We start from the raw sequence: 121,896 nt of genomic DNA on the forward strand, positions 1-121,896 counted from the left end.
CATATAAATTATATATTTTTTAAATGTTATTACATTTCATTTTCAACTTTTATAAATATATATACACAGTATATTTTCAAACTTAAATTAAAAAATGTTTATAGAATAATACTTTTTTTTAGTTATCAACTTTAAATCCACAATTCACTGTGTTTTTATAAAATTCTTTGTACTCATTTTTTAAAAGGTCTCTTTTAAATCAATTTTTCATAGAAAAAAGAAACATTTGATCAAAGTTCTATTTTAAAAATTTGTGGAAAACCAAGTATGAAATTATTAAAATAAATACATTTAATTTAATGTTCAAAAAAAAGTGTAAACTGCAGGGATGACGACTGACACATTACAATGATAGTTGTTCTGATTAATTAAAATATTATTGTTTTAAAACGTTAAAAACGAAATAGATCATTATCAGATAAAGCTTTAATGATATAAGATGCGTACTTTCTAAATGTACTTTACTTCGTGACGTCTCCGACATATATCTTATATTTTATTGTTCAAAAAACAATGTCGTTGAGGGGAAAGTGTAGAAAAAACTGATCCAATATTTACAACAACACTGCTTCAAAAACCTGTGGCACAAATCCTCGCGCAAAACCGGCCAATAATTCATAAAGCGCACAACAACACACGCACACGTACACACAATCACACACACTCGCACACACACGACCTTGAGATTATGGGTCTGTCGGACAAAAACAACTTGACGAGATCACAATGTCTTCAGTGGAGAGGAGAGCGCACATTCCATGTAGGCTTCATTACTTCCATTCAATCATCCGGGAAGTTGGGGCAGCTTTGCAGCCTAACAAGTAAACAGCAGACAATGAAGCTGCCCACTGGGATGTCCTCCCCCACGTGGGACAGAGAAAATATGAGGGACAAACAACAGTCTCAGGGAGAGTTGAGAACATTTAATACAATCAGAAATGAGCGACAAAACTGCTTCCTGTTTGGTTCAATCGGCTTCGAGACGGGTCTAAAGATAGTGGAAAGTCAAAATGGTTGCCCTTCAGCTAGAGGAGGTAAGAAAAAGGCAAAAAAAGAGGACATGTCTGGGTAAAAAGAGGACATATCTGGGTAAATAGAGGACATGTCCAGGTAAAAAGAGGACATATCTGGGTAAAAAGATCACATGTCTAGGTAAAAAGAGGACATATCTGGGTAAAAAGAGGTCATATCTGGGTAAAAAGAGGACACGTCCAGGTAAAAAGAGGACTTATCCGGGAAACAATAGGGCATATCTGGGTAAAAAGAGGACATATCTGGGTAAAAAGAGGGCATATCTGGGTAAAAAGAGGGCATATCTTGGTAAAAAGAGGACATATCTGGGTAAAAAGAGGGCATATCTTGGTAAAAAGAGGACATGTCCAGGTAAAAAGAGGAAATATCCGGGAAACAAGAGGGCATATCTGGGTGAAAAGAGGGCATATCTGGGTAAAAAGAGGACATATCTGGGTAAAAAGAGGGCATATCTGGGTAAAAAGAGGACATATCTGGGTAAAAAGAGGGCATATCTGGGTAAAAAGAGGACATATCTGGGTAAAAAGAGGGCATATCTGGGTAAAAAGAGGACATATCTGGGTAAAAAGAGGACATATCTGGGTAAAAAGAGGGCATATCTGGGTAAAAAGAGGACATATCTGGGTAAAAAGAGGGCATATCTGGGTAAAAAGAGGACATATCTGGGTAAAAAGAGGGCATATCTGGGTAAAAAGAGGGCATATCTGGGTAAAAAGAGGACATATCTGGGTAAAAAGAGGACATATTTCGGTAAAAAGAGGACATATCCGGGAAACAAGAGGGCATATCTGGGTAAAAAGAGGGCATATCTGGGTAAAAAGAGGACATATCTGGGTAAAAAGAGGGCATATCTGGGTAAAAAGAGGACATATCTGGGTAAAAAGAGGGCATATCTGGGTAAAAAGAGGACATATCTGGGTAAAAAGAGGGCATATCTGGGTAAAAAGAGGACATATCTGGGTAAAAAGAGGACATATCTGGGTAAAAAGAGGGCATATCTGGGTAAAAAGAGGACATATCTGGGTAAAAAGAGGGCATATCTGGGTAAAAAGAGGACATTTCTGGGTAAAAAGAGGACATATTTCGGTAAAAAGAGGACATTTCTGGGTAAAAAGAGGACATATTTCGGTAAAAAGAGGACATATTTCGGTAAAAAGAGGACAGGTCAAGGTAAAAAGAGGACATGTCCAGGTAAAAAGAGGAAATATCTGGGTAAAAATGAGGATATCTCCAGGTAAAAAGAGGATAAGACCAGGTAAAAAGAGAATATATATTCAGGTAAATAGAGGGCATATCTGGGTAAAAAGAGGACATATATGGGTAAAAGGAGGATATTTTCAGGTAAAAAGAGGACATGTCCAGGTAAAAAGAGGACATATCTGGGTAAAAAGGAGGATATCTCCAGGTAAAAAGAGGACATGTCCAGGTAAAAAGAAGGCAAGTCCAGGTAAAAAGAGAATATATATTAAGGTAAATAGAGGGCATATCTGGGTAGACAGAGGACATGTCCAGGTAAAAAGAGGACACGTCCAGGTAAAAAGAGGACATGTCCAATTGAAAGGGGATACGTCCAGGTAAAAAGAGGACATATTTCGGTAAAAATATGACATGTCCAGGTAAAAAGGGGACAAGTCCAGGTAAAAAGAGGACATATTTCGGTAAAAATATGACATGTCCAGGTAAAAAGGGGACAAGTCCAGGTAAAAAGAGGACATATCTGGGTAAAAAGATGACATGTCCAGGTAAAAAGAGGACAAGTCCAGGTAAAAAGAGGGACAAGTCCATGTAAAAAGAAGTAATTTCCAGGTCAAACGAGGACATATCTGGGTAAAAAGAGGACATTTCAATGAAAAAAGAGGACATATCTGGGTAAAAAGAGGACATTTCAATGTAAAAAGAGGACAAGTCCTGGTCAAACGAGGACATGTCGAGGTAAAAAGAGGACATATCTGGGTAAAAAGAGGACAAGTCCAGGTCAAACGAGGACATATCTGGGTAAAAAGAGGACATTTCCACGTAAAAAGAGGACAAGTCCAGGTCAAACGAGGACATGTCGAGGTAAAAAGAGGACATATCTGGGTAAAAAGAGGACAAGTCCAGGTAAAAAGAGGACATATCTGGGTAAAAAGAGGACATTTCGCCGTTGATGCTAAAAGTAGCTAACTACTTCCTGGGAAGTGACCTCATCTAACCACTAGATGGCAGAATCCATCAAGAGTCGTTCTCCATCATTCCTGTAGTTCAAAGAAAAGTTACACGTTGAAAGTGTTTATAAGATGTGAGATGATTTCATCGTCTGGCGACGGTTTGTGCCGACTCATGTAGAAGCGAAGGCCTGGCGTCGGTGCCAGCTCGCTGATGAACAGCCGGTGTCACTTCCCTCTTCCCGGCAACATCTCTCTCTCGCGCTCCAACCTGAAGATATGGCAGTAATCTGCCGTCCTCTGAGCAAAGATCGTAAATATCTCTCTGCACCTGGAGACGACGTGTCCGAGCGACAAACAAATACTTGTGTCGTCTGATCGAGGAGAATAAACATCGTGCAGAGATTGTTGAGTCACCAGAGGAGCCTCGTCTAGCAACGAACATCTGGACTAATGACGACACAAACATTACTAATAAATACATGGGAAAGAAAATCAGAAAAGTAAGGGTTCAACAACAATAATTGTAAAAAAAATAATAATAATAATAATAATTTAGAGCAATTTAGTATTGAAAATTGTGAATTTTATTAAAAATTAACCCTAAAAAATGTAATATTTTAAACTGAGTGGATTACTTCAGTGATAAAGTGCCAAAGCAAGAAAAACAGAAATTTAATGAATGAGAAATAAAAGATAAGTATGATTTCAACAAAATAATTCTAAGAAAATTTAAATTTAGTAACAGTATTATCCCGGTCGACGGGGCAGCAGCCAAATAAATATATATATTTTAATTATTTATATTTAGTAATACTTATAGACTTGGTTAAGAAGAATTACATGCACAAATCTACTCAATTATCTCAACGGAAGTTTTAACAGTTAAAATCTCACTTCGAATTTTGAATTTAATCTGTCGTTTTTTTGTATTTTTTTCATAATTGTGTTTACTTTTTTTGTATTTATGTGTATTCCGTCTTTGTTTTAGGAAAAACGATTTAAATATTATTTGATATAAATGAATTAAATTGTTCTTATACTATTCCGAGTCAACCTAAGAAGCTTTTAATCAACAGCAGTAAGTAAGTAAGTAAGTAAGTCATTTTTATTTGTATAGCGCTTTTCCAGACCAGGGTCACAAAGCGCTTAAACAATCAAAACAATACTCAATAAAGTATATACAGTAGTAAATAAATATAAAATAAATGATTACATGGAAACATAAAATGGCTAAAATACATTTTGAAAAGTGGCAACACGTTCAGTTTTTTTTTTTACGTTTAGTTTTTTTCCCAAATTACTTTCAATAAAGTTTTCTTTAGGTTCTGTTTCTGAAACGTGTTTCTTTCTGGTAACACCACCTACCTGAAGTCTAAACACCACCCTCTAGTGGCGGGAGACCATCACAGCACAGGTCGAAGAATTGAAGTTATAGACAAACGTGCAAATCTCTCTCCGGCCTCAACATGATATGTTTTGGACCAGATTCAGCCGCCGGGCCTGGAGTTTGCGACACATTTGAAGAGCTATAAATAGTATTTTGGCAGGGATTTGAACCGACAGTTGGTCCAGTAGAACCAGACTCTTAAATCTCGGGGGGCTCAGGTCACCTCGGGTCAATGGAGTCAAACAAATGAGGCTCTAATGTGACACTGAGCTGCTGACGAGTTAAGAAGGTCTTAAGATGATCAACAAGTATTTATTACTCATGGTTGACCTGCTCCGTCCAAACTTTGATTTAAATAATCATATGTTTATTATGTTTATTTCTGTGTAACTCAAGCTCACAAAACATTTTTCTATTTCACTTTTATTAATATCCATGAAAAATGTAATCACATATCATTATTTTTCATATTTTTGTTAAATATCTTCAAATGAATACAATTATACATTTTTTCTCTAAATAAAAAGTAAAAGGACACAGTGAGCTAACTAGGGAGCTAAGTAGCGAGTTAAGTAGTGAGTTAAGTAGCAAGCTAACTAGGGAGCTAACTAGGGAGCTAAGTAGCGAGTTAAGTAGTGAGTTAAGTAGCGAGCTAACTAGGGAGCCAAGTAGCGATCTAATTAGGGAGCTAAGTAGTGAGCTAAGTAGCGAGCTAACTAGGGGGCTAACTAGGGAGCTAAGTAGCGAGTTAAGTAGCGAGCTAAGTAGCGAGCTAAGTAGCGAGTTAAGTAGCGATATTTAAGTAGCGAGCTAACTAGGGAGCTAAGTAGCGAGCTAACTAGGGAGCTAAGTAGTGAGCTAAGTAGCGAGCTAAGTAGTGAGCTGTATCGTATCTCCAGTTACGACTTCTTCAAGAGTCATGTTGTAAATTCTGCAACACCAGAGTCAAGTACTCGGACAATACTACAGATATATTCCATATATACAGTATCGCGATATATCGTATCGTTGCCCCTGTATCGTTTCTCCAGTTACGACTTCTTCAAGAGTCATGTAGTAAATTCTGCAACACCAGAGTCAATTACTCTGAGAATACTACAAATATATCCCATATATACAGTGTCGCGATATATCGTATCGTTGCCCATGTATCTAATCTCCAGTTACAACTTCGTCAAGAGTCATGTTGTAAATTCTGCAACACCAGAGTCAATTACTCGGACAATACTACAAATATATCCGATATATGCAGTATCGCGATATATCGTATCGTTGCCCATGTATCGAATCTCTAGTTACAGCTTCATCAAGAGTCATGTTGTAAATTCTGCAACACCAGAGTCAAGTACTCGGACAATACTACAATCAATCCGATATATGCAGTATCGCGATATATCGTATCGTTGCCCATGTATCGTACTTCCAGTTGCGACTTCGTCAAGAGTCATGTGGTCTGTAAATTCTGCAACACCAGAGTCAAGTACTCGGACAATACTACAAATATATCCGATATATGCAGTATCGCGATACATCGTATCGTTGCCCCTGTATCGTTTCTCCAGTTAAGACTTCGTCAAGAGTCACGTCGTAAATTCTGCAACACCAGAGTCAAGTACTCGGACAATACTACAAAATATATCCGATATATACAGTACCGCAATATGTCGTATCGTTGATCCTGTACCGTACTTCCAGTTACGACTTTGTCAAGAGTCATGTCGTAAATTCTGCAACACCAGAGTCAAGTACTCGACAATACTACAAATATATCCGATATATACAGTATCGCAATACATATCATATTGTTGCCCCTGTACCGTACTTCCAGTTACGACTTCATCAAGAGTCGTGTGGTCTGTAAATTCTGCAACACCAGAGTCAAGTACTCGACAATACTACAAATATATCCCATATATCGTCGCTCCTGTATCGTATCTCTAGATTCTTGCCAATAAAAACACTTCTAATTGAATATATTTTTTGAAAAATGTATGTAAAAAAAAGTCCATTTTTATCATCTAGTTAAAAGTCAACTGTGAAGCAGACAAACACGTAATGAAAGCCGACGCGACTCAGTCTCTTCTCATTAGCGAGTGGAGGTGGAGACGAGAGGACGAGCCCAAGAACCACGAAGACGACGACATCACAGACGCGAATGTTTACAGGAAAACATTCAAAGGGAAAACAAGACGAAGACGATGATGAAGCGTCTCCGGAGGGATCACGGCGAGGCCACGAGCAGAAAACTGAAATATAGATGAAGATGTGGTCAGAAAGTCTTCGGAGTCCAACTCAAGAGACGCCGCATCGATCCCCGCTGATCAATACCTAGTTATCGCTATTGTTGTGAGCTTGTTTCATCATGAATATCGATCGCGATGTCAAGAGGCTTGTGCTGCGATCAAAGCCTCTCATCGACTCGCTGATAAATCACAGGAATATAGAAGATGATGTTGCGGCTTCAGTCTCTCGCTTTCTCATTAAGAAGGATCGACAACACGCAGGAAACTCTGCGAAAATGTGGGGAAATACTTTTGAACAAAATCTAAAAAAAATAGAAGAGAAAACATAGAAATGTTGCAATAAATGTGATTTACAGGAAAGAAAATGTGCAGAAAAAGTTTATATGTGTAAAATAAAGATATGAATTTGAAGAAAACAAATGCTGCAAATTAAACATACAAATATCTTAATGTATTGTTTACTAGTAAAAAAAATATTACAAAATGTTCTTGTCATTAGTTGAATCTTACATAAGATTAAACAAATAATAAGAAATGTTTTGATGTGTAAATAAAGATAATTATGAAATAATTTAGATTCACTAGTTTATAAATACTACAAAAAATTTTTGTTTATAATTTACAATTTATGTTTTGTAGAAATCATTGATTAATTATGAGGTTATAACCGTCTTAGCTCAACAACCTTGAATAAAAAAGTCAAAGTCAATCGTCAAAGTTTCTACAAATTAATACAAAATTAAGGACACAAAATAGCTTAAAAAAAGTTTTTATGTTACTTATTTCGGAACTTCCTCCGTCTGTCGCTTCTCAGCTCTACTGCGCTAACTAGCCCGCTAACTAGCTAGCTTAAAACCTTTTACTAAATATAATTATAGTTTTAGCTCAATTAAAACAATAACTGTTTCAATTGGCTTCTACAGCTACGTAGCTTAATCTTTTGCCTCTTTACATATTATTACTTAATTATGAGGTTATAGTTATTCCTATAGAAGACATCTTCTTAGCTCAACAACTGAAAACATAAATAAATAGGCCAGACTCCACTGCAGTCAATTGTTCTAATAAATAAATACATTAAAAAATAAAGTTTTAATTTTATCCATTTTGAAGGGTCATTTTTTGACTCTTTTGTTTCACATGTTGCATTTTAGCTCAACTGCGCTAACTATCGAGCTAAGTAGCGAGCTAACTAGGGAGCTAAGTAGTGAGCTAAGTAGCAAGCTAACTAGGGAACTAAGTAGTGAGCTAACTATGGAGCTAAGTAGCGAGCTAGCTAGGGAGCTAAGTAGTGCGCTAACTATGGAGCTAAGTAGTGAGCCAACTAGGGAGCTAAGTAGCAAACTAGCTAGCGAGCTAACTATGAAGCTAGGTAGCTAAGTAGCGTGCTAACTAGCGAGCTAACTAGGAAGCTATACCACCAATGAAAACCTTTACTTTCAGTTTTCTTAAAAAATGTTGTGCTAATAATTTAACCTTCAGTAAAAAATACTTTCTTGCTGATTTTTGTATTTGCATAAGAAAAAGGCTTTGTTTTAAAAAAATAAAAAAATAATTTGGTCCAACAGCAGGCTTGTCCAGTTCCTCTATAGCCTCTTTAAGTGTCTTAAAGTGGAAAGTAAAAACGGAATTTAGCTTTTCTAGCTAGAAATAGTGAACACATGTGAAGAAAGCAAACAGTCACTGATAAAAACGGAGTAAAAAACATGAATCTGTCCAACATGTGGTAAATGTCACATCTTCAAAAGGATTTTTCAGCGACTGCTGGCTACAAAGTGGAGTGTCGAGAGGAAACACTCCGGCTCGTCTCTCTTTATAGAAGCCCAAATGTCACAAACACTCTCAAGTAACAGAGTCTCAAACGTCGGCTCCTGGACTGAGAGCGGGATCAGGATCATGTGGATTCTTCTTATCCCTGAAGTCCTCTCTCGTCCTTCCCCTCGCAAATCAACTGATTAAATGTCAGGTTTCTGCCATTTTAATGAAATATTTTTTTAAAAACACGGCGACAATATTCACGGTCCGGCCTTCAGGTGTTGAACTTGCAACCATAAATTGGCCTCGAGGGGAATTTAAACCCGGTTTGACTTTGCAGGCAAGCTTTTTTTTTTAATTTTTACCTTCGTTTTATTGCACAGTTTCAATCCAAGATGGACATCCGTATAATAAAACTTTTTATTCCCTCTCATTCCGCTGAAATGGAGTGTTTGGGTCAGGCCAAGAGGAATAAACACATCGGCCTTGATACCATTTCATCAAGTGGATGGAAGACGGAAGAGTCATCCAGTGGTCAGCGCCATCTGGACTTTTTTTTTATTTTTTAAAAGATGGTTATGAATATGCAGTGTTGACTCAGCACATTTTAATAGACAACAGCATCACGTATGGCATTAAAAACCCTTAAGTAAAAAAAATGAAATATATATATATATTAATATATATTTGGTTAATAAAACCAATATTGTGTTGATATATAATTAAAATCATTTTCATTTAATCTTAAATGCATCTCCTCGGCAGGTTAAACACGTTTGTAAGTCAAAATATTAACCGTTGTTCACGTAAAGGTTTCTCAACGGCCCTGCAGTACCAACTTATCAGCACTAGATAGCGCCAACGTGCTTCAAAACTGCAGCTCGGATCCACAAAGATGGACATTTAATTAGTCTTTGAATAAATTGCTGCCGGTTTTTTTTAACAGATACAAATCTACGTGAAGGTCCAAACAATGGTGATGGAGAATCGTGGGAGATGTTCACAGTTATTTCTTTGGAACAAGTTATGCAAGAAATGGATGAAAATAGTTTTTTGACAGATGGTCTTCCTTCCAGGTAGAGCTTAGATCTCAAAAGAAGGTCATAATCAAGGTGTTTTGGGCATGAAGTGAGGAAGTGAAGAACACATTAAGAAAGACTTTTGTGAAGAGGAAGGTGAAACGAAAACCTTGAAAAAAAATAAATAAATATGGATAAAAAAGAGAAGAAAACTGGCCAAAAATGTGTGACAAACTACAAAAATGCATCTTTTTAATGTGACTGCACATTGTTCTTTAAAATAACCTGAAACTGAAACTGAAATTAATGACATTCCGGTATTTTTGGATTTTATGGACGCACTAAACCATCATGTTTTAAATAGACATGATGCAATCATCTATCCTCGCCGTAACATTTGTAACTGGGACAAAATGTCCATGAAACTGTCAAACACAGACAGAGATCAAGAGTTTTGCTAGAAGAACAGAGTCAGACGGTTCAGTTCACTCCATAAAAGAACAAAATAAAATAAAACATTTTGTTCATTACGTCTCTAATAAAATCATGATTGTCCTTAAAGGTTGTGAAATACTTTTGTAGAAATTATGATACAATTAAGGAAATAAATAAATATTGCAACAAGTGATTTAAGGAAAGGAAAATGTAAAATAGGTTTTTTAATAGGGTAAAAAAAACATGAACATTTCCCATAAATGTAACTAAAAACATATTAAAGGTGGAAAATACCTCAATAAATGCTGAAGTAGAGAAAAAACCCAAATACCCCAATAAAAGTGTTTTTTTTAGGAAAGAAAAATATAAAACTTCTGTAAATTAACCATGTGAAAAAAATGAATCAAATTAAATATACAAAGATCTAAATGTACTTTTTACTACTCGAGAATTCTAGATAAGGAACTGTCCGAAGTATTTTGGGGGGATTTAAGGTGATGCTGCACATCATGCTGAATATCTTAAATTGACATGCAACCCTCCATCCTCACTGTAACATTTGTAACTGGGGAAAAAAAAATCAACCATCATGACTGTTCCAAAAGGAGGTTAAACTCAGTTTTTAATATTGCAAAAATATATCTAAAATTAGCCATAAATGTGAACAATAAACATAGACAAATGCACTAAATTATATATACAAAAAAAAGGAAATCATAATTTAATTTTTACTTTTAAATAATTAATTTGAGATCCGAGAATTTTACAGTGTTTTTGGATTTTATGGACATAGATAGACATAATCCAATTATCCATCCTCCTTGTTACATTTGTAACTGGAACAAAAGACTATATTTCCAATAAATATTTTAAATATCAAAGCAAAAAAAGTAAATAAAACGTTATGAGCTATATAATATTCAAAAATCATCAAGAAAAATGTATAAAAATGAGCATTCTCAAGATTGTCAGTGTGTATTCTTGAGTTGTAAAGTGAAGAGCCTCGTGGTGAGGACGCACGCTTGATAGCGCCCCCTGAAGAAAAGATGTCAAAAGACAAACGTCAAAGATTATCGTTTAAAAAAAAAAGCAGGTTTCATCCCTGAATATAATCAGCTACAATCTGATGTCACCTCAACAAACCTCAGGCGTCTAAACGTCACCCCCCGACGACAGGAATCTCACCAGAAACAAGGCATATGAAAGAAAAAGGGAAAAAACACTGGAATATGTCTATTTTATGCCTGAGTTCAAACTGCATAATTGGTAGCCCACAGTGAGCGTTTCAGAAAGGAAAGAATATTTCCCTATGGTGACATACAGTTGAAGCAGAACAGAAATGACATTTCCTTCCCCACATGGTCCAATTGTCGGCGATAAAACGGGAAAAATAACTTTTCTCTGCTGAGACAGCTTTTGCGGCGGCGACCGTGACACACAAAAAGATCTTTGCTTTGGTAGACGCAGCGTGTTGTTCTGTTTGTTTCAGTGCAAACATCGTTCAGACATCCACGTCTGGGAACACTTTCTGTCGCACTCCAGACTTCCTGGGAGTCCAGAGCCAGAACGTAATAAGATCCAGTCGAGAAGTTTAAACGTGAATCAGCAAATCTCTTGGCGTGCTGACAGATGTCATGCAACGCTTATCGCCGCCATCTCTTTCTGTTAGCTTGTCCAGTTTATACTTGTCCTGTTGCGATGTTTGTTAGCCGTATTTACATATAAAACAACCTGTAGTTAGCGATGTTTGTTAGCCATGTTTACAAACAAATATAACGTGTAGTTAGCTATGTTTGTTAGCCATGTTTACAAACAAATATAACGTGTAGTTAGCTATGTTTGTTAGCCATGTTTACAAATAAATATAACGTGTAGTTAGCTTTCTTTGTTAGCCATATTTACAAATTAAATAACCCATAGTTAGCTTTGTTTGTTAGCCATATTTACAAATAAATAATTTGTGGTTAGCTTTGTTTGTTAGCCATATTTACAAATAAATAATTTGTGGTTAGCTATGTTTGTTAGCCATATTTACAAATAAATATAATGTGTAGTTAGCTTTCTTTGTAAGCCATGTTTACAAATAAATAACATGTGGTTAGCTATGTTTGTTAGCCATATTTACAAATAAAATAACCCGTAGTTAGCTTTGTTTGTTAGCCATATTTACAAATAAATAACCTGTAGTTAGCTATGTTTGTTAGCCATATTTACAAATAAATAATCTGTAGTTAGATATGTTTGTTAGCCATATTTACAAACAAGTAATCCGTAGTTAGCTATGTTTGTTAGCCATATTTACAAAGAAATAATCTGTAGTTAGCTATGTTTGTTAACCATATTTACAAAGAAATAATCTGTAGTTAGCTATGCTTGTGTAAGGATATAACACTAGATTTGTTTCTCAGCTATGTTTCCTTCGGTTTATTTATTAATAAGCATTGTAAGTTTTACCAAAGACAATCTTTGATAGTTTTCTCTCCATTTGTCAACAACATTTGTCCAAGAAAACACTTCAAGTGTTCCAAGTGTGAAGGCTTTTGTAAGCAGGAGATAAAAGAAAACTATAGTAAAGAAGAAAATATCAGCAACATCAACAAAAGCTTCAATCAATCATTGACTGCGAACAATTCAGTCGCTTTAGGAGCTCGACTCAGAGGGAAGTACAGAGAAATAGCTACAGATTATTTTGATGTTTCCCTGAAAAAGAAATGGCTGCGATTTGAAAAGTGCTTTTGTGGAAGTGTTTTATGCTCGGAGAAAAGGTGCAGGAATGGCTCCCCCGGTGTAAGTGGATGTGACAGCGTCTCACCCAGGAGAGAGCAGGTACTGAGAACACACTTGAGGCCAGCTGGTCCACCTGTCACAGTGATCTGTGACTAGAGAACTCTATTAACCCACTAGTCCCCAGTCGTCACACACGCACATGTAAACACACACCGTCAACACACCAGTGAAGAACAACATCATTACACACAATCACAGCCGAGGCTGGTGTGTGTTTCAATGATTATTGGAACAAGAGGTGGACAGAGTCCAGTCACGACAGGTTTGTGTCACAACACATGATGGTGTTGACAATGGTGATGATGATGATGTTATGATGGTGATGATGATGAAATGATGGTGATGATGATGAAATGATGGTGATGATATGATGGTGATGATGATGAAATGATGGTGATGATATGATGATGATGATGAAATGATGGTGATGATATGATGATGATGATGAAATGATGGTGATGATATGGTGATGATGATGAAATGATGGTGATGATATGATGATGATGATGATGAAATGATGGTGATGATATGATGATGATGATGAAATGATGGTGATGATATGATGATGATGATGAAATGATGGTGATGATATGGTGATGATGATGAAATGATGGTGATGATATGATGATGATGATGATGAAATGATGGTGATGATATGATGATGATGATGAAATGATGGTGATGATATGATGATGATGATGAAATGATGGTGATGATATGGTGATGATGATGAAATGATGGTGATGATATGATGGTGATGATGAAATGATGGTGATGATATGGTGATGATGATGAAATGATGGTGATGATATGGTGATGATGATGAAATGATGGTGATGATATGGTGATGATGATGAAATGATGGTGATGATATGGTGATGATGATGAAATGATGGTGATGATATGATGATGATGATGAAATGATGGTGATGATATGGTGATGGTGATGATATGATGGTGATGATGATGAAATGATGGTGATGATATGATGATGATGATGAAATGATGGTGATGATATGATGATGATGATGAAATGATGGTGATGATATGGTGATGATGATGAAATGATGGTGATGATATGATGATGATGATGAAATGATGGTGATGATATGGTGATGATGATGAAATGATGGTGATGATATGATGGTGATGATGATGAAATGATGGTGATGATATGATGATGATGATGAAATGATGGTGATGATATGATGATGATGATGAAATGATGGTGATGATATGGTGATGATGATGAAATGATGGTGATGATATGATGATGATGATGAAATGATGGTGATGATATGGTGATGATGATGAAATGATGGTGATGATATGATGGTGATGATGATGAAATGATGGTGATGATATGATGATGATGATGTAATGATGGTGATGATATGATGATGATGATGAAATGATGGTGATGATATGATGATGATGATGTAATGATGGTGATGATATGATGATGATGATGAAATGATGGTGATGATATGATGATGATGATGTAATGATGGTGATGATATGATGATGATGATGTAATGATGGTGATGATATGATGATGATGATGTAATGATGGTGATGATATGATGATGATGATGTAATGATGGTGATGATATGATGATGATGATGTAATGATGGTGATGATATGATGATGATGATGTAATGATGGTGATGATATGATGATGATGATGAAATGATGGTGATGATATGATGATGATGATGTAATGATGGTGATGATATGATGATGATGATGTAATGATGGTGATGATATGATGATGATGATGTAATGATGGTGATGATATGATGATGATGATGAAATGATGGTGATGATATGATGATGATGATGTAATGATGATGATGATGATATGATGATGATGAAATGATGGTGATGATATGATGATGATGATGTAATGATGATGATGATGGTAAGGTAAGGTAAGGTAAGGTAAAACTTTATTGATCCCTCAGGAGGTCTCCTTTGGGAAATTGTTTTTTACCAATAGCCAGCAATTTTTCATAAACAATAAAAAATAATACATAAAAAATAAAATAAGAAGAACATAAAGAGGAAGAACAAGATGACACAATCTAAGTCTAAAGACAAATACAAAGGACATAGGTCAAGGAAAGAAAAACAACAAAGACAAAGATACAGAGACTAACATGGAACACATGGTGATGATGTTATGATGATGATGATGATGTAATGATGGTGATGATGTTATGATGATGATGATGATGATGTTATGATGATGATGTAATGATGATGATGATGGTGATGATGTTATGATGATGATGTAATGATGATGATGATGGTGATGATGTTATGATGATGATGATGATGTAATGATGGTGATGATGTTATGATGATGATGATGATGATGATGTTATGATGATGTAATGATGATGTAATAATGGTGATGGTGATGATGATGATGATGACGATGATGATGTAATGATAGGGATGTTATGATGATGATGATGATGATGTAATAAAGATGATGATGTAATGATGGTGTTGATGATGATGATGATGATGTAATAAAGATGATGATGTAATGATGATGATGATGTAATGATGATGATGATGATGTTATGATGGTGATGTTATGATGATGATGATGTAATAAAGATGATGATGTAATGATGGTGTTGATGATGATGATGATGATGATGTAATAAAGATGATGATGTAATGATGATGATGATGATGATGTAATAAAGATGATGATGTAATGATGATGATGATGATGATGTAATATGTTATGATGATGATGTATTGATGGTGATGATGATGATGATGATGTAATATGTTATGATGATGATGTATTGATGGTGATGATGGAATGATGTTATGATGATGTAATGTTGACGATGATGATGTTATGATGATGATGATGATGATTATGAGGATGTTATCATGGTGATGATGATGTAATGATGGTGATATTATGGGGGGATGATGTTATGATGGTGATGATGATGTAATGATGGTGATATTATGGGGGGATGATGTTATGATGGTGATGTTATGATGATGATGATGTAATAAAGATGATGATGTAATGATGGTGTTGATGATGACGATGATGATGATGTAATAAAGATGATGATGTAATGATGATGATGATGATGTAATAAAGGTGATGATGTAATGATGATGATGATGATGATGATGTAATATGTTATGATGATGATGTATTGATGGTGATGATGGAATGATGTTATGATGATGTAATGTTGACGATGATGATGTAATGTTGACGATGATGATGATGATTATGAGGATGTTATCATGGTGATGATGATGTAATGATGGTGATATTATGGGGGGATGATGTTATGATTGTGATGATGATGTAATGATTGTGATTATAAATTATGCTGATGATGATGATGTTATGATTGTGATGATGTAATGAACAGAATAGAAATCATATAAACTATAAAAAATGACAAAAAATGTATTCAAAATAAATACATGACAATAATGATAATAAAAATCATGAAAAAAAACACACACACACAGGGTTCATGAAGAACAAAACCTTACTAAATTAAGACAAAGTATTATCCTCACACAAACAAACAGCAACAAAAACTCCCCGTCTGACCTCTAACATAATGTCAGAGATGCACAAACTCTTGACAAAAAAAACCCTAAACGCCAACAGCAGAATAACACTTTATAATAACAATCCCATCCTGCAGATTATAACACGCTCGTGGCTCCAAATCAGGGCTGAAAAGCAAAACCTTGTCACTGTGTTTGATCCACGACTCACAATGGCCCTGAATACTAACACAAGATTTTCTGCCTACTGTAGTGAAGTGGTGCGCGACCACTCCATTCTTCATCGCCACCAGAATCTGCCGAGGAATTGAATGTGCAGAAGTAATCACGCTTTGAATAATAAAAAAGGTTTTTATATTCGAATCAAATAGAGCTTTTATCTTTTCACTTCATTATGTAACACAATTACCTGTCACAACATCTTAATGCACAACACAGGCTCCACTCTTGGAGAGGAGACACTGGGGCGGAATAATCGGAGGCGTCGCTCGGTCGCGGCAAATATAATCATGTTGAAGCTCGTCCACTACCGTCGCCGCTCCTCCTTTGGATTCTTCAACCTCCGCCATGGCTGATATAAGGTGTTTTTATGAAAATAATGGAATGATAGTGGCTCTCTTTCGAATGACTACATTATCTAGCCATCGCCCGGCCATCGCGTGACGCCGTCAGGCTGATCCAAGGAGAAAAAATTCATCGGAACAGGTGGCGCCGTGGACCATATCCCATTAGCGAGCCTGCCAAAGGCCGGTTCCTGTGGGGAGCAAATCTCACTCTTCATGCACCGTAGCCATGAGCTACTGTACGGAGACGAGGTAATATATGGACCAGAATTTTTGGCAGGAAGAAAAAAAAGGAGAGGCAGGAAAACAGAGCGAGAATATCATATATTTATTAAGTACTTTGTCTTACTTTTGAACAGTGTGAGAAATCATGTCAACTGTAGGTTGGTATTATTTTCAGATTAATCTGTTCGTAGACAAAAATGTATGTCTATGCTAACGTAGAACCTGGTGCTAACTTGTCTTGTCTTCATATTTGTCCAAAAAGACAAACTTAAAAACCTCTAAATACCTCCATACTGCTCGTCTGTAACGTCCATCTTGTATTGAAGCCTCGACCATAGAAAGTTTTTCTAAAGAACCTCAAATACATCTTAATATTTTAGTCTTGTTTTTAGCCGAACATCCCTGGCTATAAGCATGAATCTTGCGCACTTGCAATATATTTCAATGAGAATAAACTTGGATCAGGAGCCGATAGCCCGGGATTTTCCGTTAAAACGATCTTAAAAATACAGAATTATTTATGTTTATTTCTAAACAATTTCTAATGTCAATGCCTTAATACAAGATGGACGTTACAGACGAGCTGTACGGAGGTATTTGTATGTTTTAAGTCTCATTTTGAATGAAGACGAGAACAAGTTAGCATCAGTTGCTACATTAGCATGGACATACATTTTTGTCTATAACTCTAAAAAGGAACATATAACTCAGAAAATAATCCCAAACTTTCATCGACATGATGGTGAATAGAAAACGAGTGACATTTTGGTGAACCATAGCTTTAATCAAAGACTCCTCGCAGGTTCCTAGAAAATATTCAAAACAAAATCTCTGATCTTCTTGATCTGTTTTCCTGTCTTGTGAAATTGTAATCATTTCCGATGAATTACCACTTAGACCAGTGAAGGATTTCTGGGATGTGGGAGGAAAGTCGAGAGCCTCCAAATATATGAGTCTCTGATGAAGCTGTCACTTCAGCAAAGGTCGAGGTTTTTTTTTAAAGCCGTAAACTTTGGAGGAACAATTTTTCACATTTTTAGATGAATGAAATTGTCTCTCCTGCAACACGAAATGTCTTTCTTTTCCTGACCTTAGCTATTTTCCTCCGTCTCACAATCATCATAAATATTAGTCACTAATGTGATTAATATCAATATTATGAAGCAGGAATTTGGTTGTTGGACTTATCAAGTTATGAAAAATGCTTTCATTGATTAATATTTGATCTTGTATCTTTCGACACGTTCGTTCTGTTGAATTTAAAAGCTAGATAATTAAATTAAACTGAATTAAAATGGACTTCCATGTTGCGAGGTAGCCTAGTGTGAATTCATGGATCGCTAAAGTACAATCCTGTCCTCATTCACTAAAGATTGGAAACTTTTTATCTGGATAAAGTCACATTTTACGTAAATTTACCATTTCTTTTTGGTAGAGTATGGAGAGGAGATGATGAGAGCAGTGTTTTTCTTGACAGCTCAGAATAAACAACTAGTAGTTAGTAGTCATGGTTACATAGTAATTCTTCTGTCCACTGTCTTGGATGAAAATCATGGCAGAAAGTGTGAAACTAAAATCAGACTAAAGCAAATTTAGATCCGTTTCTCATGCTTAACATGGACTTTTACTTTTTGTTGGCAACTATTTAATGATGCATTTATTTATGTTCATATGTTTTGTATGCATTTCATTTAATGTTTTACGTTTATTTGTTTATAGACTTGTGTTGGTGGATGTGTTGCTGGAAAAAGGAATTTCTCCTTTGGGAGATCAATAAAAGTATCCATCCATCCATCCATCCATCCATCCATCCATCCATCCATCCATCCATCCATCTATTCATCCCTCTATCCATATATTCATTCATCTATAATCTATCCGTCCGTCTATCCAACTATCTATCCTACTATCCATCTCTCTATCCAACTACCTATCCTACTATCCATCTCTCTATCCAACAATCTATCCGTCTATCCAACTACTTATCCATCTATCTATCCATTTATCAACTATCTATCCATTTATCTTTCCAACTACTTATTCATCTATCTATCCATTTATCAACTATCTATCCATTTATCTTTCCAACTACTTATCCATCTATCTATCTATCCATTTATCAACTATCCATCCATTTATCAACTATCAATCCATTTATCGTTCCAACTACTTATCCATCTATCTATCTATCCATTTATCAACTATCTATCCATTTATCTATCCAACTATCTATCCATTTATCCAACTATCTATCCATTTTTCCAACTGTCTATCCAACTATCTATCCTACTATCCATCTCTCTATCCAACTACCTATCCTACTATCCATCTCTCTATCCAACTATCTATCCGTCTATCCAACTACTTAACCATCTATCTATCCATTTATCAACTATCTATCCATTTATCTTTCCAACTACTTATCCATCTATCTATCCATTTATCAACTATCTATCCATTTATCTTTCCAACTACTTATCCATCTATCTATCTATCCATTTATCAACTATCTATCCATTTATCAACTATCTATCCATTTATCAACTATCAATCCATTTATCGTTCCAACTACTTATCCATCTATCTATCTATCCATTTATCAACTATCTATCCATTTTTCTATCCAACTATCTATCCATTTATCTATCCAACTATCTATCCATTTATCCAACTTTCTATCCATTTTTCCAACTGTCTATCCAACTATCTATCCTACTATCCATCTCTCTATCCAACTACCTATCCTACTATCCATCTCTCTATCCAACTATCTATCCGTCTATCCAACTACTTATCCATCTATCTATCCATTTATCAACTATCTATCTATTTATCTTTCCAACTACTTATCCATCTATCTATCCATTTATCAACTATCAATCCATTTATCGTTCCAACTACTCATCCATCTATCTATCTATCCATTTATCAACTATCTATCCATTTATCTATCCAACTATCTATCCATTTATCCAACAATCTATCCATTTTTCCAACTGTCTATCCAACTATCTATCCATCTATGCATCCATCCATCCATTTGGATGTGTTGCTGGAAAAAGGAATTCTATCCATCCATCCATCCATCCATCTCATTTTGAGCGTACTTATTATTATTAACATTCCTCATACAGGAACTCCAAATAATGCAGACATCAAGAAAATAAAGCTTTAAAATGACTTCCAATTCAGTAACTAACTCCGAAAATATGAATGTTTCCAAACTGTTTCCCAAGGGCGGACTTCTGCCTGACAGCACAGGCACTGAAGGCCCGGTTGATGTGTGTGTTCAAGGGTAGACATGGCACCGACTTCAGCTTTGACCGGTTCAGCTGTTGGCCTCGGGCATCATGACTGTGCCCGCATGGCAGCGCTCTATGACACCACACTGTGTCCTATACATAGAGCAAGAAGTCAGTGAGTGGTCGCATCACACTGTGGCCTATTTACAAATGTTTCTTTGCCTAAAAGATACTCCGGGGCGCCATGTTATCAATAATGTCTTCGACATGACGAGATGATTTAATCAGAGCTCAAGTAAAAGCCTCTCCGAGTTAAAAAAAGAAAATCATCGATAATAAATGAGTCTTTTCCACGAACATTCATTATTTTAATGATTTCTTTTTCGCCGAACGATGAGATGAATAGTGTGAGGATCGGTCTTAAAATAACCTGATGGTAATATTTAAAGTGAAGGCATCGATTTCAACGCAAACATAAGTGTGTCGTGTAAGTCATCATCCTATTTAGCTGGAGGCGCTTCAGAACCACTGGCCTACTTAAACTCAATAACCAGTCGCTCTCCGCTCTAAATAAGTAGACATGCAGTGAAATGTACTTTTGTAATTAATTAATTGTTTTTATGACTGATGTGATGTGTTGAGGTTATGTTTTTTAACTTGGATAAGTTAGTGGAGGTTGACGTAAATAATAATAATATTTATTAGGCTTAAAAGTGTCCTTCTTACCGCAATCACTGCAGCCATGTTTGAACAATTACGCATACATATTCTTATCATCTTCCTTTTAAAAATAAATAATAAAGACAATAAACAACATTTTTGTTTAAGTCTTTTGTTTGCGCCAAGGTATCATTTTCAGTTATTATCCATTTCTTCTCCAGTTATAGTCGACCAAAAATGCAATTTAAATTTAAATATGAAACCACATGTGACCACAACCTAATAAGAAATTGTTTTCTGAAGCAAATATGTTTGTTTTTTATGGGGTTTTAATCAGTAAACGTTTTTTTTTCTGTGTTTCTTTTGTGTCCTATGCTGTTGAACGCCACATTCAGATTCATGTTGATACAAAGAACAACTAATGTATTGATTTAAGTGTCTCTTAAATAGATCTTGCACCTCTATTGTACTCATCAGTATTTGTAGTTGTACAAAACAACAATAACATTTAAAAAGCTAACATTTTTCTGGAGATGAAAATCTCGTTTTGTGGTTGGTCAAACATCAAGTTTTGTCACTGCGAGTCATAAATCCCGGAAGTCTCCACCTCCAAGGGACTCGTTATATAAACAAAGCTGGCTGGAGGAGGAATGGAGCCATTATTATGTAATAATGGCTCTCGTAACCTCTTGTTTGCCGAGATTGACGGAAGGAAGTAATACCTTCAAAACATCATCATAATGAGAGACGTACTGCATCTTGGAGAGGAAGACTTTTCACATTAGTTTCCCTTTAAGATAAGGAACAGAAACGACCTTGAAAGTAAATGTTTTGATGTTGGTGTTGTCTTTAGACTTAGATTGTGTCATCTTGTTCTTCCTCTTTATGTTCTTCTTATTTTATTTTTTATGTATTATTTTTTATTGTTTATGAAAAATTGCTGGCTATTGGTAAAAAACAATTTCCCAAAGGAGACCTCCTGAGGGATCAATAAAGTTTTACCTTACCTTACCTTACCTTACCTTAAGGAGAACATACATGGAGATGGATTCAGCCTCCAAAGACAATATCACATCGAATTCATACTTCCTTGTTTGGTACACGTTCCATTTGGCTCGTGGCCTTCATTGAGTAAACCTTGGCAAACAACAGGAGAACAATTCATGTTTTGACGCTTTCATCAGGTACATCCATACGTTCCCCACATGCTACATGTGCATTTGTGTATCTCACGCCAACACACACCAGTAGCGTCATCCTTCACAGCCGGTAGAAGATCCACTTCTATACCCAAGGACACTTGATCGACTCACGGGATAACAAAGCAAGGTGCAACACAATCAAATGTGTGTGTGATGGTTAAAGGAACATGTTGCCGCTTAATTAACACACCTCGGTTATGTGTCAGCGTGAGAAAGATAGTTTGTTTATAAACAAATGAAAAGTCACCAGTTGTCTGCGCATCACATGATTGGCTAGAGGTTTGATCAAGTAATCTCGGGGCTCTGTTGGTTTTGTCTGGTGGCACTATTATACCAACAATTTAAAAGGTTACAAATTGAAAATATGTTTTTGAAATTATATTTTTAGTCCAATATTAAAAAACAAAATCAACCTTTTTAACATAGAAATACGCTTGATATTGAACTTTACAATATTCTGAAATATTTCTATAAGATGTGTCCTTCTTACTACAATCACTGCAGCCATGTGTGCACAAATACAATTCAGTTGTTAAACCATTTTTGTTTTAGTTTCTTGTTATCATAATATTTTACTTAAAAAAAAAAAGTCCAGCCCAGTTTTATTTGACCAAAAATGCAATTTGATTTATATATGAAACCACATGTGAGCAGAACCAAATGAGGTGTCTTGAAATAGAAAGTAAAACTACGGAATACCATGAGGTTTCTAATGTATTTTCAGCCCAAACTGTTTTCTTTCGCAAAAATGTTGATGAGTAAACTGTTTCTCTGTGATTTTAATGTGCTGTTGGACGCAATATGTACCTGTGGTGTTTTAAGATGAAACCTTACAATGTGTTGAAAATGGAATAAAAAGTAATTTTGAGAAAATTTGGCATTGAAATTGTCAATTATTTGGCATCTTTTATTGTTTTCGTTATGATAAAGGCTCATTGATGAAACTATTAGTTCACACTCACACAAAAAATAAAGAAAATAAAGTGAAAAACTGTCAATAGTTTTTCCTCACGTCAATAACAAGGCACCAACATCTTAAAAATGCAAACATTTGGCTGCTATCTTCATATTTTTTGGGGTGTCTAATGAGTTTCTAAGTGTTTTAATAACGTATATAACAAATTCTAACGTAGCTGAAGAGCTACACACGGAGGAGGAAGTCATCATATTCTTTACCTCTAAGCGGGTAATAATATCTCCTGTATTTAATAAATAAAAGATCCATCTCATATTAACTGACCTTTTTATTTAAATACTCCCTCAGAAGGAAAAAAATCAATATGTGCATCACGAGCCTCATTGTTTCTCATGCACAACAATGGCCGGTGGCGATAAATAGCCAAGTATATTATCAAGCCCAGTAATCTGTTTACGTCCGCCATGACAAGTGGTGAGTGCTTTTCAGTATAATATGATAAAACTTGTTTTCCTGCGGCTGGGAAGTGAATCAATAAGAGTTGCAAACGCTACGACCGCACGAGTTCTTATGCCGACGTATGTTCCCCCCGAAAACAAGATAACTGTTTTTAAAAGAGTTTCTTTAATGGTGCAAAAATGTAAATCCCCGATTCTTTTATTTCTTAGCCGCTGGGACAGAAGCCGTCTCTGCATTAAGACAGATGTTTATGTTTCCATACAAGAACATTAGGTAGATTATGTACGAGAAGATTCTAAAATATTTATATTAGACAGATTTAGCCCAAAACCAGGGACAACACATGTTCTTTTGGCAGCTTCTGTCCAGTCACTACGAGTGTGTTTCCAAAAAAAAAGTCTTCAGTTAAAGAATAACAAATATATTTTCATGCCCGATTAACTTAACTTAACTTTCTATCTTTATTTTGACCCTTTCACTCTTCATTTTGTTGCTCTTTTTACCCATTTATTAACTAAGTATTAAATAAATTTTTATATTACGACTTTAACCAGACTTTAAATCTTTAATTTTTTTTTAATAACTTTTTGTTTGGTCTTAATTGCATTCCTGTAATGTTCACTTGTATTATCATTAAATATTAATTTTGAATGGTCTCTTTGGTGCTACAAAACACAAAAAACACTAGCACTCAAAGAGCGCAGACCTTTGCCAAGCAGCTCAATATTACCGGACGTTACTGTCATACCTGCATTTTTCTTAATAATTCAACACTTTTTAGTAAAGTTTTTAGGGTCGAATTTTAATGTTGTTAATTTGCAGCTTCTTAAAACCTAGTGGCTGTAGCGAAACACTCATCTCCGGTACAATATATTCAGACAAATGTTGCGACAAAATATATTTCAATACATTTTATGTTCATAATTTTCAGAATGATTTTCATGGGACGCTGAATTTTACTCCACCCTTTTTTTGGTTGAATTAATAAAACCGAAAGCCAAAACATATTCGAACATCAGCTTTGAAAGCATCTGGAGCCGGGTATCCTCTCATACTGAGTCATCCGCAGAAAACGCATTGGATTTCTTTAGCTGTGGGGGAAGTAATTCCTGCTGCCATCTAGCTACCAGGAGTTTAATTGCAACGCAAAAATAAACAAACACTGTGAATATTTGCATTGTTATTGTAAATAAAAATGAATTGAGAATATTGATTTATTTTTTGTAATAACAAAAAAATCGAGACAGTGCTGTTGGATATCAATACAATAATGGGAAGAAGATCAATCAATATATATCAGTGTATGGATTTTGAGTAGATGATTAGGAAGCTTTGAAATACAGTTTCAGTTAGACCTCACTAGACGATCCAGATAGTCATCCATTCATTCATTGATTTTCTGCCAGTAATCAAATCAAACTCTATGTTTTAGGGACAGTGGGAGGAAACCAGAGAGTGAGGAGGAAACCCACGCAACACCGTAAGAACATTAAAAACTCCACAAAGATAGTAATCAATAAATACAATTTCCTTAAAATATATATTCGCAATCTGTTCGACTGATGGATCGACAAAAGTCAGCAAAAGCATTATAGCATTGAAGCATCTAACAAACATGGCCAACTTTGTTATTATTTCATACTATCTTTCCTCTTATAACCCGACAAAACGCCATTTTTCACCAGTTCATATATCTTCCTTTCTGGTCAAGTTTAATGAATAACGCTATTTTTTTAAGAGAGTTATACATGTTTATTCATAAAACAAATATCGACAAATTAAGGATGTAGTCTTTAGCTGTTAGCTTTGTATCGTGCTAGCTCCCATATGTATATAATATAGAATAATAGGCTTGATAAATGCTAAACGTTTTTTAAGTTACACTTTAAAATGCAGTAAAGGCAAATACATTTTTTCCTTTCTAGTAGATAAAATGTGTATATAACAGGCGAACAGGCTTACAAATATTGACGAAAAACTACATGCAAAGAAAATGTATATACAGTATATATGGTTTGAATGACATTTTAACTTTGATTTGACAGACAAGCTATAGCAGATCATTTTGAAAATATCCGTTATTTCCTTCAAAGAGAATGTATCCTACTGAGAAAAATCGATATATCACCGGAAGATGCATTAGAATCTTGACAGGCAAGACTTCTAGCTCGTAATCGCTTGTATTCGAGTGAAATCCTGGAGCCGTGGAGCGAATCCTGTAGATAAATGAGATCTGGACGCGTCTCTGTTGACACAAGGTAATCAAAATTCTGATTCCTGACCCCTCCGAGGTCGCGTCCGAGACCGTCCCTGACTGACACCCCTTGTCATCACGCGACAGGCGAAGATGGACGTTCCCGAACCCAGCGCCGCGATCTCCGGAGACTCGGCGTCGTGACATTCTGGACGCGCTGCGGACAGTTTTGACAGAGAACGACCGGAGTTCGCGTCTTCACGAGTGTATAATCCAGCTGTTTTTAATCTCCTGGAGTCGACACTAGATATGTTGCCTTGAATAAATCAAAGGAATATATGTCAAGTAAGTACAAGACTCTGTTCAGAACCTTTATGGACTCGATTTCCCGGCATCGTGAGGAGGGTTATCGAGATCGGCACCAATGACATCTTTCTGTGGATTACAGAGTCGCATTTATTTCCGAGTCACCTTGAGCTCATCGACAATATTAACACAAAATCCCTGTTATTACATTATAATGAGCAACAAACGACTGCAAACTCACGCTCAACATTTGCCTTCAGAGATAACGTTTCCGGCGAGCAGTCGTGCGTGTCAATGGCGCATGTAAATGCGACAAAATCGGCTGACGCCGTTTTATTTCGCTCGCTCAGAATTCTGACTTCACTCATTTTCTACTCGCCCTCATGTCGACGAAGGGTTGGGATTATTTTCAGAGTGATCTGTTCCTTTTTTAGAGTTATGGGAAAAAATGTATGTTTATTTTAATATAGCGACTGGAGCTCAGTCCAAATTGAATCACTTAAAAACATCCAAATACCTCGGTACTAATTGTCCGTAACTTCCATCTTGGATTAAAGCCTCGACATTAGGAATTGTTCCGTAGAAACGTACGTAAGTCTGTATATTTGAAGATTTTTTTTTTTGCGGAAAATGCTAGGCTAGTTGCTAGGCCTGCTTCCTCTTTGTCCAAAATGACAAACATCCAAATATCTTTTCGGAGAAAAATTTAACAAGTCTACATTTAAAACTTGTTCTGAGCGGGCGCTGCTAAGCTAGCTGCTTGGCTAGCTGCTTGGCTAGCTGCTTGGCTAGCTGCTTGGCTAGCTGCGAGGCTGGCTGCTAAGATATCTGCCATGCCAGCTACGTCTTCATCCACAAATATATCCTCAAAGACATCCAAATACCTATATTTGTATACGTATATTAAAAGCTTTTTTTTTAGCGAGCTCTGCTATGTTATCATCCTAAATCTTGGGCACTGACGCTTGCAAAGGGTTTCAATGAGGATACATTTGTAGCTGGAGCTAAGAAACTTACTTAAAATAAGTTTTTTAGGAACAATTTCTAATGTCGATGATTCAATACAAGATGGACGTTACAGACGTAGTAGACGAAGTATGAAGGTATTTAGATGTTTTTAGTCTCTTTTTTGGACGAAGATGGAGATGAAGACAACTGAGCTCCAGTCGCTACATTAAAATGAACAAACATATAACTCTAAAAAGAAACAAATTACTCTGAAAATAATCCAAACCTATAGTCGACATGAGGGTGAGTAGAAAACGAGTGAATTTTCACTTGAACTTTTTGACAGTTTAATAACAGTTTAACTTAAACAAAAACAAAAAAAACATACAATAATAACATTTTATCATCTCTGACATTAATTAAGTAAGTAATCAAACAATCAAAAAATACTCAATAAAATAAATACTTAAAAGGTCAAGATAACACAGAGACAAACACAAGAGTCTCACAAAATCATGGACACTTAAAAAAGGCAGCAACTTGGTCAAAACAGTATAAAGGAAAATCACGAGAAGATTGAATAGGGAAAATAAAAACTCAAACAGCAGAAACTTGTATTTTTATTTTTTACCAGTTGACAGATTTAAGGTTTCTCTAAACGCTGTAGACGTCAGTCACAGCGAATCAAAGAGCAGCCCGTCAGGAAGTGAATTTACTTTTCCTTTCACATGAGACACGGAGGCTTCTCGGTGTAAGATGGACTAGTAGCCGTTATTGGATGAGACAAGGGATGTTCTCTCTCATTTTCTCCAGCCTTTGTCAAAGGAAATGCTTTTCTTTTTTCTTTTTTTTTACTCCAAAGATTCATTTTCTTAGCACTCTCTGCAATGACCATGGAGAACAATCCACTGTGAACGATTCACCGAATCGCTCTGTCAAAACAAAGGTGAGTGAAGCCCGAGTAACAGAGAGTGGCAGCTGCTTGTGCAGAGAGACTTCAGTTTGCAAAATTAATATTAACAAATACATTTTCTCAAGAAAACGCTGAATCAGCAGGAGCTCTTGGATCATCTAGAGTTTCTGTTTCACTCTTTTATGCTAGAAACAGGTTTGATTTTGAGGAAACACATGTGTGAAGAGTCACAGGCTAGAGTTACATTTGGTCTTCCAAATAAAACACCAGTGATCACGGACCACTTGTCTAGGGGACACCCTGGAAAGCTCACTAGTAGATCACAGGAGACATGTCGACCTATTTCTACTGACAGCAAGGTGCACATTCAGGCATAAATAAAACCATTTAAAGAGCAAGATTTAGGACTTAATGTCTACTAGATATGTGCTGTGATGGTGCATACCTCTGCCAAGGAGCTCATTTTCATGAGAAATCCCTAAAATACATCCCGGAATAGGGAATTGTGCTGGTTCCCCTTATAGTAGTTTTCAAGAGGTCCTTTTTATTTATATTTATTTAATTTATATTTTTATACATATTTAATTAAAAGTTGGTTGAACAGAAGTACAGTTATTTCCTAAACAGACATTTAAATTAAACCTGATTTTTATTATTATATTTTTTTTCTGTAAAATGTCCTGGAGATTTTGTAGATTCAAACAGATCTTATAATATATTGTAGCTTAAACAATTACTTGTCCAATGTCCAAGATGTTCTCTTTGATTCATTTCTATTCTTTCTACTTAATAAAAAAAAAGAAACAGAGCATTTTAAACACTGTATTAACTCTGCTTCTTGTATTAGTTTCGATCCACCATACCCGCACTTTCCTCATCACTTTTCCTAATCTTCGTACATTTATCTGTTTGACTCAATCAGATAATATTTTTATGGGGAAGAAAGCCCCCAAAGGTTACTTTACATAAAATATATTTTAGAGGTCTTCAAATTTCAAAAACGCTATGAATGTCATTTTATTTACTTTTTAAATTGTCAATTTACATCCAGTAGGTGGTGATAGTTCTCTGTAAGTGAGCAGTGGTCTTCAAACACGGTCTGTGGACCAGTACTGGTCCCTGAGGCATTTGTTAATGGGCCTCACAGAAAGTTAAAAAATATGGCATTTTCTCCACCATTAGTCTGTGACTTTTGACAGTTTTACTCGAGAAAATAAACCTGCCAACTACGGAAAATCTTTTTTTTACCGATTTTATCCTAATGTTGGTCCATGAGTAACATTCTGACATGAAACAGGACCACGGTGCAAAAAAAGGTTGGGGACCCCTGAGATAAATTACCAACTTCCAGAGCTTCCAGTGTTTCAAATGATGGTAAAGACAGCAATACTTTCCTCGAATATTATTGAATTGCCTAAAAACACTGTGTCAGTAAAGTAGTACAGGTGTTCATAAGAACTAGTAGTAGGATTCCAGATCCTACTACTTGTAAGATTCCAGATCCTACTTCTAGTAGGATTCCAGATCCTACTAGTAGTAGGATTCCAGATCCTACTTCTAGTAGGATTCCAGATCCTACTACTAGTAGGATTCTAGATCCTACTAGTAGTAGGATTCCAGATCCTACTTCTAGTAGGATTCCAGATCCTACTACTAGTAGGATTCCAGATACTACTACTAGTAGGACTCCAGATCCTACTACTTGTAGGATTCCAGATCCTACTTCCAGTAGGATTCCAGATCCTACTACTAGTAGGATTCCAGATCCTACTAGTAGTAGGATTCCAGATCCTACTGCTAGTAGGATTCCAGATCCTACTGCTAGTAGGATTCCAGATCCTACTAGTAGTAGGATTCCAGATCCTACTTCTAGTAGGATTCCAGATCCTACTTCTAGTGGGATTCCAGATCCTACTACTAGTGGGATTCCAGATCCTACTACTAGTAGGATTCCAGATCCTACTTCTAGTAGGATTCCAGATCCTACTACTAGTAGGATTCCAGATCCTACTTCTAGTAGGATTCCAGATCCTACTACTAGTAGGATTCCAGATCCTACTTCTAGTAGGATTCCAGATCCTACTACTAGTAGGATTCCAGATCCTACTACTAGTGGGATTCCAGATCCTACTAGATTCCAATCTTTAATTTTACATATCTATAAAGTCACTTTCCTGATTTGGGTCACAGTTTGACGTCGAGGGGTTGATGGTCCAATAAGCCAGACCAGTAGAAAGAAACCAGTGGCCTGCAGCATATTGCTCATCACCAGTCCAGACAGGGGTGAAGTCATTTATGTGAAAATGCTTTTTTTTTGTGTGTGTCATGTCTGATTATTCAACATGAATAATCATTCTTGTGTGTTGTTAAATAAGTCTGAAGAATACACAAACAGACGGAGCCGTCGCTGACGTTGTAATTTACAAATCTTTTCCTCTGTCGTGCTAAACACTTCCCTGTCATGACAGCATTAGAGGAGAAGAAACCTTGATCCTTTTCTTTTCTTTTTTTTTCGGGCTCCACACAATGCTTCCCTGCAGTTCATGGGTGATGTAATCCCTACCATCGCCTTTTCTCTCTTTTTTGTTCCGAGCTGACAGAGTGGAACAAGGCACGGTGTTTTTCTGCTGTTGCAGACGATCCATTCCACCATTTCTACTTGTCTGGCTTCGCGCACGGTCGTGTGTTTCCACGGAGCATCTGTCATCTTGAACAAATCTTGTCATTCAACGTGACCGGCAACACTTTTCTCCCCTTTCTCGCAGATGCTGCTCACCTTTTTTTTTTTCTTGATTGTTTTTTCTGTGTTTACCGTCCGGTTTGGATTGATCTAAAGCCGCACGGCGGAACCTCCTTGCCTGAAGAATTCTGACTCGCTACCACGCACCAGGGACCAGCTTTTTACTCCTACAAAGTGGCTTTTTGACCTTCAAGATACGACGCTAAAAGCAACATTTGTAGGATTTGCATTCGAGATCAATCGAACCATTTTGCCGATGTAAAAGATAAGTTTGGTGTCTGCTCAGGAGTGGAAAATCATTAGGATGATCAATATTAAAGCGACATTGATGATTTGGGAGGATTAAGAAAAGTTCAGACGACATTAACGCAACCTTTAACTGGATAAAAGAAGCTCATCTATGTTTTCATTTATTGCCAATTACGACCACTTATCAGCCGTGTAAATTTCCGGTCAGTGATATTTCAAAAATGGTCGGCTACATGGTTTTATAGTTTCCTTTTTAAATTACCTATGAGTAAGACACTAGCATCACTCTTAGTTCCATTATATATTTTTTTAAATCTTTGAAATCCAAGCTACTTCAATACATATGGTCCAATATCCAATATTGCAAGTAAAATGTATTTTTTAAGAGAAGCTATCACCACTACCCAAGTTTGGATATGTTTCGGCAACTCTACTACTCACTTCTGGTGCAGTACAGTAATTAAGGAAAAAAAACACACACTAAGATGTATGATAGCTTGTGCTATTTATCGTAGCGTTTTAAGGGAAAACTGAAGTTTGCATTGCGAAGTGTAGGAGAGACGCCTATTTTAACACGTTTTAATAAGAGTTACATTTTAACACGTATGTCAGGGTCAATGTGACCCAATGGCCCGAAAAAAACAAATGTGTTTATGGTATCCCTTGTGATGCTTCTGGGTCAAGGTGAATGACCTTCGCCACTGCATATGCATTTATTAAAGCCGGGGAGGTCGTCTCTAAAACAACATTTACAGGTGCTTGAGTCGTAAACTACTGTCTCCTGCTCCGTTATGCATTTAAATGCTTTATTTTAGACTAATTGTCTACCACTTATTCGCTAATCGAGGTCACAGAGGCTAAAGCCTATCCTAGCTGCTTAAGGTGCGAGGCATGGTCGTATCTCCACAGTGTAGGATTCAGGAAAGTTGCCCAAATGTCTGTATTGTCTTGAGTTTTTGGTTAGTTGTGGTAATCCTACTCACTTGATATTCTGTCCAGATAATCTATAATTAACAATAGAGTATAAAGACGTGACCGAAACAGTTCTTACTTCAGAATGAAAAGAGACGTTCTATGAGAAGGTTCTGTATTACTCTCCTTGCTGCAAGTAAAATCGTTGCAACTTTAAACCAATTCTATTCTTTAAGTTTACAGCTTTAAGTCAGATTCCTAACCTGACAATTATGTATATATATGTATATATATATATATACATATATATATATAAATATATATCTATATCAATTCAACAGTCTGGGGCGCACATTGTCGCAGCGGTTAGCACGATCGCCTCAGAGGAAGAAGGTTGCAGGTTTGCTTTCAGGTATGCAGAGTGTCAACTTGTGAACTTTTTGTGTGGAGTATATATCGTCTCCCCGTGTTGCGTGGGTTTACTCCGGGCACTCCTGTTTCCTCCCACAGGACCTTTTGTACCTTTTCTTGATAAATGTGTTTGTTTCGCAGTTGTTTAGTAAATGCTAACTATTAATAAATCTGTGGCACACACTTATGCACACGCACATGCACATGCATAGTGGTTGAGAATGCATTTCTAGTATTATTAATGTGGTACTTTGTAAAAGTCTCTGTCTTGGTAAATACTTTTTTAAAAGTTGCTGTCGCAGCTTCGAGTCAAAATCCAAGCCCCCGTCCCGCGACTGAGCCGACTAACGACTTTAGTCATTAGTGTGTTTTGTTCTTTTGTGTGTAAGTATTGCCGTTTGTGCGATCTGGAAAGGCGAGCAGATCAGGCTAAAAAGTATTAGGAGATATTTGTGATGGAATGCTATGATAAAACTGGATTAGCAATCGTGGAGCATCTTAAGGAGAAGATTAGTTGCTTAATCTTAAGAAAACAGGTTGTGAAATGTCACAAGATTGTTTTTAATTGTATGAACTCATCAAGTGAATGTCAACAAATGAAGCTACACTACAAAGGATTAAAATATTAAAGGTATGATTAGAGGCAGATCAAAAGTTAACATAGCAGAAAGTAAAGTTCAAATAAAGGAGCGTACAGGTCGATCAGGTAATTGAGTTTCTGGCTGGCGTTGAAAATGAGACTCGGATTAATGAGATTAACCTTCCCCACGTTGGAGTGTTCCCAAAACTGAGGCAAACTCATGTTGACGAGGATGATAATACTTACAAGAGTAATTACAATAGGAATAGGGGAAGACCATTAGTAGCCCCTCTCTCTCCAGGCTCGTATCATTCAGCTACAGTAATGGCCGACAGCTGGAGAAGGCACAGAGGCTGGCGAAAAAAATCTCCGGTTTACAGTCGTTCAAGGACGTGCCAACTTTGAAAAATTAACTTAGAGTGTACATTTGTTAGAGATAAATGGTGTGGAATCTATATGGAACAATGATGGTTAAAGTGCCGACTGTTAGTTGCTATGATGGTTTCAAGCCCCTAATAACCACCAATACAAACCCTCAAGAGTTGAAGAAGTTTTTCAGGCGTAAGGGTTACGTTTTAATCTACCGTATTTCCCAGACTATAAGTCGCACCAGCCATAAAATGCATAATAAAGAAGGAAAAAACATATATAAGTCGCACTGGAGTATAAATCGCATTTTTGGGGAAAATTATTTGATAAAATCCAACACCAAGAACATACATGTCATCTTGAAAGGCAATTTAAAATAGAAATAGAATAGAGGCAACAACAGGCTGAATAATTGTACGGTATGCTTACGTTATATGACACGACTGAGAACGTGCCTGGTATGTTAACATAACATATTAAGAGTTATTCAGATAACTATAGCATAAATAACATGCTAAGAAGTTTACCAAACCATCCGTGTAACTCCAAATAACTCAAATCCAATGAAATCTTCATCCTCGGTGTCACTTTTAAACAACTCCGCTAACTCCGGAGGTAGAAGATGCAGCGCTTCCTCGTCTACGTCGAAATTATAAACACAGGCCTAGAGCGCCCTCTTGAGGTTTAGTGTCAAGATAACATGTGAAATTATATACCGGTAATAATGTGTTAATAATTTCACACATAAGTCGAAAAACTGCGACTTATAGTCCGGAAAATACGGTAATTTCTTTATGAGAATAGCATGAATCAGTTGAGACCATAAGACAGAGACATATATTTATTTCTAGACAAGTATGAAGAAGTCAGGATGCGGGTAGTCCAGACCAACTGTTTCTCAATCGTTTGGTATACTTTCACGTCCATGAGTGTCCACCGGATGAGTGTGTTAGCTATCTCTTCTGTGGCTCGTCGCTACCCGACAAGGACCACTATTTCTGCCACAGCCAGACCGCTAAGAAAAACATAAATCAGAATACAGAAGAAGCAGCATTCAACTATACCAGGGGTGGGCAATTAAATTTCCTCTGGGGCCACATCATATACTGGGACTGTTGTGAGGGGCCGTCAATCCAAAGGAGAGGAGTGAAGAGCTAAAATACGAAAGAAAAACTTTGAAAAAGCAAAGCAAGTAAGAATAGTGGGGGGAAATAACTTTTTCCTCTAAATATGATGACAATAATTTTGATTGGCAAGAAATTTTCATAAAAGTAAAAACAAAAAAATCAGAAACGAAAATAAAAAAATATATATATATATTTAGAGTGAATACAACAATAAAGCAATGTTAAATTGAAAGCTGTCGGAAAGAACGTATATGTTCTACTGTGACCTCTTGAGGGCCGCATGAATACAGTCAAATTCAACACTTAGCCCAGGTGTGAACTATACCATCAAATGTTGTAATGACCAAAGTCCGACATTAAGTAAACACAGCGTTCATTTGGCTACTTGATGAAGTAATGAGTGGAGAGTATTGTTTCCATGCAAGAACGCAAGAGAGATGCATCATGTGGTCGTTGGGTTTTTAAGGTATCTCAGGGTTTTGCTCAAGAGTGAGGCGGGATGGAAAGAATGAAAACTTTTTGTCGGATAGTGTGTTGAAGAAGGACGACAAAGCCCTTGATTTATTGATTAATGGACAATCATATCCTAACCTATGGTCACATATTTCAGGTAGCCGTGTTGCATGGGTTTACTACGAACACTCCGGTTTCCTACCACAGTCCAAAAACATACAGAGGTCGATGGGGAACTTGGGGAAATTTTCTGTAGGTATGAGCATGTGTGAATGCTAGTGTGTCTTTGAAGTCCTGTCCAGGGTGTCCCCCGCCTCTTGTCCGATGAATCTGGGATATGCTCCACCCCCGTAAAACCTCCATAAGAGAATAAGCGTCAGAAAACGAATGAATGAATGAGCGTAACAAGCAAAGTTTCAGAGTTTACCAAACTATTCCTTAGAGATGGTTTAAGGGAGTTTAATCTACCAGGCTTTAAATTGAACCTCTGTCCGTCCAAACAGAGCATTCAATAGATTTTAAAGCTATAAAAGCTATAAAACCTCTTCACACCAATAAAGGAGTGTTTTCCGTGCTTAGCCCAAATTGGTTTGACATTCAGCAAAACTGCTTGCAGTGTGTGTTTTCCTGACGCCGGTACTGAGCGTTGAAACTGGCGCCGACTCACACACACCAGCACCGCTGAACGCTGACATCCAAACAAACAGACGGAGGAAATAAGCTGTGGCATTGAATCAAGAAGCAGCTGTCAAACATCCCCGCGTTGCGTGACGGACTTGGAGGGGAGAACAACCGAGCGTAAATGGGAAGGGACAGATGGATACGCTCAGTTTGGGTGACAGGCATCGCAAGCCCTGAGAAAGGTGTGGGACAGTCTGGTATAAATGTCATTGATGCTCACTGAGACATCGTATGAGGGATTCCTTAAAGTCACTCGAAAGCACCTGAAACATGGTGTTAACGTCAGAGAATGCCAACCTTCCTTACCAAATTCCGTAAGAACCCCCATGCTCTAGTCCACAGGTGTCAAACTGGTCCAGAAAAGGGCCGAGCCGGTGCAGGTTTTGGATCCAACCAGTCAAGCACATTATAGTTGAACCAATCAGGCGTCTGAAGACAGTAATCAATTAATTAACAGTCAGGTGTTGCTTGTTTAAGCAGACACCTGATTCGTTAGCTCATGTGTGCTTGACTGGTTGGAACAAAAACCTGCACCGTCTCGGCCCTTTTCTGGACCAGTTTGACACCCCTGCTCTAGTCAATCTTTTCAAAACCTCAACAAAAAAAGCAAAAAAATATAACATTTTCAAAGTGTTAGTGTGGGCCTCGGGATGCTGGAGATTGACCGCCCACTTCGCACCCCCTCAGATGTGCTGACAGGGAGTAGCCCAAACATTAAAAGGCCTCGTCCCCTGAGCGATCGTACGGGACTTAAGAACTGACAGAAACTAACCCCCAGGATATCTGAAGGCAGGCAGTGACCAGACTCAAAGCATCAGAGATAAGAGAGAGCCTGACCGTAAACGGTCATGAGGTGAATTTTTTGAAATGAATCCAGGAACCCAATCTTGATGCGATAAGACCTTCCTATTTGTTGAAAGTCAGGCGTCCGTTACTTCAAATTTAAATGGGGTCATTCTATGAATCCTGTGGCATTCACACACACAGGAAAAAAAAGCTACGCCTACTTTAAAAAAACATATGACTACCCAAAATGTTTCCACCTCATAACCAAAGCTAGAGGTCGACCAACTAGGACATACCAAAGAAGAATCCACAGGGGATCCACTTGACACCTATAGATCAAAGGATGCTACACTGGGACAATCCCGCATTTGAGCACCTTTCATTTATTCCTGAACGGTTAGGAACCAAATGGGAGTCCATGGATGCCTCATTCATTGCTGGCAGTTGGTATTCAAGGACGGCAAAATGACTTCACACAGCAGATGTGAGAGCAGTGATGGATGATGGGAGGTCCTGTATAATTCATTCTGTACGTCCTACTTGGCAATTTGCCATGACGACGCACCTTTATGGGGGGCTGGAGGTCACGATTTGCAGATAAATCTTTGAACATTGGATCTTTGCTAGAATTGGTAATTCTGCCTTAAATTTTTTCTTTTCAGTTTCCCCAAGTATTTTCAAAAGAAAGGCAGCACAGTAGTGGATTTTTATCCCCTCATTCAACAGCAAAAACATTGATTATGGAATATTTTGATCCTGATTCTCAGCAAAAGAGGCTCCTGGGATAGTACACTAGAGAAGCTAAATGCTACCAGAAAACCTCTTACTGGCAAAGGTCAACAAAAACCTGTCAGAACAACAACAGGCAAGACTGGGTTGAACCATCCAGATCAATGGGGAACAGATCTTGTGTGTGGACTAGGCCTGTGCAGTATTCAGGTTCATACCGAAAACCGGTCTTTATTTTCGCTATGATATGAATTTTTTCATATACCGCATAAACCAGTGAATAGCCCAAACAATGTCTGGAATGTGGGCAGTGTTTCAGCGAGGGACCCATTTCACTGCTGCACACCAACAACATAGCGTTTGCACAGGAAAGTTTGGAGCCTAGAATGGCTGCTGGCGAGAGCTAAGTAAACTAATACCAAAAAGAGGAGCCACATCCGTGGTTTGGAGTTATTTTGGTTTTAAAAGGTCGGACACGGACTACTACTAACTGTCTTTTGCAAATGCTGTCGGGGTAAAGTGGTAGCTGGCGTGTCAAAACTAGCCATTAGCTTCACCACCTTGGAGTAACCCTCCACCTCCACAGCTCAATCTGCAAGTAGCCATCAGACGTCCATGCAAGACGCGTTCGCTAAAGGGACTGTTTATGAGAAAATAAGCAAGGGATGGGTTGACATAAGGAACGCAATCACATTCCACGTCGTCAAGAATATGGTTCCTAAGGTAAGGTAAGGTAAGGTAAAACTTTATTGAAATTGTTTTTTTCCAATAGCCAGCAATTTTTCATAAACAATAAAAAATATTACATAAAAAATAAAATAAGAAGAAGAACATAAAGAGGAAGAACAAGATGACACAATCTAAGTCTAAAGATAAAGACAAAGAACATAGGTCAAAGAAAAACAACAAAGACAAAGGATACAAAGACTAACATAGAACAGAACATCCAGATACTTTCACTCCACTCCTGCCCCCGAACTCAGAATTGTACAATTCAATAGCCCGAGGAATGAATGAGTCCCTGAGTCTATTTGTTTTGCACCTGGGTAGGAGCATTCGTGCACTCATTCTGCTTCTCTGCTCACTGATGACAGTGTTCAGAAGATGACTGTCATCATCCATGATGGACAGTAGTTTGATCCTGTTAATACCGTAGATGATAATCATGGTTAACTGCACTATTAATGCAAACTATGTTCAATAAAATGATCTATTTTGACTGAAACCATTATCGTCTTTAACTTAATTACTGACACCATACCTTGAAAGTGCCTTGCCTTTACCTGTGGACATGATACAGTTATAATGACAGTAAAATGGGCTGTTTAAAGCCAATAAACTGCAGTAATTCTCTTCTTATTAGAAGAAAACGTCTATAAGAATACTCTGTCAGACCTGCCGGCCCTTGTGTGGACCACCAAAGCCTAGTTTCGGGGTTACCACAGTTTATGTTTAGTGCTGTTCCATCTCCTTTTTAAATGGAAAGACAATATAAGTCCTTGAATAATAGTGTTCCATATAGACCCCTGTACGATGCGGCAGAAATGGGGAAAAACAAGCGGCTGTTTTGGGACTTTGAGGATCTAATTAAGGAAAGATAAGGAAAGTCTCCATTATCCTCGCTGGTTTAGTAAAACCCTTCGTCGGCTCCGAGCGAGCCAGTCACGATTGATACATTTCACTTTTTTCAACGGGAATAAATGAGAAAATGTTTTCCCTCTGAAGAGAGAGAGCGAGCAATCAGACGGCGTCGCGCCGGACGGTCTGTCAGAGGGAGATGCATGCCAGCCGTCCCCTGATAACAACCGCAGTGATTGCATGTTATCTCTATAATGATATCATTCAATATGCAGTAGCCCGTGTCCCCCGGTGAATCCCGCATGCACACGGCATATCTGGAAAACGCCAACTTTTCCCTTTCTGCAGACACTTAACTTATTGGTTTAGAGAGGGGGGGGACATTGAAACATAAGTTATAGTCACCTCGTGCGCTTCCATCGTCCGACATCAGCGAGGCAGTTAAAAATAATATCTGGCCAATAGCGTTCTGTCAAGCTGCAAGGGCATAACGGAAAAGAGATTACTGCCTCCCATGCCTCTTTTGGGAACAGCAGTGTGTATTCTCCGTCTCCATCAACACCATAGATCATCTTGAATTTGACAACCCCACTCAATTGCCCTTGTCTAATGGCTTGTATTCTGAAATGCAGAACAATATGCAAGTGCCTCTGGGGGAACAGATGCACCCCGTCTATCCAGCAAAATAATTTTCAGACGAAATTAGATATTTTCTAGACAGCGTTTGCCACTCAGCCGTCCTAAATGTGAGTTTAGTTTCTTTTCTTCTGGTAAACTGTGATTTTTTTAGCGGAACTTTTTGATGCCAGAAGAGAAGTTTTGTGAACAAACAAGTGTGTGTCCTCAGACAGAGCGTTTGATGCCGCCTCGCGTCGGGAGGTGAAACACAAAAGTTTGGAGGGAAAAAGACAGCTCGCCGTGTTTCCTCTTTTTATGTAAGATGAAGGCACGGTAGGAGGGAACATGTTCACATCATATACACGTACGACTGAGCGCGTCGCAAAAACAGCTAATGTGAGATGACATCTGCAGAGGAGAAATGGTTGTGCACAACAGTTCTGCTTTTCAACTCGTTGTATTTTTATAGCTAAGAAGTTTATCGTGGCTTAGTATTGCTTCTTCGATCCTGCGATGATATCGGTCTAATTTTAAGGGTACATCACTACTCGGTTTGTGGAATCGTCTCCTAGAATCAAGTGGGTCATATCGATATTGAGGCATTTTAAATTAATCTTAAAAAATAATACTTATTGTCATTTGTGAAGCTCTTCTTTAAGCAGTTTTACGCCTCATATTGTTGAGTCTGACACCAAAAGAAAAGCTTGCACAAAGGTTTAATTTTATGTAAATGAAAAGTATATATATATATATATATATATATATATATATATATATATATATATATACTTTTCACATTTCATATATATATATATATATATATATATAAAAATACTTAAAAGTATTAAGACTGCTCACCATTCTCAGAATTAGCCTCAGAATCTATGCAGAAAATCAATATTTCCGATCATGAAAAGGTTTTGAATAGATTTTCTAAGCAGGAACTACTCGGTAGATATGTTTGAAAATATCAATATGCCGATAAAAATTGCAATATTCCTATACTGCCGATAAAACTCAAGTTTTCCATGACACTGTATTGATATTCAACAGCACTGTTGTATTATTATATTAATTTTAATTTTTGGCTTGCAAAGCATATTTATTTGTTATTTTATGGTTTATAGGTCAATAACATGTTTGTCAATGTGTATATTTTATATTTTTTTTATTTCCATATAACATTAAAATATTTACTTATGGCTATTAGATGGCAGCAGTCATTATGTCCTCTGCAGCTAAAGAAACATTGGAATCAAGTGAGATCCCGGCGATGACTGGGGACGAGAGGATACAGTCGACTCCAGCAGCTTTTAAAGCTGATGTTTGGACATATTTTGGTTTGAAAACAAATGAAAGCAGTTACGACTTCGTCAAGAGTCATGTGGTCTGTAAATTCAGCAACAGCAGAGTCAAGTACTCGACAATACTACACATATATTATTGTTACTACAGTCTCACAATATATCGTATCGTTGACCCTTTATCGTGATATGTATCGTATCGCCCAATACACACACCTACTACCTGCATCCCATTTTTTTTTAATAATGTAGAATGTAATGGACCCATCTTTAAATTTCCGTTTTTTAAATAACTCAAATGTTAGAAGAATATAAGGTAAGGTAAGGTAAGGTAGAACTTTATTGATCACTAAAATAATCATTTTCTAAATGCACAAAACACAAAAATTAATGTTACATTAGATACAATTAAACCACAATCAACATTTAAATGTGTTTTAAGAAAGAAATTATGAATAAAGACATTAATGTCATTTGAAAATCATGAATACTGCTACGTGAAAATATTATTTTCCGACTCTACAGTCGCTGCCCTTCATTAGCAGCATCAAACTCACTTCTGTATTTCTTTGGACCAAAGGTTTTTCAACCCAATCTCGGCGGAGATCAAACTAAAACAAATTGGAGATAAAGGCAGGTATTCCGCTCAACACACGCTTCCTAAAAAAAATCGCACTTGACACGCAGCTCAGTGAATATTCCTTTAACATATTCCCCATTTCCGACGGTGTCAAAAAAAAAAAACAGGTCTGAAACAGCTGAATTAACATCCCTTTAATGAGGGCTCCGGCTGCCTCACACTATTACGGCTCTAATTATTCTCAAAGTGCTCGCCGCGTGAATATGATCTGATCTTCAGCAGAGAGTCTGAGGGGTTTGTCACGAGGTGCACGAGATCTTGAAGGAAAATCAGCCTCTTTAGGGGATTGAGATTTAACAAGCTCAACAGCCCTTTTGTGTTGCCAGGAGACGGTGGCGAGGTTAAAAACACGTCAAGAAGGGGAAAAAAAAATCAAGTCCTGAGAATGGAAGCGTAAGAATCCTGACGTGGATCACCGCAGCATGTTTGGACGTAAATCTTTTAGGAAAAACAATTGCCTTTGAGAAACGCGGATGCTTTTCGACTGACATTTTGAAGCGGTGATTTAATTACGAAGTGATTCACGGGGTTGTTTAATAATATGCCCCGTCAAGCCCTGTCAAGCACATACTGCCATTACTAATAACGGTTTTTCTTTTCTTTTTTTTTTCCCCCTCTCTGATTCCTGACTCCTGCTCTCTCAGTCTCCAGAATGTGATTGCTGGGGTGATGAGATTACAGGGTTCTGTTCTACATAACGTCAGCTTCTCTGCCTGCTTCCAAAAATTGTGAGCTTTAAAGATTAGCAAACACACAACAATGCAGTTGCAAAAAAAAGAAAGGAAGAAAAAGATGAGCACTGTGACGTGAGAAAAGTCTTTGGACGCGGTTACAAATTGAGGGAGAAAATGCTTTTGTTGATTTTCCAGTTGAAAGAATGTCATACTTTCTCTTACGAGAGGACGTGAAACTTCTTTTGGTACCTTTTTAAGTGAATTGCATTTTACCTTTTTATCTTTAAAATTATACACAGGCCACCTTGGTTTATTCTGACTTAACGCCTCGGCAGTTGAAAAAAGACGTGCGGTCGGTTCTTCCACAATAAGGTATAATTTAAATATAAGTCGTGTTTTGACGGTTTAAATGAGGTAAAAGACAAAAAAAACCACTAATGGTTTGACATGGTACACCTTCTAAAACGACCTGAAGAATACTTTCCTTTACCATCCAGTTTAACGGATGGCCTTTTTTTGGGTGGTCGTTCTTCCATTAGCATAATTTTGAGTCACTTACCGTGTAACTCAAATAAAAACCGGGCTCACTTTGTTCTATATTCGTCTCACTCCCTCTCAGTAAACTCAACCGTACTTTGAAATTTCTTATCCGGTTGGCGGCAAAAGGGCGATCAATAGTTAGATAAAGCAAAATTTGACTTTTAGAAGTTTTGCGTATTCCTTTGAGGATTGGCGTTAGTGCCCAATGTGTGACACATCAAAATACTTTTGAAAGTTCTTGCTCTCATCGAACACCGTAAAAAAAACCTTAGATTACCAAACGTCACAGAAAAAAAACAAATAATTAATATAAATTCAGTTCTATTGAATATTATATTATGAAAGTTGTTTTATTTGGGAAAAAAGGCCAGATTTCCTTTGAAGTAACATAAGCCTCGCAGAAAAAAAAATCTACGGTTTGCATTTTTTACCCGGCCACAAATACTCTGATTCCTCTTTCTTTTTAATCAAAAAATAAAGTAGTCAAAATGAGTAAAACAGAAACTCTATTTTGGACGGCTGTAATTTTGTTTTTAGTGTATACTTATTTTAGTGTACGAATGTTACTTGCCAAATTTCTCTTCATTTAGTATGAATTTACATTATATAAATATATAATAAAACAAGTTTCATAGCGTAAATATAAATGTAAAATAGTGTATTTGTTGTAAATAGTAAAAGGCTCTTACTTATTTTGCGCTTGTCTATGCTTATTCAGCAGCCAAAGCGCTTTACACTAATTCCCCTATTCACACACACAATTACACACTGATGGGAGTAGGCAGCAATGCAGCGCGCCAGCTCAACCATGAGGAGCAATAAGGGTCAAGCGTCTTGCTCAGGGACACAACGCCACAATCTCATCCGGAGCTGGGATTAAACCCACAAAATTAAGAGCCAAGAAACTGGCAGCCAGTGAAGAAATTTAAGATTCAGAGAAATGTAAGTTCTTCTACTAGATCGGGTCAGAATTCTCGCTGCATCAACTGTATCAACTGCAGGCGAGACACATCCTTCTTGTTAAGACATGAAAAACTGTTGCAATAGTCCAGAGGAGAAGACACAAACTCCACCATCTCTTCTCAGTGGCGACTAAAAACAGGTTTGTAGAACTGAATCTTCAAGTACATTTCTTTTTCACATTTGGACTAAGCCTAGCCATCAAATCCAAACAAATGCTTCCATAAAAAGTTTCTTTCTGGACAAAAAAAAACACTCTCACGTGTCAAGTCATTCCTGAAAAATGACTTTTTCAAAACGTCACCTCATGAGGGCAGACGGCTGGAGAGCGACACGAGGCAAAATAGCCTCTAACGTCCCGAGAGCTCTCACCGACAATGCTGAAGAATTGATTCGATGTGTTGCAGATTGCCCCTGTGACCTCCTCGTTGGGAAAAGCATTACAAGACCCTGCAAGTGTGGGTGTTTTTTTGGTGTCCAGCTTTTTCCATCACTGTCTCATGTAGGGTGTTTCATGGAGGCATAATGGGTCCTCACCTTCGAGGGCTCTCAATAGACACAAGGGTCAGAACCAAAGCGTTTGGTTTCTGGGGCAGAGCTCAGCCATATCCGGGGGCAGCAGATCTCGGCTCCTACCTCGCGGTGAAGTGCCGTTATTTGTAGTGATGTATCGATTGTGTAACTTTGTCCCAGAGCAGGAGTTTCAGTGTCTACAGCTCACAAGTATTAGATAAGATGATGTTATTGATGGATCCGACCCTCTGTGACAAATGTTTTTTCTGAGATTGCTGTAGATACAGTAGCGGTCAATTCTAGCGTCATTATGCTCATCATTATACTCAGCATTATACTCAGCATTATGCTCATCATTATACTCAGCATTATACTCAGCATTATACTCATCATTATACTCATCATTATACTCAGCATTATACTCAGCATTATGCTCATCATTATACTCAGCATTATACTCAGCATTATACTCATCATTATACTCATCATTATACTCAGCATTATACTCAGCATTATACTCTTCATTATACTCAGCATTATACTCAGCATTATACTCAGCATTATACTCAGCATTATACTCAGCATTATACTCTTCATTATACTCAGCATTATACTCAGCATTATACTCAGCATTATACTCATCATTATACTCAGCATTATACTCTTCATTATACTCAGCATTATACTCAGCATTATACTCATCATTATACTCAGCATTATACTCAGCATTATACTCAGCATTATACTCAGCATTATACTCAGCATTATACTCATCATTATACTCAGCATTATACTCTTCATTATACTCAGCATTATACTCAGCATTATACTCATCATTATACTCATCATTATACTCAGCATTATACTCTTCATTATACTCAGCATTATACTCAGCATTATACTCAGCATTATACTCAGCATTATACTCATCATTATACTCAGCATTATACTCTTCATTATACTCAGCATTATACTCATCATTATACTCAGCATTATACTCTTCATTATACTCAGCATTATACTCAGCATTATACTCATCATTATACTCAGCATTATACTCAGCATTATACTCAGCATTATACTCATCATTATACTCAGCATTATACTCTTCATTATACTCAGCATTATACTCAGCATTATACTCATCATTATACTCAGCATTATACTCATCATTATACTCAGCATTATACTCAGCATTATACTCAGCATTATACTCATCATTATACTCAGCATTATACTCAGCATTATACTCAGCATTATACTCATCATTATACTCAGCATTATACTCATCATTATACTCAGCATTATACTCTTCATTATACTCAGCATTATACTCATCATTATACTCAGCATTATACTCAGCATTATACTCAGCATTATACTCAGCATTATACTCAGCATTATACTCATCATTATACTCAGCATTATACTCTTCATTATACTCAGCATTATACTCAGCATTATACTCATCATTATACTCAGCATTATACTCTTCATTATACTCAGCATTATACTCAGCATTATACTCATCATTATACTCAGCATTATACTCAGCATTATACTCAGCATTATACTCAGCATTATACTCATCATTATACTCAGCATTATACTCTTCATTATACTCAGCATTATACTCAGCATTATACTCATCATTATACTCAGCATTATACTCATCATTATACTCAGCATTATACTCAGCATTATACTCAGCATTATACTCATCATTATACTCAGCATTATACTCAGCATTATACTCATCATTATACTCAGCATTATACTCTTCATTATACTCAGCATTATACTCAGCATTATACTCATCATTATACTCAGCATTATACTCATCATTATACTCAGCATTATACTCATCATTATACTCATCATTATACTCAGCATTATACTCATCATTATACTCAGCATGTTCAGGCATAAATTAAACTTTTTCTCCTCCTTCCTTCCTCACTTTACCAAGAATTGAACATGTTAAGCGGCAACTGGATGAATCTGAATCAGTGACGATACTTTTGCGGTTTCCTTTTTTGTGTCCGTTGGCCTTTTTAGTTTTTGACACAAGGTTGTTTAATTTTTTAATTCACTGTATGAGGCTTATGTTCAGGTACAATCTGAAGCTAGAAAATGCCAGTTTGTCTTTTTGTCAGTCCATTTTTTTCTTCCTATCTTTTTACATTTGTACCTTATTATATTTGTCTGTTCTCTCTTCTGTAGGTTATTCCATCTCCAGTAAGACCGTCCATCTGCATATCCCAGCTTCTATTTGTTTTGTCTCTCTTTGCGTTTGTTTGTCCTTCAATAGGTTTCCCCATCCATCCGTCTGTCCTTCCTTCCGTCCATCCATCCATTAGTCCTTACGTTCCTTATTCCTCTGTTGGTCTTACTGTCCGCACACCTTACCTACTGTCTGTCTGTCTGTCCAGCCATCCATCAGTCCATTTGTTTATTCTTTCATCCATCTATTAGTCCCACTTTTCTTCCACTTGTAAAGCTTTCTGTCCTTCCATCTGAGCTTCTATCCATTAATATACCCCTCCATTTGTGTATTTTGTCCTTCCTTTGATTTTAATATTGGTCCTTCCCTCTTTGGACCAGGTCCATCCATTAAGTCCCCATTACTCTGTTTTTCCTGCTGTCCGCCCACTTGTCCACCATCCATTTTGTCTGTTTGTACATCCGCCTTCGTTTAAATTAAAGATGGACCAATACGTTTTTTTTTTTCAGGGCCGATCCTGAGTATTAGTAGTCAAGGAGGCCGATAACTAATATTTGGAGCCGATAGTCATTTGTAGTAAAAGTTAAAATATTTGCATCAATTGTTTGGAGTAATACAAACGGCAACACTTACCTTTTTTTAAATGGAGTTAAGCATATTTTTTATTAAACATCATAGAACATCAACATCATTTGTTTTTTTCTTGTATTTCTTGCAGTTTTTTAGTTCTATAATACATGTCACTTTTCAATGAATATCGTGGATCTGCTGCAGACATGAGGCGCTTAAAGACAACATCACACACCAGCGAGAAGGGTTGGTTGTCAGTGACTATCATCTCTATGATTAGTTTGTCCATTAGTTTCTGAGTTTGTCCGCTTTCTTTGTTTCCGAAATGTCCTCTATTGAGATGAAGATGTCTGATCTTGAGATTCAGATTCTCGTTTCATCTGTGCCCGTATCATACAGCCCGGGGTGATGAATCCTAAGATGGGACCACATGTTTGAAGTATTTTAGTGTTTTTCCCCCATTGTTGCTCCCATGCTGACAACTTCATTGCATCCGTCACAGACTGCCTTCCCTGGTGTTGGTCGAGTGTAACGCTTCCATACTGCACTCTTAAGTCTACCCATCTGTAATAAGGGTTTGAAAAAAAGAGAAAGTTAATTATTATTATTATTATGCAAATGTTATTCTTTAACAACATGTGATAGCAGGGACCCTATAATTCAAAACTATGCTGCTACATTTAGTAAGTAAGTAAGTAATTTGTATTTATTTAGCGCTTCTCCAGACCAGGGCCACAAAGCGCTTAAACAATCAAAACAATACTCAATAAAATATATACTTTAAAGGTCAAGATAAAACTGAGAACAACACAGGAGTTCCAGAAAATCAAGGAAAAGCCTACACAAATAAAAATGTCTTAAGATGTTTCTTGAAGGAGTCAGTAGATCCATCAAGCGCAAAGGTCCTGAACCGTGTGCGTTGAACCATCAGTAGATTCTGATCCACAGACCTCAGAGCCCGAGCTGGGGTGTAAGGCTGGATCAGATCACCGATGGAAGAAGGGGCCTGACCATGAATAGATCTGAAAGTAAGAACCAGAATTTTAAAGTTGATCCTTAAAGAAACTGGCAGCCAGTGAAGAGTTTTAAGGATCGGAGAAATGTGAGTTCTTCTACTTGAGCGACTCAGAATTCTCGATGCAGAGTTCTGAATCAACTGCAGGCGAGACAGATCCTTCTTGTACATGTGTTTATTATTGTGCTAAATAAAACTAAAATGTTCCGTTTTGCCAACTTGGCGACTTTCTCGCCCGATTTAGCAACTTTTCAGACCCTCTTAGCGCCTATATTTCTTAAATAAAATTAATTAAAAAGTGACTAACAGTCCGGCCGATTATCGGTTTACCCCTCGCTTACATACCTTTATTTGTCCTTCTCTCCATCCATAAGTCCTGCTGACCTTCTACTTGCCCAACTGTCCATCTGATTACCCTCCATCTATCCATTCTTGTATCCCTATATTTATCCACTTGGTCCTTCGTAACAGTCCATTAAAGGATACGTCCATGAGTCTCTTTGTTCCCATTACTCCGTTTATCCTGCAGTTCGTCCACTTGTGCAACCGTCCACTTATTCTACCTTCTCCTTTCTCTTACTTTGGCATTTTCTTACTTTCTCTCCTTTCCTTTTTTCCATCCTTTCGCCCACGTTACTACTTTTCAAACCATTATCGTAACTACCGTATTTTCCGCACTATAAGGCGCACTTAAAAGTCTTTACATTTCTCAAAAAACGACAGTGCAATTTATAATCCAGAGCGCCTTATGTATGAACATTACCTGGTGGGTGACTTGTTTACAAACACTTTCATGACTCTGCGCCGTCTGAGCCGACACGCCGTGGACGGAATTAAGTCATTGTGTCATCACTGGTTGTTATTTACGTCGCACGTCACATCATGGCGGACATCGATGGAGTAAGATTACTGCCACCGTTTTGAGCGAGTGTGTCTTGGTTGTTTTACACTCAAAACATTTTTTTTTTGCACGCTCAACCAGTCAAACACGTGCGTTCAACATGTCATACACACGGGCTCTAGCCGTCATACACGCGCTCAACTTCACTGCTGCTCGCTCAACATTTGTCTGCTCACAAAACAACACCAGTCTCATGCGCTGCTGCTTGAAGCCTTTTAAACATCATTTGAACATTGTTACCATGGGAGTGAACGGAGTTGTCAGAACGCTTAACAAGGCCTTTAGCACAGCTTTATCTAGTGTAGGCATAATACAACCGCAGTCAAACGTTTGACTGTATCTTTAATTCTATGCACCTTATAATCCGGTGCGCCCTATTTATGAAAATGGTTCTGAAATAGGCCATTCATTGAAGGTGCGCCTTATAATCCGGTGCGACTAAAATTGCGGAAAATACGGTACTTGTTTCGTCGTCCGTTCGTCCGTCCACTTACCCTACCGTCTGTACCCTTGTACTTCCATGGATGTATCGGTCCTTCTTTTTCGCTACATCTATCGGTTCATCCTTCTACCCCTCATTCGGGGGCAATACGCCATCTAGTGTTCCAGTTGACCCTGAGCAATGAGAGTTTCTTGGATATGAATCAAAGCATCTATTGTGTCATGTAGCATGTACGGTAGTCCTATTCATCAAAGAGGTCATTTCCCCCCAGAGAAAATGGATCTTTTTGAAATTGAAATCCACATTCTTTTATGGCCCCATGATGTGTATTTGTACATAACGGGAGGATAGAACTAACTGTGCCGTAGAGTCAATGTGGCTTCATAAACGCTCGTGGAAATGAATTGACGTTTTTCATTGTAATAAACTTTTCTTCTCCGATATCTTCATTGCATTTCATGCAAATCACCTGCTTCCCTTTTTCTCCTCCCCCCGGTCGATGATGGCGGTTATTGGTGTCATCTTATTGCTCGGAGAAAATGAAAAAAAAAAAAGTTAATCACAGGTTGAAGGAATCAGAAGCTAGCTGTGGTTTCCAGGGAGGAAGGAGGGATGAAAACCGAGCGGTGCTGTAATTTGATTGGCGTGCGGCGTGATGGCGGCTGAAGTGTCCAGGTGCTCGCTTATCACATTCTCTTTTCGGATCGGGAGGGCGGGATTCTATAATAGCCTCGTTATGGAAGTCTGTTAAATTTATTATGAAAGCAGGAAGTGGAAGCGACAGTGGCGGTCGTTCCTGGCAGACGCTCCACTGGGGGGAGTTCAGTTTCTCGCTTTCATTAAACGCCGTTTAATAACAACGTTTCTCACGAGCACTTGAGAGACGACAAACTTTACTTTGGCCTCACTTATTGCTATTTGAAAATAGTTTGATTATAGTTGAAAATAGTTTGATTATAGTTGAAAATGGTTTGATTATAGTTGAAAATAGTTTGATTATAGTTGAAAATAGTTTGATTATAGTTGAAAATGGTTTGATTATAGTTGAAAATGGTTTGATTATAGTTGAAAATTGTTTGATTATAGTTGAAAATTGTTTGATTATAGTTGAAAATTGTTTGATTATAGTTGAAAATAGTTTGATTATAGTTGAAAATTGTTTGATTATAGTTGAAAATAGTTTGATTATAGTTGAAAATAGTTTGATTATAGTTGAAAATTGTTTGATTATAGTTGAAAATTGTTTGATTATAGTTGAAAATAGTTTGATTATAGTTGAAAATTGTTTGATTATAGTTGAAAATTGTTTGATTATAGTTGAAAATTGTTTGATTATAGTTGAAAATAGTTTGATTATAGTTGAAATTGTTTGATTATAGTTGAAAATTGTTTGATTATAGTTGAAAATTGTTTAATTATAGTTGAAAATTGTTTGATTATAGTTAAAATTGTTTGATTATAATTGAAAATTGTTTAATTATAGTTGAAATTGTTTGATTATAGTTGAAAATTGTTTGATTATAGTTGAAATTGTTTGATTATAGTTGAAATTGTTTGATTATAGTTGAAATTGTTTGATTATAATTGAAAATTGTTTAATTATAGTTGAAATTGTTTGATTATAGTTGAAAATTGTTTGATTATAGTTGAAAATAGTTTGATTATGGTTGAAATTGTTTGATTATAGTTGAAAATTGTTTGATTATAGTTAAAATTGTTTGATTATAATTGAAAATTGTTTAATTATAGTTGAAATTGTTTGATTATAGTTGAAAATTGTTTGATTATAGTTGAAAATAGTTCATAGTTGAAATTGTTTGATTATAGTTGAAAATAGTTTGATTATGGTTGAAATTGTTTGATTATAGTTGAAAATTGTTTGATTATAGTTAAAATTGTTTGATTATAGTTGAAAATAGTTTGATTATAGTTGAAATTGTTTGATTATAGTTGAAAATAGTTTGATTATAGTTGAAAATTGTTTGATTATAGTTGAAAATGGTTTGATTATAGTTGAAATTGTTTGATTATAGTTAAAAATAGTTTGATTATAGTTGAAATTGTTTGATTATAGTTGAAATTGTTTGATTATAGTTGAAAATAGTTTGATTATAGTTGAAATTGTTTGATTATAGTTGAAAATGGTTTGATTATAGTTGAAAATGGTTTGATTATAGTTGAAAATGGTTTGATTATAGTTGAAATTGTTTGATTATAGTTGAAAATAGTTTGATTATAGTTGAAATTGTTTGATTATAGTTGAAATTGTTTGATTATAGTTGAAAATAGTTTGATTATAGTTGAAAATAGTTTGATTATAGTTGAAATTGTTTGATTATAGTTGAAAATTGTTTGATTATAGTTGAAAATAGTTCATAGTTGAAATTGTTTGATTATAGTTGAAAATTGTTTGATTATAGTTGAAAATGGTTTAATTATAGTTGAAAATGGTTTGATTATAGTTGAAATTGTTTGGTTTCGGTTTAAAATTGTTCGATTATAGTTGAAAATTGTTTCTGACAACCATTTTAAAGGGATCAAAACTTTACTTCGGCCTCACTTGTTGCCCACTTGTTTTATGCCAAAGAGACTAAGGTTTCGCGTCAGTCACAACTCATGAAAGGGATTTTTTTACTTGTCAATATTTACAACATGGACTGAATCACCGTGAGCGGCAAACTCTTCCGAAATGGTCGTCCATCACTCTCACAGTGGAAATGCACATTTTTGGCGCCTACGCCGGAGAACGTCTGCAGCTGCTCCTCGGGCGTCGCATAAATTACAGCGGCTCCAGTAATGTGGGCACCACCAAGAAACAGACTTTTTTAAAGAAATATATACATATCTGCACATTATTTCTGCTCCTGAGCTGTCGAACAATACCGTTTAGATGTTTGTTCTTAACTATCAAATGCTTTTTTTCTGCTCCAGTGAGACGTTTCAGCCTCTCATTATCATAATGCATTAAATCATTATTATATTAGTTTTCTCCATGTGTGTTCTAGTGTATGTATACATGTTGTTTCAGAGGGTGCTGAGCATTTATGGCTTTACATGAGTCAGAAAACTGACTGTCTGTTATTTAAACTGACCTAGAAATGTTTTTTTAAAGACTGTCCACTTTATTCTCAAAGTTTAAGTAGTTAATTATTAAGTTATATACATTTTTTTCTGAATGCAAACTTACTATTTTATTTTGTAAATACAAATTATTAGTTTAACCCTAAATATGATTGTTTTCTTTTTACTTTCTAAATGTCCTTTTTGTGAAATAAATAAAAATATATATTGTTTTTTATATAACAAGATCATTTTCGCTACACTGTTTTCTAATTTATCTTCAAAAAACTATATTTAAAGAATAAGAATTAATATAAAAGAACAATTTTACCTTAATGTATAACATTGTGGAATCATTACACTATTAATACTATGTATATAAAATAATCAATCTTACAGGAAATCATTTTTTTGGGTAACATTTTCCCTCCTAGTATTTTTAAAAACCTTTCTTTAGTTCTTTATTTAGCTTAACACTTGCAGTCGTTCTCAATGAGTTCCATCTTCCGGGTCCAAATTTTTCAATTTTTCTCATCTAGAAAATTCTGCAAAATAATAAAAAGCAAAAAAATACCAAAAATAATTAAAAAAAAAAAACCTTGTACCCCTTCGTTTTTATTTTTCGTCAAAAAATAAATTATGACCATATTAATATATAAATATATATATATATTTTTGTTTGTTGTTAGGCCAAAAATATGATGCAGCATCTTGACCTTTAAAATATATACTTTATTGAATATTGTTTTGATTGTTTAAGCGCTTTGTGACCCTGGTCTGGAAAAGCACTATATAAATAAAAATTACTTACTTACTTACTTACTTACTCAGTATCCTTAATGCTGATTGGCTCAATAATGTCGCTTCAATTAACCAAGTGTCCGTCAAGATTCTGTACCTCCGTCAAATACTTCATGTCTATATGTGCTACTATAACCTGAGACTGTGTAACTTAAAGTAACAAAAGCGTCATACCTGCAGAAAGATCGCAACACTTGACACGTATCGTTCCTCGTGAAGCGTCTCTCACGATCAGCCTCCGTCCACAGAAACAAATCTCTGAGCATCTTCTCTAATCAACACAACGTTTTTCTTCGAGGCTCCCCGAGTCGTTCCGCTCAAATGTCAAACAAATTAGCAGCCAGGTTTCCCGTGGATACGGCTTTAAAATATAAAAGCCCTTTCAACCGCCACTTATCAAACACTCGCACGACACAACAAACAATCTTCACTTCACATACTGGAGACGTTTTTTTTTTTTTCCCCGACAGCAGATCATCGCCACGTTCTTGAATGTCTTCGACGTTTAATGACCTTAAATGAATCTTATTTTGAGTGTGAATCGAACTATTATGTTTCTTTCTTTTGTTTACAGCCGTGGATTTCATTTTGATTTGGATTTTAATTGAGAATGAAGCGTGTGAGAGTTTTGAGTTGTTTAGTAGGTAATTAAAATGATTTGAAGAACAACACACTTTGTAAGGTTTGAATGCAGTTTGAAATGGTTTGGTTATAGTTGAAAATTGTTTGATTACAGTTTAAATTTGTTTGATTATAGTTAAAAATAGTTGAATTATAGTTGAAAATTCTTCAGTTTAATTTGAAAATAGTTTGATTACAGTTTAATTTTGTTTGATTATAGTTAAAAAATAGTTGAATTATAGTTGAAAATTCTTCAGTTTAATTTGAAAATAGTTCGATTACAGTTTAAATTGTTTGGTTTCGGTTGAAAATAGTTTAATTATATTTGAAAATGGTTTGATTATAGTTGAAAATGGTTTGATTTTAGTTGAAAATACTTTGATTATAGTTGAAAATGGTTTGATTATAGTTGAAAATGGTTTGATTTTAGTTGAAAATAGTTTGATTATAGTTGAAAATGGTTTGATTTTAGTTGAAAATAGTTTGATTATAGTTGAAAATGGTTTGATTTTAGTTGAAAATACTTTGATTATAGTTGAAAATGGTTTGATTATAGTTGAAAATGGTTTGATTTTAGTTTAAAATAGTTTGATTATAGTTGAAAATGGTTTGATTTTAGTTGAAAATACTTTGATTATAGTTGAAAATGGTTTGATTATAGTTGAAAATGGTTTGATTTTAGTTTAAAATAGTTTGATTATAGTTGAAAATGGTTTGATTTTAGTTGAAAATAGTTTGATTATAGTTGAAAATGGTTTGATTTTAGTTGAAAATAGTTTGATTATAGTTGAAAATGGTTTGATTATAGTTGAAAATTGTTTGATTATAGTTGAAAATTGTTTGATTATAGTTGAAAATGGTTTGATTATAGTTGAAAATTGTTTGATTATAGTTGAAAATGGTTTGATTTTAGTTGAAAATGGTTTGATTATAGTTGAAAATTGTTTGATTACAGTTTAAATTTGTTTGATTATAGTTAAAAATAGTTGAATTATAGTTGAAAATTCTTCAGTTTAATTTGAAAATTGTTTGATTACAGTTTAAATTGTTTGGTTTCGGTTGAAAATAGTTTAATTATTTTTGAAAATGGTTTGATTATAGTTGAAAATGGTTTGATTATAGTTGAAAATAGTTTGATTATAGTTGAAAATGGTTTGATTATAGTTGAAAATAGTTTGATTATAGTTGAAAATGGTTTGATTATAGTTGAAAATTGTTTGATTATAGTTGAAAATAGTTTGATTATAGTTGAAAATGGTTTGATTATAGTTGAAAATAGTTTGATTATAGTTGAAAATGGTTTGATTTTAGTTGAAATTGTTTGATTATAGTTGAAAATGGTTTTATTATAGTCGAAAATAGTTTGATTATAGTTGAAAATGGTTTGATTATAGTTGAAAATGGTTTGATTATAGTTGAAAATTGTTTGATTATAGTTGAAAATGGTTTGATTATAGTTGAAAATTGTTTGATTATAGTCGAAAATAGTTTGATTATAGTTGAAAATGGTTTGATTATAGTTGAAAATTGTTTGATTATAGTTGAAAATGGTTTGATTATAGTTGAAAATTGTTTGATTATAGTTGAAAATGGTTTGATTATAGTTGAAAATTGTTTGATTATAGTTGAAAATGGTTTGATTATAGTTGAAAATTGTTTGATTATAGTTGAAAATTGTTGAAAATTGTTTAGTTTAAGTAGAAAATGGTTTGATTACATTTGAAAATTGTTTGATTTCGGTTGAAAATTGTTTGGTTTAAGTTGAAAATTGTTTGATTTCGGTTAAAAATAGTTTTGTTTAAGTTGAAAATTGTTTGGTTTAATTTTAAAATTGTTTGATTACAGTTTAAAATTGTTTGATTTCGGTTGAAAATAGTTTGGTTTAAGTTGAAAATTGTTTGATTACAGTTTAAAATTGTTTGATTTCGGTTGAAAATTGTTTGGTTTAAGTTGAAAAATGTTTGATTACAGTTGAAAATTGAATAATTATATTTAAGAAAGGTTCATATATAGTAGAAAATGTCTGATTTAAATTGAAAATGGTTTGATTTTAGTTGAAAATGTTTCGATTATAGTTGAAAATTGTCTCATTACAGTTGTAAAAGTTTGATCACAGTTTAATTGTCGTTCATAAATGGTTTAATGTAGTTAAGAATGTTACGATGTATACAAAACAAAAATGATGGATGATTCAAAGTGTACGATTGAATAAATCTTACAAATATACTGTAAACTGATCTGAAGATCAAAGTGAAAAATACAAGTGAAATACATTGAAGGTGTTTAGTATAACCTTCATGAACAACGATACAACTGAGAACGTTGCAGTGCATTATGGGAGGTGTGGCATAAATACTGGGAGAGATAAACACACTTGTTTGGAGAGTCTTGGCTCCGCATCTCAAAATCTGCTCTCTCTGTGAGTAGCAATAGAAAACAAACAAACATGTCGACTGTAACCATTTCCAAACCCCGGAATTCCAACAAACAAAGCCATGATTTGTTGGAGACGGGAGTCAAAATATTTCCAAAAAATCTGAGGCGAAAACTTCAATTGCCGTCTGTGCTTCATTACAGCTGATCTCACACACTGGCTTGATGGATTTGTCGTTTTCCTCTCTTCGTCAGAAACGTTTCATCAACACTGAACTCATGGTTCCAGCATCTAAAACATCGACACGTTTTTTTTAAACTTATTGTTTTTCGTCTAAAATTAGCTTGAGCCGCCATTTTTCCAATTACCGTCCCGTTGAGTTCATTTAGCCACCGACGCATCTGAAAACTAACCTTTGAAATCAAATCAAGAAACGCTGATTTACTTTTCAATATTTGCAACAGGAATCCTTCCTGTTTTCACCATCTGTTCATCGGTGCTACGACCAGAAAAGAAACTCAATTGTGGCGGCGATAGAAACAAGGAACCCCGGGGGCGACGCAGCCTACACACAGTGGATCCGAAAAAAAAGACTTACTTTATCAGAGACTTTTGTGGAGGTTTTATTCCCTTTCAATGCAAAGCGACTGCAGCTTCACCCGAGGCTCCACCTGATCTGTTTACAAAAAAAAAACACGGCGTTATTGTTGCACTTCAAGAAGCCGTATTAAAATCCAGTAAAAAAAGCATTTCGCTTCCTTATCGTCTCGGCGTCTTTCGGATATTAGCCGCTCCGGACTAATCTGGCTAATGACTTCCTGAATACCTTCAACTAGTTCACTCTCACCTCATCAAATATTCAACTGGTTTCACTTGTTTTTTTGTGTTGTTGTAATGTTTCTGTTCGCTAACGTCCAGAAAACCCCGAGGGCTAGCTGCAATTACGAGCGCGAAAAACTTTTCGCTGAAGAGGAGATAATGGTGCAACTGAAATGAAGCAGAATTCAATAAAAGATCGGAGCTAGGGTTGCACGATATTAGAAATATGTGCGATATTCCATATTGTTGACTTTAATTACGATATCGATATTAATGCGATATTTTTTCCTTTCACCTAAAAATGTAGCTGCGTGAAGGAGCGAGTACTGTAAGGGAGGTTCGTTTATTTCTGTGTTCGGCGCCAACATGATCGGAGAAAAATATCACTTATAAGGCTCAGTTTCGCGGGACTATCATCAGTTTCCCGCGAAACTGAGCGACATCAGAGAGGAGCCGCCGGCGCGTCGGGATATCACCAAATCAAAAAAAAATCCCACCTTCTTGTAACACTTTATAAATAACCTCACGCTAACAAATTAGCTCACGACGGCTGAAAGGGTTTACACTTGTTTGGAAGTTTCGCAATCTTAAAAAACGCTGGAAACAACTGAGACGAGATGAAAAGTACTGACAATATGTTGCTTTAGCAAAAGGGGGTTTAAAGAGATGAATGACTGGATCACTCGCGTTAAAGTAGCGCTCATAAATTAGTGTTACTTCCGTGTATATACCGTGGAGCAACCGAGCCTAGCAAGCTGCGCCGCACAGCTCACAGACAGACGGAGACGTAAACAACAAGACATAGAAGTACAATGTAAAATGTAAACTTTACAGAACGTGACACTGATTGGTCAAAGTGCGCATTTAAGAAATGCTTGATTTGTACAGTTAAAAAATTATAAATTATCGCACATTTTTTTAATTTGCATATCGCACATGCCAATATCGCGGTATTGATATTTTTTCAATATATCGTGACGCCCTAAACGGAGCTCTGACAAAAGAATAGTAAAAAGAATTTTAAGGTTCAGAAAACAAGTACATTTTTACTAGCCCTCATGTCGACAAAGGATCGGGATTATTTTCAGAGTAATCTGTGTATTTTTGGAGGCGGAACGTCCATACGACGCTCACGGCGATCTTCGTCCAAAAAGACAAAATTCAATAAACTGATATTTATTGCTATTTATTTCAACTTACTGTTTTGATATTAAACGTCAACGTATGCATATATTTTTTTTATCATAGTTCCTTTATGATTTATTTTTCAATAAAGAGTATAAAACAAATTATTTTGTTTGTTTACATTAACAATTAAAATTCACTGTGTTTCTTCATTATGGTGTAGCGATTAAACTCGCCTGCAGTCGACAGAACAATTAAATCCTGCGAGATCCTGGCAATGGCTGAGGACGAGAGGATACAGTCGAAATATTTTGGGCTTTCAGTTCCATTAATACAACCAAAAGAGAGTGGAATAAGCTAAATATGTAACTAAATTTCAGTGTTGTCTAAAATCCCACAATTTGCAAGTCTATCGGAAGATATCGTATCATGAGCAGAGTATATGCGATTAGTATATCACTCAAGCTCTACTTCATACTGTTACGTCCCTCTTTTACTAAATCCTTGACATGAATTTTTATAAAAAGCAATTAAATAAGTATATTTTAAGTTTGTCTATAGATGGATCTGGGTGATTTTTTTGGGGGAAAAAGAGCCTAATTTGGGGCCATCATATGGACATAGAATTTTGTCTAGAGTTAACTCCAAACAGGCAAAAATTACACTCAAAAATCATCCCAATCCTTGGTCGACAAGACGGGGAGTCGTCACTGAAACAAGTCAAAATGTTTTCTAGCTAACTTTGACATTGACAAAAATGTTTCTACCCATTGTGTTAAAAAAGTGCAAAGTTGTAGTGTCACCATTTTTGACATTTTTTAATTAAAAAAACAAGATCAAGGCTCTTGTGTTTTGTGTTTCCTGGTAGTGTCCAAAAATCATCTCATAGAAAGTTTCATAATGAAGAGAATTGTTTAAAAAAACAAATGAAAAACATCCACATGAATCAATCATTACAGAAAGTAAAAAATAATTTAAAAAAAGTCTCAAAATATTACATATTGCACCATATGTTACAGGGAAGCAAAAGAGTAGAATAAGTTATTTGTGTAGATTTTTGACTTTAAGAAGATTTACATCTATTAAGCATCATTGTTTACCCTTCAAGACGTTTGTCTTAGTCACATCATGATACATTTCTTTTTGGTAAACTTCCAAACTAGTGAAAAGAAGTAAAATATAAAATATAACACAACCTTGACCAACTGATTTCATGTTGAATTCAATTTTGGTAATTATTGGTCACGCGTTGATGCTTCACAACGACAACAATGACGAGCTATAGAGTCGACAGCTGTTGAGCTTCATCCAAAGTATTATTACAACATGTTTTATTTAGTTATAATGAGCAGCAAACGTCCACTGAACGATGCCGTTGATTCAAGTTAACACTGTAGTTCTCAAGGTCGTGGAGAATAGTTGGACTACAAGTAATTCAGGCTAGAGCAGACCCGGGCAAAGTGCAGCCCGGGGGCCACATGAGGCCCTTTGACTTTATTTATGCGGCCCTCGTAATGTCAAAGTATGATCATGTATAAATGGTTATAATGCATTAAAAAAATGTATTTTGAATTTATAATTAATTGACATTTTCACATAATACTTCCCTCCTTTTTGTGTGTAATTTTTTGTGTATATATTAATCCCTCAAAATATTTGTTTTATGTTAATTGAAGAAATGTTTTTTTTAAAAAAAGACTAAAATTGCAGCTTATTTAGCTCAAAAAATGTCACCGCCTAATGCCTTTTTTTTTTTTAGGGATTTTTTTCATCTTCCTTTTTGCTTGACGGCCCCTAACAACATCCTCAGAATTGAATGTGGCCCTTGAAGAATTTTAATTGCCCACCCCTGGGCTAGAGGTCAATATTGTGCTTAAAAAACACGAGTCACTTGATAAAAATTGATGAAATACGCAACAATAAAGGTCACGTTAGAGTATTTCTAACGAAGGAAGGTTAAACACAGAGTACGCGAGGCGTTCAAGTACTGTTTCCCGCTGACGTCTGCTCCATCATTTTTACCGTTTTACTTCCCGACGTGGAGTTTGTAACCTCATCTCTTAAGTCTGACACATCCACCCGATGTATCCAAGTTTCGGCGACGTTAAAATGAATAATGGGCCGTCGCGGCTCACACCCGGCGCCGGGCTCCCGCGGCAGAGCGTCTGTTTATTTCCCAGAGTGCCGTTTGTAAAGGAAATTGGTTTAAACTTATGAGCCATTGATCCGCAGAGAACAGTACAGTTTGTCATTCAGTGGATCTCGCGGCGGAGGACGGAGCGATAGAGCGAAGCCCGGGGAGGTAAAGACGTTATCAGGCGCTCGGTACCAGGAGGCAGAGACGACGACATGTGCTGCTCAAAAGAACGTTCCCAGAAACCATCGCCAAAAACCCGGGGCTGAATATCTTGATCTCGTCGTCGTTAACACGGACGACGGGAATTGACAGGTTTTTTTTTTTTTAAAGGCGATCGTAAATTTTTTTTACTCCATCTTGATAAAAAACGAGTTAAACGATGGTCAAGATTGAAGTTAATCGGATTCATGTCAAAGTCCATTACGGAAACTACAATTAAGAGAAAAAAAATTGTTAGAAAAATAAATAAATAAATAACCTTGTGTTTCCGAAGCTTCCCATCTTCAAGTTCCGACTTCCGAGGTGCTTGGAACGAACAGAAGAGATAATTAAAAAATATATTACATTTTAAAAAAAAAGGGAAGACATAAAAAGGTAAGTAAGTAATTAAGTAAGTAATATTTATTTATATAGCGCTTTTCCAGACTCAGGGTCACAAAGCGCTTTAACAATCAAAACAATACTCAAAAAAGTATATACTGCACAAGATCAGAAAAAAAAATTGCATTAAACTCAGGAATATTACTAAATATATGAATATATATAGAATAACATCATCCCACTGAAAATTGCAGGAAATTCGAGGGGAAAAATCTACCATAAAACACAAAAATATGTCATAAAATGAAATGTACCCCAAAAAATTGCACGAAGATCTGGAAATAAATTACCATAAAACACCAAAAAATTTAATTAAAACAAAATCATCTCCCCAAAAAAATTGCACGAAAAAATGACCATAAAGCAAAGAAAAATGTAATTAAAATAAAATCATACCCCAAAAATTGCACGAAAATCTGGGGTGAAAAAAACCCCATAAAACACTAAAAAATTCTCCAAAAATATTGCACGCAAATCTGAAAAGAAAAACAAAAAACTCATACACACGATTACAAAATTTTTCTGCAGGTGAAAACCTAATGCATCCATTGCATTGGAATTAAAATAATAATTATACAACTCAAGTGCAAAGAATAAAAAAAGGCGAGTAATTTGTTTTAGATTAATATTGTTTTACACTCTATTGGGAAGATTCGTCTTTTCTGAATTAAATGGTTTATTAAAGTTATATATTTAACATAACTAACCCTGAATTGAATATACGACTTTGATAAAAATTAAATTAGATTTGTGTTAAACCAATTATAATAAAAACACTGGAATTAAACCCAAAAGAAAGTAAAATATATAATACTATTACTTTAATGAATTATTACTGCACCGACAGATATTATTGATCATAGATCCTTTTCCTGGATCTAAGCAGTGCTTTCAATACCATCTGGTCAGATATCCTGAGGGACAAGCTGGAGCTGTCTGGAACGGACACTCACCTCACGGACTGGATTGTGGACTACCTCACCAACCGTCCACAGTTCGTGAGGACCCGGGATGGTGTTTCGAGGACTGTACTGTGCAGTGTAGGGGTCCCCCAGGGAACAGTGTTGCACCGTTCCTTTTTTCACTGTACACTGCAGACTTCCAACACCTGTCTCCCACCAGTCACCTGCAAAAGTTCTCGGACGACTCCGCCATCGTCGGCCTCATTAAGGACGGGGATGACGGGTCGTACCGGGGACTTGTCCAGGACTTTGTTGACTGGTGCCTGGAAAACCACCTCCAGCAAAACTAAGGAGTTGATTGTGGATTTCCGGCGGTGTCCCTCCATCTCCCCCTCACCACTGAATATCCAGGGACAGGACATTGAAATTGTCACGTCTTACAAGTTCCTGGGTGTTCACCTCAACAACTGCCTGGACTGGGTGGATAACACTGTTGCTCTTTATAAAAAAGGGCGGAGTAGACTCTACCTGCTCCGGAGGTTGAGGTCGTTTGGTGTCCAGGATAGGGCTAAACTGGACAGCATTATTAAGAAGGCCGGTTACGTCCTAGGGCGCCCCCTGGATCCTGTGGAGGAAGTGTCTGGGAGGAGGATACAGAGCAAGCTGGCCTCCATGAGGAAGAACTTATCTCACCCTCTCCAACACACACTGAGGGCATTGAGGAGCTCCATCAGTGATAGGATGCTCCATCCCAGGTGTGTGAGGGAGAGGTACCGCAGGTCCTTCTCCTCCCTGCTGCCATCAGACTCCACAACAAGAACACAGCCAGATAATATTTAACAGCTCCTTTTCTTCTTGTTATTTTTGTAAATATGTTAGTGTATATATATAATATAGGGCAGATTTGTATTCTATTCTATTTAGATTTTTTAAATTTTATTTTTATTTCTGGGTGTTTTTATTTTTGTATATTGCTGTTTAAACCGAATTTCCCCTCGCGGGACAAATAAAGGATTCTGATTCTGATTCTGATAATAATGTAAAGTAAATTAAATAAAGATTAAATAAATATAAATTATTAAAACGAAGTACGCTCCAGAATGTTATTGTTGAACGATAAATAAAAATACAAACTAAACAAGTTATTTGGTTGTATGTTGAATCCATGATAATAAAAAAAGAAAAGTGCATTTGACAGAAACGTTGCATGACTCAAGATCTTTCCGTGACCTTTTACTACTTCCTGCCGCAGCATACGAGCAGATACAGAAACACTGTCTGCCCTTTACAGGGAAGTGAATATTCATCAGTAAACACAAGAGCACGAGTCGCTCAAGTTCAGGTCGTACGTATGGAGTTTGTTCCCCAAATAAAGTGTTAACCCAACATCACGGCGTCCGTCGAAGCCGCAATGATTCAGCTGACGAGTCACATTACAGTGATTTCCTTTGTGCTCACACAAGTCATTTCACAGAAATTAGAGCAAGTTTTTTTTTTAAAAAGAGCGAGTGAAGACGGAGAGACGCCGTCGACGCCGGGTTCCGTGTATGGCCGCTGTGATCCACGTGTCGCTGGCGCGGCGAGCGCTTGAAGCAGATGAGAAAAGACATTTCCATAATCTTACATGAACACTGACTTTGACCTCATGTTACTTAATACCCAGCGCAGCTCAACACTTGAAAGGAAACTCTTATCTTCCGTTCTGATGGAGTTGAGACGCGCGAGGAGGACTCATCCCAATTCCTTCTGGTATTACTGAAGGTTAAAAAAGAAAAATCGACTCCATATTTTATGCAGGATTTCGTTTTGACACCATCGAACTATGAAATGACTGTCAGGAGGAGAGCCTTCAATCCGTCCAGTCAATATCAGCATTTTCTCAGAGTCTCTTTTTAATTTTATTACAAATAGTCCCTCGTTTTTTTGTGTTCGTTTTGTGTTTCCAGAGAAAAACATAGGACGTGTTTTTCTGGAAGCTTTCAAAACATTTAATAATGTAATTTATTAAGAAAAAACTCTTTTTATTATTTAAAAAAAAGCGTTTGTTAGCTCAATGTAATTAGTGAGATAGCTAACTCCAGTGCTCCTGTGATGTCACTTCCTTTAACAAAAAAAATTGTGTTTGTTAGCTTAATGTAATTATAGAGATAGCTAGCTCCAGTGCTCCTGTTATGTCACTTCCGTAAACCAAAAAATGGCGTATGTTAGCTTAATGAAATTAGCGAGATAGCTAGCTCCAGCACTCCTGTGATGTCATTTTCATAAACCAAAAAATGTGTGTTTGTTAGCTCAATGTAATTAGCGAGATAGCTAGTTCCAGTGCGCCTGTGATGTCACTTCCGTAAACCAAAAAATGGCGTATGTTAGCTTAATGAAATTAGCGAGATAGCTAGCTCCAGCACTCCTGTGATGTCACTTCCTTAAACCAAAAAATGGCGTTTGTTAGCTTAATATAATTAGCGACATAGCTAGCTCCAGCGCTCCTGTGATGTCACTTCCTTATACAAACAAAAAATGGTGTTTGTAAGCTTAATGTAATTAGCGAGATAGCTAGCTCCAGCGCCCCTGTGATGTCACTTCCTTAAACCAAAAAAAGTGTGTTAGCTCAATGTAATTAGCGAGATAGCTAGCTCTAAAGCTCCTGTGATGTCACTTCCTTAAACAAAAAAATTCCATTTGTTAGCTCAATGTAATTAGCAAGATAGCTAGCTCCAGCACTCCTGTGATGTCACTTCCTTAAACCAAAAAAAGGGGTTTGTTAGCTTAACTTAATTAGCGAGATAGCTAATTCCGGCGCTCCTGTGATGTCACTTCCTTAAACAAAATAATTCCAATTGTTAGCTCAATGTTATTAGCGAGATAGCTAGCTCTAATGCTCCTGTGATGTCACTTCCTTAAACCAAAAAAAGTGTGTTAGCTCAATGTAATTAGCGAGATAGCTAGCTCTAGCGCTCCTGTGATGTCATTTCCTTAAACAATAACCATAAAAGTGCATTTAGCTTAATGTAATTAGCGAGATAGCTAGTTCCAGTGCTCCTGTGATGTCACGGCCTTAAACCAAAGTATGGCGTTTGTTAGCTTAATGTAATTAGCGAGATAGCTAGTTCCAGTGCTCCTGTGATGTCACGGCCTTAAACCAAAGTATGGCGTTTGTAAGCTAAATGTCATTAGCGAGATAGCTAGCTCTAGCGCTCCTGTGATGTCACTTCCTAAACAAAAAAAATCCATTTGTTAGCTCAATGTAATTATCGAGATAGCTAGTTCTAGTGCTCCTGTGATGTCATTTCCTTAAACAAACAAAAAAATGGTGTTTGTTAGCTCAATGTTATTAGCGAAACTTCCTCAAACCAAAAAATAGTTACAACAAATAAACAAAACTATAATGAAACACTTTTGATGTCAATACATTTTGCTTCTATAGTTCCTCTTTGAAATAAAGTCCCTCATGTCTCTGGACTCGTCATACGGTGGTTGAAAGGATCTATTTATAACCGTGCGTGCATATTGTTACGGTAGAATAAGGTCCACGTGGGACTCCGAGGAGTCGTTATAATAATGAGAAAAATGTTTTCATTACGCCGTGTATTTCACAGATAATTGGAGGCGAATATTCCTTCACTGTCACTGGCTTGACCCGCGACCCCCGACATTTTCACGGAGAACAAGAGCCCAACCCTGATCCGGGACCTTCTCACGGAGGTTATCCTGGGTTTTTTCCTCCTCTTAAAGCGGAGTCGTAATGAGTGGGTGGCTTTAAAAAGCCGAGGCAACAAAGGTGCCATGGACCCCCTCATCCCTGCTCCTTATAACACAGTTCAATTATTCATTTGAAGTAATCCTGCCGCTGATGAAATATTCATCCTCCTTTAATGAGAGATGTATTCATTGAAACAGCTTTGCTCGGGTCGGGAAATATGGAGAGGTTCGGGTCCACGACACAGTGGTTGATCAGCATTTCCATTCATGATTAGCGATTCTCGCGACACAACTTAGTCGCACGCCGCCATCGTTTGCGTACGTCTGTGGCAGATGTAGTAGAATAATGTGGTGAGAAGACGAGAGATTGATTCGGAGGATATGAAAGATTCAACTCATGACTTATTTATGTGCATTTATCTTTTAGATTTACAGCTGATTAGAGTTTATTTAGCAATTGAAATCCTTTAGTTTTTAAATTCGTCTTTATCGAACGAAACACACGAGTGAAGACCGTAACGACCTTATAAAGTATATATCGCGATACTTCAGATCAATACATCGCAATGAATATAATCAATATATTTGATAATATCTATTAAAATTAAAGCTACTGTAATCTGATTCTAAGCAAGAAGACTTATTTTACCAAATGCTAAGCTAAGTTAAGTGGTTAGTGCTAATCTGTGCTAATTTGGGTAACTTACTTTAAAAATAGTAACTTCATTTTATTACTAGTTACTTCTTTCAAATGAACTTAGTTACTCCAAGTACTAATTACTTTTGAAGTTAATCATAATTTATTTTCCCCACAAGAACTTGAAAGCGCGAGTCATTTTCCCATTTAACCACATAAACCTATTAAATAAAAACAATAAACCTGAAAAACTATAAACCTGAACAAAATTGTATTATCAAACACAACCACATTGAAAAAAAACCAACAATAAAATATAGTGTTAAACAAATTAAATAACTTGGAAAAATAAGTGCAACCAGTAAGATAATCAAACCCATATTGAACTGATATGTTCAAATTATAATGTACTTGAACACACCACAGCAATCCCATTGTCATTGAACGCATCATTCGTGATATAATGTTGATTTTTTAAAATACAATTTTTTCATATCGCAAAAGGTTGCGATTTATTTAATTCGATATTAAATTGACTTTAAACATAAATGTTTACACCACACTTTTAGCACTTTTTTCCAGGGGTTGTTAAAGTATTCAACTAATTGACCATTTATGAGGCTTTAAGTGTTAAATTATTATGTTTGTTTTACAATTGAAGTAAATAAACCTGCTCCTTGTATTTCAACGGATCCTTAATTTTCTCTCAACAATGGATTTTTCACTTGATTTTAACAATCCCAAATATTATTGTATTATAGAAAAAAACATGAAGAGGACATAAAAAAAAAACATAATCAATGCTTCTGTTGAATATGTTAGATTTATATTGACTATTTTAATACAACATTTAATCCAATATTCAATATTTCCATAGATAGCCCACTTGCATCTAAGCACTTATTAGCCTGAATATTCATCACCAGTTTACCTCCACTAACTACATAAACATTTAGCATAAATCTACCGGTGCAGTTGTATATACGCAGCAACATGCAGGATCCCCTGGTAGTACAGGAAAGGTTTTGATCTTCTGCAAGAACAATTTTCTCTGAACCTCCTACTTGAGGCTTTGACACAGTTACACCTATAAATGCTCGGTTGTGGCACTTACGAGTCCAGAGGGCTCTCTTTTGCACATCAATTACTGATCCTCCTTTTTCTTTTTCCTTCCTCACATGATGATTAGTTCGTGCATGTGTTTTCTCTTTGATGCTCGGCGGAGGACGAGGGGAGTGGGCGGGAACAGTAGGAGGAGAGGAGAGGCCAGACAAAAGAGAAGCGAACAGTGAGTGATGAAAGTATCGTGGGAAAAGCGTCCTTCACTATTTGCGTCCCGACCGACGGACGGCAGCGCTCGCGGAGGGTTAGCTCATTAGCACGCCGGCTAGCAAACGCGCGTGGCGAGCCACGATAAACGGACGAAGCGAAAAGGCGATAACGTTCAAAGGGGTCGTGCATCAACTGATAGAAGACGATTCCATACGTATCTAGATATTAGGGGTACGAAACGATTCAGGAACGATACAATTTTAAAAAACAAAACGATTCGGTAAGGATCTGATCCGACATCTCTAGTCAATTGAATCAGTTCAACTGGTTTTTGTCTGTGAAGACGTTTCTTATCCAAGTGGCTTCATCAGTTCCAGAGAATAGTAAGTCTGACTCGCCCGCACAGACGAAAACCCAGTCCAGTCGACCTGATCTAGAAAGTAATTCTATATACCGTATTTTCCAGACTATAAGTCGCAGTTTTTTTTCATAGTTGGGCCGGGGGTGCGACTTATACTCTACAGCGACTTATGTGTGAAATTATTAACACATTATTACCGGTATATCATTTCACATGTTCTTTTCACATAAACCGCAAGAGGGCGCTCTAGGCCTGTGTTTATAATTTCGACGTAGAAGAGGAAGCGCCGCATCTTCTACGTCCAGAGTTAGCGGAGTTGTTTAAAAGTGAAACCGAGGATGAAGATTTCATTGGATTGTAGTTATTTGGAGTTACACGGATGGTTTGGTAAACTTCTTAGCATGTTATTTATGCTATAGTTATCTGAATAACTCTTAATATGTTATGTTAACATACCAGGCACGTTCTCAGTTGTGTCCTGTAACGTAACGTACAATTATTCAGCCTGTTGTTGCCTCTATTCTATTTTTATTTTAAATTGCCTTAAAACATGTCTGTTCTTGGTGTTGGATTTTATCAAATACAGTAAATTTCCCCCAAAAATGCAACTCAACTCCAGTGCGACTTATATATATTTTTTCCTTCTTTATTATGCATTTTGTGGCTTGTATCGATTGTAGCGATTAATAGTCCGGAAAATACGGTAGATATTTTACATCATGAATGATCCTAAATCAATCCTAAAACTGTGATGTTGTTTACCTTCATAGTGATACATTGAATAAAAGACTAGCCAACCAGTATTTTTGTTGTTTTCGACATGTGAATAAAGAACCATATCATTGTTTTAATTCCCCAAAAAGTTACACTTTAAGAACTTTGAAAAGCATCTCTGACGATGAAAATAAATTTAAAGCACCATTTGACTCCGAAGGGTTGTACATACATTATATACATTATACACCATAATATTTGTATTATTATTGTTATTATTATTATTATTATAGTTGAGTTGGCGCTAGCTTTAGCATACCCGAGCTAACGCCAAGAGACATAATAAAAAAAAGATTTAAGATGCTGAACTATCTTTTTTAATCAGGATCTAAAATTACTCTTTAATAGTAGTTATTTTTTGCTATAATACATTATACTCCATTTGACAATAAGTAACTGATATTTAGTATTAAACTTTGAATCACAAAATTGCTCCCCCTGCAGTCAACCTTAAGTACTACAAAAGCCGTTGGTTTACCCGTAATAGTATGTGTGTCTTAAATAGATGTTGAACCTCTATTCTACCTAGTGTTTTGTACAAAACTCTCTTTTCATTGAAATATTTACATTGGAAAGTGATCTTAAGCCCCGCCCACTGAAAACACAGTTTTTCTGGAGATTAAAGCTTGTTTAGCATAACCAAACCAACTCTCCTGTGATTGGTCAAACATTACATTTTGTCACCGCAGGTTATCAATCCCGGACGTCTCCACCCGCATGGTACTCGTTGTATAAACAAAGCGGGGCGTGATTACAGCCGGCTGGAGAAGACATTATTCCGTCATAATGGACTCTGCTCTCGTAACCTCTCGTTTGCTGAGATTTCAGACGGGGGAGAACTTTATAAAGTAATAAGTTGAAAACATGGTGAGTGAGTCAGGAGAGTTTTAATATTAGTTGCCCTTTAAGTATTTATTTTGTTGTATTTTGTACTGAAAATGACTCTGATGTTATTTACTAGTATTAAGTAGTATAAGTATTCTGGAACAAAAAAAACACAACAGAATCCTGACGACTCGAGGGACCTTGATGTTTGCCTCGCACAGATTAGTGTGTGAAGAAGTTGAATGTAATCATTAAAAAAAAAGATTTTTTGAACATCAGCGTCTCCGGTTCAGTCGAAGCAAATCTATAAATACAGCGTTGAATACAAATGTGTCAGATGTCTTAATCGCACGGACCACAAGGACTCCACAGAAGACGCTGAAGGACTGCGGAAGGACGAGATCAATGCTGGGCTTATATAAATATACGGGTGGATAAATAAACAGGGGGGGACAATGGGGACACATTTGACACTTCATTAAAAATCGCTCTGACATTGAACAATGTGAACGAGCGTCGGCTCCATTATCGCTCGTTCCGAACTGAGGCCATTTCGCCGCTTTATTACCCAACGCTTTCCTTCAGGTACTCCTTTTGTTTTTTTGGGGTTTTAAAGGTCGTGTTCCCAATACAGGGCGAGGAAAAAGTGCCGGATGTGTTTGAATGAAACCACGACTCGGACGATTTCGGGCACGACATCCTCCGAAAAAAACCTCGCTCTAATATCTTATCTGTACACGTGGACCCGACGGGCCGCTTCGGGGTCACCCGTCTGATTCCATCTGGGCACTCCAATTATGGGCTATATTTACACCCGGGCCCGGCTCTATCTTGTTTATGATTCTCTCCCGAAGCAGATAGCATCGGGTTCCTGGAGAGAGTGTTCCGGGGGGCATTCAATTAGAAAAGGAATAAACGTGATTGGCAGTTTTATTTGAACTGTCGAAACGACGCAGTTTTTTTTTTTCTCTCGCCGCGTCTTTCCATTTCCTTTCATTAGATGGCATCGAAACACTAAACAAATCATAGATAAGTACCGACGCAAGACGCCGCCGCCGTTCACCTCGACTCTCATTCATGTGTCACGCACTCACAAATTAAGCAACGGGATTTTTTTTTTTAACCAGCTTTGTGTGGATTAGCTTTGAAGAGTGTTTTGCTTTGATTAGTCTTTTCAGACAAGTCTGTGTCAAGTCCTTCGTAGGTATTTTTTAACAGAGTCCTAAAGAAACGTTTAAGAAGGAGGTTTATGTCGAGAGCTTTTCAGACGCGATGTATGCGCTGAGCAGCGCTTTACAATTTTGTTTTGATTGAAAATGAATGAAATTTTAAAAAAACACAAAAACCACAGATATTTAGAAAAAAAGGGAGGAATCGAAGTATAAGGTAAGGTAAGGTAAGGTAAAACGTTATTGATCCCTCAGGAGGTCTCCTTCGGGAAATTGTTTTTTACCAATAGCCAGCAATTTTTCATAAACAATAAAAAATAATACATAACAAAATAAAATAAGAAGAACATAAAGAGGAAGAACAAGATGACACAATCTAAGTCTAAAGATAAAGACAAAGAACAAGATGATACAATCTAAGTCTAAAGATAAAGATAAAGAACATAGGTCAAAGAAAAACAACAAAGACAAAGGATACAAAGACTAACATGGAACAGAACATCCAGATACTTTCACTCCACTCCTGCCCCCGAACTCAGAATTGTACAATTTAATAGCCCGAGGGATGAATGAGTCCCTGAGTCCATTTGTTTTGCACCTGGGTAGGAGAGTATGTAAATAATTATACATTAATATCGATTTTCCATCACAATTTTTGTTTTTTGCGAATGTAAAAAAAAAGAAGAAAAAATTATTATTTGGTTATTGTCTCTTCCCAACAACTATCATTGCAGTTTGTGAATTCCAGAGGTGTCCGAAAAAAAAGTTTGTATCGTCAGGTTGTGTTTAATGCTCAACATCTTAACTGTAAATGTAACAAACCAACATTAAACGACAGTAAATTTTATGAAAAAGGAAGATATTTTGAAAAAATTAAAATTAAAAAAATTAAAAAAAAATTTCAGATTAAAAAAATAACAAGTAAAAAGATCAGTCCTCAATTTTAAGATGCTATTTATTTATAAACTTTATTTCATTTTTGTTTGACTGAAATGCCTTTTTAAGTGTTTTCCCAAATGTTTTCTTTCTGTATTTATAAGAAGAAAAAAAAAATCACATTTAATGAGATTCAGACACACAAATAATAATAAAAAATATGGGAAGGGAAATGGTCGAAAATTACTATTATTGTGAGATTTTGTCATCTCAATCAAAACATACAGTTTGTTTTTTAAGCAGATGTTTTTTTTTTTAAATGTCATCCATGGAAAAAAAAAGGTTAATTTCTATCTGCAGCTATATTTCTTTGTTATTGTCTTCATCCTAACAACCTTTGCCATTTTTGTGCATTGCAAAGGTTTATGAAAAATATACAAAAAACAAGAAAATATTTTTGAATTTTAAGTCCAGTTGGAATCCAATGATGTGGTATTATCAAGTTTTGTGTGAAGCTCAATATCTAAATTACAAATCTAACTAATAGGAACAAAACATCAGCACATTTAATTCAAAATATTTTGGGGAAAAAAAGGCCAAAAAGAACATTTACAAATACTTGTGTCTTAAAAAAACAATTATTTATTAAATCATTAATATTACTTTAAAAACTGTCTTTGTTTTATCGTTTGTTTTTTTGTGTACTCATACTTGGACATGAATGTAACACATTTATATAAACACATTAAAATAATAATTAAAAAAAAACCAAATAACCCAAAACCTCTGTAGAGAGAGAGAGAGAGGAGGAGGAAAGTAAGTAAGTTCAGGAAGATTATAAACCTTAGAATTTACCTCAGGAGCTGGTATTAAAAATTCATATTAAGCATTATTAAGTGTCATTATTGATCGTCTCTATTTCAAAGTGACACGATAATATGTGTGGAACACTTTGGCCAACAGTGGTATTTAAAAGTGAAATGATGTCGAGTCCTTGAACGATAATCGTGGACTGAATGGTGACGTGAATACAGATCCATCTACAAATATCTTGTCGATTATTTATTTTGCTTCACTATAACCTTATATTTGTGTTCTCGCCCTTTTCTTTGGCGCTCCATCATCGTTTCAATGATCGACATTAAGAACTTTTTAAAACAAAATACTCCTACGATCATGATTGAAGGAGAAGCAGCAGGTGTAGCAACACTTTCACCTTTAGTCGTCATTAGAGTTAAAAACTGTAATTGTGTTTTAACCGTTATTGTCGTAAAGACTTGTCAAACTTAAGCTGTGTGCTGCTGTGTGATACATTGATGATGTCAAAATGTCACAGGGTCGGATTTAAATGGCCCGCCTGTGAAAAAGCTATTTCTATCCCATCATGCACTGGTTAGATTTGATGAAATTCAACCTCCACTCTGGCTTGGGAACATCTACGAAAACCTGAGACTCACTCACATGTTTCAAATGTTGAAGTCTTCCTCTCCAAGATCAACTGACTTATTACTTTATAAAGTTCTCCACTGTCTAAAATCTGGACAAACAAGAGGCTATGAGAGCCTTGTAATCTTCCTTGTAATCCTTTAATATCACGGACGTACTTAGTACTAACTGAAATCAACCATTTGATTTTAAGGTATTGTTATTATTCATTATTTTATTCATAAAAAGTGATATTAATATACTGTATATATGCATTGATTGGTTAAAACAAATGTAGATGTTCACCTTGTCACTAGGTTTCAGATCATTTAAAATAGCAAATTTAAGATGCGATAACTGAACAACTTCCATGAGTTACAACCACGGACTGCAATAGATATCCTTCCAGAGGATATAAAACATGAGATATAATGATATTGGAATGTAGACGTTTAGTGAAATTGACAATTAAAACACCATATTTTAGCTATGACTCATATATGTTATTGTCGAATATGACAAATTTAAGAAGCTAATTAATAATTTAATAATTATCCTAAGTTAAGGTCTATGGCTGCTTTAGATCTCTTCTAGAGCTTATGATCTATTATCCCACAAAATATCATAACATTACCATGAATACTTTTGTAAAAACTGACAATTAAATGATCTTATTATAGCTACAGCACATATTAATCATTGTCAAAAATGATGTAATTATGTTGCCATAAATCAATAACTAAACCAAGTTACTATCTATGACTACGCAAGATCTCCTCTGCAGGATACGGACTATTATCTCGCGAAATATCGGCACATTTCAATGCAGACTTTTAGAGAAATTCAAAATTTAATCAACATATTTTACCTATGATGTGTATGTTATTGTCAAAGATGAGGAATTTAAGAAGCTATTGATCAATTCTTACACCAAGTTATGATCTATGATTATAAGTAAGTAAGTAATATTTATTTATATAGCGCTTTTCGAGACCAGGGTCACAAAGCGCTTAAACAATCAAAACAATACTCAAAAAAAAAAAGTACATACTTAAAAGATCAAGATAATACTGAGAACAACACAGGAGTTCCAGAAAATCAAGGAAAAGCCTGAACAAATAGAAACGTCTTAAGATGTTTCTTAAAGGAGTCAGTAGATCCATCAAGCGCAAAGAGAGAGGAAGATTGTTCCAAAGCTTAGGAGCAACAGCCTGAAAAGATTTCTCTCCTCTGGTCCTGAACCGTGTGCGTGGAACCATAAGTAGATTCTGATCCACAGACCTCAGAGCCCGAGCTGGGGTGTAAGTCTGGATCAGATCAGTGATGGAAGGAGGAGTCTGACCATGAATAGATCTGAAAGTAAGAACCAGAATTTTAAAGTTGATCCTGAAAGAAACTGGAAGCCAGTGAAGAGTTTTAAGGATCGGAGAAATGTGAGTTCTTCTACTAGATTATGGACAATTATCGCACAAAATATCATAGAAATGTATTGTTTAATTGGTGAAATTGACAATTAATCAAACCCCTGTAAAGTTTGTGGTTTAATCATGTTCACTACTTACTTATTTTTAAGTAAACTTAAGTAAACCGAAATAGCGTCTCGAGACAATGTCAAGAGTCACATTCTTACATGAGAAAATCGGTTTGTTTTCCAAAATAAAACACAATTCAGACAGTAATAGTCAACACAGAACCAACAAAAATATAATAATTGAATGTATTTTTCTCTGCAGCCCGGGAACAAATACCACAATGGACTCGTTGAGGACCACTTTTCTAGAGGATATGAACTATTATCCCCCCCCAAAAAAATCAGTTTCATTGTAGTCTGTAAATCGACATAAAACCAAAAAGCCTATTTTTTCCGCATAAGCACCCCGTAAGTGTAAGTAAGTGAGTGAGTAAGCTATTAGGGTGTCCTCATCTTTCCCCGGCACGACAGGAAGCAGACGAAAAATGAATACATACAAAAAATTCCATCTTAATTTGTTGTTTTTCTTGTCGCAGCACGAAGCAACAAACGTCATTTTCTCTCCTGAAACCAACAAAACGCTAAAAAATAAATATATATATATTAAACGAAAAGAAACAAACTCTGACTGTGATGAATTAAAAGCCATTTCCTTTCACCGCTCGCCTCCATCTGTAAGTGATAATGCATCGAGGAAAATAAGAGGGCGACCGGGGACTTGGGGGACAGAAGAAGAAAAAAAGAAGGTGATAGCGCAAGTATCATCATGATCCGCCTGTCAGTACATGTGGACAAACTGTTTGGGGACGATGTGGGACAAAAAAAAAAAAAAAGGAGGCGATTAGTTGGACAGCGCACTCGTAATGGACTCTCCGGGGAGCAGTAAAGTCGGGGCGGCTCGATGCCGCCGCCAGTTTCACTGAGCAATTAAGCGAGCCGGGGGAGTCAAAGTGGCTCGGCCCGGTCGCTCGGCGCCACTGCAGGGTCACTTTCAATCCCTATCAGCCCACCTGTGTCCTAATGCACCCGTCCACACTCGCCGACGGGGGACGAAGTGGAAGGGGGAGCGCCAGGAGTTATTGTCCGTCCCCCTCCCGTCTCATTGATCCCCGCAAAACCCTTCTTCCACTTAAAAACATATATTTCCCTCCTTGTTATTCCCTAAATGAATTATTTATAGTAAGGAGAAAGGTTGAGAGCTTTTTTTCCTCCGAGTAAACACGCCGATAAAAAAAACGGAGATGACTGCAATAAAATGATACGGGAGGCATCTTTACCCTTTTACCAAAATGGATTTCAAATTATGATGTGTTATGCATCGCTCGGAGAAGACTCGAGGACGGAATTCATTAGCGTGAACTTCTGGTTGGCGAGACCTTCGGAAACCTTTACTTACAGCGGAGTGAACTGTCGTTAAAAAAAAAGAGGAAAGAAATGATATGGATTCTGTCACTTTGAAGAAGGAATGTAATGACTTTTGCAGTCACAGGTTAAGACACCAAACGCTGGAACACGTGAGGGTAAGCGTCAGTGATAACGTCGTATCTATGTCGGGGGTTGGAGTAGTTGTGTGCGTGTACGCGAAGGAAGATCTTGGTGTGTTACGGTGTAGGTCTCTATCTATGTGATGTGAGTCTGTGAAGTGTGTTTGCTAGAAATCAAACAATGGCTGAGTGAAACCAAACTGCAGCTAAATGTGGACAAAACTGAAACTCTGGTTATCACTCCTGATGGGGTTGAGTCAGTACTTGGGTGACTTAGGTCGTCAGCCTGTCAAACTGAGCCTGAGAAACCTGGGTGTTGTATTTGATAAAGACATGTCTCTTGTTCAACACTGTAGAAAACTGACCAGAAACTGTTTCCTTCAACTGAGAAAAGTCTCTAAACTTAGAAAAATGTTGTCACGACATGATCTGGAGCTTATAATCCATGTGTTTGTGTCTTTTTGTTTAGACTATTGTAACAGTTTGTTTTCATGTCCAAACAATAAGGATCTGTCTCGCCTGCAGTTGATACAAAATTCTGCAGCGAGAATTCTGACCTGCTCTAGTAGAAGAACTCACATTTCTCCGATCCTTAAAACTCTTCACTGATTTATTTTCTAATATTAAGAAACTATTCTCCAAATGTTTCTCACCATACTACAATAGTCATTTATATATTTTTGTTGTCATTTTACACTTATATTTTGAGATACTTAATACTCTTTTCTGGACTCAAATATGACGAGAATTCTGAGCCACTCTAGTAGAAGAACTCACATTTCCCCGATCCTTAAAACTCTTCACTGGCTGACAGTTTCAACCACAAAAAAAAAAGAGTTCAAGATACCTTAAGAGAAAAATTATGCCTGAATTGCTTGTAAACTAGTCAAAAATCCAATGGGCCGAAGAAAACATAATAATTAGAAATAATTAATGTATTGAGAAACTTTACAAACAAAATGTTTTTGTTTTTAAACTAACTGGGTTTTTTTTGGACTTTTTGGAATTTTAATTATTAGCTTAGCAAGTACTTGAGTCCTGTTCAAGTAAATTATTTTTTAAATTATCTGTTTAATTAATAAACCTTTTTTTCACTTATGTATAACTGTGGAAAATGACATTTTTTGTTGTATTACTCTACTTTTAGGTCATATAAAAAAATGTATTATATTATTTTCATGTATTTGAGTCACATTTACAAACAAGTCCTGAATAAAAAAATATATTTGAAGATATTAAAAGACCAAAATTATACCTGAATTACTTGTAAACAGTAAAAATCCAACGGGGCGATGATATCATTGAAACTATTCTCAAAATGTTTATCACAATACTACAATATTCATTTATTTATATTTAACTACACGCAAGGAATGCTGTTGTCATTTTTACACTAATATTTTGAGACATTTAAGATTTTTTTTCTGGACTCAAACACGACACAATAAGACAACCTTCGAAATGGATGTGAGTCACTCTGACTTCTGACCAGGTTTGACCTCTTCAAAAGTCTGCTATATAAAATCCAAGCTTTACTCGTGTAACTAAACATGACCAAAAATATAATGAAAATTAGAAAGAGCTAAAATTGAAATTGTGATTTATAGCTAGTGAAAGTATAAATCTATTTTTAACTCTACATGCCGGTGTAGGTACAAATTTAGTCCCCCCTACAAATTTAGACCCCCCACTTCCTACGTGATGACGTCACACACGGCATATGCGAACGTCTCTTTAAAATATTTTTATGGGTTAAAGAAACGTCAACAGAACGTTTACATGATACTTTTAACCACACATAAAACATTTATATTGACAAGAAGACGATCTTCGTCAACATAATCACTTTCCGTTCTTTCATTTCCTGGTCTGACGATCATGTGACTTTGAGACCAACGGAAGGGTCCGCGCTACATGTGACGAAGCCGCTGATTGGCTGAAGCTGTTTTACTAATAATAAAGCACAACTGTATAATGAAATAAAAATCATTCGAGTTCCGAAATAATTCGCTTTTCAAATAAAAATGTTAGAATATTCCCCTTTCAATAACTTGTCTGTAGTTCGGATCATAAACACCTCAGTAATTATTTAGGTTTCGATTTTTTTAAATGGAACAAATAAAAATAAAATGACTCGTTCAATAAAGTGGGCATATGTACATTTAATAATTGATTTAATTGATTTAAAAGAAATCGAAAACTAAATAATAAGGCACAACTGCACAGTAATTACTTTTTCGATTTTTTTTAAAATCAATTATTAAATGTACATATGCCCACTTTATTGAACGAGTCATTTTATTTGTATTTGTTCCATTTGTATAATGTATTTAATTTATTATTAGTAAAACGGCTTCAGTCAATCAGCAGCTTCGTCACATGTAGCGCGGACCCTTCCGTTGGTCTCAAAGTCACGTGTGTCGAGATGAACGAACGGAAAGTGATTATGTTGACGAAGATCGTCTTCTTGTCAATATAAATGTTTTATGTGAGGTAAAAAGTATCATGTAAACGTTCTGTTGATGTTTCTTTAACCCATAAAAAATATTTTAAAGAGACGTTCGCATATGCCGTGTGTGACGTCATCACGTAGGAAGTGGGGGGACTAAATTTGTAGGGGGGACTAAATTTGTACCTACACCGGTGTTCAACACAGCCGCCTAAAGTAAACACTGTTAATGCTTGATCAAGTCCTCTCAATTATATTTCTATTTCCTTCTCTCAAGTGACCTCAGTGCCAGACACACCGCTCATCACCACGCAGTCGTCAAATTGCTTCTGCCTTTGCAGATTCCTCCACCTACACCAGAGCGTCAGACATTACTCAGAGCTCGCGGGCAATCAGAAAACCCAATAAAAACCTTATTGTGCTGCGAGCGTTTTTAACTGTACGGCCCCTAGACAATCCCCCAATCCTCTGATGGTGTGAGCCCGTTTTTTTGATTTACTTTTTTCCCAGCGCCGGACCGCAAGACAAGCAAGATTACAAGAATGAAGGCAGTGATGCCTTGAGGGGAACAATTTTCAACTTACCAGCAGCAGCAGCATTCATGAGTGTCTCTCTCCAGCGGCGGTTCCGCCGAGACTCTTGTGCTCCAATTTACAGCTTCCACCGCAATGTGAGGACCTGAGATGAGGAATCAAGCTCCACGTTACCTTCTTTCTTTAATAGCAGGAGAAACATGGCACTTTAATGATGCTGGTTTTTCACTTGCAAGCGTAGAGAAGAGAGTTTTCTCTCACTGTGATGTTGGTTTTAATATTTCCTGTCTTTGTTTTTATTCATATTTATTTAATATATTTATTTTTTTATGCTATTTTTTATGCAATGGTTTTTATACAATTGTTAAATAAATAAAACACTGTTTAAATACGTATATATGTTTAATTTCCATTATAAATCTAAACATATCAACATCCTACGTCTTAAAGTTAATCAAAATAAAAAAGAAGTTACAAATTTTACTAAATTATACAGTTGAGATTATGCTAACATTTTTTATTACTAAATTATACCATTCATTCTATGTTGATTTTATTCTACTTTTATATTCATTATTTATGCTTGTCCTAACATTGGCACATATATGGAGGAGCCGAGGTCTCAAGCGAGCTCACACACTTGTGATATGTCCATTTTGTGGGTTTTCAAAAATGTAAAAATGCTTCTGAATGTATTTAGGAGAATTAAAAACTAGTTTTTAACGTTACGATTTATATTTAAATTTCATTTTAATTATAAATATATACTATTATAGTCATTTTTATCAAGAAAATTAATAATTGTTATATTTACCAATTCTTTTGAGACATTTTTACAACTGATTTATAACCTTAAAACTTGTATTCATCTTGCAGTTAGGCATAGCACCCTGTAACGATAACCTGTTTTGACAAATGTTTTCTATAGTGGACTTACCTCGCTTAAATTTTTGGAGGAGCCAAGGTCTCAAGCAAGCATGTGATTGGTCCATTTTGGGAGCTCTCAAAATGTAAAAAATGAATCTGAATGTATTTAGGAGAATTAAAAGTTAGCTTTTAATGACACGATTAAATTTCATTTTAATTATAAATATACACTATTATGGTCTTTTTTTTTTATTAAGAACTAAAATAACTTTTGCCTAGTTCAAAAAGTATTGTAATATTTACCAATATTCTTATACATTTTTATAACTAAATTATACACTTAAAACTTGTATTTATTTAATTAACAACTTTATAATCATTATTAACTGCAGTCTCTCATAGCACCCGGTAACAACAACCTGTTTTGACAAATGTTTTCTATAGGGGACTTTTCAAATTTTTGGAGGAGCCAAGGCCTCAAAGCAAGCATGTGATTCGTCCATTTTTTTTTTTTTTATAGAAAAATAAAGTGAATTAAAACTGAATGCTAACATATTTTATAAGCTAGCTAGTCCATAACAGTGCAGATTGCATTATAAGTCTGTTGCATTTGTGCATGGATTAAATAATGTTTATAACTGATAATAAAGACGATGTGTTCTATCAAAAGAGACACCAGAGTCAAAGTAAAAAGTGCTTATGGTAGCAGCAATTAAAGAAACACTCCTTAATTCTACATTTCTTTGGTTAACTCCTGTATTTCTTCTACTCCTTCTCAGAAGAAAAAAAAAAATAGACTTGTTTTCCACTACATTCTGGCAGAAACTTGCCTCCATCTCCTTAGGCAAGACATAAAGGAAGACTTGACTTATTTCCTCGGGGGGCCCAGAAAAAGCAAACACTCCATCCAACCTTTGGTTTTTTAACCCGCGTCTGCCCACGGACTCCAAACCGAGTTCGGGTCTATAGGGGATTGATCAGTTTTCTAACATGCCGGGTCGGGTCATGCGGAGACTTGAACATAAAAGTATAGATGAAAAAGAAAAATGTCATCAGGGTTTACAAGCTTTTTTGATTTAAACTTTTGCAACAACAAATAGAAACCAGAGTTTCTACGATCACGAGAGACGCGTGGACCAAACGGCAGATATCGACGTAATAGAAAAATCAACGTGGGAAGGAATTATAAAAAGATACAGATCGTAATGAAACACTATTAATCATGGGAAAAAAACACGTCACATCTCTGACAAAGAAGGAATGTTATCGGCAATCGTCATAAAAGTTGATGATTAAAAGAACCGAGTGATTGATGGCACCAATGTTCCCCAAAAAATAATTCCTTACCATTGGTTTCTGATGAGTATGTTTCAACCACCTTCTTATATGATTGGATAGTGATATGTCAATCAAACTTGATTTGATGATGACATGGTTGGTTAGGAAAAGATCCAATAGGAAACATTCTATTTTGTACTCTGGAAACACTGAGAATCCCTTTCTCTGATAGCAACTTATGACTTATGTTTCTAGAGATGTTCATGACTCCCTTAAAGTCAATATAAATCTCCTGTTCTTCCTCTTGGACTTTGGGAGGTCCAGGACAAAGCCATGTCTTTTTTGTTTTTTTATTGCACTTTGTTCTTATTCTTGTTTTATGACGTCTGTGTTGCTGTGTGCTGGAAAAACATCTTCCGGAAGGAGACCTCCAGACGGATCAATAAAGTTTATTTATCCATCTATCAAGATTGATTAAGACATGTTCATTCGTAGCACATTTTACAAGACAACAATTGCATGCAAATAGATTTGCGAAAAAAATCTATTTGTCATCAACAATTGAATGATGATTTTTATTACCTTGGAAATCAGGTGTTACTGCATTATATTCGCAATAAATATGTATAGACTTACATATTAAACTGCATGGATTATTGTTCATGGTGCGACGGCAATATTTTACTGCAAACTTAAATTTAGGATTTAACTACAAACAAAGGGATTTATGATGAAATGTGATTTCCATTTGTTGGGATTTGTTTGGAAATATCTGCTGATTTTGGGATATTAAGATGCTAGCTTTGTCAGTACTTGGGTGACTTAGGTCAGTCTGTCAAACTAAGCCTGAGAAACCTGGGTGTTGTATTTGATAAAGACATGTCTCTTGTTCAACACTGTAGACAACTGACTTAGGAAAATGATCTGCAGCTTGTAATCCATGCGTTTGTGTTTTATCGTCTGGACTATTGCAACAGATTATTTTCATGTCTTAACAAGAAGGATCTGTCTCGCCTGAAGTTAATACAAAACTCTGCAGCGAGAATTCTGACCCGCTCTAGTAGAAGAACTCACATTTCTCTGATCCTTAAAACTCTTCACTGGCTTCCAGTTTCTTTCAGGATCAACTTTAAAATTCTGGTTCTTACTTTCAGATCTATTCATGGTCAGACCTTCCATCAGTAATCTGATCCAGCCTTACACCCCAGTTCGGGCTCTGAGGTCTGTGGATCAGAATCTACTGATGGTTCAACGCACACGGTTCAGGACCAGAGGAGAAAAATGAAATCCTTCCAGACTGTTGCTCCTAAGCTTTGGAACGATCTTCATCTTCCTCTGTGTTTGATGATCTATTGACTCCTTCAAGAAACATCTTAAGACGTTTTTATTTGTTCAGGCTAACTTGATTTTCTGGAACTCCTGTTGTGTTATCTTGACCTTTAAAGTATATACTTTATTGAATATTGTTTTGATTGTTTAAGCGCTTTGTGACCCTGGTCTGGAAAAGCGCTATATAAATACAAATGACTTACTTACTTACTTACTTCGAACAATGATATAATATGATTTATTAATCTGTCAATAACGTTCTATCTATCTGAGTTGCATTAATCATGACTTCAATCATAGAGTCAAAGGACAGGTGTCAAAGAACGGGTGTCAAAGGACGGGTATCAAAGGACGGGTGTCAAAGAACGGGTGTCAAAGAACGGGTGTCAAAGAACGGGGGTCAAAGGACGGGTGTCAAAGGACGGGTGTCAAAGAACGGGTGTCAAAGAACGGGGGTCAAAGGACGGATGTCAAAGGACGGGTGTCAAAGAACGGATGTCAAAGAACGGGTGTCAAAGGACGGGTGTCAAAGGACGGGTGTCAAAGAACGGATGTCAAAGGACGGGCGTCAAAGGACGGGCGTCAAAGGACGGGCGTCAAAGGACGGGCGTCAAAGGACGGGCGTCAAAGGACGGGCGTCAAAGGACGGGCGTCAAAGGACGGGCGTCAAAGAACGGATGTCAAAGGACGGATGTCAAAGGACGGGCGTCAAAGGACGGGCGTCAAAGGACGGGCGTCAAAGGACGGGTGTCAAAGGACGGGTGTCAAAGGACGGGTGTCAAAGGACGGGTGTCAAAGGACGGGTGTCAAAGGAAGGGTATCAAAGGACGGGTATCAAAGAACGGGTGTAAAAGAACGGGTGTAAAAGAACGGGTGTCAAAGATCGGGTGTCAAAGGACGGGTGTCAAAGAACGGATGTCAAAGGACGGGTATCAAAGGACGGGTATCAAAGAACGGGTGTCAAAGAAAGGTTGTCAAAGGACGGGTATCAAAGGACGGGTATCAAAGAACGGCTGTCAAAGAACGGGTGTCAAAGAACGGGCGTCAAAGGACGGGTGTCAAAGAACGGGTGTCAAAGGACGGGTGTCAAAGGACGGGTGTCAAAGAACGGGTGTCAAAGGACGGGTGTCAAAGGACGGGTGTCAAAGACCGGGTGTCAAAGAACGGGTGTCAAAGGACGGGTGTCAAAGGACGGGTGTCAAAGAACGGATGTCAAAGGAAGGGTATCAAAGGACGGGTATCAAAGAACGGGTGTAAAAGAACGGGTGTCAAAGATCGGGTGTCAAAGGACGGGTGTCAAAGAACGGATGTCAAAGGACGGGTATCAAAGGACGGGTATCAAAGAACGGGTGTCAAAGAAAGGTTGTCAAAGGACGGGTATCAAAGAACGGGTGTCAAAGAAAGGATGTCAAAGGACGGGTATCAAAGGACGGGTGTCAAAGGACGGGTGTCAAAGAACGGGTGTCAAAGAACGGGTGTCAAAGGACCGGTGTCAAGGAACAGGTGTCGAAGGACGGGTATCAAAGGACAGGTGTCAAAAGATGGGTTTCAAAGGACGGGTTTCAAAGGACGGGTGTCAGAGGACGTGTTTCAAAGGATGGGTTTCAAAGGACGGGTTTCAAAGGACGGGTGTCATAAGACGGGTGTCAAAGGATGGGTTTCAAAGAACGAGCGTCAAAGGACGGGTGTCAAAGGACATCTGTAAAAGGACGGATGTCAAAGGACAGGTTTCAAAAAATGGGTGTCACAAGACAGGTGTCAAAAGAGAGGTGTCAGAGGACGGGTGTCAAAGTTCTCACTGAGGAACATGCAGGTGTAGGATCCAGGAGAGCAGCGACAGGTCAGAGTAAGAGCCTGTTAATTGAGGAGCTACATAATAAAAGAAGGGACTGCGGGGGGACGGCGGGGGGACGGCGGGGGGGTACTGTTCATTAATATTTGATCAAAGAGCCGTTAAATTGAAACGTGTTTGCATCAATTAATCATCCCCCAGATGCCACTAATCAGGCGTCGTCCGTTGCATCAGCGGCGCGGCCGTGCAGTCGTGGCGAGGCCGAGCCGTCATTCATCAGCTCTCGCCGGCGCCGCCGCTCTCACGCCGCTGACAGAGTGATTAAAACACTATTGGCGCCGAGTGCTGCGGGCTTTACTCACAATCTCCGCTGGAAATTGGTCGCAGTCGCAGCCGCGCTACTGCGGGGGAAGTTGATCACCGCGTTTTCCACGAGGTTATTGATATTCCTTGAACTTTTGACGGGACGGCGAAAGCGTTTCGGCGGATTTTCGCTCGGCGAAACGTTCGCTTCAATCTTCGTCAGCGGGTTCGCGCCGAAGGGTCCGACAGTCGACGTTTAGACGCCGTTTATTCATCGGCAGAGTCACGGAAAGGAAGGTTAACGAAAGGTCATGGTGACTTTTTAAAAAAAAACACACGCGTTCACTAATCCCGTTTAATTTGGTTTGGACTTTAATTCATCTTCGATCAATAACCCGCTTCGTGACCCAAATAGAAGGCGCCTGCCGACAGTCGCATGCATGAACGAAGACTTAAGAGAAAGAAAAAAGAGCGAGAATTACATGAAGCAGTTGATTAAAGAAACTAATGGACTGACTGGATGTTTATGTCGGACAAACCAAACGAACGAATCGATACGAGGTTTTTACAGAGTCTGGACGTTGGATTGTGACGTGACCTCGGAAGTTGAGAGAAAAGAAGTGAAAAAAAAATGCAAAAAAACAGGTCTTATGGTTAATTATGGAATTAGAATCTATATAGATCAATGTTATTATTTATTTTTTTTAAAATAACAGGGCCATTAAAATACTAATTGGTTGGATTAACATTTGAGATTTTTTTTAATGTTTTATTTTATTTTAGGCTTTGATTTTTTTTATATATATTTTTATATATATATATTTTTTATTATTTTATATTATATAGTTTTTTAACTGAAAAATCGCATTCAATAATTCGAATATTGAAAATGTGTTTTTATTTATTTTAAAGTTAATTAATTTATAAGAAATATTTATATATATATATATATATATATATATATATATATATATATATATATATAATAACTCAAAAGAAAAATCAACAAATTTAATTATTCAATAAAGGTAAATGTTATTGTTTATTGTATAACTTATTTAAATCAATTTATCAATTAAAATAAATGCAACATTACAATCTATTTTATTTAACAAATTAATTGAATCAATCATTCAAAAAAAAGAAAGTAATTATTTAATAAAAACTAAATGCAACACAAACTATAAAACTTGTTCAATTAAATGATTAAATAGCAACAAAAAAAAATCAATTATTCAAAAAAAAAAAAAAAGCAACACAAAATATACAACTTATTGAATTAAATTATTCAAAAGCAAACAAAATCAATTATTCAATTAAAATAAATGTAACCTTTCAATTTATCTTTATCCTGATCCTTTTTATTTATTAACACAAAATACACAACTTATTTATTATTCAACTTTTCTGACAATTGACAAGAGCCAAATACAGTTGTTTTTATCTGGTTTAGTGGGTTTTTTAACTGATAAATCCGGTTAAAAAATAAGTAAAACATGCTTCAAGACTAGCTTTCCATCAAATTATTTAGCAATCAACTCACTCCCTCTCAGAAAACTCAGCAGAACATCTTTGAGCATTTGGCCAATTTTTGCCAGCACCATAGGGGCCTATAATATACTTTATTTTGGATACAGTTGAATTTTTTTGGTGGCAAAAACCATCGTGCTGTGAAAAAATAGCAGTTTTTAGACTATCATGGCGTCACACGTTTCCTTTTTAATTTTGAATCCATTAAAGCTCTTGTTGTCGTCGACAGGATCATCAATAAAATGTTGTTTTTTCATTAGAGCTACACGACAAAAAAGTTTCCACAGAAGATGGCGTTAAGTTCAAGGTCACCTCCGTCTAATCTCAGCGCTATCACAGGCGCCCATCTTTAATGATGATGAAAGCACAAATTGATGCTTTAAAAAATATATATTTACCACATCAGTGAACATGCGGCTTAACGCGAGCGCAGGATTATCTGGGGCGACTGTGAGTGACCGCGCTCGGGTGACGTGACCCCACACTACTTGACTTCATTAAGGATCTGAAGTGAGGCACAGACTCACACTCACCACTCCGTGATCATACATTTCTGGAGAAAATACAACATTGTTTTCTTGTCTTAGCTGTGAGTCATGTGACGAACTAACAGAACTACATGTTGAGACTTTTTAAATGTAGCGACTGTTGCTCAGTCGTCGAATCTTCGTCCAAGAACTCACTTAAAAACATCCGATTATCTCCTCGTCTGTCTTGGATTGAAGCCTCGACATGAGGAATTATTCCCCAAAAATGAAACAAGTATAACTATATTTTATTTTTGTGACCATCTATCCATCCATATGTCTATTTCTCTATCCATCCATCCATCCATCCATCTATCTATCCATCCAACTATCCATCTATACAACCATCTATCCATCCATCCGTCTATCTATCCATCCTTCTCTATCTATCTATCCTTCTCTATCTATCTATCTATCTATCTATCTATCTATCTATCCGTCTATCCATCTATACAACCATCTATCCATCCATCCGTCTATCTATCCATCCTTCTCTATCTATACAACCATCTATCCATCCATCCATCCATCCATCTCTATCTATACAACCATCTATCCATCCATCCATCCATCCATCCGTCTGTCTATCTATCTATCCATCCTTCTCTATCTATACAACCATCTATCCATCCATCCATCCGTCTGTCTATCTATCTATCCATCCTTCTCTATCTATACAACCATCTATCCATCCATCCATCCGTCTATATCTATACAACCATCTATCCATCCATCCATCCATCCATCCATCCATCCATCCATCCATCCATCCGTCTATATCTATACAACCATCCATCCATCCATCCATTCGTCTATATCTATCCAACCAATTATCCATCCATCCGTCTATATCTATCCATCCATACATCAATCTAGTAATCTAGTAATCTAACCATCTATCCATCTATCTAACCATCTATCCATCTGTCTAACCATCCATCCATCCATCCAACCATCTATTTCAATATATCTCTATATCTATATATTTATCTATACATCTACCTATATCTATACAAAAGGTGCTTTTCATATCAAATGTACTATAATTATCTAGACATCTATACATCTGTCTTCTTCTTCTTTTTCTTTCAGGGGTCGCCACAGAGAATCAACCTTCTCCATCTAACCCGGTTCTCTATATCCCACTCTCTCACACCAACCAACTTCATGTCCTCGTCCACTGCATCCATAAACCTTCTCTTCGGTCTTCCTCTGGACCTCCTACCTGCAGGTTCCAAGATAGTATATTTGTAGAAGGATGCTGTCCTTCTACAAATATACTCACTACCCCTCCTCTGTGCATGACCAAAACCATCTCATTTTGGCCCCTCTGACCTTATCTCCAAAAACATCCAACATGTTCCTCTGACTATCCATCGATCCTATCCCATCTTGGTCACTCCCAAAGAGAACCTCAACATATTCATCTCCGCAACCTCCAAATGAGCTCAGGGGGAAGTAGCAGTATGGAACTCGCTCGCACAACACACACAGTGAGCGGGAATGAATGTCAAATCTCTTGAAATATTTTTGCATCCTGATTGTAGTAAAGTAAAAAAAACACAAGCTACAAATATCACATCCTGTCCTTGGCAGTCCCTACGAATCGCCTCCGAAGCGTCGGAGGAGAGATTCTCTGGTCTCAGTGGTCAGATGGAACATGTCCACCGACTTTATTTAAAGTCTTATATCCTCGGAATGTTTCCCACATTCCCAAAAAACTGTTGACGTGAAGATGATCAATGACAGCAGATCAGCCCCAGAGGAAGCGGCGGATACACGTCACATGATTAATGGCTTTGCCAGCCGTCATGAACTACACTGGACCAACACTGTGAGGACTTCATAAATCATCAGCTTCCCTGACAGAAGAAGTTTTTGTGCGCCTTCTCTTTTATCAGTTCTTTTCTGCGATTTCGCCGGAGACGAACAAGCGCTTTGCCTTTTCTTTTTTTCCTCCGTCTCACCCGCTGTTGACAGTTTTTCAAAGATTCTTAGTTAATGATGAATTAAACATGAAATTTAAGAGCTCAAATAAGACGTCCCTCAGGAAAGTCTGTCAGGCACTAATGAACGTCTCTCAAACCTGAAGTGCTTTCTACTTGAAAGAGAGAGAGAAATGGCCCCGAAAGAAAATCACAGAGCTGGATCCCTGATATTGCAGCAGTTTATCCAGCGCTCCGGGCGAAAATATTTGTAAAAATAATTAGCTGCATTCACCAAACATTAAATTGGCATACTCCAGTGGAGTGTTTTCCCCCCTCAACATGTCAGAATTTGCATCCAACCTAATTATATTTCAGGGTTCAGAAATCCCTGTGATTTTAAAATGTTTCACATGAGCGGCGAGGATTAAGAGCTGCCAGCTCTGGTTGAACCCGCGTTGATAAATAGCAGCAAATGATGTGTAACATTAAGAATATGCAGAAGAACGTTCGAGTGGAGTTTGAACAAGAATCGCAGCCTAGAAAACTGCGTCGGAAGTCGTAATTCCACTTTCACAATAATAAGACATATACACAACAATAATAAGACGTATGCACAAAGATACTTGGCAATATATCCAGGGGGCGATCTACCAGGGTGTGATGGGCAAGCCTAGAGGTGAAGTATGTTCATCAAATTGACTTAAACATATCATAATTATCCTTAAAGATAATGACTCATCCGAGTTTGTTTTTGGTGGAAAACTTTGGAGAATATTATTAATGGTTGGTGAAGCTGTGAAGAAGATATAACGGCGAACTAACAGCTCTTTGCTTCAGAAAGGATTGAGACAGACATGTAAACTCTCTGTTGTTCTTTCTCACTTGTATATGTCAAAGTACAGATTGGAATCCCAAATGTTATTTTTGATTCCAGATTCTAAAAGTACCTACAAGACTACTGTCTTGGGATCTGAATATTGAAATTCCAATCTGTCCTAGGACAAATGGGAATTCTACCAGGACAATATCAAATTCTAATAGAAGAAATTCGGATTACATTAGAATGTTATTTTTGATGTAATCAAACCTTAACCCTGAACCCTAACCCTAATCAATATCCCAGTTCAGTAGCAGGATTCCAATCTGTACTAGTAAGATTCCAGATCCTACTAGTAGAGATTTGTATTAGTTTTACTAGTAGGATTCCAGATCCTATTGGATTACAATCTGAACTGTGAAATATACAAATAAAATGTGTGCCTTTTTACCAGATCTGATTTCTATTCTTTGTTTACCTAACCTTGGCAGTTTCCACCCTAAAATAAAAGCTTGCAGTCCCTGATTCTACTTCAGTTTGCAGCAAAGTGAAGTTGGAGTTAGAAGGGAAGCAGAAACACATTGAAAAAAAAGGTAAAACTGATCAACCATCAAGAAATGGAATCATAATGAAAGCATGGTGCATATTTTAAAAGCTGATTTTGAGACGATACAAATCACGTTGTTTTCGATGTCTACGTGTAGTTCATATGATGGTTCTGCTCTAGGGAAGGCTACAAAGTGCACCATAATGAATACAACACTGATCTGTGTTAAATATGAAATTTCAGTATGTATCTGCAGTTGTTTTTTAAGTAAAAATTGCAGGATTCCTGTGGGAGTCACTGGAGAACTGTGCCTCATTTTTATTTTTATTTAAAAAACTGTATTGTAGAGGGTTTCCAAATCTGCTCAAAATTGAAGAAAAATCCCAAATGCTCAAAGGGATTTTAAAACGTTTGGCCAAGATTTGATTCCCTCCGAATGACTACAATGTGTTCCCATTTAGTATGGCGAATAAACATTCGTAGAATAATTAAAAACAAACATGTGGGATTCAAAGAAAGATTTACGTAGGTTGTGCTCAAGTTGTATAATAGAAGAAATGATAAATGTGCATTCATTAATTGCTATTTTTCTTCATATTTATTTGTCTTTTGTACATAACATGTTGCAGTTTGTTTTTTCAAATAAATCATTTTCATTCACCGTTAATTTTTTAATGAAATAAAAACAAAACGTATTAACTAAAAGAGGAGATACATTAACCAATTAACAATAATTGACCAGAAAATGTTTCCTTCAACTGAGAAAAATCTCTAAACTTAGGAAAATGTTGTCGGAACATGATCTGGAGCTTGTAATCCATGCGTTTGTTTCTTCTCGTCTGGACTATTTTAACAGTTTGTTTTCATGTCTTAACAAGAAGGATGTGTCTCGCATGCAGTTGATTCAGAACTCTGCAGCGAGAATTCTGACCCGCTCTAGTAGAAGAACTCACATTTCTCCGGTCCTTAAAACTCTTCACTGGCTTCCAGTTTCTTTCAGGATCAACTTTAAAATTCTGGTTCTTACTTTCAGATCTATTCATGTTCAGGCTCCTCCTTATATCACTGATCTGATCCAGCCTTACACCCCAGCTCGGGCTCTGAGGTCTTTGGATCAGAATCTACTTATGGTTCCACGCACACAGTTCAGGACAGAATCAGAATCAGAAAACCTTTATTAGTCCCGCGAGGGGAAATTCGGTAATTTCCACCAGAGGAGAGAAATCTTTTCAGGCTGTTGCTCCTAAGCTTTGGAACGATCTTCCTCTCTCTTTGCGCTTGATGGATCGACTGACTCCTTTAAGAAACATCTTAAGACGTTTCTATTTGTTCAGGCTTTTCCTTGAATTTCTCGAACTCCTGTGTTGTTCTCAGTATTATCTTGATCTTTAAAGTATGTACTTTTTTGAGTATTGTTTTGATTGTTTAAGCGCTTTGTGACCCTGGTCTCGAAAAGCGCTATATAAATAAATATTACTTACTTACTTATTAAAAATAACTGCTGCTAACCAAAGAAAAACTGTTTTTTTTAACGTTCTAACAGAAATGATTTGGAAGCTAACAGTAGCATATACCAAGTTTATCAGAGTTTAGTTTATTACATGTAATATCTGACCAGAACACTTCATTCTATAATAGGTATATACAAATAAATGTACGTGTTCCAGGCATCGTTTTTAATGCACACGGTAAAATATGACCCCTGTTCGCCTCTAGCAAGCACCTCCACCCACATCTGTTTCTATCATTCCACGTCTACTCTTACTCTTCCCCTAATGGCCACATTACTGCTCTCGGTCATCAGGGAAACACTATGAATAATTGTATGTCCACTCGCTGACCACATGCAGATGCCTGTTCATTAGTTCCTACGTACACAGCACATGGTGCGGGGAATGGGGGAAACGGGAGGTCAGAATTAATAGAGCAATGGACTTCGGCACCGCAGCAACAATACCGCGGCCATTACGCTTATGATTATGCTCATTAGCTTAATACCTACTTGAGTGGTGCGCTACTATATTCTCCTAATGCCTGCTGGGACTTTTTGAGAACATGTCCAAGAAGAAAAACAATAATCAAAACAATAGCTTCACCTGAGGCTACCATAAGGGAAAGTAGAAGCATTTTGAATAAACATTTGTTTTTTTTTTGTTTTTTTTTAAGCTTGTTTTTGCAGCAGGTACATCGATCCTCAATCTTGAAAAAAATACAAAAAAAACAAAACATATTGTGGCATCTGAGGATTTGTAGTTTAATCAATTTTAACACGGCAAGGCCAGCACACAATGAAGAGAAGCCAATTTCACTGAGTAGATCTGTGCGAGAAGAGCCAGGAAGAAAAAAAAAAAAACACACAAACAATGCAAGGACAACGCTGCTTTAAATTAAGGCGAAATAAGACCCGTCAGCTTTTCCTGTGTGGAATGTTTTTACTTTGGAAAAGTGTATTTTCAGTCGCTTGTGCACGATGCCTGGCTCAAGGTCCACTGAAACTATTCTCGCTACAGTTCAATCCTCAGTTACTGTTGACAATAGAGGAGAATGTGGCTGCGATTTTAAAGAAGTATTTTCACCACAACGGTAGGTATTTGGAATCAGTCTTTCGGAGTTCAAACGGAGAAGAAGAGAGGTGAAAAGTAAGAAGGCTGAGAAGAAGGAGTGAAAGAGGAAGAGGAGAAATATGAAGTTAAACATGAACAGAAAAGGAGAGGGGATGGAAAAAAATACGAAGAAGAGGCATAAGCTGAATGTAAAGAGTAAGAAGGAAGGGAGGAAGTGGAAAAAGAGGATGACGAGGAAGATAAAAGGGAAGAAAGAAGACAAAAAAGAAAAACATGGAGAAGAGAAAAATGAACAGTAATAAAAGGAAGGAAGAATAATAAGGGGGAAAAAACTGATGAAGAAAGGGAGGATTAAGAGTTATAATGGGAGGAGGAAGACTATTATGGAAAAGAGGAAGAATAAAGGATGGAGAAAAAGAGGATGAAGAGTATTAAGGGGACCAGGAAGACTAAAGGGGAAAGGGAGGAAGAAAATAAATATAAAGAAGAAGAGGATGAAGAGAATGAAGACTTGGAAGAAAACAACCAAGACAACATATTGTAGGACAATGAGGACCTAAATGAAGAAGACAAAGATGAAGATGAAGAAGACTGGTAAGAAGTTAAAGAAGAGGAAGAAAATGAAGGGAAAGAAATTTAGAAAATAATGAAGAGCACTGGGACAGACATGGACTGAGAGAAAAACCTAAGTAGAAGGAAGAGAAGACAGGGAGGAAGATGAGAAATACCAAGAGGACAATGTAAAAGTAAGAGAAATTAGACAAGGAGGAAGAAGTGAAAGAGGAAGAAGAGGAAGAGAAAGACAAGGAGGAGAAAGGAGATGAAGGCAAGGAGGACGACCGACAAAGAGAACAATACAGATGAAGAGAAAGAAGACATATAGAAAGAGGAAAAAGATGAAGAAAAGTAAGCCAACGATGAAGAAGAGGGAGAGAAAGTAGGTAAAGACAAAGAGGACAATGTCAAGAAAGAGAAAGATAACTAAGAGAAAGAATGGAAAGATAAAGAAGAGGAGGCAAAATGAGGTAAAGACAAAGAGAACAATGAAGAGTAAGAAGAAAAAGATGAAGACGAGAAAGAGAAAAGGAGGTGAAAAAAGGAGAAAAGGTGAAGACAAAGAGGAAAATATTGAGGAAAAGAAAGTTGGTGAATAGGAAGATAACAATTAAAAGGAAGACAAAGGGGGCAATGTAGAGAAAAAAGAAGACTAAGAGGAAGAGGGAAAAAGATAAAGAGTAAGCTAATGATGAAGAAGAGGAAGAGAAAGAAGGTAAAGGTGAAGATAAAAAGGACCATTTTTTCAAAAGAGAAAGTGGGTGAATAGAAAGACAGCAGTTAAGAGGGACAATGTAAAGGGAGAGGACTGGGATGAAGACATGAAAGTGAGAGAAGAGGAAGAGAACAAAGGTGAAGACAAAGAGGACAATGTAGAGGAAAGAAGAGAAAGAAGTCCAAGAGAATGAGAGAGAAAAGAAGAAGTGGATGAGAAAGAAGGTAAAGATAAAGAGCACAACGTAAAACGAGGTAAAGACGGAGGACGATGTGGAGGAAAAAGGAAGAAGAGGAAGATGAAGAAGCGATAGAGAAAGGAGGTGAAGACAAAAAGGAGGATGAAGAAGAAGAGCAAGAAGATGGAAAGAATTCCTGCCTCATTTACTTCAGTTCATCAAAAGTAACAACGACAAAGAAAAGACCCACAAACACAATTGAACAGAAAACCTGGAGTCATCGATCATTCCTGAGCTCGACGTCGTCCTCACACTTCTGTCCAAACATCTCGGCGTCACCCTGGTAACCAGGAGATCTTTTATAGACCTCAACAGACAGAATTAGCCGACATCTCCGAGGAGCTGATCTACATATCAGAGTCAGATGTCCAGGAGCTCCACCAGCTCGCAAGGAAGAACATCGCGTTGACATCACTTCCTGTGGAGAGTTGTGCGAGGATAGAGGTTTAAAAAATCCTCCACGAGACGAAGAAACGACACAAAAATCACTTCAGCTATAAAAGTTCTCCACAGATATGAACCCTTGACTTTGTAAAAAGAAAAACAAGACGTCAAAGTATCTTGTTTTAGTCGCGAACAACATTTTTTTGGTTCAAAAGTAATTGTTAAAGAAATAGACAAGCACTGAGACGGTGCATACCTCTGCCAACAAGCTTATTTTCACATGAACTTGAATCAATAAAAACAAACTAAATGAGGCAATAATATGTTTTCTGATTATGACATTTTTATCTTTACTTTACTAGTTATGTCAGTTTCATATTAGAGGTTTTTTTTGTTATGATTATAACGACGAGTAACACTGATATTTTTTTTTAAACAAAGTGACACGAAAAGTGGTTTATTCAAGTGATTCAATTTTGTTTTATGGGAAAAACATTTTTTTTTTTTTTTTTTTTGCTAGCTTAACCGAGCTAGGCAACAATGAGAAGCCATACCTGGGGAAGACAAAACCTTCAAAACAATCCTAGGACCAGATGTAACTACAGAACACCTCAAAGATTCAATCACTTTTAAGTTTAAACATTTTAAAACCTTTTTTTTTAAGTTTGTAATTTGATCAATTATTTAGCACGTACCTTTGTCTTTTTAACAATATCGAAATAGATTCCATAGGTGTTTATCTACCTGTTCTTAATATAATAATATATAATCTAAATATAATATATATATATATGTATATTTATATATATATATAACAAAATGTTTAACACAACTTTATTTGCTGCTATTGTTCTAAACCTTTTAATTTAAGCTTGCACTTGAGGAAGACTTACTCAGCGCAGTTTGTTATTGCAAAGCATTCACACTAGCTGGAAAGCATTGTCGCGCTAATGGCTACATCCAGAAAAACACTATAAATGAGAGAGAGAACGAAGAGTCAATGTTTGCATTTGTTAAAACAAAAATAGACTGAAATTATTTGTATTCCCGATACAGTCAAGGAGTACACGTCTTCAAAAGTTTATGATCTATAGAAAACTTCAAATCAGCTTCTTTTCCTTATAATATACATAGATTTATTGAGCTATATTTTAATCAACAAAATTTAATTTAGACAAAAGTCCAATAAAGACTGTTTAACCATCAATTATTCATCGAGTTAAGTCGTAGAAATTAAAGTATTAAAGTATTTTTTTATCAAATAAATCTCAACTTCAAATATTTTTTTATTTAATTTAATTCCTCTAATTTAAGCAACTAAATTAACATATAATCAAAATCAAGCTAATAGAAATCAGAAATCAGAAATCAGAAAACCTTTATTAGTCCCGCGAGGGGAAATTCGGTTTAACAGCAGCAAGAGAAATAAAAAAAGCGATTAGTGATTAATTTAATTTTTTACACAGGAAATTTATTTCTTACATTTTTAAATGAAAAACATAGCTCAGCAAAATGTAAATAATTTAGACGAAATGGATTTAAATTTTAATTCATAACTTTCCATGGTGTCCCCTTTTTTCTGTCCTGAAAAAAATGTTTTAAAAAAGTACTTTCCTGATACAGAGTCTACATTATTTTATTAGGAAACCCATTTTTTTTGATAGATAATATTAACAAAGAAGATACACGCCGTTAACTCAGCACAGATGGGGTAAATAAATCTCCACCGAAAAGTTCATTAACGTCGAAAATTATCTCCCATATCGACACGAGCGAAGACAAATATTCGGGGCGATGGCCAGACTCTTCAACCCCCCGCCCCCTCCCGACCCCCCGCCTCAGTTCCACATGTGGCAGTGATTAGGGCGGCTTGTGGTTTTTGTAAAGCGATGACCCGAGCTGTTATGAATCAGCGCAGAGGAAACGTCTCTCCCCAAAATGTTTATTTTTCCCTCTTGCTCCGAAAACGTCTCGAACACGCTCCCCAAGATCTCCAGGAAACCGCACGACATACGCAATTACTGAATACATTAGTGGGCCACATCTGGAGCCCCTAAATCTCTATCTGGTGTTTGGATAAGAGATGTTTAAACAGGCCGCGCCGGAATAGAAGTTCACAAACATTGGCAGGTGGATCTGTCGTTGCGCCGCTAATCCTTCTTTCTCTCCGGGAAACACAAATGGAAGTGACATATGAATGTTGAGGACGCCTTGTTTCCAGACACTGGTTTATTACGACGCTTCCTTTTTCATTTCCTCGCGACTTTTCCTCAAGGCTGCTTTACTTGCCTTTGCTTTTCTATTCAATCGAACCCGAGAAGAGACGCTTCAAGATATGAAACCTTTTAAAAGATTTCGATAAAGTTACCAGTAAGTGGATCAATACTTTCTTTCGACTTGGAGTGTTGAGAATCTACAGTAAACGCAACTTAAAATAAAGTTCAAATCTTCTAACTTAGAGATTTGATACATTCTAAGGCTTGTTTTACCTTGTTTTTACCGCTATGTTCTTAAGTTGTGTCGATTTCTTTCATGAGTTTGATTGCGATGTTTTTATTGCGGCTGAGAACTACTTTGTGCGATAGATTCAGGTCAAAGGAAGTTGGAATGAACACAGAAACAAGTTTTGAAAATCAATATGGAATATTGAACACATTAGTTTCACCTCGTTGTGTATATTTTTAATATGTTTGGGGATATATTGGTGTCAGAAAAAACCCAAAGAAAGGTTAGTTTCGCTAATGGCTACATCCAGAAAACACAGCGTAACATACCGAACAAAAAGTGAATGTTGACTTTAAAGGAACAAATGTCTTCAAAAGTTTATGATCTATGAGGAAAATTCCCAAAACTGTTTCTCTTGTTATTATGTTTAGTTTTGTTTTTAGTAGAAGTATATCTAAGCATTACGACAAGTTTTATGCAGTACGATACATCGATGTACTAACCTCTAGTTCGACAAATAAAAATATATTTAGAAAGACAAATAAAGACTGTTTAAAATAATGTACTGACAATTATTTATGGGTAAGAATTCGGAATTGAAACAAGTCATAAAAAAAAAAGGTGCTATAGCAATTTTAGAAATGAATGCAACTGCCGTCTCCTGTATAGCAAACAGCACTGTTGAGATAATAGTTAGAGTTCCACTGCTCAAAGTACGACTTTTTGATTAAAAGTGAATTTATTGAATCAATAACCAAAGGAAAATCCTTTCAATTTAATATGATACTTAGATTTTATCTACCTATATTTTGATGAATGAAATTGAAATTTGACAGTAAATTCATAAACAGTTGTTATTCGTTGGGCCTATAATTTATGGGTAGGAATTCGAAAAACACACCGAGACAACTCCTTAAGAAGCACTTTGGGAGATTGAACAATTTACTTTTTGGGTCCCTCTATTGTTCAAAGATGGTAATTGCATTACGACAAAAAAACAAATAAAGGTTTTATTTTTTTTTCTCTACCTTTAAAGCGTGAAAAAAGGGCCACAGGCATGATGGAAATAAATGCAACTGCCGTCTCCCCTTTTGACTGAAATCAAAATGAATTCATTAAACTATAGCACTGCTTTCTGGTAAAAACATATGATGCTAATTAGCGCCATTTACCGACGGTAAGTAGGATTTTTTTTAAATGGATATTCAACTTCCTACAAGTTTCCCAGCTTTTTTATTTACTCGATGTTCAAATATATAGACGGCTTGGCATCGAGGGAAGGAACAGCTCCTTTTCCCCCGAAATCCTAAAACAATATTTAGTCATGATGAGACCGGCGGTAGCTCCAAACACCGGAGGAACCGAGGCCCGACCCGATGTCTTCTGCTGGCAAATCGCGAGCCCACTGAGTCACACAGGCCAGTGGAAAATGTCAGATAAACATCACACGGGGAATGAGCTTCCTCCCCGCGTCTGGAGCGCTACAGGAATAGCTCTCCAGCCGGAGCTGCATATTTCAAGCGACACCCCGCGAGTCGAAAGGTTGTACGAAAAAAACATAAAAAAAGGTTGGAGGAGACAAACACGAGCGGCGACGACGACGACTACAGGATCGCTGATGATTCATAAACACGTTGTTTCCGTCTCGCCGACGACCTCTCAATATGGGCGAAGGTGTGCGAGCGGGAAGATAAGACGCCGGATTCGACGCCGCAGATATACTTCTTCGCTTGGCCTCGGCTCGCTTTCAATCATCTCATTCAACACCTCCGCACAGGAGCCCACCGAAGCTCCTCCTAATTTCCTGCGAGACCTTAAGAGACGGAGGCTGGATCGGCTCTCGTCGTGGACCGCTATTGTGGATCGCACAAAGGGCCCCGGCGATGATTTTTCATTTCTCTTTTTCTTTTTTTTTTGCCGCGAAAGACATCTTTCAGGCTCGTCACCCACCGGGAGGCGAGGAGCTCGCGGAACATCTCGTGTCAAATTAATAAAACTTTTGCTACAAGAGGGACTTCTTGACTTTGAGACGGAAGCGAGGAACAGGTCAGAGATTACGTTTGGAATATTAAACGGATATTCAGTCACTTTTAGTGACATAAGATTTAATAAAATAGCTATTTAATCAAATTGAAAGTGACATTTTTTTGTAACAAACCTTAAAAATTGATGGTTTAGTTCGACACGTACTGTACATGTATTTACATGTAATGTAATTAATTATCATTTATTTAGACGGACAAAGAATGTTTTCCAAAAATAATGACAATCAGTCACAAAATGAATGATTTATCAAATACATTTCCAGTTAAGTTGATTTATTGATCTTATTTTATTCCACTAATATGAGCAACAAAGATAATATGTAAAAATATTAATGTGAAATAAATCATCTTTGTTGAAAAGGAATCACTGCTTAAGCCATTTTTCTTTATCTAAAAAAAAGCACCAAGAAATGGCATACCTCCCCCAAGAATTTTGTTTCACGTGACTTTGACTTGAACACACACACACACACACTTGTATAAATGTTTCAGTTGGCAACAATTATATTATTTAACTCATTCAAGTCCTCTTTCTTTGAGTCAGACTTTTTTACTTTTTTTTATTTGGGGGGAATCTTTTTGAAAATAAAGTGTTTTTAGACTCGTATTTCTAAAGCAAAAAGCATTCAGCATGAAATATCACACAATGAAATAAAAACTTTAGCTTATTTAGCTTCATTTTATAATGTCATATTGTTGTTGTTACAAAATATATACATTATAAAAACTTTTTTTAATTATTTTTAAAGATCTCTAAATAAAATGAATTAAAAACATGCAATAACATGCCTGTGTAATCTTATTTTTCTATAACCTTTTTATTAATTTGATTAAAATAATGACCCATCATAGTAAATCTACATTTTTCGTCCCATCTTTCTTTCTTTTTATGGCCCCGGTAACGACTATAATGTGGCCCCTTCAGGAAATCTAACTGCCCACCTATGGCAGAGACCATTACATTTCTTTTAGGGGCCACAATTTAGATGGTTATAGGGGACAATAAAGGAGCGAAAAAAATCAAACCAAGCTAAATAGGCTAAAATTATCATTTAATTGTAATGTACACAACTTTGTTTTAAACCCGATATAAAATTAAATTAAATGTTTTCTTTAGTTGCAATAAATACTCAGAATTCGAGAGAATTCATAATTTCAAAAAATTAATATAAATTAAATTTTTCTAGATGAGCCGCATAAATACAGTCAAAGGGCCACATGTGGCCCCTTGGACGTACTTTGAATCGGTCTGATATAGAGGAATATAAAGAATTAACCACATTTTATTCACGTGAACTATATAACAGACAAGTTATATTTACTAATTCATCTTTTGTTTGTTGACAGTTTGTCGTTTCAGCTAGCTTGCGGGTGCTAATAGCGTTAGCCACTCGCTAGATTCGATTCACATTTTATTTTATTTTATTCATCTCTCATCCCTCTACGCGTCTAAAAAAAGAACGTATTGTTTTTGAAGCTCGATACGTTCAACAAGTGTTTCTGTGCGAAAACACCTTCATTGTGTTTAAGTGCCCTCGCCATGGTAACGGCCTGGTCCTGGACAGGTAGCAAGTCGGGGGTTTTAAAGGGATCCAAATGGTTGTGTTTTTCTGTCTGCGGCGCTGTGTTTAATTAGGCCCGTCCTGCTGAGACGCTGCTGTTTATTTCCCCGGCGGCCTCGCCTCCATCTCCGCCGAGTGGCCGGAGATGGAGGCGAGGGCGACGATAATACCAGCCGTGAACAAAAACATCAGGTCATTCATAAATATATGCTCCGCCGGTGTCGTGTGACTCGACCGCACAATCTAACGCCGAGATATGTTTTCGAAAAATGAATCACATTATGGGATGTGCTCACGTTACATATTGGGTGTGAATGCAATTGTGTGAGTCTGCGTATGATGATGTCACGTTAACATATGAATGTGTATTTTAAGTGTCAGGTCTCCAGCAAAAGACTTGGTTATTTTGACCACGCTTCCTAAAAATGCAAGGCCCGGGGGCCAAATTCGGCCTGCGGACTCATTTTTATAGGCCCTGCCGGGTATTTGTCTTAAAACATGTACGACCCAGGCGCCATATGTGGCCCTTTGAACCCTATAGATGTTTCTCTAGTTCATTAATGTTTATAATATAATAATGAATATTACAATCATTTATTTCTGGAGGACTATCATAAAAACTACTCTTGTGTTTTGATAAAGTAGGTAAAATGTGAAAATTAAATTAAACTGGTTTTGGTCTGATAGTTTTTGATATTTTAACGACTTCTGAAGTGAGGCCCGAGGGCCATTTGATGCCCCTCAGAATGATTTCAGTTGGCCCATCGTAAAATGTAACTTGAAAAAATAAGAAACGTACAAAAAACACAACTGTAATTAAAATATATAATATGACAGTCGCAATATATTTTTTTTTGTTCTGAGAGTTTTTGATGTTTTAACTAACTACTTGAAATTGAGACCCCCAAAAAAATTCACAGGTCTCACCATAACATGTACTCTTCGTTCTAAATTGAAAAAGCAAGTCGGGAATGACAACTTTAATTAAAAAAAAATAAAGATAAAACATTTTTGATTGTCACAGCGTTCTTTTTTTAAAGATTGCGGCGGTCAAAAGAAAATACTGCCACCTAGAGGTACAAAGTGGAGATGCCAGAGCTAAATACAAGAATCAAGACCTTGTAACTTAGCTATTGTTTTCTTGTTTTCAATATAAAAATTTTGGGGTTTTTTCAAATCTGTGGAAAGAAAAAAAAAACATCTTTTTTGTTTGTAAAATTGTCTGTATTATTGCTCTTTGTTAGCGTTTGGAATATCGTAGTTTGCAATGAGCTTAACGGGAAAACAGGTGGCAGTTGACGTGAGAAAGATAAGAAGCCGTCCGTCGCAGCCCTCTCTACGACAAATCCTTCAAACAACTCGTGGATCCAGATTGTAATCCAAGACGTCGTCAGAATCTTGTTATTTCCAAAAGATGCCGTAACTATTTTTCACTCAACCTTTTAGCAATAATATTTTCATATGAATGAATTAAACGATATTAACCACAAATAAACGAAAGCCCCGTCTCCGTCCGTGGTCACACCCTTGAGCAAGTCATTAATACGATGCCATTCCTGGCAGCTGCACAACCGTCTCTGGTAGGATCTGGCGACTCAAGCATCTTTTGCCACATCATTTGTATTCCACTTTCCATTCCAGTGCCTCTTGTACAGTTTCTGTCAAAGCGAGTGAGAGATCAGACGAATGCAGAGAGAAAGAAGAGAAGAAAAAAAAAAAATCAATCCTTCCTGACAAAGTAAAGTTAGCCCTGGAACTCTCCTCCCTCTTCAGCGCACAAGCTCCTTTTTTTTCTTGTTGGCATTAGCCGTTTAATTTAAGCGAGGGTCCAGTGAAGTGGAAGAGAATTACTGTTCATCTCGACTGGGTCGCTCTGCAGCAGTGGAGAAGCATCAAGTCAGCACGACTGGAGTGCGGAGACAGAGATAGATGGATTGTCAGTTCACCTCAGCAGCAAACAACCCGGAGAACACATTCCGCCCTCGGAGTCATTTAAGCTGCTTAGCTAAACAAATCTAAGTGAAGGATGGACAAACAGGATAATATCTTTTTTTTTTTCTCTCTTCTCTCTCCGGCCCCTTCTCGCTCGAGTGGCTGCGAGAACAATGTGAGGAATCGGTTTTGAGGAAGTTGGCAGCGGAACACTGTGAAAAGTAGGATTGGCAGATCCGCCCGTATGTTCCGGAGCCAGATCGCTCTTGTTGCACTGACTCAACACTCACACAATTATCCTGCTTGAAATCCATTGATTCGGTTGTTTTGTTTCTTCCCGCCGCATGTGTTCGCTCGCTTTTTGTTTTAAAATATGAATTACGGTTAATATTTCGACTGTGATACTGTATGAAGAAACCGAGGAATGTGATGGGACTCGCTGTCAAAAATGATCAAGTTGATCAAATTTTTGTGATCTCAAAGATATGCCATGGGATTGGCTGTCGGGATCAAAACAAGATCAGGGGCCTCATGTACTAAGGGGTTTTACGCACAAAAAAAGTGCTTAAATAAAAAAGAAGTGCAACCTTTCCAGGTCAAAATCCATATGCATCAATACTGAAAAGAGCAGTACAACGTTTATATATTTCCCACACGGTCTGTAGTTCGCGTACTCGGATCAGCTGCGTTTTACATGCACCATCTACTGGATTTCAGCTTCCGAACATCTTTAGTATAAGATCCACGAACTTCTTGGTACATGAGGCCCCAGGTTCCAAAGATGCTGTATTGTCGAGGTCTTATCTCAGTTTTTTAAGATTTTTACAGAGGTTTCATTACATTATTTAAATATATACAGTATATATATATTGTCAAAGTTATCATTTTTAAGATCTCAAAACTTGATAGAAAATTTCTATTTGATAGGAAATTTCAAAAATTATTTGGAGGTGTCTTATTGTCAAAGTGACATTTTTACTTAACTGAGAAAGAAAACTTTGGTGTTAAGTTTCCATGTAGCGTAAACAAAGATCTTATTAACTGTAATTGTTTTAAGATCTCAAAACTTGATAGGATATTGCTATTTGATAGGAAATTTTAAAAAAAAATGTGTGGGTTTTATATTGTCACAGTGGCATTTTTACTTAACTGAGAAAGAAACATTTGGAGTCAAGTTTTCATGTAGTGACAAAGTAGTATAAGAAAAGATCTTATTAATTGTAATTTTTTTAGGATCCAAAAATTGAGATACAAGACGATGTGGCCAAAGACTATAAAGGTACCAAAAAAAATGTTTTCCTAATCGATTTTTATCATGGTCTGATTTTAGGATCTCAAAGTTGAGAAAAGTATTCTGGAGGTTTTCATTTTGTGGAAAAAAAACAACTATAGTTCATCATTGATACAAGTTAAAAAGAAGTTCCACAATGTTGCAGGTGCACCGTTTTGACACTGGGGGGAGCCAGAAACAAGGTTTTCAATCTTACATTTTGCTGCTTTAAATTAAATAAAACAAATATATTTGGATCCTACGTCAAAACATATTTGAACAGACAGATTGATTTACTTTATTGATACATAGGTACAAATTTCAATCTTCACTCAAAACTTCAGGTAGTGTATTCCAAAATAATGAAGTGTAATTTTGTTGCTGGCTCTGAGCTGTATGGATGAAAAGTCGGAAATACATTAGGTATGTAATAGAACTGGTCGTCAGGATCATAAACTCAAATTTTAAAAATAAATTAAGGTGGCTAGAACATTTTTAAGGTTGTGGTCAAATCACAAATGTACCCTTAAATACTAATACTAGTACCATAATTACTCCATTGACGGTGGTAACCAGACCACAGGAATAGAACATTTTAATAACACTGTATAAACATGATATCATTCATAGATAGACTGTATACTTGAATAAGTATCACATAAGTTAAGACAGGATTAAGTTAAAATTGACCAAATACAGGCTAAATGAGTTAATATGAGGGATGTGTGTGTGTGTTACCGGGACACCTGAGCAGTCAAACGAAACTCGACATGCGATCTACTTACATTTGCAGGTGTATTGTGAAGCCATTTCTCAGTCGGTGTTTGTGCTCGATGAAGAGGACGGAGATGAACGGTCGTCGCAACGAACCTCTTTCTTCTGACTCGCTCCCAGCCTCGGCACTTTATCTGTTGAGTGACCATGAGGTTATTTTAGCAACGGTTCGCTCAGAAGAGCAGTCGCAGATGAGATAAAAGCTTCTGATCCAGTGTTGACGTCCTCCCTGGTGTCCTGTCCAGGGTTTCCCCCGCCTCACACCCCAAAAAACTGGGGCCACCCGAGACCCCCATAAGGGATTAAGCGAATGAATAAATTAATAATAATAATTTAAAAAAAAATTCATTACATTTCAATACATTTCAGTCTTCAAATAGAGAGCCTCAGGATATATATATATATATATATATACTGTATATATATATATATATATAAATATAATGTTATGACATTATTATAATAACATGTTTTTAATTAACAAAAAGCGAATGTGGCAACAGAGGTTTCACGACATTGCAGTGATGGTATTTTGACACTGGAGGGAGCCAGAAACAATATTTTCAATTTTGCATTGTGCTGCTTTAAATTGAAAAAAATGTATACATTTGTATGACTTTTATTTGCAATAATGCTACAGTAAATAACTTCTGTTGCTCCAACGTCATAACAAACATAGACAGATTGATTTACCTATTGAATTCAACCTCTCAGATGTTCTAATCCGAAATTTTAAGGAGTCCAAGAAATCACGTGTAATTTTGATGCTTGCTCCGAGTTATATAGATAAACTGACATCTAGCTAACAGCCAGCTTGTATTCTAAGATCCTCCCGTAATAAAATGAAAAGTTGTTTCAAAGTCAAGGCTGAAATTCGTGGTGGTATTGAAACTTTTTTCCCCATCGGGGGAATCGACAACAGAAAACTCTGGAAGATTTTAAACCTTAACATTATATTTTAAGTTATATTTTTGGATGAATAAAAAGCACATGTGGCATGTGACAAGAAAAGTTCCACGAAGTTATAGTTGCACCGTTTTGACACTGGGGGAGCCAGAAACAAGGTTTTCAATCTTACATTTTGCTGCTTTAAATTAAAATAATATTGACAATTTAGCAAGTGATTACATATGTATGATATGTATTACAATAAATATATTTGGATCCTACGTCATAACAAATTTGGACGGACAGATTGATTGACTTTATTGATATATAGGCAAAAATGTAACTCTTTACACAAAACTTCAGGCGGTGTTATTTTGTCGCTGGCTCCAAGCTGTATAGATAGAATTTTGTGTAGCTAACAACAAGCTTGTGCTCCAAGATCTTCAAGTAACGATTTGCCAGTGAAGTCGAGGTTCAAATCCATTGTTGCAATCAAACTTTTTCGATCAGGGGGAATCGAAAAAGTTTGGAACGAAAACTCTTAATTAAAACTTTCAATTACTTTTTCAGGCTGCAGTTTTTATCCTATTATGTTCATTTAATTTTGGTTAATTTATAATTATATCAGATTTATTTGTGTTGTTTTCTAAATTTGTATGATTAACTAAAATGTTGTTTTATATTTATGCATTTTGTGACCATGTCATAAAGGTAAAGCTATATTAGATACTGAAAAGGAATAATAAAGTGTTATTACTTTAGTTATTTTTATTACAATCATCATTTTAATCATTGTGCATTTTACTACTCAACTATTTACTATTAAAAAAATAAAAAAACGTCTATAAAGTAAGTCAAAAATATAAACCAGCTGTGTAAAAATGTGGCCAGAAAACAAGATAATAGATGTTCAAAAGTGGTCTGGAATAAAGATTTATAAAGATATTCAAAGCTTCTTATCCCCAAAAGATTGACGCAACATTTTGTATTTCGTGTGTGTGTGTGTGAACACATGCTCGAGTCTGCAACTAATTACCAGAAAAGTAGTAAATCAAGCTGTGATAAAAGCGAAGAAAAGGAAATGAGAGATTGAAAAAAGGCGTCACGGAAATGTTGGACAGGCTCTGGAAGGACTAGATCAATGTCTCCGCTTTAGGAGGAGCTTTGAAGGTTTTTCGGCACAATTGTTTAAACGCTGACAACCAAGTGAATCTCAGCCCAAAACTTTCAAAGGGGAAAAAAAAACTTTCCTGCAGGAGGAAACTGTCAAGCCGACACATAGTTTTTTGATTATCAGCGACTCTCGCATTAATGCGCTCGGCCACTGAAGGCTGACCGGAGTCAAAGGTCATTAGGGATCTGTTGGCGGAACATAACAAGACAAACAAAGTCATCAAAGCCGTGGAGTTGAACGGGAACGTCGTGTACGACGAGTCCAGAGCAGCATGTGTGAGATACTGGGCCTGGAAACCAGTGCCTCAGCACAAAAAGCTGAATGGAAACTGAACAAAAACACAATAGAAAGCAGCAATAAATTATGTTCCACTTCAATTACTGATGTGGAAAATAAGTCTTGGCTCCGTACTGGTTGAGGAACAGGATTAAAGACAGAAAATAATCCATCAGAATCATAGAGAATTCCATGAGTGAGGAAGAGGAGAGGCAATGATTGATTCACTCTTTTCCTTCATGAGGGTAGAGCTGAGCCAAAAGACAAGGATTGAGCTTGTAACCATAAGAAGAGATTTGCGAAGTACCTCGTGGAGAGGTGGAGACAGGGACACACTGGAAAGCAACCAAATGGAAGGATGTTTTTGTTTAGTTCCGTAACTCCACGGAGTGACCTCAAAAAATGGGAAATCAAGAGCAAATGAAAGTTGAGGAATTATACAGTACATTGCAGTTAATTTTTTAATCGTATGTATTGCTGCTTCAAAGCCAATTTAGCGTCTGATTATGCATTGATTATATTCATTTGCAACAAATTTGTTGCTCCTGTGAAAGTTTATTTATTTTCAGCTTTGAAAAGTAAATCTCTTCACTGACAAAGGAATAGCATTGAAACTAGTAATACTTCACGTGTCACTGTAGTAATACTCCACGAGTCACCGTTTTAATACTCCCTGAGACACCTTAGTAATACTCCACGAGTCACAGTAGTAATACTCCATGAGTCACCTTAGTAATACTCCACAGACACCGTAGTAATACAGGTCACCGGAGGAATACTCCGCAAGTCACTGTAGTAATACTCCATGAGTCACCTTAGTAATACTCCACAGACACCGTAGTAATACAGGTCACCGGAGGAATACTCCGCAAGTCACCGTAGTAATATTCCACGAGTCACTGTAGTAATACTCCATTAGTCACTTTAGTAATACTCCACAGACACCGTAGTAATAGTCCATAAGTTACTGTAGTAATACTCCACACGTTAACATAGTAATAATCCACAGACACAGTGGTAACACTCTACTAGTCACTGGAGTAATACTCCACAAGTCACTGTAGTAATATTCCCTGAGTCACCATAGTCGAGTGGTAATAGTCCACATGTCACTGTAGTAATACTCCACAAGTCAACATAGTAATAATCCACAGACACAGTGGTAACACTCTACTAGTCACTGTAGTAATACTCCACAAGTCACTGTAGTAATATTCCCTGAGTCACCATAGTCGAGTGGTAATAGTCCACATGTCACTGTAGTAATACTCCACAAGTCAACATAGTAATACTTCACAGACACAGTGATATTACTCCATGAGTCACCATAGTAATATTCCACGAGTCACCATAGTAATATTCCACAAGTCAGTGTACTAATACTCCACAAGTCAACATAGTAATACTCCACAGACACAGTGGTAACGCTCTACTAGTCACCGTAGTAATACTTCACGAGCCCCATAGTAATACTCCAAAAGTCACTGTAGTAATGCTCCCAGAGTCCCCATAGTAATATTATATCCACGAGTCACTGTAGTAATACAGGTCATGGTAGTAATACTATAGGTTGGTATACAAATACCAAAAATATTTTCGTGGGACGATTCTTTTTTTTATGCTTTTTTAGGCCCTTTTCACTCGGTTATTTCAGTCGACCCCATTCCCCGTCCTGTTACATAAGGAAAAATATATGTTTCCCTTATCGGAACACATTTATTCAGATCGCACAATTAAATTCAGATAAACATTTTGTAACGTAATGTACATTTGGCTAGTTTTGCGACAAAAGTACTACTTCTGAAATAAAACATTTTAAATTAAATATCCTGATGTACAGCTTCTTAAACTGTAGTACAGCTAAAAACTCCAGCATCTAAATATCTGCACGATAAGTAAAACAGCTTGAAAAACAAAGCCCTGTTATAATTCACCCTGTTATTTACGCTGCCGTCTTATTATCACGATTACACTGTACTGTACAAGTATTTAAGCTGGTGTCATCACTGTTCACTGCGATCCAACTGACAAGGTAATAACCTCCTTCTGTCGCTGGTTTACCGAAGGCTTCCTCGTACATAATTAGCATGTTTGCGCCCTGAAGCTGCAGCAGCAGCAACATCCTGATGGAGTTCCATGTGCGACACCTACGAGCGCCGAGAATTGCCACGAGACGACGTGGAGTCGAAGTGCGACAGACAACAGCTGGGTTTGATTCCCCCGTTTGTATACGGCGACGAGCCAATTAGTTGAACCAAGTAAAAAAAAAGGTGTATAATTCAGGGAGATTATTGTAAAGTGAAGTTTAGAGATATATGTAGTTAAAAAGTTGGTCTTAAAGTAGAATTGTATAAGAAGAAAGAATTCAAACTTTTCAAAATGTTATTCAGTTTATGAAGTGGCAGGATAAACAGGCGTTAATTTGGGTGGATATTTTAAGGCATTAGATGAAGCTCCAAACTTTACAGTCAAAAGCGCAATACCAAACCAGTACCCAGACGTAAGAATAAAATCAGTGTTAAGGTTGGCGGTATTCCGATCTTTTGACAGGTACTAAATAATAGCCAACATGAGAGATAAATCACAGAACTTCAAACTGACTTCCAATTTTCAAACAAAAAAAAAGACTGATGCATTCATTTAGTCATTTCTGCACAGGTTATCGTAGTAATACTCCACGAGTCTCCATAGTATTTCTTTAAAAGTCACCATAGTATTACTTCACAAGTCACCATAGGGAGTAATACTGCAGTGACTCATCTATTATTACTGAGTCACAATAGTAAAACTCTACGAGTTACTGTAGTAATACCCCATGGATCACCATAGTAATACTCCTTAAGTGACTGTAGTAATATTCCATGAATGACCATAGTAATACACCACGAGTCACAGTGATAATACTCCACGAGTCACCATAGTAATACTCCACGAGTCACCATAGTATTACTCCACAAGTCACGGTAGTCATACTCTCTGAGTTACCATAGTAATACTCCCTGAGTTACCGTAGTAATACTCCACGAATTACAGTAGTAATAGTCCAAGAGTCACAGTAACACTTTCACACACACAGTAACAGTAAGTCACCAGGGTAATACTCGGTGGGTCACCATAGTAATACTCCACGAGTCACCATAGTATTACTCCACAAGTCACGGTAGTCATACTCTAAAAGTCACTGTAGTAATACTCCCTGAGTTACCGTAGTAATACTCCCCGAGTTACCGTAGTAATACTCCACGAATTACAGTAGTAATAGTCCAAGAGTCACAGTAACACTTTCACACACACAGTAACAGTAAGTCACCAGGGTAATACTCGGTGGGTCACCATAGTAATACTCCACGAGTCACCATAGTAATACTCCACGAGTCACAGTAGTAATACTCTGTAAATCACAGTAGTAATACTCCGTGAGTCAAGGTAGTAAGAGTCACCATAGTAATATGTGTGTAAACAATTTTTCACCTCTAATTTTGACAAATCAAATCATTTTTCAGTCCTTGTGTTGGACTGCGAGAGGAAACCAGAGTGCACAGAGTACACACTCATCAGTCAAGTATGTGGCCTTCACTGAGCAAACGCTCTTTCTTGAAACCGTCACCGGGTCGAGGGGGAGACCGGAGATAAAGAAGCAGGATATTCTGGCGCAGTGGCTGAATTTATAGCATATTGACATTGCTGAGGCAGCAGTGTCAGGGTCGTCAGATGGCTCCGCCTGAGGTGAAACACTACCTTGATTTGCCATCCGTGACTTTAATTGTTCATTTTCTGCCTAAAGCTGCCAGTCCTGATTCACTGTGGCTCCGATGCCCTCCGGTCCGTCCACTAATGTTCACTGTGGAGACTTTGAGTCGTCCTGCAGCTGTCAGAGGTGATTCCTGCACCGGACTGACTCGGGAGCCGCCACCGCTCCGGACCTGAAGCCCTTCAGGGGAGAATCGACACCTTCTGAATAGAAAAGAATATTGAAGGTGTTCTGGAATGATCCTGCTGACTTTATGTGTCAAGATTCCATTTTTTAATAATGCCAGCAGAAATAATGAACTCACACACACACTTGATTCTTTCACAAATAAGTTTAAAATGAAGTTAAAATACAAAAATAACACTATTATTGTCAACATCGATATTTACATCTAGTCTTTTATTACCATAAAAAAACAGCCATATCTGAACGATAAGTAACAATTCAAGAGTAGATATGAAGTAACAATTCAAGAGTAGATATGAAATAAAAATTGTCTACCTAAGGATCAAAAATGTTATTTGAAGTTTGAAAATGACATGCTTCAAAGACATTGTCAATACAAATATATGTGAACATTTTTTCTAAAAAAAATGCATATGGCCTCACGTTTGAAATACTACCCCGCAACACAAAATAAATATAAGCTAATATTGGCATTTTATGAGTAAATTCTAAACTGGTATTGTCATGATAAGTCTCAAATACAGATGTTCTGGATAATTATTTAATTTAATTGAATGCTATACTCGCTAGCTTGAAAAGTAAATTCTTTGCTAGCTTAGCTAGTTGCTAACATTGCTAGCTGCTTCAAGCTTCTGCTGCATTTATAAGGAAAACTAACGCTTTTTATCATAATACATTTTAAAGATTAGAATTAACCTCCTCTTTTGCATATGGATTAAAAACCTGAAGAATGCATAACATTTACTTCATAACATAAAATTAATTTAGTGAACAAATTGAAACTGACTTTCTCTCAGATATAAATCCCTAACTAAGCTAGTAAGCTTTTCTTTTTTTTTATTGTCATGATAAGTCAAGGATTGAGATGTCACGGATAAATAATTTTTAAATTGAATATTATACTATCTAGCTTGATAAGTACATTATAAACTAAACTAAATGCGAAATTGTTATCTTAGCTAGCTACCTCTAACTGCTACATTTCAAGGTAAAATAAACCCCTGGTAACTCTTTGTATCTTGTATTCCATCTTTTGAACATTATCATTTATAAACTCTTACTTAAATAACAATTGAACACTGGCTGAATGAATGAACACAAAATAGCGACAAAAAAACTAGTAATTTAATTTTTTTGTGATGAAAAGTCATGGATACAGATGTCACTCGTTTTTAAGCTTCATGCTACTCTTGCTACCTTAGCTCGTCGCTAGCATTGCTAGCTGCTTCTAGCCGCCGTATTCTGAGGTGCAACACCCCGTAACACTTTGTATTCGACCTTATACCAGACGTATTTCTTATAGTTTCTTATATGAAATTGTTGAACTTGTTTACAACAGAAAATATATATATATTTTTAAACTGTATTATTTATGTCTGTTACAGGTTTGTAAATATGAATTGATGTAAAAACTATTAAAAAGGGGAACATTTAAAGGGATAAATATTGAAGAAGGACATAACATTTACTCGTTTATGGGATAAACATCGCAAGCCAAACCCAAATCAGTGAGTCACAGCGAAGGAAAAGAGCTTCTCCGTCTGACAATGGAGCAGCTCAGGACAACATCAGCGGCGGAATTCTGTTCCATTCAAGTGTTCATTAGCTTTGATCGACCCTATTTCCGCCAAACTGACCTTCTGCTACCAAAATGTGTTCCGACTCCGAGAGCTCTCTTTGTCACGCCTGCTGTTGCTTACACAAGAGCAGCCGGCGGAATCTTTAATATCCTCAAATTACACATAGGACGAATCAAAGATGGCATTTGAGATACTGTACGTGAATGTCAGATCGGAGACGGAGTGAACGATAACATCAGACTTCCACATAATTCCAATTATCCCTCTTTTCCAGCCCATTTTATCCTAAGAAACATTCCTTGCTATCCTTTTCTTATTATAGTCGTTTACATGATGTATTTCACTATAATTTTTGGATTATTATTTAATATTTATTTCAAACTGCCACTAAAAACTTCGTTCAAATTACCCATTGTTTGCATTAATGTTATTGTTTTTTTGTCTTCATATTTCCCCCTCAGTTCCAATCACAAAAGATACCATAACATTCCTTTGTATAAACGTATTATTTCATAAATCCTGCATTTGCATACATCAATTCAATCAAAGTGCATTTAATAAAATGCATTCAAAAAAACTTTTATTTTTAAACTAATAATACAGCATGGATTAGGCGTAGAAAATACTCTATAACACTATAAATTAAAACAAACCTACATTTTAAAAAACAATTAAGTACATTGGAAAAAAAAACCAAACATTTCACTTTGTTATCATAATTTACTTATTTTTCTTAAAAAACAACTTTGTTTTTAAATATTATAAAGAGTAGTAATACTTCATTTTATGATTCATTATATTCATAATAATATAAAAAGCTTTATTATAATAAGAAGTGTAAAATAATACTGTAGTTATTCTTCTTTTTTTTTGTTGCGTCAAAGCAGTTTTTTTCTTATTTTATTTAATATATTATTTAACATTATTAAAGAAACCTGTACCTTTTCACTTATATTTTTATTTATTTTCTTGTTTTTAGGGACAGTTTTTACCTCTTCTGTTCCACCAGGAGTAATTTAAATAACACCAAGCAACTCTGAACCATGTCACCATTATGGACATTAAAGTGACAGAGTGTCATCAAAAAAAAAAAAGGTTCTCTCCCACATATCTATTATTGAGGCTCATTGTGCAGATCCATTAGAGTTTAGCTGAGCCAGAACCTTCTGAGCGAAAGACCACTCAAGCAAAGAAAACTCCGTAATCATAAATCCACAGCTCGAGGTTCCATAATTGTTTGTGTGAGTTCTGGGGAGGAACAGAAGCAGAAAACTAGGGGGGCTGTATTTACAAGAATCCGGCAATATGATACGCATCACGATGCAGGGGTGACGATACAATAAATTGCAATACTGTAGGATGTATTTGTAGTAATGTCCGAGTACTTGACTCTGGTGTTGCAGAATTTATGACTCTTGACGAAGTCGTAACTGCTTTCGTTTGTTTTGAAACCAAAATATGCTGGACTCGACTGCATCCTCTCGTCCTTAGTCTTCACCAGGGTTTCATTGTGTTGTTACGAGGAGAAATAATACTGAGCTATTGTATCGGAAGTACAGATATGAGGTTAAATTAAAATAAAAAAATGACATAAATAATAAAAGATTACACAATGAAAACCAAAGAAAATTCAAATACACATAATAATGGGGGATTAAAGTAGAAATAACTATTTAACTGAATAGATATGGAACGCAAATAAAGAAGTTTTACTAAAAGAATAAAAGTTTAGATCTAAAATACATCTATAAAAATATAGAAAAAAAGCTGGAAATAAATTGCCTTTTATCCCATTTTCTACAATTACATGAAATTCGTCTGGGTGTATTTAGATCTAGTGCTTTTGTACTTGTTTTGTTTCTATAAGAAAGTAACTTTTTTTTAAATATCTGACAACAACTGCCAGAGAACGCAATGACTACTAGTGACCCGGAATTTAAATGGCAACAAATGCAAACATTAACAAACGCTGTGATTTTTGTATAATAATAATAAATCAAAACTATGTTATATTTCATTTTATACACACATTATTGAAATATAAACCATAAAATAACTAAGATTTAAAAAAATTAAATTCAACAGCACTTTATCTATATATATATATATATATATATATATATACATACACACACTGCTGTTGAATATCAATGTTTATAGTAAAAAATAACTTGCAATATTTAAAGGGAAACTAATATGAAAACCCAATTCTCCTGACTGACTCACATGTTTCAAATGTTGAAATAATGTTCTTACTATATAAAGTTCTATTCTGTCTGAAATCTGGACGAACGAGAGGTTATGAGAGCGGAGTCCACTATGACCTAATAATGGTCTCTACTAGCTGTAATCAGGTCCCGCTTTGTTTGTACAACGAGTCCCATGGAGGTGGAGACCTCTGGGATTGATAACATGTGGCGACAAGCATCGGCGTGGTTGTGGTAAATGAGATTTCATCTCCAGTTTTCTTGAGCCAATTTCTAATGTAAATATTTCAATAAAAAGAGAGTTTTGTACAAACACATACTGATGATACAATAGAGGTCCACGATCTATTCAAATCAACACATTAGTTGAAAAATCTAAACACAACTAGGTGAGTCATTACCAGGCTTCAAGGGGCCAAACGGAGAAATCATCAGCATTAACAATTTCCACAATTCTACACTGAAAATAGTTTTAAATAAGACATTTTACTATCACCTGACATCGGGCTTTACGGGGTGTATGAATTCTAATCCTGGGCAACATCCTCTCAGGTGTGACGCTAATAAATAAAATATAGTGCATTAGTGACAGTCCGTCTGAAGGCGCCTCATTACCGAAGTAGGTCAGTGGCCCCTCACCTCCGACTCACCTGTAGGAAAGACATATGGCTTCGGACGCCGCCGCAATATTAATGTCCACATAAAGAAGACAGACTAAACCTATAAGGCCCTGCTGGGTTTCAGGATGTAACTTTAGATTTCCTCGGTGGATGGACGTAATTATACGGATGCTTTACGACGCCTGTGATATAAGAGACTATAAACTTTATGCTCGTGCCGCTCCGGACCTATATTTTTTATTGTTATACAGCTCACCATTACAATATTTGTTACGCTAAGATAATGTAGAATATTCCTTCAGAGGTCGTGAACTTAATCTAGCTAAACGGGGAGAGGGAATGTTACGAGGGGAGATGATTGTGTGGAGAAATTAAAAAATATGAGATTTTATTGCCGGAGCAACAAATGAGAGGTAAAATAAAAACAACATAATAATATTAAAGAGCGATTTAAGTGACGAGAGAGAGAGGGAAAATTAACTTAAATAAAAACAATTAAAGTTTATAATTAAAGAGAGAAAAAGTCTTTGAAGAAAATGGGATAGAAAGAAAGTTGTTTTTAAGCTCATCAACTATTTTTTAATTACATGAAGGTTGTCCGGGTTTATTTTGATTTAATGGATCTACTAGGACTAAGTGCTTTTGTACTTTTTTCAATATTTCAATATCTGGCAGTTGTTTAGTGAGTTTTCGACAGTGAAATAACAGTTTCAAAAGGAAAATTGATTATTGATTATTCAGAAGGCTGCACAACTTTAAATGTAAAAGCAAATTAAATTGACAAATTTAAACTATACAAGAGAAATCATCACTTCTGGACTTTTTTATTAAGAATGAATAAAGTAGGTTATCCTGGTCGTTTTAACTGGTGTTAATGGACTTGAAAACAATAAATTAATTTCTAAATGGTTTAGGGTTTGGCACCTTCCATTCATTCTATTTTTAATTTTGAAAAGCCAATTAAAAAAAAAAACATTTTTTAAACAAAAACTGAAAATCCAATTCAATGACATCTTTAAAAAAAAAAAAATACATTTTTGAAGAAAGGCCTCGGATTTCTATATTTTAACATTTTTAATGTTTACATTTAAATTTAACCTTCAGTAGATTACGTTATTTTGTAAATTCTGTTGCTTCATTATTGAAATAAATCAATGTTGATAAGGAAAAAGATAATTCTAGATCCCTAGAAATAACTCGGTTCACAAATTGTGGTAAGAAAGAGTACTGCAGTTCTACGTATTTTTTTCTCTGCACTTGATCGATCAGCAGCGACAATTCTCACTAACACATATGAGATGTAGAGAGTCACTCTGTATAATAAATATTTATCTAAAGGTTATATTGGTGATATGCTGAGGAAAAACAACACACAAGCGTCACTTTGTATCAGTCAGCTATGATTGACAGTTCTCCAGTGCTTCGATGGCGATCAGCCGCCTCGACCTTCACCGTCAGATTAAATACTGACACAATAATGTTGTACACAAACATGTAATATATGTGAAATTATGTTTAATCACACATGAAGGTAATCGCTGTTCTTGTGAAGTTGTTCACGATGAGCTGCAGCAGGTAAACAACCGAGAGCGAGTATAAATACTACATGATACTTTAGACATACACTGTATTTGGGTCTTTAAGGATTACCATGAGAACAAAAGGCTCATCTTTTTAACATACATTACGTTTATTAAAGTCTTTTTGCAAGTGCAACAATCCAGAATAGGAAATTAAGGCAAAATCAATTTTTTTGCTGTATTTTATTGAAAAACGCGCTGTATTTGTTTTTTTTAAAAACCTGCTATAACACCCCACATTTATCGTGCATCCTTCTTCTCAATTCAAACTTGCTTAAAAACACCATTTTTCTCACTCCCTCTCAGTAAACTCATCACTCCACTGTGCGTTTATCAGATTTTACCACATACCCCGGACTGTATTTATGCGGCCCCTCGTAATCTCAAAGTATGATCATGTATAAATGGTTCTAATGCATTAACAAATGTATTTTGTATTTATTATTAATTTACATTTACACATAACACTTCCCTCCTTTCTGTGTGTAATTTTTCGAGTATATATTAATCCTTAAAAATGTTTTTTTTAAGTTAATTGAAGACATTTTTTGAAGACCCTCATCTAGGGATTTTTTCATCTTTCTTTTTGCTTGACGGCCCCTAACAACATTCACAGAATTTAATGTGGCCCTTGAAGAATTTTAATTGCCGACCCCTGACATACCACAAATCACAAAAAAAAAAATCCTGTTTTCCACCTTAAGAAACAATAGAAATAATTTCACATCATGGACCATTCAGTAGTTTATGTTTAAATTGACAATAAAGGGTTAATCTGTTTTTTTCTACTTTCATACAGGCACGAAAAAAAGGTTTTAAGTATTTAGGAATTTTGTAAATTATGTTTGACAAGATTCAGATGAAATCCCCGCAAAGTTTTATTCAAACAATGTTTGAAAAATAATCAAAAAAGACCGCAGGCCACATTTTATTTTTTGTAAAACCAATATTGCTTAATCTTACATCATTGCATAGCTTTAGGGCTGTTGGTTTAAATTGAAAAACTCGTTCGATTTGAATGAAACAAATTATATCAAATACTAGATTAAATATAAATAAAATGGGAAGTCAATTTTGTATGGAACTGTTGTTTGAAAAGGTTAAAAAAAAAGCTAAATTAAATAAATAAACACAACAAAAAATGTTGGAAAGAAATGATTAAACACAGATGGTAGTACCTGGTAAACTCATCTGAAACAATAAAAAAAACATGTTTTATTTAACAGTTAAAGAGACAATGGACCTCTGGGAAAAGGGACGATTGGCCATGATTGAATCCTGGTTTTTTGACTGGCAGGAAACCAGGAGTTCTGGAAGAAAAAACCATGTGGGCTCCACCGAACAAACAAGCGAGCTGCAGTTCGACACCACGAGGCTGCAGCACTAACCACGACTCCACCAAGTTCAAAAGAAGGAAAAAAAAAAAAAGCATGAATCATTTCTGCAGCTCACAGATTCCTGCACGCTGCGAAACATTACCATAATTGGCTTGTTTTTTGGTCAGATAAAAAGCCGGGTTTTTAAAACAGAACCACCCAACAGTCTGTCTTTTCCTGACTAAACCCACCTCCGGGATCTGTCAGCGGCTCAATCGCGGCGTCTCCCACTCCAGTCTGTGGGTGTCCTCTCCAACAACAAGGAGCTTCTCCTGCATCCCACACACCAAAGGTTCATCTCTCTCTGAGCCTCTTTTGGCAGCGCAGGCAGAACAGCAGAAGAATCGTGTCCACCTTCATGCCCATGCGGAGCTGCCGCTCTTGGCAGGAGGGAAGTGGACGGGCTCTGGCTCAAGGGCCTCCAGTCGGCCTCCTTTTCCTTCTTCACGTGCTCCACGATCAAGCCTTCAGAAGGGACATTCAAGTCCGGTATTGGAGGGTTTTGTGGAGCCAAACACTGCAGGGATGCCTCTGGATTACTCCCAGTGTTTCCTCTTCAATTGCCCCATTTAGATAATAGACTGTGTCCAATGTGTCCAAATCCATTCATGGAATTCAAACAGACTCGACTGACCATGACATGGTTTCAGTTTTTTTTACCGCATTGTTTCGCTGCATTCTAAGGAGCGTCGCGTCGATGGAGTAATCATCTGAGTAATCATCTTTTTCTTTGGTCGGAGCACGATAATGGACTCTTTAGATCCAGTGCTGTGTCTCAAATCGCATACTTCTCTTAGTGCACTTAGTATGTACACTATCCTGATGCATACTAACTAGTACGCAAATTCTCGACAGATAGCATGTCTCAAATCAAACACTGCTGCTACACACTAACAGGAAATGACGTGACAGCTTCTTCTTCTACTACTATTTAACGATGATTGCAACCAGCTGTAGGAACATCATCGCCTGTAAGTATATATATATATATATACATATATATATATATATATATATATATATGATGTAACTTCTGTTTACGACGTCAACGTCAGTATGATGGAAGTCGTTCAGGGTAGAAAGTTTCCATCGATCCATACTCAGTTTTGTGGGCGTTTTAGTACGACAATTTAATGTGCATTGCGCACTACATTTCGCATACTAAGAATTGTGAGTGTGCACTAAAAATACTAAGTTTAAGTACGCAAGTATGTGATTTGATTTTGTAGTTGTCGTGACTCATGATTTAAATTCAGTTGTTTTTTGGATGTTATATTTATTGTTAATATATTAAGATACAGGACTATGTGGAAAATATAAAATGCAATAGTTTTGTTGTCGTCATCCATTTTTATAAATGCAACTTTAAGCTTGTTAAACTAAATAAAAGAAAACAATTATTTTATTAATGAATTAAGTGGTCCTTTTTTAAAAAAAAAAAAGGATAATATTGTTTAGGTGTATGACTAAATTCAATTGTTTCAATAAAATTAAATATTAAAAAATGTAGGATTTTTTTCATTAGGCATTTAAAATAAATACAAACATAAATATAATTTAGTTGTCAAAATGAATATTCAAGTTGTTGTTTTTTTTATAAAAAATGCAGTTGCAACACTATTTGCACTATTGGAACAAAATAAAGTGCAAAAAACTCTTGAATTATGTCAGCAACACAACACATTCTAATATTGCCCCAAAAAACGTTTTTAAAAATATATAAAACATTAATAACAATCTGCATCATACTACAATTTACATTTATAGTAATAAACGTGAATCTTGGGTGTGTCAAAGTGAACGGAATAAGTAAATCAATAAAATGGATACATGTTCATTATAAAAAAAACTAATATTATTAATTATTTTTTTTAAAGAAAAAGAAAACGCAGTGTATCACTGGTTGGACAGAAAAATAGACAAAGAAAATACTGACAATAATTACCCATAAAAGTAAAGTTACTACTAAACTATAGGGGAAAATAGGGTTCAACCCTGTCCTACAAAAAATAAGAGGAAAAAATATGCTGAGACAATAAATTAATTGTGCATTTTTTTGCTATGGATGATGCCAACACAACCAAACCTCAAAATAGCTGCGTAAAATAAAAATGTAAATAATTGGAGTTTATTTGATGACAGGAAAATAAACCCTTCTGTGATTATATGACTTTTCTGTGAACATTAACACCGTCTTGATAAATAAATACTCGTTCAGATACCAACATGTAAACAAGCGAGTCACGCTTCAGAGTGTCGACCAGCAATGAGCGGCGGCCGGTGATCCATCCATGCGTTGCTCATCCCTGAGCCATACGTGCTCATCAGACCAGATCACAAAGTGAATTCCTGAGTAAAGATGGCTGCCGGGGTTTTTTAAGGAACAATCACGCACACTCTCCGCATCAGTCGAAGGAATTCCCATGATGCTTCAAAGGTCATCGAGGGGATTCGAGTGAAGATAAGATGAAGTGCACACTAGCTCAATTCAGCTCTCGCTGAAAATTTGTGTCATTCCCTCTTCAGAAGACCAGTTTGCTCCAATCCATCACTGTCACTCACCAGCTGCACGTCCTCCGTCATCGTGTCTATAAACGTCCTCTTAGGACTCACTTGTCTCCTTCTCCTCAGTCCTTAGTGTTACCTTTACCACCTCCGTTCCTGCCGAGCCAATCGTTTTGCGTTTCATACCGACAGCGACGCAGGATAAACACGCGCTCGCCGCACGTTTGTGATTTATATTTCAACGAAAAGCAATATCGGGGAACGGTCATTAGACCATCTGGACGTCGGGGTTATTGAGGGATGTCCCATTTGGCGGCCGGTAACTGCCTAATCAATACACCTCGACTTAAATGAAACCTTTTTTTTTTTCTTTTTTTTTCTAGCGCAGCCTCGACTACATGAAGGATTCTCGCCGGACTATTCATTGTCCGACTCCATCATCCTGCTGGTTCGTATCCATTAGCGACACGTGTGAAAATAATAGACCAAACTCTTACAAACGGTCCTTCAGGTGACGCTAAATACGTCGTACATTTACTGAAGAGAAAAGTGGCTTAATGTTTAAGTATAATCTTTATCTAGTTCCCCATCTTAAGTCATCTTAAATTTAAGATAATGAAAATTGCTATCCCTCATAATGCTAGCATGCTAAGGTAAGATAGCATGTTGATTAATATGAGCGAGTGAATATAAAAAAACGGTAGTATATTAGCGATAAAAACAAATTGTACCAATGTTGTTAGGCAAGTGTCCGACGGACGGAAATAGAAGAGAAGTCTTTGAGTTAATGTAACCTTAAAAGAAGGATAAAGTTAATGCAAAACACGTTCAGAATTTGACTATTGCCTCTGTTTTAATGACTTTGTTGATATAGATCGTACTTCAAAGTGGTTTCACTTGATATAACCAACAAAATCCCAAATGTAAAGTACTGTTGTGAGACATATTCAAAGACAAATGTATTATCGGGCAATCAAAAAAGTACGTAGGACAATTGCAAAGAAGGAATATTGTAATACTGGGCGAGTTATACTCTCGAGAAAGACTTTTCTCATGCAGGACACAGCTTTTCAGAAACATCTTATGTTAAATAATACAAATTTCGGGATAACAAAATGAAAAAAAATACTAAAACTTTGTAGCAGGTGGTGGGTTGACCATAAACCCAAACTAGTCTTAAATTGCACTTATTCTGAAGTTTACCTCCATCACTTTTCTTTGTTCTCCCACCAAATATTTGTCTTTCCCAATTTGTTTATGGTCCCTGGGATATTTTTACATGACTGGATCTCTTTGAAAAAAGTAAATGATTCTTTTGAGTGAGTATTGGAAATAATATTATTGTATTCAAGAGCCAAAACTGCAAGAATATATAAACAAGTTTTGGAGACTTTTCCTAATGTTTTGAAACAAACCCAGTAAAACTGAAACTTAATAATTATCACGAGAAGACTAGTCGAGGAAAAAGTTCACTTTCACGGTCACAGTCTTTTGTTTTCCTCCTGCTTTTCCTGAAGTCAATAATTCTTGTTTTTCATTGGTGGATTTCATTAGAAGAAACCGCCAAACAACCTGCCAGCCAAATCTATAGGTTCCTCATAAAGACACAAACTTGTCCATTAAATAAATCCACCACAGTCACAGGAATGCAGCCCCAGAAAGAAATATCGACTCATTACGAAAACCCACCGCGGTACAATGGAACAATAAAAGCATAAGTGTGTCTCTGAAGACCAAGAGGAAGAATGGGAAGCATATTTGAGACCAAGTAAAAGAAGAAAAAAAAAAAGGGTGGAAAAGAAAAGGCATTTGATGAAGGTCTGAGACTTATTTTCTCCTACTCCATTATCAGGTGTGATTGATCACGGTATCATGCCAATAATAGAGTTGGAGCTCGGAACTAGATGCGGAGATAACAAG

At 36.4% G+C, this 121,896-nt stretch overlaps 1 long non-coding RNA gene across 1 annotated transcript; it reads right to left on the bottom strand.

The window, feature by feature from the left end:
- Positions 1-56,474: 56,474 nt before the first annotated feature.
- LOC148063828 (uncharacterized) lies at positions 56,475-103,910 on the bottom strand. Its single transcript, XR_015713589.1, has 3 exons — positions 103,845-103,910; positions 78,483-78,576; positions 56,475-56,552 (listed from the first exon to the last, which is right to left on the bottom strand). It is a non-coding gene; the product is annotated as an uncharacterized LOC148063828 (long non-coding RNA).
- Positions 103,911-121,896: the final 17,986 nt, after the last annotated feature.

Source organism: Callionymus lyra, chromosome 16 (genome assembly GCF_982586985.1).
Source record: "Callionymus lyra chromosome 16, fCalLyr1.hap1.1, whole genome shotgun sequence".
NCBI lineage: Eukaryota > Metazoa > Chordata > Actinopteri > Syngnathiformes > Callionymidae > Callionymus > Callionymus lyra.